Below are 122,696 nucleotides of genomic sequence, written 5' to 3' on the forward strand. Positions count from 1 at the left end.
CACACACACACACACACACACACACACACACACACACACACACACACCCATCTAACCACAGGATCAAAATTTGGGCTACATGCCTCATCTTTAAATGGATACTTGTCAACATCTAAATTGATAAAGTTACCTGTTAGTTACAATTGAAAGGTGGAAAATCTACTGTTCTGGAGTTGACTGTGTTCAAAAGAAAAATAGTACAAGCCTATCTAATCAAACACCTGAAAATGTGTTTCCTTTATACATATAGGGGAAACACTCATAAACCTAAAATAATAAAACGTAAAATAAAGTAAAACTAACTCTGGCAATTGTTCTAATCTTCCGACTCCTCCTTATTCTCTGGCTTCAACTGCCTCTGTGGACCTGCACTGAGCTGCATGAACTCACAAATCAAGTCAGTTCCACTGCACTAAACTCACTACACTGGCTCCCAACTCACTCAACTGACCGAACAGAACTGACTGAACAAACTGAACTGACTTCCAATTCCCCTCCCTTCCTGCACTGCTCTTAAATAGCCTCCCTTCCTTGTCTGTTCTCGTGAGAATTGAATGTATTCTATCTCTGACTCATTCTGTCAAATCTCTCTCTGATTCATCACTTTGTCTGCTCCTCAATTAGATGTCACTTTGAAACATGGCTACTTCCTTCTACCAACTAAGCCTACATACATTGTTTGGGATCAGAGGTGAGTACTGAGGGCATGTCTGTATTCCAGCCGGAGTAGCCCTGTTGCTGGATTAAAATTCCTCTACAGTGCTCCACAGAGGGATTTTACCTTTCTTCCAGTCAGCCTAGCATTGTTCAGAACATGATACCAATGAGCCTGAGTCACAATGACTTCAAACTTGCCGAGAATAACTCCTGTTTTCAAGTCAGCCGACCCTCAAATGCTTCTGACTGTGTCAAATATCAGTGGAAACAGGGTCCTTAAGTGACTGAATCATTGGAAAGATCATTTATTACTACTGGAATCAGTGTAACAGGAAGATAGGACAAAAAATATGTAACAATGACCATTGGAGCTCATCCAGAATTAGAGGCCAAATGACCGGGACACACAGAACCGCTCAGATGGCTCATCCTGAATTATGGGACAGCCACTAGTCACACTTTTAATGAATACTAGACTAGGATGGTGTTTTATCAAGATTCCTATTGTGTATTATAAACAACAACAATAACAACAGCAGCATGTTAATTCTGCCTCAAACGTGATTGAAAATTGTAGTAAACTTGCCGAACATCTATTTACTATATTTTGGAAAGCAGACACAGTTTTGGTGTGGTGATTCCCTCTTTCCCCACTGTTAGTCCATGTGGCGCCTAAGCAGTTAATTACTCAGAACCTTTGGAGAAGGTCACATAAGCCACACTTAGAGAAAGAGAACACCATTTTACACAGCCCGTCGTTAGCTCATAAACAAGCTGGTCTTGCTAACAACAATCTCAGATTTTGTTGGAGTCAACAGGGTGGCAGGCAGCGTCTGTCTTGCTGAACTCTGTGCGAGCACTCTTGATAGCAAGAAGAGCCTATCACATTGCACACAGAACCTGACATAGAGATTAGCTTGAGCCAAGAAACGGATGCTAATAGCTGAGCACACCTAGATGTTTTAATTACATAAACCAGTGGAATTACCCTTCATACACTTGTTCTTGTTTGAAAATTTTATTGTTTGATTTCTGTTTTCTTTTTGCCTACACAATTGTGCATGTCTCATACATCATCTTAAGCAAACACTAGCTGATTCAAGAGTTAGGCATGAAGGAAATCCCCTTTCTCTTCAGTCCATTGAGTAAATGCTGTTCTCTTCTCCAGAACCTCATGACTCAGGTGACTGCAGCCAGGTCATTGCTTCTTCTGTAAGGGAATTTCTCAACTCAGACTTGATATGCTACCTGGAAGGGGCCAGAGACAGTGCAGATGTGACTCAAATACTCCACTCTCCATCTCACAGCCCCGCTACTTACTGGCTGTGGGACCTTAAAAGCTGCTCCCTGATTCCAGTTTCCCCCCCGTTTTGGATGACTCCCACTACCATGGCTCTCAACATCTCTGTGGGGTGGTCATCATTAAGGGAGGACCTTGTCTTTCCCCACGGAAACAAAGATGTCATTTCCTGTTCATTCTCTGCTCTTATATCATGATGTACAGAGACTTCTGCCTCCCAGAAAAATGCAAGCAGTTCTGTAGCCATGGACACTAGCAGGATGCCCTCTAACCCTGTTCAGTTCTCATGTCTTCAGGCTTAGAACTCTGACCCATATTAGATACCATTTGCAAGCTTCCAGGTGGTTTTACCGGCACATCTGAATAGTTGGCTCTTAATCTGCGTTCTCACTTCCCCTTTCACACAGTTTAATTACTAAGTGGCTCACAGACCTCAGGGAAACATATGTCCTAGTTCACTATAGGAATATATGAAGGATGAGGATGACGAGATAGGTAAGACATCTGGAGTGAAGCCTGTAGGAGAGGATGCAATGTTTCTATGCCTTCTAGAGGCCTCCATTTGTTCATGTTTCTGGAAGCCTTTTGAGGCCTTTTTGGGAATTTGATTTAAATCACTGGCCATTGGAATTGACTTTAGGAATCCCTAGGGACTCTGTGTGTGTGTGTGTGTGTGTGTGTGTGTGTGTGTGTGTGTGTGTGTAAGTATGCATGGTGTTATGGTGTTTGGGACTAAACCCAGGCCTCAGACACCCTAGGCAGGTGCTATATAACACGTAGCAACATCCATCCCCAACCCCTGACCTTATTTTGAAGCTTACCATGGCTGTTAACAAGAAAGCTCATTAGCACAGGAAAAAAATCAGTTTGTTGATTCAAAGGATTTTAGGAGTTGTATGTCAGAAATGGAGATGAAGTCAAAATGTTTAATTAATTAGTTAGTTAATTAGTTAGTTAGTTAGTTAGTTAGTTAACTTTGGCTTTCTGAGACAGCATCGCTCTCTATAGTTCTAGCTGTCCTGGAACTCACTGTGTAGATCAGGCTGGCCTCTAATTTACAGAGATCTAACTGCCTCTGACTTCCAAGTGCTGGGATTAAAGGTGTATGATATCATGCCTTGTGCAAAATATATATTCTATAATATCACAGTGGGAAAACAACATTAAGAGAGAGTCCCTGAGGCTGTGAAGATGGTTGAGCAATCACAAGGCTGATGACTCAACGTCAGGCTCCATAAACGTCACGCCCATCCCCTGCCACACCCCCCACAAGTGCATACATTCTCACACACGACACATACATTGATAATAATTAATTAACTAAAATTAATAAAGATAGAGATGTCTGCTAAGGGTTTCAGATTGGCTCCCTAATGCAATTAGTCCTCTCAGCAAGCCTAACACAGGTTTGATAGGTTTGATATTATGCCCACATTACAGATCAGGAAACTCAGGCACAGATCAGTTTAACTTCCCAAATTTAACAGCCAGTAATTGGCAGAGCCACAAAGAGAAAAGGGACTTCCTGGATATTTTTGCTAGTCTTTTTTAATTTCTATACGATGACAAGGAGGGAAAAGAGAGACCAGGATCAGGTACAGACCTGATGATTTGATTATGGCCATAAAGCAGGAGAATTCAGTACATTAGTAGGAAGATCTGACCCAGGTTGGAAAGAACAGAACTCTAGAATAATAGAATATAGTTACAAGGAAACTGATGTTTTCAATGTGTAATTACTCGTGGCAAAATGCTGGGGTCCTGCCCCCAGCAGTCAGGTACTGAGGTGGGGCACAGATGGACGGATCAGAAGCTGATGACCTCTGGCCTTCATTTCTGTCTTGCTATGCAGGGGCCAAAAGCTGATGGATTATAGGAATTAACTCCTGCTGATAGCAGCCAGGGAAAAGAAACTTAGTTACACGGGGTCTTTCTTTACTCTTTGACTTAGGGACCTCTTATTGGCCAGTCTAGAAGCTTGGAGTTTGTTAAATCTTCTTGAGTCAGAGAAAAAAAGAAAAGAAAGGAAGGAAGAGAGGGAGGGATAGAGGAGAGAGAGAAAGTCAAGCACACAGAAAACAGCACACTTGATGAAGCTGAGAGAAGAACTCGCCCCTCTTTATTGTTATTCTTAGTTTGTATACCTTCTCAGACAGTTGATCACAGGTCTGCTTGTCTGTCTGTTTTAAGCACTTTCACATCCATACGTTCATAGTAAGTTTAAGGCAATAGTTTGTGTCACAGATCGATAAGGATTAAGGAGTTACAGCAAAATTGTTTACATGTCTTTAAAGTTTAAAGTAATAATTATTGTCCTAAGTTAGCATGGTTTTGTCAAGAGACGAATCATCTGCTTTGTGTCTTATTATTTTGAAGTCTTATAGAGATAAACTAGGCCATCTTTTATTTTCTGTTCTTACGCCTACAGTAAATTGCCAGTTCCCAGTTTATGACCTTTAGTTACCAGATAACGGCCACATTCCTGACCTAGAAAGAACACTTCCCTTCTTTTACAATTGTAAATTTGTTTCAAGCCTGCTTTCTTTTCCTAGTACATTTAGCCAGTGACACACAAAGGTTTACAGAGCTTATAGACCTCTCTTTACAGTCTTTATTCTATAAGAGGCTTGAGGTCAAATGTATCAATTTAGGAAGTCTATAAAAATCATTATCGGGAATTATGTAATCATCAGTTCTTCTACAGCATTAGTAGATGGACGTATATCTTCATATTGATTCTTCAGGAGATCTGCCCAATAGAGTGGACTGATGCCCAGGCATCATTGGGCTATGTAACAGTGGCAGGAAAGCCATATCAGCAGCCAGAGGCAATCCTAGGATGAAGTCTCTGAGGAACCTGCATCTCAGAGTTCACTCACCACACCCACGAAGACTCACCTGCTTGTCATAGCCTTTCCTAGATGGCTTCTGACAGCAAAGACTATGCTGGAAAGCCCTAATAATGCCGGGACCAACGTGTCTTCTTACAGACAGGATTAGACGAGAAACTCTGCCTTGTTTCCTTCCACTTACTTCTCTTTTCTGTGTGTCCTCTACAGGTTCGTGAATTTAGCAAACACCAGTGATGTGCTTCTTTTGTCCCAAGCACTGCCGTAGGCATGAGAATATTATCATTGGAAAGATAATCAGTGTGCCTGACGTCAAGAGCTTACCTAAAAATTTCCACCTAAACATGGCACATAAAAGGGTTAATCTTAATACAATAAAAGTTCTGAAAGGTTGGATCCAGGATGGAGGTAGAGAAGAGATAAGGGGTGCTGCTTAACAACTACAGGTAGAATCAACAACGACTCACTTAGATCTTTTCCTAGCTGACTATCCAGAGTAGGGATTGATACACTGTAGAGGAGAGTTCTTGTAGCATTTAGTTAGTTCATTAGCCTCATCACCTCATAGGAACACAACGGTGCAAAACTTTTGTGTGACACCAATCCTAGGGAGACATGAGCAAACATCTACTCAGCTCAGGCAAGGAACCAACAACAGAGCAAAGTAAGGATTCAACCCAAGTCATTGGCAAGCCAATGGGTTTCACTGGGTTTAAGAGTATGGGTGAAGGACTGCTTACAGGAGGGCGAAGGACTCTCAAGAGCTCAAGGCAAGCCTAGTGGCTCATTTCTGAGAGCTCTAGAACCTCCCCAGTAACACAGTTCCTCCAAAAAAGTCACAGCTCTTAATTGTGTCAGCCCTGTGAGTCTATGGGGGCATTCCTATTCAAACCACCACATTCCACTCCCTGCCCCGCCCCCATAGACTTGAAGCTAAACCACAATGCCAAAATGCATTTAACCTGACTTTAAAAGTCCTCAAATGCAATGTGAATGCCTCATTCCGTTTAAAAACTTCAAAAGTCTACAACTTGTTTAAAAGTCCAAAGTTCGAAGTCTTCTCTGAGACTCGTAGAATCTCTTAACTGTGATCCCCTATAAAATAAAATGACAAAGCAGATCACAGACTTCCATCATATAACGGCAAAAGGTTGCAGGATATCTGGTCACTCTGTCAACCCCCAAGATTGTGTTATTTACTGGAAAAACCTGTTTCCGGTTGTGGTGTGGCTCAGCCCTAACATATACCTTTAGTACACAAGCTTTCTGTTTGTTTATTGTAAACAGGCTCAAATAAAGTCAACCACGGGTCAAGAGGCAGAGCAAGCAACCAGTTGACAGGGAGCGAGCATAGGAGAAAATGATAGAGAGAAAGAGGAAGTCAGGAGGATGACAGATAGAGAGGCACACAGGAAGGAAAAGGGAGGGACATTTAGTTTAAGGGTTTTTGAGATAATGCTGACTGTGGAAGGTCAGCTGGGTGCTTTCTCTGTCTCTCTCTGAGCTAGCAGACTTTTACCTCCGCATCTGGCTCCCGTCTTCATTGGTAAAATTGAATGATTGAGATTTTGTTTAAAATAAAAGCAAAGGATATATATTACAATTCCAAAAGGGAAGAAATGGAGCATAATTGGGAGATATTGGACCAAAGCAAGACCAAAATACAGCTGGGCAAACTCCAAACTCTACATGTCTGATGACAAAATGCACTTCAGATCCCCAACTCTTTTCAGCTTTGTTGACTGCAATACACTTCTTTCTCTTGGGCTGATTTCACTCCCCTCTTAGCAGCTCTCCTCACCAGGTACCCATGTCTCTGGCATCTCCAACATTGTGGGGTCTCCAAGGCAATCCAGGCTTCACACAATGGCCCCTCCAGACCTCCATGCGGGGAGCCCTCTGATACGTGAGTGGCCTCTAAGCTTTCCTTAGTTGCAGAGGGAAATTCCATAACCCCTTTCTTCTCTCCTTAACTCTAAAACCAGAACCATGTGGCAGAAGCTGCTTGCTGGGGCTGGAACATGGTTGCCTTATTCAATTATATCCTCACCAGCATTTTGGTTTCCTTCACTGCCTAAGCTTGGCGACCCCAAAACTGGATCTACAGACCAGGCTGGCCTCAAACTCAGAAATTTGCCTGCCTTTACCTCCTGAGTTCTGGGATTAGAGGCATGTACCACCACACAAAGCTCTAAACGTTTCTTTAATTTCTTTTCACAAACTGGGAGCTTAGCTAGGTGGATTTTGTCCTGAGGTCACCACTCCTTTCATTTCTTTTATCATTAAAGTTTTCTTTAATCTGTTTACCTCTTTGAATACAGGACTTAGCTCCATTCTCCTTCCTGGTGCCCCTTTACATTCTGTATTTTGCCTTGCTCAGCTTGCTTCTTTTCATTGTAGATCTGCATAAGAGTGAGAGCATACATAGCCATATGGCATCGTCAATATACCAGGTTGTTTTGAAAAGTTCTCTGCTAAAGCCATTGAGCCATATTTTTTCAATTTAGCCTCAGGTAGGTTTTTTGTTTGTTTGCTTTTTGTTTTGTTTTGTTTTTTTTGGGTTTTTTTTTGTTTTGTTTTGTTTTGGGGGGGGGAGGGCAAGGGCAGGCAGGTTACAGAAAGCAGCCACACTCTGTGCTAAAATGTCACAAGAATGGTCTCTAGGCCGCACACATTATAATGTTCTCCTCTGACCCCTACAGTTTAAATCACCCTCAGTACCATTGTCCTCCATGTTCCTACAAGTATGACTCATTACATTCTGCTTAAAACTTTCCACTGCTTTTCTAATCCAAAGCTAAAGTCCACACAGAAGCATGATCAAGTCTATCAGAGCAACACCCCAGTCCCTGGTATCATTCTGTCAAACCACCACCAGTATTAGAGACAGACTGCATCACACCAGGCTGTGGTATGCACATTGGGGACCAGCTGTGGTTTCTTGTACTCTGTTTCCTCCCTCAGAGTACACAGGTGCCACTGCATACCAGGCTGGCCTTCTCTGAGGAGTTTAGTGTTACTTAGATGATACTCAACGAAACAGCGCTCTTAGACGGTTTCCATTGAAATCCCTTATGGGCATACACTTTATTTGTGGCTGTGTATGAACTTTGGAGACTGGGAAGGAGTGAGGTGAATGTAAAATCATTGGTTGGAGCCTAACATACTATGACTGGAGAGGAATCTCAGGGACTCCGTGGGAGAGTTCTTACTGGGAAAGAGGAAGGTGGACTTGTAGGTCTGCCAAGGACTATGTGACCTTCCTCAGGCAGAGGGTGTGGGGGCCAGGCTCCCCAAATAAGGTCAGAGAAAGGGAAGACCTGCTGGAAAAAAGAGTCCTCCATTTTTTTGCTGTGCCCAGAGATGCTATCTGGACATGGTAGACTGTGGCCTTAAGTAGCAGGGTTTCCCAGCACCAGGTGATTGACTGTCTTTTGACTAGAGTCAAATCTTCCACGGCAGTAATGATCTTCTGAGGGTGACGAGGTCCCATCTGGCTAACCCTGAGACCATGACCAATCAGACCACAGTTTGACCAAGACAGGTTAGATTAACCTTGCATTTTTGTGTGTCCTCCCATTTCTCACCCTCCTCTACAACATAAGAATTATGTCAGTAGCAGCAAACGCAGAGGTGAGAAAACTAGTCTCCTGTTTTGCTGGTATAGCTATGCTGATTAAAGTTCATTTACAACACGATTCCTTCTTAGTTTCTAGGGTAAATGGTTGGACATAGTTTGCTAGTGTACTACCCACTCCATACACACATACACACATGGGGAAAGAGACAGAGAGAGAGAGAGAGAGAGAGACAGAGAGAGAGAGAGAGAGAGAGACAGAGAGAGACAGAGAGACAGAGAGAGACAGAGAGAGACAAAGAGAGACAGAGAGAGACAGAGAGAGACAGAGACAGAGAGATACAGGAGAGATACAGAGACAGAGAGACAGAGAGAGAAACAGAGAGACAGTGAGAGAGAGACAGAGAGAGTGTGTCTGAGGTCTGAGACTCCAGCAATAGTCTGGCCCCATCACACGTTCCCACTGTAACAGATTGCCTCATCACAACTCCAAAGCAAGGCGACCAGTTCATCAAGGGCTGAAACCTCCAGAACCAGCCTGTTCCCAACATAAACTGATGCAGTGACAGAAAGCTAACTGATATGACAGAGAAATGTATACTGGTGGGTAATAACCTGCTAGGACTCACTGGTTTGTTAGAAGAAAGCCATGAAACCCCAAAAGTGCTGTGGCACTGGTGTAAAATTAATTATCCAATCTAGTGAGTTACAGAAAACTCAGCATATTGTTTATCTAATGAAATATCAATATCCTGATCAGAGATTTAATCCAAAAAGACACTGGCAATCTAGTGATATCACCTAGACAATGTAGGCTGGTGTTTATTATACAAGTGACTATGTACTTGAGCACATATGTAAGCATTTAAACTCATGTCTCATTTAATCCTGATCCAAGCTGTAGGTGGCCATGATGGCATTGTCCCTATTTTAAATATACAGCCACACACATTTCAAGAGGCAAGAAAATTACTCTGGGGCATGTTAGACTAAATAGAGAATTCTTCCCATCCATATATCTAGCTATTAGCTAGCAAGATAATATGAATTATATCTTAAATACCAAGATGAACTTGGCAAAAAGGAATGGGAAATTGCTAAGCATTAAGATGAAACAGACCTCTGTGAGTTCAAGGCCAACCTGGTCTAAGTCAGCAAGGACTACAAAGAAAGAAACCCTGTCTTGAAAAACCAAAAAGAAGAGGAAGAGGAGGAGGAGGAAGAAGCGGAGGAGAAGGAGGAGGAGGAGGAGGAGGAGGAGGAAGAGGAGGAAGAGGAGGAAGAGGAAGAGGAGGAGAAAACTATAATATAATTTGGGGCCAAGTTTTAGTTGATGACGGTATGAAACTGAAATAGAGTTGTTAAAATCTAGGGATTTGAACTCTAAGGCTCCTCAGAAGGCTAGGGATGCAGCCAAGGCAGCATCTCGGAGCAACAGTGGCTACCTGGCAGCAGCAGCAGTGGCAGAGGTGGCACTTCCCCCTGATTGTCCCCTTTCCCCTTTGCTTGAACCCTCCCACCAAGCCAGAGTTTTCTGCAGATAGCCTCCAGTACACAGACCTGCAGAAAAAGATGACTGCTACTCTTTAGAGGAATGGAGACAGTTGCAGCCCCTTCCTCCTGGAGTTGCCCACCCAGAGGCAGGCTATCCCAACAGAACACCAGGCAAGATCTCTGCTGCAGGTAAAAGGAAAATGAAAATGTCTGCCTCTGGGCTCCCAGCGGAATATCTCTGTCTAGATAATTACACTTAGGCATAGTCATAGAACATTTAGAATAGGAACCAATGAAAGAACACTGCAAAGTCCCTCCAGCCAAGTCAGTTTTGGTTAAGACACACAGGAAATAAGTTGTCGTGGGTGAGGGCCAGCAGATATTCAGAGGTCATTATAATCTCGCAGAACTCAAGAACACAGGAGAGTATGATACAGACTACAAAGTTTGTGCTTTGAAAACAAGTAAACACAGAGAAAGAAGGGAAACAAACAGAAGATACAAATTTTGATGGAAAGGGGTACACATAGATGTGAAAAGGGGCTAGACAAGTAAAAGAATGCAGTCACTAAGAAGTTATGGCATCTGCTAGAGGCCCCTTATCTATAACAGAACCAGAGCATACTAATAAAAATCACTAAATATTAACCACTAAAAATTAATAAAAATAAAAATCATGTTGAGGTAAAGCAAACACTAAACCCCAAACTCTTGCCTTCCTGTGGGAAATGAGCAAAGAAAAAAATCTGTTTAACATTGTGAAGCAGACCTGTCCATGATGGCAATAGTGAGTGACAGAGTAATATATTTCCCATGTGTGTGTCTGATCTATGTGCCCTCAGCTGTGGAAGACTGTTTGGATCAGTTGGGAGACTAATTGGAATTATGGGTTACAGATGAGCTGGTGACGGATGCTGGCAATGTTCAAGAAGGTGAGAGTTGAGGGGCATTTAATAGTTTAAAGATTTGTTAAGTGTTGACTGCATGCGTCTCTCTCTCTCTCTCTCTCTCTCTCTCTCTCTCTGTGTGTGTGTGTGTGTGTGTGTGTGTGTGTGTGTGTGTGTGTGTGTGTGCAGTTCCCAAAGAAGCCTAAAGAGGGCTTGGGACCTTTGGAACTGGAGTTACAGACAGTTGCGAGCTGCTATTGTGCACGGTACATTGTGCACGGTCCTCTGCCGCCTTCTTAACCACGGAGACATTTCCAGGTCCAGCATTTAAGATTTTAAAACGCTTGATGTTTCCTCTAGTTAGCTCTCTTCTCCTTAGTTGTTTTTCCATCCCTAACAGTCAACCTATAGATTTTTATTCTAACTTGAACAAGAGAGACACAGAGTTTGATCAGTTGGCCGTTGAGTCCCAGAGCACTGTTGCCTTCAGCCACACCTAGATCACAGAGTTGGGTTGTAAAATATTTTTATTTTATGTTTGTGAGTGCTTTCCTTGATGCACATTTGTTCACTGTTGTGTTTTATAAAAATATGAGGAGAGAAGGAATATGTTTGGTGGATGTGCAGTCAGTGCAGTCAGTTGTGGGGGAAAGGGGTGCCTCCTCCGCTGCTGAGGCATCCTTTTCCCTGAAAGACCAGCCACACTGGGGGAGGGGAGTTGAGGGAGGAGAGAGAGAGAGAGAGAGAGAGAGAGAGTAGAGGCTGAGCATGAGCACATGGCAAGAGGGGGTAGGGGAATGGGGAGAGAGGGGGAGCAGGAGCAAGAGAGCAAGAGAGAGAGGAGGGGGCAAGTAGCCCCTTTTAGTGTGAGTCAGGCCCACCTGCCAGTTGCCAGGTAACTGTGGGGCAGAGCCTAGACAAAATGCCAACATTCACAAGTGTGCCTGGGACCCGCAGAAGCCAGAAGAGTTTGTTGGAACTCCTGGAACTGAAGTTTATTGGAGGTCATGAGACTTGATATGGGTGCTGAGAAGCAAACCCAGGTCCTCTGTAAGAGTAGTGAGTACTCTCAACCCCCGAGCCACCTCTCCAGTTCCTGTCATAAGCTTTTCTTAAGAGGCTTGTTACATTAAACACTGTGAGTGTATAGTGCATGTGGACATTAAAGAGTTCCTGTGTATTGGTAGTGTGTGGTAGCTTACAGATGCCACAGTCCCTAAGGGATCTATAAAGAGTTATGACAAGTATGTTGCTTTACCTGTCTTGCATTGCTCCACACCTACTAGTTTTCCCCTCACAGAAGGCCAGGGCAGTTATCCTCTCAAACTGTGCACTCCACACTATGTTCCATTAGACCTCACAGATAAAATACTCAAAACATTAGTGGACACCTGAAGGAATAAGATATGGACGTCTTGTGGTTGATGCCCCGTGGTTACATGTGACCCGTGAAACTGGCTTACAGCACAGATTGTGTCCTCTCTCCTCCAGATGTTCCAGAACTTTCATGAACACATTTAAAAGTGGGGTCACATTAGGGGTTTGAATAGCTTTGCTTGGCTAATGCCTTTTTACATTTGGAATGCACCGAATAATTTGATTTCTTTTTGCCTGGCTTCCAGAACCTGGAAAATGTAAGGACACTAACTAAAACGGGAGCTTCTGAGTACTCCAGGCAGTGGTGTGAGGGACTCATGCCTCTCAGCAGCTGTGAAAAGGGCTTTGCAGACAAAGTCACTCAACAAGAAAGGCAGCTGGGCCAGTTCAGTGACCAGTAGTAATTAATTGTACTTTGTCTCCAGTGTAAAAATGCAGTAGGATGTACAGTAGTATCCTCTAATTCAAGCTGGTGTCCCAGAATGATGTAAAGAAAGTGAAAGCCTTGCCCTTTGAAAACAAAACAAAACAAAACAACACAACACAAGTTGCAATGGTAACTAACACCAAAGAGCTTCTCCCCCACCTCTCTGTCTCCCGCCCCAGGGCGACCTCCCTGGCCACAGGCCTTGGGACCAGTGAACTCTCTGGAGAGCTGCTTTCCAATAAACCTGTCTTTATATACTTTAATTCTGCTGAAATTGGCTCATTTCGCCATTGGAGAAATACCTTATAAACCAGCAGCAACACCAGTTACCAAGTCTTTTGGAAACGGCCAAAAGGAGTCTGCAAGTATCCACTTCCCCATAGTGCAGGGCCTCCCCATTCAGTGGCTTGAAAAGGTGACTCAGAAAAGGTGACTGACACTGTTGTTCTGAGAGCACTTCACTGTGTGTCCTTCTCTTGGTATGTCCTTTCAGAAAATGTTTGCCCCATGGTATGTGAGGGCAAAACCAGTTTGAGATCTGTTCTTCCTACAAAGTCAGCTAGCTGAAAATGTGAGTGTTTATGAGTGTGCATGTGCCATCTACTTCTAAACAATGGGGATCTGCTCTTCCTTCCGTGAAAGCATGCTCTTAAAATAGCCATCGTGGCAAGCAGCAGGGCAGTCTACAGTGAGGTAGTAAAACAGTGACTATGACTGTTAACCTGTCACCGTTCTGAAGTGCATTAAACATTTACACCTTTAGAGCAATACAAACAAGCCTAATAACAGCCCTATTTTCTTAAGTGAAGCTAAGACTCATCGAAGAGGAATTTGACCAGGGTTCCCTTGGTATACATAATAAAAACAGGATGTGACTGAAACCAAGAGGTCAAATGAGAGGTCAAACAATGGGAGTAGCTTGTCTCCCATGTATCCTAATTGTGCGTAGCTTCTGCCATGCTCTACGCTCTAGAGTCTACTGCCTTTAGATGTTTGCAAGTAATCACCAGACCATAAAGGGTCCTACACTTAAGTATTAGCAGTGGGAAACTCATTGACTGTAGTTTTGTTCAAAAGGAACCAGTAGCTAAAGAGATTTCCTTCTCTCTCTCTCTCTCTCCCTCACTCTCTCTTCCTTCCTTCTTTCTTCCCTCCTTTCTCTCTCTCTCTCTCTTTCTTTCTTTCTTTCTTTCTTTCTTTCTTTCTTTCTTTCTTTCTTTCTTTCTTTCTTTCACTTGACCGGCAAGCTTTACATTAAATAACAATGAATCACCCACCCGTAAGAATGGGATTTTGTGCTGGTCTTTCTGATTACTTTAAAAGGTTGAGCACAGATCTGTATTCATTGGTGGTGCGATCTCTACCCACATGTACTAACCTTCATCAAAGAATGGCAGGCTTCAGATATCCAAGCTGCATTCCTGTTGCTGGGATTAAACCACCACCAAAAGCCATTTGAGGAGGAGGTGCTTTTAATTCACTGATTATGTGGGAAGTCAAGACAGGAAGCTGGAGCAGGAAATGAAACAGAGACCAGTGAGAGAGGCTGCTTACTGGCTTGCTTTCTCTGACACGCTCAGCCATTTCTTAGATAACCCAGGACTACCTTCCAAGGGACTGCACCCCCACACTGGGCTGAATCCTTCACATCAGTCCTTTTCTTTTTTCTTTTTTCTTTTTCTTTCCCCCCCCCCCCCCCCCCCCGGAGCTGGGGACCGAACCCAGGGCCTTACGCTTGCTAGGCAAGCGCTCTACCACTGAGCTAAATCCCCAACCCCCACATCAGTCCTTAAAGAAGAAAACACCCCAGACGTGCCTACAAGCCAGTCGGCTGGAGGCAGTTCCTCATCTGAGGTTCCTGTTCTCAGGTGACTCTAACAATGTGGCAAGTTGACATTTAAATCAACCATCAAGACAGGAAAACAACTTTCCGTAACATTATTTCATACTGGTTTCCAAGTTCACTTTGCTCTTTTGGCTACTTATTTACTTACAGATATGCAACCCCTTTCAATAACATTTATGTATCTTTAAAAAAAGGCTCAATAGAACTGATGAACTGATATGTCAATAATCTCATCGGTAGCAAACACCAGACCAACACCTAGAAGAGATAAAAGATTGCATCAGTTTATTCTGGGTTGTTATTTAGCCTGTGATTCTACACTCAATTTCCCTTCAGAGATGTATAGCTTGTCTCTTAGGACACATTAGGACAATAAGATCGTGTGTGTGTGTGTGTATGTGTGTGTGCGCGCTTGTGTGGTGTGTGTGTGTGTGTGGTGTGTGAGTGAGTGTGTGTGTGTGTGTGGTGTGTGAGTGAGTGTGTGTGTGTGTGGTGTGTGAGTGAGTGTGTGTGTGTGTGTGGTGTGTGAGTGAGTGTGTGTGTCAGTGTTTGTGTGTGTGAGTGTATGTGAGTGTGTGTGTGAGTGTGTTTGTGTCTGTCTGTCTGGCTATTTGCATCCATTTATTTATTCACCTTTGTTCTGAGGGCTTATGAGTCTTGTCTAGCTTTCTATAAGGGACTTTAGTTCCTGGGAGCAGAGAGTAAATACTTTATTTTGTAAAGTCTGGATTACATAGGAAAAAGCCTCTGGGGTAGAGAAAGTTGCAGGATAGGGACTGAGGGATGCTGGGAGAAACTTGAGGCAAGGTCTACTTCCATATGTTAAGTAAGTACCTCAGTTATGTTAAGTATGCACCTCAGCTGTTTGTCCCTTGTCTGAATCCCAACCCTGATGAGAGAGGGGAAGGTCGAGAAAAAGCACAGGTCACATATTCTAGAATGTCCTCCCTTGCTCAAGAGTAGAGTGCTTATCTGGCATGCTCATGGTCCTGGTCCAACCGCCAAAACTGCCAAAACTAATAAACAAATTTAAAGAATTATTATAAATAAATTATATGATAGGGGGGTTAGGGATTTAGCTCAGCGGTAGAGCGCTTGCCTAGCGAGCACAAGGCCCTGGGTTCGGTCCCCAGCTCCGGGGGGGGGGGGGGGAGAAAAAAAAGAAAAAAGAAAAAATTATACGATAGGATTGAGCAGTAAAGAGATGGAGTGCTTAGGAAGGACATGAATGAAAGGGAACATATGCTGGATAAGGCAGACCAAGAAAAATAAATCAGAATAAAAGCAATAAAAGTGAAAAAAAGAAAAAAAAAAGGTCAAGCATAGACAAGCACGGACAAGCATGGACAAGCATGGACAAGCATGGACAAGCACTCCAGTGTAAGGTACAAGACATACAAAGAACATTCCTTAGTTGAAAACTGCACAGAAAAGAAGATGGTGATTTAAGGAAGATTGCATCAAATGGTGACTCCAAGTTGACAATAATTAGGAAGAGAAAGGAGAGGTAAGTGGCCAAGCGCTACCCATCTGTTTTGTGTATGGGTTGTATTGATGGTGACATGTCTTTATGTGAAAAACATCTTAAAGATTTTTCATCGAGACATATTCCTGACTTTAGCCAAACCTCAGAAGGAGAAATTCACCAGAACTTCCTTTTTTTTTGAAGATGAAATACACAGAGGCAGTAGTTATTTGGTTTCCGCTAGACACATTAGGAAAAATAAATTATTTTAGACCCGTGGAAAAGTATTTTCCAACAAGCAGGATGTTACAGACAGAAATTTCCAAACCTGGAACATATTTAGTAGAAATGCACTGTTTCTATCAGCTGCTTGGAAGGCATGCCTGGAGGTGGACTCATGGGAAGGGCTTGCTGGTGAGGTGCTAAAGCCTCCTCGAGATTACACTGAAAAGAAAATTATAAGGGAAGTGGATTGTTGTCCCCCACCCCCACCCCACCCCCGAGTAGACTCCCAGGACCTGGGAGGTGGAGGCAGAAAGGTTAGGTCTTAAGTTACATAAATAGTGAGTTCAAGGCCAGCCTAGACTACATGAGACCTTGTCCCAAAAGCAACAACAAACCGTCCAAAAGATACACACAGTGGATGAGTAACGTAATAACCAGTACCGTAATTCCATCTTCTTTTTATATAGAAATCCCCTCTCATCCTGTGATGAACATTACCTTGTATAAATGTGACTCAGCTGACAGCCATTCTCAACTTTGGTCAAATTTAGGAATTACAATCGAGACACCTGGCTCTCACGCCAGGTGTTCAAATTTTGTATTTAGATGGAATGTACCCCAGTCATTCAAAATGTCCCCAGGAGATGCTTGTACCCATTAGAACTCGTGAAACCCTAGAAACCTTGCTACTGATGGCCAACTCAGCCTTTTCCAGAGGCACTATGGTTAGCAATTCTGGATGAAGGAGAGAATATGGATTTCCCCCAGCCTCCTGTGCGGTATTGGAAAGACTGAGAAGCTGTCTCAGAGGAATTCTTGTCAGTCGTCAATTTTGTCTTTCTCTGATGTTAGATGGTAATTATGGGGCTAATAAAAGATGAAAGAAGAACTCAGCCTTCGAGGATTCTCTCAAACTCAGGAAAGCAGCCTTTGATCTCTAAGGCACTCTGCCAGGGTCCCAAAGCCGGGGGATGGCACAGGGAAGATCTATCTACCCATGTGAGACTGGTGCATAAAATGTAGGCTGCCTAATAAAAATGAATGTCAGATAAGCAATTCCTTCTTTGTGTGTATATGAAAATGAGTCCCTAATATCATAAAGAATGATCCATTGTAAGAAAACATTCAATATTTATGTGTTTATATGTAATTTGTCTGCACATCCTGCATTTTTCTTCTGCTCAATCTGGTATCTTTTTACATATTCCCAGGAGAGTGTCTAGGTTCTACCAGTGGGAAGTGGGAAAGGAAACCATACATGGCCAAGTGCCTGCCCCAAGCTGTCTAGACTAATTGACAGTGTTGTTTCTCTGCAGCCCAGATGGCCAAGTCGGACTTCCCCAAGCCAGGGTGGTGACTCATTCGGCTGGAAGATTAATGGGAAATTTACTTGCTGACTCAGGAAGACATGAACCTTGGCAAACTTTTCCTTCCATTTAAATCAGAAGGGGAGAGAGGGAATGGAGGGAGGGGGCTCCCTCCCGCTTCTCAGAGGAGAAGAGGAGAGGGTAATGTGGGGAGGATCTGTGTGAGGGGGGTACTGGAAGGGGACGGGAGGTTGAGATTGGGATGTAAAGTAAAAATAAATAAATAAATAAATAAGTTAACAAAAGATTTTTCAGAAAAAAAGTGGGGAGAAATCCAAAATAAAGGTTAATTACAGTAAAATATTTTTAATATGCGAGCACAAGAAAGTTAATCACATTTTAGTTTATTAAAAACTTTTTATTATTTATTTATCTGCTTATTTTGAGACAGGGTCTTGCTATGTAGCCCTGGCTGTCTAGGAACTCTCTATGGAGACCAAACTAGCCTTGAACTCACAACAAGATCTTTTTGCCTCTGCCTCCCAAGTGCCAAGTGGTATTCACCACCATGCCCAGCTAATACTTTTTAAAACATTTTGTGGTTTATTCAACCATTGTCACTCAGTATTTTTCTTGAGCATTACTGCTGTATATGCTCCCTCAGGAGATACTTTTTAAGTTTAATTTTGTCTTTTTGGCACTGCAGTCTGTAGAGATGGTGGCAGACCACTGTCTGTGTAGGACAATTACTTTCCCTTTGCAGCTGTGGGCATGGGTGGGTCTCAGCCCATCTCCAGAGATGAGCATTCGCTTTACACTGTGTCTCTGACTTCTCAGGCTGGCTTCCCTCTTTCTCCGTTCTGTCTGTCAACTTTACTTTTTCATTGATTGATTTTTAGTTGCTTTGTTTGTCTCGGTTTTCATAGTTTTAGACGAGGTATCCTATAGCTCAGACTGACTTCGAATTCACAATGCACCAAACATTACCTTAAACTTCTGGTCCTCCACCACTCCTTCCAAAGTTCTGGGATTATAGGTGTGCACCGCCATGCTTGGGTCACTGTCGGGTTTCATTAAGATCTTTTGTTTTGAATGAAGATCACTCATGGACAAGTTAAGGCAGAAATTAAAACTAACTTTTCACTAGCCAGTTCTCTCTGGGTGGGCATGTTTGCAAAGTATACTCAAAGGCAGAGTAGTCAAAGTAGCCACCAAGCCAAAATGAATATAAAGATTTATTAAAGACTAGACACCGTGCACAGAAGCACTGTGGGTGGATTTTCAGAGAGAATTGCCCTCTCTGAGTAGGAATAGGATCCTCGTAGCAGTGAAGAGAATAAATCTCAATGAGAAACTAAAAGACTAGTGCAAGTAAAACTTAAAACACAGGGCAAGAAACTTAAGAAAATACTTGGAAATAGAAAGCCATCCCATGTTCAGGGATTTAAAAAATTAATACTGGAAAAATGGCTACCCTATCAATAGTAATCTATAGGTTCAGTGAAATGTCTACAAAAATTCCAGGGCCTGGAGAGATGGCTCAGCTATTGACAGCACTTAATCCTCTCCCAGAGCACTCAGGTTTGGTTTCCAGTGGCTCACTGCCTATAGCTTAAATTCCTTGGGGATATGAGGTCTCTGAGTTCCTTGGGCACCTGCACTTATGTGCACCCATCCACAAATAATTTGAAAACTCCATTTCAATATCAATCTTCAAAGAAATAGAAAAAAAAAACGATGTTAAAATTTACATAGATGCAGAAAAGACCCCAAAATGCTAAAGAACAATGAGAACAATAAACTGTCATCCCCTTTGAGATGAGAGCTGAGTTTTTGTATCAATAAGGAAAAGACAAATGTTGCTTCAACAACTGTCGCTTGGACAACTGGGTTTCCGTGTAAAGAGAAATGAGCCTAGACCCCTATCTCTTAGTCTATATGACAATCAACTCCACGTGAATCAAGGACCTTAATGTAAGACCCCAAGAATCTAAAATTGATAGAGGAAAATGTATGGGAAACATATCAATATATCAGCACAGACAAGGACTTTCTAAATAAGACTCAGTCAGAAATGACAAATTGGACTCCACGCAATAAAATGTTTCTTCATAGCAGAGGACACCATCAAATGAAGAAGTGGCCTATAGAATGGGAGAGAATATTTACTAGATTATACATCTGACAGAGGATTAATATCTAGAATATACAGCTAGGTGTGGTGGTACACACCTTTAATCCCAGCACTGGAGAGGCAGAAGAAGGCAATGTAGAGGAATGTTAATTCAGAACATGGCTGATCTGGCAAGAGATCAGATCCAAAGATCTTCTAGTATTCTGGCTGGAATATAGACACATCTTTAATCTCAGGTCACAGATGTCAGTAGATCTCTAAGTTCAAGGCCAGCCTGGTATAGCGCAAGTTTGCAAGTTTCCAGTATAGAAAAGATTAGGTCCAGGTATGGTGGTATAATCCCAGCACTCAGGACACAGATGTATGCAGATCTCTGAGTTCTAGTCAGGCAGTCCTGACTAGAGGAGGAGGAGGAGGAGGAGGAGGAGGAGGAGGAGGAGGAGGAGGAGAAGAAGAAGAAAAAGAAGAAGAAGAGAGAGAGAGAGAGAGAATGTTTATGGAAACAGGTTTACAGAGACAAGATGTAGAGAGAAAGAGACAGGTTCCAGAGAGAATGAGTTAGACACAGGTAAAGGCAGAACGAGCCAGAGAATGAGGAGCCAGAAGATTAGAACAGATTGCTAGAGTGAGTTTGAGGCCAAGCTGATCATTTCAGTCAGAAGCTGAGAAAAGCCAGTTTGAATCAGTCAGCTAGGAGAGGAGTTTGAATCAGAATGGCTGAGTTGAACCAACCAGTGAGAGTTCAGAAAGATCTAGAAAGGGTGAAGGCTTATTCAGTAATAAGTCTCAGAGGCTAAAAACACTCTAGGCCTAGAAAGGATTGTACAGAGGCTAGAATCTTCCAGAATTAGGTCCATGTTAGCAGATAGAGGCAGCAATTACTCTGAGACAACAGTTACTTCAGGTGAATAAAAGTTACTTTTACAAGGCAAATCTCTGAATCTACTAGCATAGTCTACAGAGCTAATTCCAGGACAGCTAGGGATACACAGAGAAACTTTGCCTTAAAAACAAAACAAAAAAACCCACCCTATATTATACAAAAATTGAACACACTAAACACCAAGAAAAAAAAATCAACAACTCAATTAATAAATGGAAATAAGTGGATAGTAAGTCAAACTATGAAATACAAATATCCAGTAAACATGAAAAATACTCAATAATACTAGCCATCAGAGAAATGCAAATAAAACACCATGAGATTCCATCTCATCCCAGTCAGAAAGGCAGTCTTCGGAAGTGTTAGTGAAGATGTGAACCAAAGGGAACCCTTATGTTCTGCTTGTAGAAATCTACATTAGTCCATCTGCCATGGGAATCATGAAGTTTCTCAAAATACTGAGTGGTAGACCTACACATGACCCAGTCACTCCTGGGTATTACCCAAGTCTCCATATCAACCTATGACAGAGAAACTTCTGAGGCATCAGTGTTTATTCTGATAGCATCATCAGGAGCTTTGTCATGGAACCAGCCTAGGTGTCGATCAACAGAGTAAAAAGTAAATGAAATCTGATATGTAAACACAACCAGAAAGGAAAGCAAAGTTAGCCCGTTTGCAGAAAAGTAGACTTAAAAGAGACAGTCATAGTGCATGAATTAAGGCAGTCTCAAAAAGACAACTATCATAGGATTTCTCTCATGTGTGTGTTCTTGACTTTAAAGAGACATAAAATCAAATGTGTACTGATAACACAAAAGCAGAAACAAGTATCTATAGGCAGGGAGGGGAGTAGTGAGGGGAAAAGGGGCGAGGAAGAGAGAGTAGTGACTGGGGATAGACTCAATATACAGTATATACTTGTGTGAAAGTGACCTTAGGTGAGCCAGGAAAATAAATCACAATTTAAAACCAGAGACAGACAGAGAAGACAGAGAGAGAGAGAGACGCAGAGAAAGAGAGACAGAGAGGGGGAGAGACACAGAGGCAGAGACACAGAGAGATAGACAGACAGACAGACACACACACACACACACACACACACAGAGAGAGAGAGAGAGAGAGAGAGAGAGAGAGAGAGAGAGAGAGAGGTAGAAAGGTAGAATGCACCTTCTGCCAATTGAGTGGAGTCCATTTGAATAGAGTTTAAATAGAGTTTAAGAGGGCAGCTAGCTGTCATTGAAGTAATAAATTATTTGATACTATTTGTTTTCCCCGAGTCTGGCCATTTTGGGTGAGGTGCTGTCACTTCAGATTGTGGCTCTCATTGTATAGAGAAGGCATCGTAAGCCACTGGGTCAGGTCCAGGCAGCTAGTTAGGACTATTGAGAGAGTAGGAGATTTTGCTCTTTATCTTTGACTATCTTGTCTCTCTATATAATTTATTCAATGAGAAGATCCAAGAGCAGCACATAATTCTTCTGTATTCATAATTTTTCTTATTAACTAAGTTTATATTTGCTGTGCACAGTAGCTCTAAACCTATAATCCCAGCCCCTGGAAGGCAAACAAACAGATAACAATAATAGCAAAAGCCCCAACCTTACAGGGATATTGTGACTTCTCCAGAATGAAAGGTACCCTTCCTTCTCTTTCATCTTCTTTTCCGTGTTTTTCCTGCTGAGCTTCACCCTCTGTGCTTAAGAAAACCACTAGTCATGATATTTGACATGAGCTATTTGTGAATTAAAATTCCTAAAACGTAACTGTGTCTGGTTGTTAACAACAACAATTTTTTTTCTGGAAAGAGTTTATGTCTGCAGAACCTAATGGTCTGAATGGAATCTCAGTACTGTGGAGACGAGAGCGTGGGGTTGCTTAGGGTCAGACGCTAGTACTGTATCTCGAGGTAGTGTTAGCCTTCTGAAATTGCCATTCCTTGCCCCACTCTGTCTAAACTAACACCTTGTGATAATAAATAAAAATCTCTTAAAAGCTGTTAAAGTAACATCTCATGATAGTAAATAAAAATCTCTTAGAAACCTGTTAACTTATAACTAACATCCTGTAATAATGAATAAAAACCTCTTAGACACTACTAACTCAGCAGAACAACAGCTTCAACCAATCCAAGAACAAAGAATGTCATCAGACAGCACTTTAGGCCTTAAAAACGTACCCATCTCTAAGTATCTGCCTCTCTGGAGTGCCCAGCAGTTCATTTTAAACTTGCCTTGGTTTATAGTTTTCTTTGTTCTGTAAAACCATAGAATCTTTATGAAACTTCTTTCACATTGGAAGACAGAATTTTGGGGGTAACCTGAATCTACATTCTCTAGCTATGGCATAGAATAAATGTTCCCCCGGGCCGTGGTCTAGAATACAGGATCAAGAATAAAACATGTATTCAGTTCTTTGAGTTGAGAGCTATTTTGCTCATGTGACATACTTTTAGGGAACCAACCTATTTCTAGAAACTTTAAGTAACAGCTTCCATCTCAGAGAAAAGTCCATAAATGACATGTTTTGCAAGCTTCACAGCACTGCAGTCATTGCTCATATCATGGTGAGTTCTCAAAGTATTTTAAGGAAAATATTTGAAGGCAAATAAATATTGTCACACATGCTTGCTTGACATTCTTAGGAATCGGGTGTTTCTCCACACTCTTGGTCTTCAATTGTAACTCAGTTTCACCCGATATATTGCGGTGAAGATGAAATTGTACAAGCAAGCACATGCCTCAGAGGGTATCTTAGTCAATACTCTGTTGCTGTGAAGAGACAGCAGGACCACGGCAACTCTTATACAGGAAAGCATTTAAATCACACTTGCTTATAGTTTCAGAGATTTAGTTCATTATCTTCATGGTGACGTGCATGCCAGCATGCAGGCAGATGTACAGTGGAGAGTTCTACATCTTGATCTGTAGGCAGTAGGGAAACAGAGGCACTGGACTCTGGCTTGAGCATTTAAAAGTCCAAAGCTGACCCTCCAGTGACACACTTCCTCTAACAAGGTCAACATAAATCTCTGACAAGTAATACACTCTAATGACCAACACTTAAATTGATGAGCATATGGGGCCCATTCAGACTCAAACCACCTCAAGGGAGCTTTCAGATTCTATCGTGAAGTCTGAACTGAACCCCTTCTGGGACCCCTTAAATGAGACTCTTGGAGGCTGTGATTGATGCAAAAGCAAGAGGAGCTTTATTCCAAAGCACTGGGGTCGACTCCCTTTCAGAGAAAGACAACCCTGATCAGACTCTAACGGAGTTATATGCCTTTGATAAGGGCAGGATTCAAACAATGAGGGCAGGACTTGAACAATGGTAACTAGGCAGGCTACTACTGGTGAGGCAAAGCGATCTTCAGACTCACTCGTGGTCAGTGGACTTTCCGAGGGGGTCAGTTGTGGAGTCACAGGTGGCTTTGAAGGACTGATAGTTGGCCTGCCATTGTTCCAGGAACTAAGCTGGCCCTACTCCTCCTGGAAGGGAGGGGGTCTTTTGTGCTCGGAAGTTTGTGGTGGAATTTTCCCACTGGCCTCAGATTGGCCCCAACCCTGGCTCTTCCACTATTGTTTTGGCATCAGGACACTTTACCCATTGAAGGCTATGCTGGGGAGTTGCTCCAGCCATCTAGAGGATGAGGAGTCATGAAGAAAACTAAGGTGTCATTCTGACACTAGCATTTCCAGACACATGAATGAGGTCAAGATGGCTCCGCATTCAAGAGCACTGGCTGTTTTCTAAAGAGTTTCAGATTTGGTTCCATATGGCATTTCCTAGAGAATTTTCTGTCCTCCTTGGACACTACACACATGTGGTGCATAGAGCTAAATGCAGGTCAGTCACATAAGATTGGAAACAAATTAAAAAAAAAACTTTAAAAAAATCATGAGAAATAATAGTTGTCTGAATTCCTTAAAGTGGTATTTGCAGGGTGTGTGTGTGTGTGTGTGTGTGTGTGTGTGTGTGTGTGTGTGTGTGAATAGAAGTGTATAACTAAAAAGGTAGAATGCTCAAATCTCATTGTATCCTAAAGTCCTCTAAAGGAGCTGCTAGAAAGAGATCTCCTAGTATAACCCCTACCCCAGCCCCCTATGCTCCCCATTCCCCCAACCCCTCCAACTCCCGCCAGTGACCATTCGATAGACCTGCTCTGGGAGCCTGCCATCACATATGAGGACAACACTATGTAGACTAGGCTGGCCTCAAACTCACAGAGATAAACCTGCCTCTGCCTCTAAAGTGCTAGGATTACATGTGTGTGCTACCATGATCAGCAATATCTTTCAAAATGTTTATGTGAAAAATAAAATCAAGCACACATTGTGATAAGGTCCTCTAGAGAAATAAAAACAACAGAATTAACATGTATTATAAAGGGAATTTATTAGCTTGGCTTACACAATAGCTGCTGAGTCCAAAATGCTGGACACCTAATCAGTTTCAGTTTGGTGCTGAAGTTGTGTAGGATTCCAGAGAGCCCGTGGTCTTCAGTAACCTAGCTTCTGATATAAGGAAAAACAAAAACAAGAACCAAAACAAAGCAAAAATATAGCATTTGCAGTCATTCTGCTCAGCTTGGCTACAGGCCATATGTGACATTGAAACATTTTATATCAGAATTTAATTTTCCAGCCCCATTGATAACATTTCAGTACTTAGTGGCTACCTGTGGGTGGTGCAAGTAGTGGGAGAGATGAGATATGACCATTTCAATTGTTACAGAATGTTCTTTTGAAAGACTTTATCCTTGACCAAACATTATCCATTCTTAGCTTATTTTCCTTCCTTCCTTCCTTCCTTCCTTCCTTCCTTCCTTCCTTCCTTCTTCCCTTCTTTCTTTCTTTCTTTCTTTCTTTCTTTCTTTCTTTCTTTCTTTCTTTCTTTCTTTTCTTGAGACAGGGTTTCTCTGTGTAACAGAGTCCTGGATCTGCTGGACTTGCTTTGTAGCCCAGGTTGGTTCTTCAATTCACAGAAATCCACTTGCCTCTGCCTCCAGAGTGCTGGGATCAGAGGTGTGTGCTACCACACCTGGCTTCCTATTTGTATTTAAGAAAATTTATATGGAAATAGAATAGCTAAAATGAAGCCTAGTGTCCTGGCCCATACCTTAATCTTAACACTTAGGTGGCTGAAACAGGAGGGTTATGAGTTCAAATCCAGCCTGGGTTACATGTTTTATGTTTTGTTTGTTTGTTTTATTTTATGGCAGTGCTGAAGTTGAATCAGGGCTTTAGGATTATCAGGAGACACTTTCCCACTGAGCTGTGTTCCCAGCCGTGTGGGCTCCATAGTGAAATCCTGTCTGAATAATAGCAACAAACAACAAAAACAGTAACAGTGAAATGGAAGTAACTGGAATAAAAAAGTAACAATGTTAACTCAGTTTCCAAGATTCTTATAGATAAATGGTAGAATGAATTTGGGTAAACTATCTTCATAATAGTAATTACTACTTCAAAACCAAAAATAAAAAAATCTAAGTGTAGAAATACCTTTATTCTTCACACACGCGCACACACACACACACACACACACACACACACACACACACACACACACACAAAGCTGAGCCTGTACCAAGCCTTTAATTCATTCTGCTCCTGAGATCTAAGCCTAATTCAATGATGTAATTAAAAGTTCCATTTTAGTGAATGTAATCATTTCCTGTTAAATCCAAATATTTAACATTTTATGAAAATCCCCTGGCACATTTCCTTGATGATAGATGGGTAGAAATTTTTAATTATCCCTTTAGCTTTAGAGGAAGTTATAATGGAGACTTTAGAAAAAGCCCTAAGTGAATCCCTTAAAAGGTATAAAGCTAGGCAAGGGACCAGCCCATTCGAAGATAGGGAATCACTCACAGGAACTTAACTCACTCGTATTGTTGTATAAATACAAGCCATTGGAGCACCTCCCACAGAGTGTCTAAAACTCTCTGTCACCAAAAAGTGAGTGTACTCTGGCTTCAGTAAATGATGCAACTTTGAATCAGCAAGAAAACTGCCAGACAATGCAGCAGTTTTAGCTATTTAAGCAAACCAACCAATCAAGAATGGATATACATATACATATACATATACATATACATATACATATACATATACATATACATATACATATACATATACATATACATATACATACATACATACATACATACATATATATATATATATATATATATATATATATATATACACATACATATATTTCCATCTAAGCCAGGCAAGAATACAAATATTTGACACTCACCTTAAATATCTTGTTAAGGAAACTGAGGTGGATGTATCGGTTAGTCTGAGGTTATTGACAGATAGTTCAGGAGTTATGAGCACTTGCTGTTCTCCCAGAGATTCCCAGCACCCCCATGGCATCTCACAGCCATCTATGACTGCAGTCCCATGGGACCTGATGCCCTCTTCTGGTGTGCAGAAGTACATGCAGAAAAAAACCTATATACAGAAAATAAATACATTTTGTTTTTGTTTTGCTATTTTAAAAAAATTTATTACTATTATTTGTGTTTTATTTTTTTTGTTTGTTTTTGTTTTTGAGACAGAATTTCTCTCTGTAGCACTGGCTGTACTAGGACCAGGGTGGCCTCAGAGCCAGTGATCTGCCTGCCTCTGCCTCCCCAGTGCTGGGATCATTGCCTCACAAAATAAAATAAATAAATCTTAAAAAAAGAAAGTAAGAAAGAAAAGAGAAAAGAAAACACCTTTGAAAACTTAAACAATAGCAGTTTAAACAAAGATGAAAACACTATTTTTTTTGCATGTACATTGTAGAGTCTTTTATAATCCAGGGCTGGAATGGGGATTCACAGTTATCAGAAACTCACTCTTTCTGTTCTGTACCTCTTAGACCATGACCTCCATTGCTAAGTGTGCTTTTCCTGCTCACAAAGCACCTGTGTAGCTCTACTCACAGCCAAGCTGTAAGAAAAGATGATTATGGTGCCCTTTCTTCCCATCAACGTTTTTTGAAGATCCCCCTGACAACTTGTACTGGCAGCCTTGGCTGTCTCTACAGGAAGTCCATCAGCAAACACTATCATTTGTAAAGGCTTCTGGTTACAACAAGTATTACGTTTATCATAAACTCGAAGGAAATACATTTTTAGAAGTTTGACTTATAATCTCCATTAACAACAAGGTCATGTTTATACAAAAAGGAATAGGGGGTGGAAAGCATTAGTAATCATTGGAGATTTGCTGGCCACATTTCAAACTATCCCATGATTTTATTTATGAGTCACAACATAAGCCGAGTGGTTGAAGAGCTGTGTTCTTCTGATGTTTTAGTTTAAAAAATTCTGAACCGGGCATGGTGACACACACCGGCAATCCCAGAACTTGGGAAGTGGAAACAGGAGGATCAGGGGTTCAGGTACTGAATGACCTTGAGAATGTGCAACTACGTAGAGAGTTTGGGATTAGTCTTGGGCGCATGAAGCCTCGGTCAAAATAGGGAGTAGATACACGGAACTTCCAAGTTGAGGCGAATGGCTCACCTCTGTAACTTCAGCACTCGAGAAGCAGAGACAGGAGAATTGTGAGTTCCAATTTAACCTGGGCCAAAAAATGAGGGTGTCTACTAGCCTACACCACTTAAAAAAAAAAAAAAGACAGGAAAAAACAAAGGAAATGGAATATTTTGTGAGCAAATTCTAAACATACCAAAAATGCTCCACTTTCTGTGTTTAAGTCTTAATTAGATTGTTCAGTAGTGGGAGAACACGGACGAAGGAGCACACAGAAGAACTTCCAGACCTTGAATTTTCTGTGGTTAAAGAACTGTATTAAGACAGGATTTGAATGATTATGGCCATATAATTAAAAGAAGCTCTGTAGTTTATTCATATTTTAAGACTACATCTCAAGTAGTTATCATGTAAGAAAAACCTGTAATTTTTTATTTCCATTCAAAAATAAAAAAGGCACGGTTTCTTTTAAAATTTATGTATGATGACCATCTGAATGGGACACTGAAAATGCCAGGCTTGTCTTTAGTCTTTAGGACTGGATACATGTCTGGTCTGCAATGTGGTTTTCAGAAAGAGATGCAGAGAACACGGGGAGTACACAGAACATTCTCGTTATCCACGAATCATTGTCTCCCTCTTTTTTTTTTTTTTAAGATTTATTTATTTATTTTATTGTATGTGAGTACATTGTAGCTGTCTTCAGACACACCAGAAGAGGGCATCAAATCCCATTACAGATGGTTGTGAGCCACCATGTGGTTGCTGGGAATTGAACTCAGGACCTCTGGAAGAGCAGTCAGTGCTCTTAACCACTGAGCCATCTCTCCAGCCCTCATTGTCTCCCTCTTAAACATCCACACTCTGACCCAAATGGTGATATGGAATGAAGAAAAGCAGCTGCAGGATCTTGTGTGTAAGCATCCACATAGGATTTCCTGTCTCCGGGATGGCTTTTACACAGGTGTTAACCTGTGACTTCATAAGGTCTCCCAACAATTTTCCTGCATATCCTTTAAATTTTTAAAAAAATGAAATTGACTAATCCAATTAAGTATATACACAACATCACATGCGATTACTTATGTTATTAGATGAATTATGCTGCCACTGAGGTGCTTTTCTGTTGTAAGTCAGGGATCTCTTTATGTTGACTGGACTCAGGGGATCCTACTGCCTCTGTGCTTAATTTGTGACTGATTTTTAATAACTATTTTGGGAAAATAGTTCAAATTCTGTTACCTTACTTGGAAGTATGCAAGGCCTATACAATGCGTGTATATATTGTCATTTTGTCCTATTCACCAGATTCTTCTTCCTCCTTTCTGCTTTTCACCCTCCTCCTCTTCTTCCTCTTCATCCTCCTTCTCATCTTCCTCCTCCTCCTTCCTTCTAAGACAAGGTCTTACCTGTAGACCTGGCCAGCATGGAACTTGCTACACAGACCAGAACCTCCTGTTTCTGACTTCCCAGTGCTAGGATTAAAAGCATTTGCCACCACATTAAAAGTATGGGCTGCCACACCTGGCCCATTCACCAAATTATTTAGCATTTCATATACATACGACACAGGAATATTGAACAAATTTACAAAAAACCTTATTTTGTGTGTATGGGTATGAACCAGGTAGCCGTCTGATAGACACAGAGGCCAGAAGAACTGGAACTGGCCAACATGTAGTTGATGAGTCGCTCTACCAAGAGCAGCAGGTGCTGTTAAGCTCTGAGCAAACGTTACTCTTTAGTCATTCACTAATTGAAAGGTTTATTGATTAGGCGGTAGAAACTCGAAATGTAAAGAAGCAGGTCAAGATGTCTGTCCTGAAGGAACAGCCTGTCCACTGTTGTCCAAAGCAACTGAATTGTAAGGGGATCTTATTTCTATGGCCAGACCTTCTTCCAGTTCTAAAATCTGTCTACCTGAACTTCCTAAACTAATGACTATCGGTTTTCCAAAACCTCATCCCTTCAAGCAAGAATCCAAGAATAGCAGGGCAGCGGTGGTGCATGTCTTTAAAACCTAGGGAGGCAGAGGCAGGCAGATCTGTCTAAGTTCGAGGCCTGATTTATAGAGTGACTTCTAGGATAGTCAAGGATACAGAGAAACTCGTTTGCCCCCCCCCCCCCCCCACCTATCCCACCCTCGAAAGAAAGCAAGAAACAGAAAAGAACAGGAAAGAAAAGAAAGAAAAAAGAAAGGAAGAAAGGAGGAGAGAGAGGGGGGGAAAAAAGATCTAAGAATAGGCTTGAACTCTTCTGGTTGGATTTAAGAGGCTCATCACCTAACCTTTGCCTTACAACATTTTTGTCAGCCAGTGAGATCCAGTTCCACACACCGCATCCGGGAGGAGCTGTGCTAGCCCTCTGGGAGTTTATAATTAAGTTCAGTGTGTGGAGGATGGAAGGGGAGGGAAATGGCATATAATTACAGAGTTCTGTTGGTGAGCGCCTGCCGGGATAAGTGGCAGAAGTAAGAGAAGCGGATAAAGCTTTCCGCGTTCTCAAACAAAAGTCGCTCAGAAGTGCCTGGAGGAACCAGGGAACGAGGTGTGCCAGGCTCTCTTTCTTTTGAGTGTAGCCAGACCCCGGCTTGCAGGGCTTCTGCTGGAGGTGCGCTGCCACTGCCCCCTGGTCCTCTGGGTCTGGGCCGCAGTCCCGGGGGCGGCCTCGGAGGACCCTCCGCCAGCGCGCACGGAAGTGCGGCCGGCCTTCTCCGGTGGGAGGCCACCGTGAGCGCGACTTCCTCTTTCGGTGGGGCGGCCCGGCCTCTCCGGCTCCTCCTCCTCCCGGGCCTCCTCCCCTAGCCGGGGCAGCTCAGGGCCCCGAGGTACGGCGCTCGCCCCGCCACTTCTCAGAGCCAGGCACCGCGGGAGCCAGCGACAGAGCCGGAGTCCCGCGTCCGACACTGCGCCTCCTGGGTGGCTGCCCGGCTCAGCCTCGCGCCTCCCTGCCGCCCCGCCGCCCTTGACCGCAAGCGCACCGCATAGCACGGCAGTTCGGGCGCGGAGGCGGCGGGCCGCGGCCACGGTGCACTGGGACAGGGATTGTAGACTTTCCGCTCCGCGCCCCGCGCTCGCCCCGGCGATGGCTGATCCCGGGCGGCTGCTGCTACGCCCTCGCCCCGGTGGCCTCCTGCTCCTGCTGCTCGGCCTCCTACTGCCCTTCGCCGGCTCCTTCAACCTGGACGTCGAAAGCCCCGCCGAGTACGCCGGCCCCGAGGGAAGTTACTTCGGATTCGCCGTGGACTTCTTCGTGCCCAGCACGTCCTCGTAAGTGGCCGCGCTTGAGTCCCCAGGCGCCCCCTCCCCCACCGCGCGCCCTCACCCAGCAGATCCGCACCCAGCCGCTGGCTCCAGGGTCCTCCCGGCCCCAAACCGGCCTAAGCTCTCCAATCCCGCGGCTGGCCCAGGACCGGCATGGATGAAACGTTTGTGGGGATGACCTTACCTGGCACTCAGCATCCACTTTCACCCTGTCCCCAACTTCTTCTGATTGGCTGGGGACAGTGGGAGAGAGCTTTGAAGGAGCTCTGTTAAACATCCAGGAAAAGTAAGAAATTTGTACAGGCTTGTTCTGCGGCACTTTTGGCCGTCCCTGTCGTTTCGTGACCTGCTTCACTTGGTCCCAGAATTTTTTTTTCCTCCCGTACCAGTTAGCCGCTTCCTAGTGCTTTTTGCTCTCTTGCCTTCGTCTGATTCTCATTCTCTCTCTCTCTCTCTCTCTCTCTCTCTCTCTCTCTCTCTCTCTCTCTCTCTCTCTCTCTCTCTCCCTCTCTCTCTCTCTCTCTCTCTCTCTCTCTCTCTCTCTCTCCCTCCCTCTCTCTCTCTCTCTCTCTCCTCCCCCATTCCTCTTCTAGACACTCCGATGACTAAAGTGTCCAAATTGTTGCACTAAATTGTAAAGGACTGTTTGCGCATTTGAGGTCCACCAGATGAATGGAATACATCATCTGCTCCTTTCCTAGTCCACTATTTAGGTCATTGTTCAGCCAGAATGAGGGTGTTTGCTGAGTTTTCACTCGCTGCAGGTCACTTCACTACTGAAGGACTCAGCAGGTCACGTAGGCTTCCAAATTACCCACGTCCCATGTTGCAACGTCCTGAGGATTTGTCACGGTTATTGTTCGTTTTTGGATTAAAGTTGTCTTTGACTCAACGCGGGCATCATTTGCATCCCTACTAGTGTTAGAAACCCTGATTTAATTAATGTTTTTTGATGTCTATCGTTTTTTCAAATAAACGGTTCCTTTGGCTATTTCTTAGTGCTCACAAGGGGTAACAACACATTTTTCTTACCACATTCTCCCCACCCTCCAAGATTTCGTTTTGGGGAGGCGCAAAGTGGGGTAGGTGATATAAGCTTCATTTGAAGGTGACCTAAGTATTTGTCTGAGGTTGTTAGGGCAGCCTTCAGGATTTGTCACTGTTTCCCTGAACACTGCTGAGTACCATTGGTACCAGTCCTTAAACCAATACGTAGCTTGGGTGGGACTGGCAAAAATCGACATTGTTTATGTAGCTCACAGATTGATTCACACTGACAATGCTTTCTGTTAGACCTGAGCTCACATAGCACTGATTGCAGATACCTAATTACTCACGCCTTAAGTGCTTGATCTCGTTGTGGGGATAGAATAGAACTTGGGATCCTACCAGGGGCCCAGACTTCTGAGTCTGAGCTACAGCCACATCCTCTCTGTCTGATCATTTTAGTTAGCTCAGTATTTAAAAGTTTCAACTATTCATTTTTTTTTTAGGTGTATGCTTTTTATATCCTGGGCACTGTACTTGCTCCCAGGGTGCATCCTTTAGATTGAGTTATACAGAAATTTTCTGACTGAAAATATGTGCTTTTCTGTACATCAGGAATTAGCATTTAAATACTTCAGAGTGGACGGAGTGTTTTGGAAATGCTAATGATTCCTTTTACTGTTATTAATTTAGTTGTTTTTCACTTCTGTCAGTCTATGGCAAAGATTTAGTATCCAAGATACATGGCAGGAACACGACAGGTTTGCAAGCTTCTAAATGTTCCCCCACACGCCCCCCCCCCATGGAAAACAGCAATTTTGAGCTGGTGGTGATATTTACTATTGTTGATTGCAAAGAATGTAACTAATCTTTGGAAAACATATGGCCAGTGGCTATGCTATGAGCTCATATATTTACACGATCTCTTGTTTACAGGAACTTGTGCATGAGTTTAAATAGTAAGATAATGTGAAACTTGAGAGATTGCATGTTTTTGCATTTTGAAACAGTTACCAGCAACTTTGGTATCAAGAGACCAGCCTAACATAAAAAAGAAAGCAACTTTGAGGTGTCCTCTCCCCCAGTACACCTAAACAAAGGTTTATACTTACCTTTTCAGATTAAAGGAAGATTATTACAAAATTATACTTAACCTTAAAATAGAAAAAAACAAAAACAAACAAAATTCCAGATAGTAGTGGCACATGCTTAAATCCTAGCACTCTGAAAGCAGAGGCAGGTGGATCTTTGAGTTCAAGTCCAGCCTGGTTTACAGAAAGAATTCTGGGATAGCCAGGACGACAGGGAGAAACCCTGTCTTGAAAAGCCACCCACCTCATCTACCAAAACCCCAACCAAACAAAATTATGCTTAATCCCAAGAAAGGAACCCATAAATTCAGCAAGCATCAGAATCCATATTGTGTTTTATCAGCATCAATTGCATATGTTGATATTTAATTTTTTCATTTCTCTCTCCCTCTCTCTCTCTCTCTCTCTCTCTCTCTCTCTCTCTCTCTCTCTCTCTCTCTTTTTCTCTGTGTAGCCCTGGCTGTCCTGGGATCATTATGTAGACCTGGAACTCAGAAATCTGCCTGCCTCTGTCTCCCAAGTGCTAGGATTAAAGGTATGTGCCATCATGCCTGACTTACCATAAACTTTTAAAGGAAAACTATGTATTCAAGTGTTTGTTAATGGAAAAAATTTTTGATTAATGAGGAGAGGAGCTGTGATTCCCACACATTCCAATTTCAGGAATCTAAGTACTATGGAATGCTCTCACTTCTCCTTTTTCTTGTAATGGATTATGAGTGATCAAATCATCTTTATATTGCTATGGGAATGAATGCATCGGTACTCGTTAAAAAGGAGATTTGGGGATGAAACTGGTCACTGTGGTATACACCTGTAATCTTAGCACTTGAGAGGTAGAGGCAGGAGGATCAGGAGTTCAAGCCCCAGCTAGGTCCTGTGTTCCAAGCCTGCCAGGGTAACATGATGCCCTCTCTCCAAACGGAAAATGCCCTAGTTTCAAGTTCTTTATGTCCATTAGAAACAATATTGCAATAGCTGTGGATCACGGAAAAGGCCCTAGTTTCAAGTTCTTTATCTCCATTAGAAACAATATTGCAATAGCTGCAGATCAGTTAGCCTGAATTAGCCTTGTTAACTAGTTTTGGCTAAAAATGAATTATATTTGCATCAAGAGGTGTTGGTGGCACCTCCGTTTCTATTAATGGAGTCCTCCTTTCTCTGTTGCCCTGGAGATCATTTCACATTCCTCCCTCTCATTTTCTATTTTACTTCGTCTCTCCTACTACACTCCTCTGAGATTAGTCACTGCTTAGTCACCAGAGGACTTAGAATCTCTTCCTTGTTAATGTTTCCTTGCTTCTAGCTTTGCTCTCTGCCTCTGCTTCTTACTTGAGCCTGGGTTGGGACTGCTCAGAGCTTCTTGACTTAGTCTGCCTATTATTTGTTGGCTAGACCCGCAAAACCTATTCTATGTTTCTACTGGTTTTATATTTCCGAAACTTTTCCTTTTAAATCTTGATATTCTGTTGATAGATCCTTTGAGCAGCAGTTCCACTGGCAGAGGAAATCCAAACCCAGAGGAAGGCCTCATGAAGGAAATTTTAAAAAATTTCCATGTTGTAACCATTGTCACAATTAACCTTAGAAAATGACTGAAAGTGGTGGTAGTTACCTGAGGTCCCAGCACTCAGGAGCCTGAGGCAGGAGAGGATTGACAGACGTTTGAGGCCAGCCTGGGCTATAGAGTGACTTCCAGGATGGATAGCTTTGGCTACAGAGTGAGACCTGATCCCCAAAACACACTCCCCACCTCCAAAAAAAAAATACTTCAACATGTTTTCATAAACTTGAATGTGACTGGTACTGTGTTGGTTAATTTTTCTCCATCATAAATAATACATCTGGTTAAACTACAGTCTTTATTACTTGGAAAGCCAACCTTAGGTCTATTACTTTTGGTAAGATCTTAGGTTTATTGGGTGGATGTGATGGTGGATGCCTGAATTCCCAAGCCCTGGGGAGGCAGAGGCAGGGAAATGCTTGTGAGTTCCAGGGAAAATGTATGAGCTGTGGTAGTTACCGTTTCCGTTTTATTTTATGTGGTTGTTGACCTGAAGCATATATTTGTAGAGCAAATCTGAAACTTGAATTACACCTCAGCTATTTTGCACACATTTCCTTTTTATGTATACGCATAGTATATTTTCAGGAGTTCCCGTTGGCCACCCCAGAGTCAGCTCCATATATGAAACAAGCTTTATCTTGGAAAGGTCAATGCTGAAAGCAGCCAAAGAGCTTAGTTCATTTGGAAAGTTTGGAAATGTACTTGTCATTGCTTGGCCCGCTGCCCTGCTTGGTAGCCAGACTTCATTCTATGAAGCAACTGCTCTTTCTGTTCTGCACTGGATAGGAAGTGCAGCTCAAGGGCATGCTCACAGTGTCCATGGCTTTGTCTCTTTCCCTTCTTCCTCTTCCCACCCCCACCCAAACTGCTTTTTCCTTCCCATCTCTTGCCTTCCACTTCTCTCTCTCCCTCTCTTCCTTTCTTTGCCTGCCGCTTCTTAGCATCCTCCCACTTGGCATCACATGAATAGCATGCTCATTTCTGGAGTCCTAAGGAGGCATCAGTACAAATAAATCGAGTTATCACACAGTGCTAGTGAAGATGTGGCCCTTGGTCATGTTCTTGGGCAAACTTTGTTTTGGAGTGAGCTAGAGTCAGCAAGGAGAACGCTGAAGGCATGTTGGATCTTATGTTGCTTAGCTTCAAAATATACATGCTCTTCAGTGAGATCTTTCCAGCCCCGTGCAAACTTGAGCTGGCCCCCACCTGTCCGCTTTGCCAGGAACTGCTGGGAGCCAGCTTTCCTGCCCTTTGCTTTTCCTCTTTTCCTTTGAGTTAATGACTTGAGCATTAAGGGCTCTTTGAGAAGACCAAGGGAAGAAAAGGTCCTTAAAGGCAGACTTTAAATTACTTCCTATTTCATTAGGAAGTATCTTATTAATTACATCAACCACTGTTTTGATTGCTAATGGTATCATCACGTACTGTTTGGAAGCTTTCAGATACTGTCTGTTTTCATTTATCTACTGGCCACCTGGGAAAGAATTTAAGTAACGACAGAGCATTGTACCTCTGTTCTGGAGAACTGAGAACAGAGATTTCAAGTGACTCCTCTAGCTGACTTGCCTTGTTTGTGAGTCCTCCCATCCTGTTTGCACTGGGTGGTGCCACTTGTTACACTGCAAACAACTTTTCTATTCTGTTGCCTCTTTTACTATACTTGGACTGCTGCAGTCCACAGACAGGTTTAGTTAACTTTTAAGTAACATTATTTGCTTTTTATAAAGTGTTTCATTGGTGGGCTTTTGGGTTGTTTTTTTTTTTTTGTAGCATAAATAACTTTCTTCTTCCTCCTTTTCTTCTTCTCCTCCTCCTCCTTCTTGTAACTGTGACCTTTCTATGCCTGCCCCAGTTCTCAAATAATGCCTCCTCTGAGTCTGAGTGGCACATCCCCTGCACTATTCTCTTTCCCAGAGTCCCGCCCCACCCCCCTGTTCTCTCTGTCCAGAAGTCCCACCTTATTATTCTGCCTTTTGCTATAGGTCATAGACTTTTTATTTCAACCAATCAGATGTGTCTTAGGCAGGCAAGGAAGGATAGAGATACACCTTCACAAAGTGTACACCACATCCACCATCTCTTCCTCTTCCTCCTCCTGCTCCTCTTCCTTTTCTTCCTCTTTCTCCTTCTCTTCCTGGTCTCTCTGTGTAGCCCTGCCTGTCCTGGCACTCACTCTATAGACCAGGCTGGCCTCTAACTCAAAGATCTGCCTATCTCTGCCTGCCAAGTGCTGGGATTAAAGGCGTGCACTGCAGCAGCCCAGCTTCCTCAATATGTAACTTCCTTTTAAGATTCTTTACTTTTCCCAAAAAGTAACAAATATCACACTGATATTTGCATTAAAAAAAGCTGTTAATCATATTTTTAGTTTTTTTATTGTTTTTTAATCATTAACTTGGGGTTTGACCCTGACAGTTCTCCCATGTTCCTTCTTTATTATTCTATTTATGTGTTTCACCAGTGGGCAACAGTGCACATGAGGGGTGTGTAGGGATGTGTGTTGAACATCAATATTAGCTCTTCTAATTACCATCCTTTCATGCCTGTGATGTGCGGTCAGTCTGATGAAAGCAGCAGCTTGGTTCCTGGACTCCTGGCAAGCACTCAGGCTGTGTGCTGCCCATAGTGACATTTTGTTCAGTGCTCTCCCACTGTGCCCTTTATTCAGCTTTAGCCAGAGACCGTCCCCTAATAACCGAGGAGTGCTCTCTGTTTTACAGTGGCCAAGCCAAGACGATATCTGAAGTACAAAATTAAATAGAATTGTTACATAAGGAAATTATTTTAAGGACAATTTAAATAATCGAATGAAAGTATGGTTTCTTTGACCCAAGAGCTGTCGGAGTACTTTCGAAGTGACTTATTGGTATGTAGTTGATGTAAGACAGAGACCTATGGCTAATGAATGTGTTGTTACCTGCTCAGGCAGAAGTGAGTTAGAGCCTCACATTCTAATAAGCACTTCTTCATAAGTAGTAATGAATAGTTTTGAAAAAAATTATAGAAGGCTCTGAAAAGAAATGTGCAAAAGACACTCCAGAAGTGAGTTGCTTGTGGGTGTCAAGGCAAATCTGGGAGCAGCTGTTCTGACTTAGAACCTCATTGGTCCACACACTAAGGGCTCATGTATATCTGTGCTCTGATGGCCACTTTAAGAACTCCGAAGGAAGGAACCAAGTCCTTCAAGGTGGAGACTTTGACAAGCAGAGCATAGATAGTCCCAAGTAATCAGATCACTAGCTCCTTTATGACTCAGCCATCTCCTGATCTCAAAGCTTGCATTTCAGTCTTCATGTGGTGAGAGAAAAAGGCAGAGCATAGGAAATACCGGATAGATCATCACCTCAATGTTAGGTTAGGGGAAGGGATGTGTACTAGAGTTGACAGCATTGCGTGGAGGGAGAAGGAACTGGGCTCCCCACTCCATCCCCAGTAGAAGGACAACATCCCACAGAGACTTCCCTCTGTGTTAGTTACGTTTCTGTTGCTGTGTTAAAACACCAAGGCCAAAATCAACTTAAAAAAGGGAAAGTTCATTTGGGCTTACGGTTCCAGAGGCAAAGTCCATACAGGGGTGGAGGCATGGTGGGTGGTTGGCCTAAGAAGCTGAGAGATTAACATTTTGACTCCGAACTCAAAGTAGAAAGAGTGAACTGATGTGGGGTGAAGTTATGTACTCTTCAAGTCCCTTCCCCTGGATACACATCCTTCAGCAAGTCTACATTCACTAAAGTTTCCATAACTGCTCCAAATTTCTTAGACCACTGACTGGGGTCTAAGTGTTAAAATACCTGAGCCTATGAGCAGCTATTCTCACTCAAACCACAGCATTCTCTCTTTTGAGATTTTGTCCCAGTTCCCCAATGATGAAACCACTGGTCAGAAAATCACAGTCCATGGACCACATCTCTCCACTGCCTGCCTTTGTAAATAAAGTTTTATTAGAACCCCAAAAGAAAAGCAATGCACTTGCCTGAATTATTCTCTTTCTCAGAGTGCATTGGAAATATTGTAGATAAAAACCAACATTTATGGTATCTCTTCCTCCACCCCACTGCCCCCAAAAAAAGTTTTCTCAAAACCCCATTCTCAAAAAAAAATGTTTTTTGAGAGAGGGTTTCATGTAGCTCAGGCTGGCTCTGAATGTATCACAAAGCGTTATGTAGCCAAGGTTGGCTTTGAGCTTCTGACCCTCCTGTCTCCTGTATGATGCCATTATGGGCATGTGCCATCACACCTGATTTTAGTTGGTACTAGGGGTTGAATTTAGGACTTTTTTTTTTTTTGTTTTCTTTGTTTGTTTTTGCAAACTAGGCAAAGCACTCTATCAAATGAACTACACCTCCTGCTCACTTTGCCTGGTTTTGTGGTACTAGAGGTCCAACCTCAGGCTTTGGTGGTGCTAGTCAAGGGCTGTGCCACTCAGCTGCGTGTCCAGACTTGTGGCTACATTTTTGATCTAATTGAGAGGAAAACATACACACGCACACACACACACACACACACACACACACAAGACACACACACACACACGCACACGCACACACACACACACACACACACGCACGCACGCACACACACACACACACACACACACACACACACACACTTTATGTATTTACAGCTAGATTTGCCCTGGTAAATTTCTATACTTATAGCAAAACCCCATATTCTAATTTGCCTATGCTAATCAAGTTCTGAAAGAATACAGGGTATTGTAATGACAAGGAATTTCTTTATCTGGTGGGTGATACAAATCTCACGCTCAACCCTATATATATATATATATTTTTTTTCTTTTTTTTTCTGTGAAAGAAAGATTCTTGCTGAGTGACAATAAAGCTGATTTCTTAGTCAGAATCATTGCTATGATGGGAGAAAGCCAGCACTGGTGTTTTATACTGCTGCCAAACATGACTACATAAAGATTTATTAAACAGGGTGTGGCTTGGTTTGGAGTTTAATTTGGAGTTTGAATGTGTGGGTTTCAAGATAAGTAAGGGATACTTACTACCTAGCAGTCCACAAAGCAGCCCTCTTTTTTGGTCTAGCTGAGATCTGACTGATACTACCCAGAATAAGGGAGGTTGAACTGATTTTAAAAAGTTACGATACGTGCATCTTATATCTACGATGTACATTGGTTTGTAATTGTAAGTTATACTTTGCGAGCACTTAAGTGACTTGTCTAGCCAGATGGAACGGTGGAGATGGGCAGTATCTATGGAGTGCTGCTTCCTTCTCTACCGGTCTCTCTGCATTTGCTAAACTAATCTGTCAGTTCCTTGAAAAGCAAGGTGGAGAGTTTCTTTTTCTCCCTTCTCCCTCAAAACTTACTTACTCTTGTCTGTCTTCTATACCAACTCCTCCTGGGTACAGGTCTCCATTTTGTGTTGGGACTTACAGACAGAGGGATGGGACAGACTGAGAACTGAGTTCATGTTTTTCTGGAATCTGCCTTCCTCTCCCCTACTTGCTCGAATAGCACGTAGAATGTGAAGAGTTGGATGGTGTTTTTCTGTTTTCCCCATTTCTATGTTAAAGCCTAGGTGCTATCTCTCCCTGTTCATTCTGTTCACAGTATTTCTTAACTCTTTCTCCATCTCCCTTGGCTAATGGAGCTCACCATCCCCTCCCTGAGCTTTCTTTGTTCCATTTTTTTTCTTTTTCTTTAATTCTCCAAAGTCAAGAGAGTTCCGTCTCCTAAGGGTTTAAATGGAACTGAGAAAAAACAGATGGTTTTCCTATGTGTGAAAGGGACTTTATGATTTAGCTTTTGCCAGGCTCCAGGCTGTTATTTTGGGCCACTCCTAGCTTGCTCTCTCTGCTTAGCAATACCCCTTGTCTCTTCTGTCCTGGAGACTAAGTTCTTTCCTACCCAGGATCATTATGCAGTGCTTAAGGAGTCCCACCCACCTCTTCACCCTCCTTCCTTCCCTCCTCTCCTACAGCTCTCTCCCCTGAGCAGGCTCCTCTCAGTCCACTGTGCTATCTCCAGAGATCATTTCCTCGACTGACTACTCTATCTCTAAAGATCCCCCTTTCCGTTCCCCTGACACCTTCTTGGAGAGAGTTCCCTTTAACCAAAGGAACTCTTTTTCCTCCCTTCCATGAAAGTAACTTTCCTTTATCTAAGGAAGCTCTGCCCTCTTTACTCCCAAGAAATCATCTTCCTTAGCCAATTGTTGGTCTCCTTCAGAGTAATGTCGCATGATTTGTTTGCTGGCTTGGTTTCTTTGGAGAGGACAGTGTCTAGACCAGGCATCTTTAGTGCCAGAACTGAGCCTGATGCAGCAAATATGTTCAAGCTCCACATGATTTTTTGAATGAGAAGGAAACCAAAAGCTAGGCAGGAATGGAGGTACACATGCTTTTTATCTTAGTATCTGGAGGCAGAGACGGGGGGATCTCTGCGAGCTCAGAAGGGACAGAGTACAGTGTGTGTGTGTGTGTGTGTGTGTGTGTGTGTGTGAGAGAGAGAGAGAGAGAGAGAGAGAAGGAATGGAGGTACACATGGTTTTTTATCTTAGTATCTGGAGGCAGAGACTGGGGGATCTCTGGGAGCTCAGAAAGGACAGAGTACATTGAGAGAGAGAGAGAGAGAGAGCCTGGTATGGTGAACATGCATGGAGGTCAGAGGACGACTTTCAGGAGTTGGTTTTCTTTTCTACCATATAGTTTCTGGGAATGGAACTTAGGTCTTCAGACTTGGCAACAATCACCTTTACTACCTCACTGGTCCAAGAAACTGTATGAACTTAAAATGTATAGTTTGGGGTTAAGGAGATAGCTTAGTGGTTAAGAGCACTGGCTGTTCTTTTAGAGGACCCAGATTCAATCTCCAGCATCTACAAGTAGCTTACAACCATTTGTAACTTCATTTCCAGGGTATTAGTAAGCACTATCTTCTGAACTCAATAGGTGCAGGCATAAATACAGATATATACATGTAGGTAAAACACTCATATATATAAAATAAATAAATCTAAAAAATAAGATATACAGTTTGGATAATGTACATTTTAAGTGAATGCAAGAGAAATTATCTTATAGTGGGGAGATTAAGCCATCCAAAGTAGTTTTTTAAAAGTATTTGTGGGTAATATCAAAAGAATGTTTTGTCATAAATCATAATATAAATATTATACTTCGTGTCATTTGAAATATCACGTGGCCTTTGTGTTTTAGCAGGATGTTCCTCCTGGTGGGAGCCCCAAAAGCAAACACAACCCAGCCTGGGATTATAGAAGGAGGGCAAGTTCTCAAATGTGACTGCTCATCCAGCCGCCGGTGCCAGCCCATTGAATTTGATTCAACAGGTAAACCTTGACTCTGTTGTAGTCTCTTGATTTATGCCATTTGGTTGGTCCGTTGGTTTTGGAGACAGGGTCTCACTATGTATCCTTGACTAGCATGGAGCTTGTTATGTAGACCAGGTTGGCTTTGAACTCACAGAGATCTGCCTGCCTCTACCTTCTGACAGCAGTGATTAAAGGCTTGTGGCACCATATACTTACCTCATTTTATCTGTTTTCTTGTCTTGTTTTTATTTTTGTTTTAATGTAACAACAGAGCTGGGGAGATGGCTCAGTGTTTAAGAACACTCGTGGCTTTTGCAGAGGACTGGGGTTCAGTTCCCAGGATCCACTTGGCAGCTGACAAGCATTTGTAACACCCTTTCTGGGGGATCCAGTACCCTCTTCTGGCTCCAAAGGCACTGGTCATGCACATGGCACACATACATGTGTGTAGGCAAAACACTCATACACATAAATACAAGTCAATAAATCCTTTTAAAAAGTAACATGTAAGAAACATCATCACCCTACATCCATAGGGAGATGTCTGTATAAATAAATGATTGTATGTGTTTTGCTATAGCAATTCTGTGTATTTGGATGTCTTCCAACGGAAACTTACAGTGTCAATATGTAGACATTTTGGGAAAATCTATTAAGATAAGTTTACATCTCTTCTGGGAATAGGGAGCTCTCAGGAACAGGAGCGACTGTTGCTGTTTTACTGTGAGCCAAGTTGAAGCAGGATTCACTGACTACTGCCGATTACCTCTCGATTCATCAATGATTCCTGGGCTTGGTGTGATTCGAAAAACAAAAACAGAAGTTGAGGAATCATCTTGAGCAGTCAATTAGATTTAGGTGACAAAAAAAAATCATAAACACATTTTTATTTAAAATGTACTGGAAATTTATATTGTGTTACTGATAACAGGATAATTTTATTTTTGGAACAAATTTTAATGTCAGTCAAGGTGGTGGTAGTAAAAAAGAGTTAACCTAGGGGAAGATGAGAGTTAATTCAAATTTTATATTTACATTGTTGGAATAAAGTATTTAGACTCATATGTACATTTATGTTGGCATATTCTTATATATATTTTTAAAAGTTTGGGGAGAGGCTGAAGAGGTGGCTCAGCAGTTAAGAGACCTTGTAATTTTGAGAGGTCTCGGGTGTGGTTGGGAGCACCCACATGATAGTTCACAACCATCTGTAACTGCAGTTCCAGGGGGTTCGTCTTATGACCTCTGTGGGTATGAGGCAAGCATGTGGTACATACATAACTGTGCAGTTAAACTGTATAGTTGAATGTGGAGACTATCCTTATAGCAAGCTAATAGAATCTGTTACTTCTGTTTTGTCTTCAAGTCAATATTAGTTCCCTATTTGGTGTCATGAACTATGTCAACTCTGGTTTCTTCTTTTTTATTGCTGGAAATTGAACTCTGGACCTGTGTGTGGAAAACATGACCACTGAGCCTTCCCTTCAGTTCTAGATGTCTTTAAACAACCCAGGTTCATTTTGGTCAGTCCTAGAAGATAGATTTCTGTGATGGATCTTACTGGACTAAAGTCAAGTGAGCAACCCTATTTCTCTGAGAGCCAATAGTGGGGAACTTGGAGCTTCTGGCTTCTTCCTTCAGCTAAGGCCAGCAGTGTTCTCAGGGTTCAGTGATGAGTCCTGGCTCCTCTTGGACACACCCACACCTTTTCAGACGATGTGGCCCATCAGATCTGCTGAGCGAGCGAGCCTATTATGGCTTAGGATTTTGTGTATTACTTAAGAAGATTCTGGGAAGTAGGACCTATACCTCTGTTGGCCAGAACCTCTTTCCGTGTTTTAAAATTTGATATTGGCTCTGCCGAAAGCTGTTTCCAGCAGGAGCTGTGTTTATATAAATAGGCTTTGCTCCTTTGCTGGCATCAGTTTCTCAGTTTGTCAGAGAAAGCAGAGTTGTCACGTAGATCAAAGGAGTTCGTGTCTCTGAATGTACTTTAAAGATAGCAAAGTGCTATACCATACCAGGGAAGAATGGATTGTTTATTACAGCGTCTTACTAAAACTGGGTGAAGGGTAATCATGAAGAAGGAATTACAAGAAAGGAAAAACATAACGATAATTGTGGCTATTAAGTGGATTATGTCTTGGTTTATGTTATAATCTGTTATCGTGACTTTTGGCAAAACCCTCTTATTGCCACGTATGTTTCCTTTTCCAAGGAAGCAGATGTTACTAACAGACCGACGACTGCCCAATTTTATTTATAAAAAGAATCTTTTCCAGCTGGAAGTAGCCTCATGTGCCTCTTACTCCAGCCCTGTGGCTGGCAGAGACAGGAGGGTCACTGGGACACGCTGACTGCTTCGGTTCAGGTCAGTGAGAGACCCTGTCTCATGGGAATAAGACAGAGAGTGAAAAAAGAGGACACCAGGCTTCTGGCCTCAGCATACGTGAGCATGAATGTGTGCATCCACACTTATGAAAGCATTTATAACACGCCCTACATCCTCCCCTTCTAGAAACATAGGCTGTTGATCTCCACTGGGGAAGGAACACATGCCTCTTTCCTTAGAAATACAGGCTCGACTGCAAGCTTACTAATAGTGTCTTTGAGAAGTAGCAGAAGGATATAGCTTCATCCTAGAGAAGGTCAAATGTAGGACTCCCCTTTCACCCTGAACATCCCGCTACTGCAACACTCAAGCATGGTTCTAGAAGGTTTCAGCTGAAGGCCGCAAACAAGCCTGGCCACGCAGACTCTCATCCAGAAGAATGCTGTAAAGTTATTTCCCCACACATTCCTAGGCTTTGCTTTAAATAACAAATGTAAAAATGGCCTCCGTGGTGAACACTTTCCAGCTTATTGAAACTAAAACCCTTAGGTAGACTCTTAAACAGCTTTCTGCAAGTTTAGATATGTCTATATTGTACACTTATAGTAGCCTTATGACATACAAAGTTAAAACAAAATGAAACATAGTGTTCTTTGCTACAACATGAATTTAGACTAAAGATTTTTCTTTAATGAACAGGTATCTCCTGACAGAATCAGTCATCTCCTGGTTCAGAATTGTGTGATTGGAGGTCTCATAAGCACCTTAGGAATACATAATTTTGTCTAGTTCTTTTATTATCGATTAACATATAGCTAACAACAGCTTATTTAATATCTGTAACATTTGACCAACCATTTTCACAGGACCCTGTAAATCCTGCTTCTCGTAGTTTGATCTGACTCTTGCCCATTCTTTCAAGATTTGGGTCAATTTTATTTATTTATTTATTTATTCTTTTTAAATCTCCAGTAAAGGGACTTTGTTTGAAACTGTTTGAAGCTCTCAGATCACTTCCTCCCCAACACTAGCAGGAAACAATCCAGCATTGAGAGAGCAGTGCCGGCTCATACAGGCCTGTCTGTGTTCTTTGTGCTGTGTTCCTGCAGAACCTCGGAGATGGCTCATGGGATGAAGAGAGAGAGTTTGTATAACTCTAAACAAACACTGCTGGTACCCAGAAAAATGAACCCCTGCCTGTGTCTTCCCGATACACTTTGCTGACTCTTCTTGTTTATCTTTAGAGGATAGCTGTCTTAGGTAAACAATGTTTCTAGATAGTTCTGTGGAAATTAGTAGCAGCATGCAACTTTAGTAGGGACACATAGAGTAGCAGAGAGGGAGGAGACATATACTAACTAGATCGGCTGAATCACCGTGGTGACCAGCAGAATGACAGCTGTCAGCTACATTGCTCCCACAGGTGTGCTTCTTACCATGGGCAGCAGAGGCCTTGGGTCTCACTGCTGCATTTAATGAATGGATTCATTAATGCATTTAATGAATGATCAAAGGGCTTTCTTTCTCTGACCTTGCAAGTGTCACAGAAATAATAACTTCTATTGAGAGTTTTTTTCTTTCATCCAAACTTATTTTTTAGTAATATCCGAGTTGAAGTTGTATTTGGGGTAAAAATCTGCTTGAGGAGGTTTTTGAAGTACTTGTTTTACTCCAGGATTAATACGGGATGACATTGTTTTAACAGCTTGTTTTAGCAAACAAAAACCAACAAATTCTCTAAGGACCTAAACCATCTAGTTATTCATAGAACTCATAGTAATGAGTAGGAACCCAGTGACTGAAAACACATTTAACTTCTAAATAGAAGCTTACTCTCATTTCTTTTTAATGTTTCAATATTTCTCTTTCAAAAAGAGTGGCATAATCTTGCCCAAAAGATGTTCTTTAATCATAGAAAGAAGAGACAAACACTGAGTTTTAGGGTAACAGGGTATCTTCGTCTTAAAATTCAGCAGTATGTTAGTGGTGTTTTAGTTCCCCAACAAGCTGAGCCCTGCATGTCTGCATATTGTGAAATACTCTGGAGAGAGGAGACCATCAAAAGGAGCATTAGATACTCACACTGACTGGGTGCTCTTGTCACAGCTTCTGCCCTGAAACATTCCCTCCTGGGAGTTTGGTGAGGGTGCAAAGAACACATTTTTGGAAGCTTGCAAAAAAAAAAAAAAAAAAAAAAAAAAAAGAGTTTAATTTTCAAGTCTCTAGTGATTTGCCTCATGATTATATTTATTTTATTTGTTTTAAGATAGGGTTTCTCTGTGTAGTTTTGGCTGTCCTGGAACTTGATTTATGTATCAGGCTAGACTTGAACTCACGAAGATCTGCCTGCTTCTGCCTCCCAAGTGCTAGAATTAAAAGTGTGCCCTGATGCATTGTCCTCCTTTGAAGTTTGTTTGGGTAATGTGAGTCAGTTGTCCAGCACATTGGAGGTAAGAAACAGACAAACAGCATTTCTTCCAGCCTTGGAATCCCTGGTTTGTGTTTTATTTCCTTTTTAAGAGTGGCAGCACAGTCCAGGAATCTGGGCGTTTCAGCATAGTGACAACGGGTGGGCAGAACTTCAGGGCACTGTGACTCAAAATATTTACTTCCCTCCTGTGTTCCAGAGTGGCTGCCAGTCCCTCCAGGTCATGAATGAGCCGCCTGTGGGTTTGTTTGGAGAGCGGCCTTTCCTTGCTCTATCCCGCCCACTCTATTCACACTTTCTTTCAGTGGAGCCACCGTCTGATGTGGACTCTAGTATTTTAAGACTTGGGCTCTTAGTTAGAAGACAGACTTTCTTTGGAGCAAGCTTCTTGAAAGGATGGAGATCTGAAATTGTGACTGTTGAAGCGGGAGGCCATAGAAGTAGTAGATGGGGTGGGTGTGCGTGTATTTTTATGATTATGGACTTAACTTTGGGTGTCAGTATAGGCCAGTGCATATACATACCAGCTGTACTTAGTGATGCAATTGGACATTTAGTGAGGGTTTATTTTATGTGTGTGAGTATTTTGCTTGTGTGTGTGTCTGTACATCACATGTGTAGTACCTGTCGAGAAGTTAAACCACTGGATCCCCTAGAACTGAAAATACGATTGGTTGTGACCTGCCATGCGGGTCCTAGGAATCCAACTGGACAGATCCCCTGGAAGAGCAGCCAGTGCTCTAAACTCTGTGGCATCTCTCCAGCTTCAGAACTGAGAAAAGTTAAACTCACGGTGCTTTAAGGCATGGCTGTTGATTCTGCACATTTCTAGGTTTCAGAGAAGCTCCAAGTTGTTTTGGAATGAGTGCCCCTTGTGCTGCTCTGCTTTCCCTAAGGTAGTAGTTTTCAGTTGAGAACCCTTTGGCAACTTTATCTCTAGAAGAATTCATTACCGTTCATAGCAGTAGCAAAATGACAGTTACGAAGTAGCAGTGAAACAGTTTCATGGTTGGGGGTTACCACAACATGAAGAAATGTATTAAAGGGTCACAGTGTTAGGAAGGTTGAGAACCAACTGTATTAAAGGGTCGCAGGGTCAGGAAAGTTGAGCACCACTGCCCTAAGGAAACCAGACCTTCTAATATTTAATTTAATGTTTTTTGTTTTGTTTTGTTTTGTTTTTAAGATAGGGCTTCTACTTGCTAGAACATGCAGATCACGATTTACCCACCTCAGTGTCCTGAGTGCTGGGATCACAAACTCGTAGCACAATGCCTGCATTAAATTAGCTTTTAAAATTTCTGTTTACATCCAAAACACATGTCTGATGTCTGATGCTTTAAAAACAGAACAAAACAAAACAAAAAAACCTCTAACCAGTGTTCATTTGTTCTTAGTAAGTGGTGAATAGGTTTTCATATGGATTTTAAACTGGTTTGATAAGTAAAAGACCAAATATATGAAATTTGCACGTATTTTCGCTGACTCCTCTAGCTTACACTAATCTCAATATGCACAGAGACAAGTCTCCAAGAGGCATTATGGCAGAAGGTAGCTCTTTTTTTTTTCTTTCCTTCTTTCTTTTTTCGGTGGTGGGAGCACATGCTTTTAATCCCAGCACTGGGGAGGCAGAGACAGGCAAATCTCTGAGTTTGAGGTCAGCCTGGTCTACAGAGCGAGTTCCAGGACAGCCAGGGCTACACAGAGAAACCTTGTGTCAACAACAAAACAAAACAAAACAAAACAAAACAAAACAGGATTCCCTCCCTCCCTCCCTCTCTTCCTTCATTTCTTTCTTTTTATAACTCTATAATATGTTTTAAACGTCACAACAGAAAACAGACACTTGGGGACACACTATGCGCTGTCCCATGAAGATCTTGTGCACAATAGTGGGCGCTTCCCACCACCACAGTGAGTTGCAGAGGCATCTGCATCTTGGGAACCAAACAGAAGATTTGTTCTTCCTTTTCAAACAAACAGAAGAAATCACTGCGGTGGGAAAATACACAGGAGGATGACTGCTGTGGTTCTAGGAAAGCCTCCCTTTTCGCTGTATGATTCATTGTGAAGAGGAAGGGAGCTCTGAGAAAAAATACTTGAAGTACTCTCGTAGGGGGAGAGGGCAGTTCTTCACCGGGAGGGAGGTCCAGTCTCTGGGCCAACGTGGCTCTCATGCTGACTTGGGCTTGCAGGAGCTGTTGTTCCTCCTCTGGCGTTAGGGTCGAGTGCATACTCGCCCCCTCCCACCTCCATGCTGCACTCATACAGCATTCTGGAGGATCTGCCACAGACATCCTGGAGGTCATAGCCTTCATCTTGAGGAAGGCTGCTGGGCTTGCTTGGTCATCCTCAGTCAGCAGTGGGTTCCTGACAAACATCCAGAAGGGCTGCAGTCTCCCTGGGTGTGGTCATGAGTACCGAAGGACCCGGTGGAATTGGAACTGGCACCAGCCAGGGCAGTGGTCACGGGAGTAGCCTCAGGGTTGTGTCGAGCCATATACGTGAAGTCAAAGGGGCCCTATCCCTCCGTGTCTCTCCTCACAATGTTTGTGACAGCGTCCAAGTTCTTCACTCATTCTCCCCCAAACCAGATCCACTTTCAAAAAGCACAAACTCTTTAGCTCATGCTCAATATCCCTAAAAAGGGTCAGCACGCACACTGCCTCACTCATCCACATAGGCTCTACCTTGCACATCTCCCAAAGGTTTGCCCCATCCAGGTCATGGAAGGCTTTGAGCTAGTGGCATAAGAAACTGTGTCATGCCTTAGGCCATGGGTGGATTTTCAGGTAGCCTAGAATTTCAGGCGGAAGGAATGAACTTTTCCAGGCAAATGAGCCTTGAATACAAAGGCTATGTATAGAAACGAGACTACCTAGTTCTGTGGACTGAAGACAGGAGTAGGGCAGGACTTAGATATCAAAACGGGCGTATCTTGGGGCTTTCGTAGAAGTATGTCCATTAGAATCGTCATCCATAGTGTGCCATGCTCTCAGGGGATTTATTACCTTAACTTAGCCATGGACCTGTGTCCTAGACCCCAGTGACGTGCTTCGTTGAGATTCCCACGTGTAGTGAAAGAACACATAGATTTGACCTGAAAGGTTATCTATGAAGATTTCATAAATCAGTCTGAAATAGCCCTTCACTAGAGACAGAGAGAGACACAAGGGATTCACTAAACCATTATATGGCTTTGAAATGGGCTGTTGTATAACATTCAAGATGGTACCAAAGATCCATCCTGACCAATTGCTGTTTGGAGGGAAAATGGTAATATGTATATTAGTAATACGTTTAGTGTTTCTTAGATATTTAGCTTGAAATACTTACTTATGGGTGAAAATACACGCTTTATGCTCATGAAAGCGTTCTTACGAGAGAAGCCGAAATGTCAGCAGAGGTCATTCCTTTGTGGCATTTAGGCCTGTCTTTACGTACAGCTTTATTTTGCTACTCTTTGCCATCCATCGGGGTTTCCTGCGTCCTGACATTCACACGTGTCTTTGTGCTACGGCAGGAATGCCTGGGAACATAACAGGCGGTCACGGCGTTTGTTACAGTTACTCAACGACTTAAGTAACCTAACTGGGACACCTGGCTTATGATGCCTTTCCACATCTGTGATGTAATTGACGGTCTTAACAGTAAACCTGAGAGACCTGACATACTTCCATGCCTTTGTCTGTCTTCTTTTTAAGATTTAATTTTAATATTATGTGCATTGGCGTTTTGCCTGCATGCATGTCAGTGCAACATGTGTGTGTAGGGATACCCTCTTCTGACATCCCAGGACAACTGGAGTTGCAGGTGGTTGTGAGTTGCCAAGGAGTTCTGGGAACTAAGCTCCAGTCTTCAGCAAGAACAGGAAAGACCTTTTTAAAATGTTTGTAAATATTTCTTCCTTTTTATGATTTATTTTTATTTTATTCACACTGGCATTCTGCCTACTTGCATCCTGCTTGTGAGGATATCACAGCCCCTAGAACTGGAGTCATAGACAATTGTGAGCTGTCGTGTGGTGCTGGGAATTGAACCTAGGTCCTTTGGGAAGATTAGTCAGTGCCCTTAACCACTGAGCCATCTCTCCAGCCCCAGGAAAGAATTTAACGACTAAACTATCTATCTCTCCAGCCTCACCCACTTCCTGGCTAATCTCCCTAAGCTATGTAAAGTACAAGAGATACCTGCGATGTAGGCAAAGTATTTGACTAATCAAAGGGACTTGTCTCTCTCTCTCTCTCTCTCTCTCTCTCTCTCTCTCTCTTTTTGTTCTTTTGTTTTTTTGTTTTTGTTTTTGTTTTTTTGAGATGTGATCATAGTATGTAGCTCTGGCTGTCCTAGAATTCACTTTGTAGACTAGGTGGGCTTTGACTCACAGAAATCTGCCTGCCTCCTAGGTGCTGGGACTAAGGGCTCTGTGCCCCCTGCCCACCACAAAGGCACACTGTTCTGAACCTGGCCAGATAGAAATACATTCTCTTGTTCTGAGAACAGTCTGCTTTGTTTCTGACCACATGCACACTATTCTTTTCCAGGCAATCGAGATTATGCCAAAGATGACCCACTGGAGTTTAAATCCCACCAGTGGTTTGGAGCCTCCGTGAGGTCAAAGCAGGATAAAATCTTGGTAAGTCTTTAGGAACTACCTCAGCTGAGGGAGTGGAGCCGGTTTGTGTGGAGCACAGGAAGTTTTGTATGTTCAAGTTGGTAGTGACATTTGGTCTGGCCATTAGTTCAGGCCTCTGATCGAAGGCCGTCCTGTGGGCTTGTGTTACTCCTCCCCTCCTAGGCGTCTGCCTCTTCCACTCTCCTGGCCACACCGTTTCTTCCTCCTCCGTTAGGTAGTCTCCATCTGTTTTTCCTGTCAGTCACATTGTGCCATTGGCTAATCACAGGGTTTCCTACCTTTTTAAAAACTGTAAACAACCCTCTAGTCTTCTCTTTTGCTGCAGTCCTGTTCCTCTGGTTAAACAGTTGTTTAAGATGTTCCTTTAACCTGGACCATCTCCACTTCTAACATCCTCCTCCCATCAACCTGAGGCAGGCATGAGAAGGGATGACCTAGGTCACTCAGACGTCAAGATTACCAAAATTTCACTGTACATCATTTTTAAAAGAAATTTATTTTCTCTTGTGAATACTTAATTTTTATCTTTCTTACCCCTTGGCGCCATTGAACAAAGTCAATTCCTGTTGTATCACACACCATTTATTTATTTAAGCATAATTCTTTGTTGGTTCTATGTGAACTCCACACCGTACACCTCAATCTCATTCATTTCCTAGCCCTTCCATACCCACCTTCCACCCTTTTAACCTCTCCCCCGAAAAGAAAATAAATTAAAAAAAATATCCTGCCCTGGGAGCTGCAGTGGGACACACAGCATGCCCTTTGCCCAGACGTTTTTACTTGTAAATACTCGTTGTGATGAGTCATTGGTCTAGCTCCAGGCCTCTGACTTCTGCTACCCCATCAATACTGGAGCCTCACTGAGACTCCTCTCGGATATACAGTTGTTGCTTTGTGTCACGGAGATCCTGCTGCTTTGCATCTGCGGAACCGGGTCTGTTCACGTGCTCCAGCAGCTTATCGATGGGGTGGGCCGACTCAAAGCCCTGGATCTGGGTCTGAGTGGGGGCTGAGTTGGTCCCATGCCCACGCCACCGGGACCAGCTCTCTCGCACCGCTCAGGGAAGGGGCGGGGTCTGGTGTCCCGTATCCACATCATCACTGGTGCCCCCATGCAGTGGCTCGTGAGGGGCGGGACCAGCTCACCCTGGTACTCAGACATCAGCATGGTTTCAGGCAGACTGCTGACGACCGCTGCATGGCCTTTGGTGGTAACATGGTCGGTCCATGGATATTGACACAGACCCCTGCTGCAGTAGGACCACAGATCCAGACCTGGCCTTTTGTGGAAGCAAGGCCTAGAAATACTATGGCTTCCGGTGCCGTTACCTACTACTCACCTCAGGCTGTTGTTCCTCACCACCCTCACTCTCCAGTTCAGCAGCTCTTCGTGGCACAGAAACCACTCCACTTCTCTTTCTTTCCCATCTCTCCACCACACAGTTGCTCATCATAGTGGCGACTACCCGTCCACCCTTTTTAACAAAATGAAAACAATTATTTTATGTGTATGGGTGTTTTGCAGCTTGTATATTTTGCACTACATGCATCGCCGAGCCAACAGAGGCCAGAAAAAGGTGTCAAACCCTCTGTTATTGGCGTTAGAGATAATTTTGAGATGCCATGTCTGTGTTGGGAACTTAACCTGGGTCCTCTGGAAGAGCAACCAGTGCTCCTAACTGGAGAGCCATCTCTGAGCCATTTCCACTGCCCCGTCTCCTCCCCACACTTTTAAAGTCCCCCCACCCCTTTTTGAGACCAAGATATCACTCTGTAACAGGGCTGCCTTTGAACTCACAATCTTCCAAGTTCCAAGATTACAAGTCCATGCCTTCATGCCAGGCTTAGTCCTTTTTGTATCTTGGTTTGTGTGACACTGTGTGTTTATATTCTACTCCCCCCTATCTTGCTCACTTTTTAAATGTCTCTGGTAATACTTCTTCTGCTCAGTTCCTAAATGTTGGAGTGTTTTTGAGCTCTATTGAAGTCTCCTTTGTTTTCTGTAACTAACCCATTTACCTAGAGGGTCCCTTCATGTTCCGTATCTGGGAATACAATCTATATATTCTACTCTCCCAATCAATATCTCTAGCTATTAGTTGTCCCCAATATTTTGAAGGGATATTCCTAAATTATCTGTCTGCTATGTCCATTTGTCTGTCTAATAGAGTACTCTGAATGCATATGGTCAAAGTGGGATCCTTGTTACCCTCTGTCAAAGAGCGTGAACAACAGGAGTAACTTATCCCTGGATAGTGTGGCCTCCCACTCCATCAGTGATCCCTATAAAATAAACCCACCTCCGAAATGCATCTCTTGATAGAGTCCATCTTCGATCTCTGCCCTGCAGTGACCCACCACCCTTGCTCATGCAGGCCAGCATAGTTTCTCCTCTCATCTGTCAGCTTCCTCTCATGCCTCAGCTGCAGCCTGTTCTGCAGAGCAAGACTTAAGGGAATCAACGTTTCTCCTCTTGATGAAAACAGCAGAACGGCTTTCTATCCCTGAATTCAACCAAACAGGCACATAAACACCACCCAAATCAGGTTCATTGTAGTTAGGGTTTCTATGGCTGAGATAAAAACACCATGACCAAAAGCTACTTAAGAAGGTTTATTTCAGTTTACAGTTCCACTTGATAGTCTACCATCTGAGGAAGTCAGCGTAAGAACTAGAGGCAGGACATGAAGCAGAAGCCATGGAGGGCTGCTGCTTACTCGCTGGCCATCATGGCTTGCTCAGCCTGGTTTTTTTTTTGTAGCACTCAGGATCTCCAGCCCAGGGGTGGCTCCGTCCAGAGTGAGCTGTGTCCTCCCACATCAGTGACAGTGATGAAAATGCCCCATATTCTAATTTAGTAAGGGCATTTTTTTTCCTTTTTTTCCCAGTTGTGGTTCCCTCTTCCAAAATGACTCTAGCTTGTGTCAAGATGACATAAAAATTAGCCAGCACAAAGGTATAGCTGTGTTTCTGTTACCTCAGTCCATCTTAAATATTTTAATGACACTCATTTGGAGGTTTATTTCTCCTGTATCCCAGGTAATTTCTAGCAGTACCCAGTGTTATTCCCTTCTACCTGGAGTGCGTTTTCTCAGTTTTTATTCCGCCATCTCCTTTCGTTCAATTTCATTTTCTCAGAGAGTCTTCTGTAATTACTTCATTTTTACTAACATTTAAAAACAAATATGATAGGTTGGGGATTTGGCTCAGTGGTAGAGCACTTGCCTAGCAAGTGCAAGGCCCTGGGTTCGGTCCCCAGCTCCGAAAAAAAAAAAAAACCAAACATGATAATGAAGTGCTAAGGAAAGCTCTGCTAAAGGGTTGAGGGTTCAGTGGGATCTATAGGACATGTCAAGTGTTAATCTTAGAGTGGAAAGCTAGGTGTGAGATGGGATATGTGAGGCAGACAGATTGGTGACTCAAAACCAAGCAGGACACACTGCTCACCCGCCTGCCATCAAGGACACGCAGAAGGGCAATGGCTCCTGCCTTTAGTTTCACCAGAGTGGATATGAAATAGCCAAGGTCAGGATTTCTGTTGGAAAGTTATTGTAGAATTATGCTTCCATCTAGCAACTTAAATGGTTAAATTTGTGCACGTTTTATGTGCTATTAAAGCATTTGTTATTTGATTGCATGTATGAGACATTGAAATCAAATCTTCGGAAAGTTCACAGTGTATTTGGAAAGTACGCAGGAGAAGCGCTACAGGGTACTTTTGCTTTTTGCTATTATTACTTGCTGTATGGTTTGGGGGTATCTCCTACAAGCATGAGGGTGTGATTTAGTTCAGAAGGTGACTAAGGCTGTGACCTTCAGCTCAGCATCTAGAAATAATGCTTCTTGAAGTAAGAGCTTTGCTGACTTCTGAACACAGGAAACGGGAGCTCTGACTATAGTCTTCAGAAACATCTACTTCTTATTGAACCGGGAAAACTCTGAAGTGACAGAGAATCTGAAGAAAACAAGCAAACACTCTTTTAGAATCTTTATTTACTCCCATGATAAAGCAGAGGCTGGGTTTGAATTTTTCAATGTTTAGTGCTCTCATATTCTGAGTTAGCCTAGATATTAGGATTGTTAATTTTTCAGAGGATTCTTGTATCATGGACTAATCCTTTGTTTTTTAGGCCTGTGCTCCATTGTACCACTGGAGGACTGAGATGAAGCAGGAGAGAGAGCCAGTTGGAACCTGCTTTCTTCAGGATGGCACAAAGACCGTTGAGTATGCTCCATGCAGGTCAAGTACGTGAAAGCCTGCACCATCTCTTAGACAGAAACCCCAGGAGCCTAGTTTTTGTGTGGGATGCATGTGCATGCCTGTATGACAAATTGTGTAGACATCGTGCGGCAGACAGAGCAGAATGGACTAATTCTGCTCATACAAAGAAATTACAAATGTGATGCTTATTGTTTCTGAGAACTCAGTTTGGTCATCCCTGATTTGCGATAATTAATATCTAATCTTGGAAATAAGTTATGCCCAGTCACGGCTAGTGAAAAGACGTTCGTGTAAACTTCTCTCAAGGAGAAATGGGCATCACAGTTAAAGATTCCGAGTCGCTAGATCAGGCCTGGAGCCTACATTTTCATCCGTCTCTATGAGGTCATGCCGTTGGACCCTGAAGTTTGAGGGTCACAGTTGTAGGTGGTCATGCCGTTGGACCCTGAATTTTGAGGGTCACAGTTGTAGGTGAATAATGATGTTAAAAGTAAATTTGAAAAGATATTTTCGTGAGCCAGAGTTTACAAATGACCGTGAAGATAGCGTTTAGGTCTCTTCAGTCTGAATTTGCCAGGCTTTGCTTTCATTGGAATTTCAACTAACAGTAGTGAAAAGCCCACGTGTCTGTTGATTATCCTGACAGCCTCAGGCTCTTCTCCAATGTTAGTTGAAAAGCCAATGAAAGTAATACTCACTTGAGAAATGCAGAAACAGAGACTCGGGACAGGTGGAGCGTTCTCCTCCCTATAGTCCATGGCACCGAATGGTCAAATAAGAATTTGAACCCAGGTTGCCCCCTTTTTTTTCTTTTTTGGTGCTAGATGTGGAACTCAGGTCTCATGCATGGTAAGCAGTTTCACCTCCAGACCTTTAAATCTGTCAGATCCCAGAGAATATGCTTTCCTTGCTTTACAAACCAGAGAATATGCTTTCCATTTCAACTGCGTCTGGAAAGAACATTCTAGCGACACATCCATGCTTCCATTGTTTGCTTCAGACATAAAACTTACGAAGTAATGAAGCCTTATTTCCTAAGTTACATAACATTCTAACTATAGTGGTCTGTGATTTGCAAACCTGCCTTTACAAGTACCTTTTTATGGGAATCTAGCCACACCCATTTGTTTATCCACTGCCTAGAAAGTTGAATCATTCTGGAGCTGACACGGTATGTGACTCCCCTGTTTCTTGAAGTACTTAAACGCCTGGATCTCTTCAGAAAAGGTTTACGGAATCTGGTCTAAGTAAAACATCTCAAAGAAAAGTATCATAAAACACACGGACAGAGCAATGCCTGTCTTAGCACACTAGGCTATAGCACATGCTACCTGGTCAGACCTTTGACATAGGACATACCAGCGACTTACCCAGAGGAGTAGTGGAGCCTGAAAACCTGGGCCACAGCCTCAGATTCCCCTGATAGTGACCTGAACCTGGAGCGCTGGGTAATCCCCGTCGCCACAGGCTGAGCCCTCACTTCATCATTAGTAAAAGACTGGTTCCGAACAAGCCTTTCCGAGGAACTGTTTATGTTTTTCTTTTCTGTTTCTTTTTAAACATTCTTCTTTCGTAGGTAAGTTTCCCCTCTTTCCCCTCCTCCCGGCACCATTTGATACTTTGTGTTCATTCACACTTCAGTAAACTGTACAGTCCAGAGCAGGATGATTCCAGTTTTGTGAGGCTGCATGCTGACCTCTTTGTAACTTTGCCTGCCTGGTGCTGGTTTGTGCTTGCATGTGCTGGGGATGGCTTTTTTTTTTTTGGTAGTTGTTGTTTGGTTGACTGCTGATTCACTGATTTTTGTTTTTAACATGATCTCTGTGTACAGCCTGCACAAAGAGCCTCGCCCCTCTTTCCCAGTTCCCCTTTACTGTGCATGGTTGTTCATGGTTTTTAATGGTCAGTGTCCATGACCATACTTGGCCTTAAGCACTAGCCAGATGCACCTCTGTTGAAAAACTGCCTGAGTCACACACTGTGGAGACTCCTTCAACGCTGTGCTCCCACTAAGCCCATTGCTCCTGGGCTCTAATTTTGATAGCCATATTTGGATAGTTAAAGCTTCTAGTTTTTTCTTCTGCTTTTTCCTTACTCAGACAGTGACCGTCAGGCTGCTGATGGAGATAGCACAGCTCAGTAGTGTTCAGGCCCATAGTCAGCCGGTCAACTATTAGAAGTCAGTTAATGCCCCTAGCACTAGCCTTCTGTACAGACGATGACTAATAATCACGTCTCTCCAAAGATGGTTCTGAGCCTCAAAAAGAAAACGCTAAGTGAATAGCTTCCGGTAAGTGCTTAATGCACGCTTGTGACCTTGCTGTCCCAATCACTAGTTGTCATAATATTTCCAGGCTTGACAAGCGGGAGAAGCATTGGTCATCAGTGGAGATAAACACTGAACTAAGTTGTTGTATTCAGAGAGTTTTTGAATTGTCAGAAGCACCTGGTTTAGTATGTGCCTGTCAAGGAAATCTTTTTTTTTTTTTTTTTTTTCGGAGCTGGGGACCGAACCCAGGGCCTTGCGCTTCCTAGGTAAGCGCTCTACCACTGAGCTAAATCCCCAGCCCCGTGTCAAGGAAATCTTAAAGAAGTTGTATTTCCAATGGGATATCTCAGGAAACCAAATAAAGCAGATAGTTGCATAGTACAAATGAAAAAAAGCGTGTCTTCATAAACGGCTTAAGAGCTTTGCCCAGAGGCAGCCTGAAGGAAGGAAATGCATGGTGGTGTCAAGGTTACTGTTCCTTGGTATGATTCAGCAGACACTGGAAACCCCGGCCCTCACTTTCCTATTCCCTCTTGGTTGGAAAAATTTACGCTAGAGTAGTGTTACCCTTTTGTGGCCATTTTCTTAAAACAGAAAATATTTTATTGTGTAATCTCGGGGCAGTTCCCAGATTTTAAATTTGGGTTCTAAGTTTGGAAGGGATTGTTTGACTCCCCCCACCCCCCAAATTCTTAGAAATTTGACGTTATGATTAAAATGAACTATTTTTGATTTCTGTACTTGAGTGGCCCGAGTGGGAGTAACTTATGATATATTTGCAATGCCAGGGAACAAAATTTTTGCTAACTAAAAGCTGGCATCTGATAAAGAATTTAAAAAAACACCTCTATTTTGGTGTAGTATTGCTCATGATTGAAATTAGTTTAAATTAATTGATCAGTTACATAGATCAGAATCAGTCGTTTTTTCTAAGATATACAGAAAATAAACAAACCAAAAAGAGTAATTAACAGAAAGGCAAATTATTGACTGCTCCGGTTGGAGGACACTTGAGAGTCATGTTTAAAGACTTAATCAGTTCTTACAAGGACAGCTGCAAGAATACTTGTATAGCTTACCCCTCAGACATTAAGTTTAGACTTTGCAATTTTCTGAAATTCTTCACTGTGTTATAGTTTTGTTTAGGTTGCTGTGTGTTTGTTTTGTTTTTGCTTTTGTTTTTGTTTTTGTTGTTTTTGTGATAGGGTCTCTTGACATAGCTCTGGTTATCTTGGAACTCACTGTGTAACCAGATTGGCCTCATACTCACAAAGATCCCCCTGCCTCTGCCTCCCAAGTGCTGAGATTTAAAGGTGTGTGCCATCCCCTCCACACCTCTGCTAGTTTTTTAGTTTTAAGTTTTATCATCATCTGTGAAATGTATACATAGGAACTATATTAAGACTGTATGGGTGTCTTTGCTGTTTTTCCTGATAACTTAGCAAAGACATAGCAACTGTAAGGTAATAGGAAGGACGCAGTTCAGATAGAAGGCTTAAATTTGCAGATGAAGGCTTGCTGGATATTAATGGTATTTTTTTCAAAAACCAAGATATAATTGAATACAGAATATACATTATAGTGCATTGCACCTCATGCTATTTTGTGAGACTTTAAGTTATGTATTTATTTTGTGTATTTTCAATGTTTGATGTGATTCAAGCTATAATCTTTCTGTGAGTCGTGATTGAAAAGAGTAGTTTAGTCCAGCTGCGGTGACACGCGCCTTAATCCTAGCACTTGAAAAGCAGATAAAGGGGGATCCAGCATTTGAGACCAGTATGGATAACATAGTGGAATTCTGTCTAAAGAAAAAATTGGATCTTAGCTGATCTTTCTGGCCCTTGGTGTCGGGCCCACATGCTCTACACAGCAGTGTCTGTTTGGGATCTGAGAGCAGATGGCCCTGATGTACACGGGAGCTGGTTTAACAATAACCAGGGGCCTGAATGAGTGGTTCACAGAAACCTTGGGTTAACAACAGCAGGTTTATTTTGTGCTTTGTTTGTGTTATTTGCTTGTTTTGGGGTTTGTGTATATTTCCAATCTTTTTATTTTAGAAAATATTGATGCTGATGGACAGGGATTTTGTCAAGGAGGATTCAGCATTGATTTTACTAAAGTAAGTTCCCATTTAAGATAGATTCAGATCTTCTTTACTGGCTCAACTGGTTTTAAAATTACATGCTCCTTACTTCAGCTTTTCAATAATTACCGTATTTTAATGAAAAAGTATGAAGTGGTCTGTTCATTCTGATATTCTTTGACTTATAATATTCCCTTCTTCATAAACATTGCTTATTTAAAATGTTGAAATAGCACAATGAGAATGGGGAGGGTAGAAAATCTGCTTGGTAAATGATAGGTAACTATGATGGTATTGAAGTTTCCAGGGCAGGTGAGACTGGCTTAGCCAGTAAAGGCATTTGCCAGCCAAGCTTGATGACTTGAGTTCAATCCCTGGAGTCCATATGAACTGACTGTAATCTGTCCTCTAATATGTACAACTCCCCTAATTACATCATACATGACACAGACACACAGATACACACTCACTCACAACATACACATCCACACATCCACAAACATTCACACACGTACACAGATACACACATATATACACTCACAACATCTACATCCACACATCCACAAACACATTCACACACACACACACAGATACACACTCACAATATCCACACATCCACAAACACATTCACACACACACAGATACACACTCACAATATCCACACATCCACAAACACATTCACACACACAGATACACACACATCACACACTCACAATATCCATGTACACACATTCACAAACACATTCACACATACACACACACTCCACACACTCACATCTGCATACACACATTTACAAACACATTCACACTCATACACAGATACACACACATACACATACTCACAACATCCACCTACACACATTCACAAACACATTCACACACATCCACAGATACACACAGATACACACACTCACAACATCCACCTACACACATCCACAAACACGTTCACACACATACACACAGATACACACACTCACAACGTCTGCATATACACATCCACATAAACATATTCACACACACACACACACACACACACACACACACACACATGAAATTTCCACTTATGGAAATTTATAGACTATAAAAGTTTTGTTTGTTGTTTCACAAAAGCTATTAATAGGTTTTTTTGTTTTTTTTCTTACAAAATTAGTTTAATTGCATAAAAGCTGAGAATTGAATCTGTTTGCCATCTGTTTCTTATCTGTAGGTGCCAAGCTGAGGCAGTTTAATCATGGTGGAAAATCTCATGAGCAGGATTCTAATTTTAATTAAACTGACATGCTCTTCAAACTCAATAGTTTTTAATCTATCTAAATAAAAATTTCATCAGCATTTTTAAAGACAAACTTTCTTAAATATACTTCTTTATGGTTTTTCTGTTTTTATTTCAGCATCTTTTTTTCCTCTCAGCTGTCTAAATGTTTTGGATATCAAGATGATAATATTTAATCCCTCTTGGGAGTAGTTGCAAAAGTGCATTGATTAAAACTAGAACTCCCTGGCACTGGGAGGTGGCACATACCATAATCCCAGCTCTGAGGAAGCTGAGGCAGAGGGATTACAAGTTCCCAGATACCCTGGCTACACAGGGAGACCCTGCTTCAAAGTAAAAACACCCACAGCAACAATAGCAGCAATAAATGTGGAATGTAAAGTCATATGTGTATTTGGGGAGAAAAATATCTTGCCTCTATCAAGAAAAAAATTCCAAGATACCATCATGTACAAACAAAATACCTTGAATTAAACCCTTACAGTTTGTGATGGATTTAAAACATGCTGGTGTCCTTACTGAAATTTCCCCTCTGAAGCCACATATCTTTAGGTTTGTGAGAAACTGAAATAGTTTTTCTTTTCTTTTTTTTTTTTTTTTTGGTTCTTTTTTTTCGGAGCTGGGGACCGAACCCAGGGCCTTGCGCTTCCTAGGTAAGCGCTCTACCACTGAGCTAAATCCCCAGCCCCGAAATAGTTTTTCTTTAGCAGAACATTTCTTAGTGATCATTAGAAAATTTATCTTAAGTAGTTGTAAATCTACTACAGGAGGTTAGCCACCTTTGTCTTATTGCAACCAAATAATATTTCCACCAGTACTTAAATGTTTTCCATGTTAAATGAAGGTGTTAAAATCCTTCTTACTTCCTCTTAGAAGAGTTGCTGCATTGTACTGAAACCGAGCTAGCTGAGGCAACAGCTTGTGATTTGATTGTACTATGTCTGTGCACGAATACCTGTACTGCTTAGAGCACTGGTTGCGGTGTCCATGCTCATTGTAAGCATCGTCCTTCTGTTCTGTGATTTGCTCTAGGCCGACAGAGTACTTCTTGGAGGTCCCGGCAGCTTTTATTGGCAGGGTAAGTTCATATTTTTCAACTGGATACTTGGCTACTCACATGCCCATGACATATTTCAAATTAAAAATGAAATAGAAAATGTAATTTAAGTACATAAATAATCTGGTATACAATATTTTTAGGAACTAATTTGATGTGTTTTCTATGGTGTATATTAAATGTGCATATATTTCAGGTAGAAAACAACAGTTTTAAAGGTAAATTTAAAGTAAATGTACAATTATTTTTTAAAAAAAAGGTTGTTAGTTTTGTTTTTCTTCTTTTGGTAAGTGGTTTGTATTTTATTTTATTTATTTTTTTAAATATTTACTTATTTTATTTATATGAGTACACTGTAGCTGTCTTTTGACACACCAGGAGAGAGCATCAGATTCCATTATACATTGTTGTGAGCCACCATCTGGTTGTTGGGCTTTGAACTCAGGACCTCTGGAAGAGCAGTCAGTGCTTTTAACCACTGAGCCATCTCTCCAGACCATATATTTTATTTTTATACTCCAGAGGCCATGACATATACATTAGCAAGTATAGCCTTCTGATAGCTAGATGTTTTAAATTGCTCATTAGCATACCCAAATGATTGCTTTAATCTTCCCCATCCCTGCCCTCAAGAGGACTTTAAAGTTAGAAGATCTTAACTGGACATAGTGGTACACATCTTTAATCCCAGCACTCACGAGGCAGAGTTTGGCAGATCTCTAAGAGTTCAAAACAGACACATAAAAACCCAACTTAACTTTTAAGAAGTAATTAAATTGGTGGTTGATAAAAGTAAAACACTATCCATCCATTCTAGAAAAGTCTTACTATATTAACCATCTCATGGCTGACATTTTGAGGGAGGGAGTGAAAAAAAGAGAAATCATGCAGTAGATAAAATGTATATAAGACACCGTATACAATGTATCCAGACTAAAATGGAAAGTGTCTCAGTTTGTTTAGTGAGATACACATTTATGTAGTTAATATGCCACTTGTTTAGTTTCTGTTAGAGAAAGCTGTTCATAAGGTCATAACTCCCCTTTCTTAGCAGCCCAGTCTAAGATGGGTCTTTGTTTGGAAGCACTAGAAAGGACATGACTGTATCTAGTTGAAAATCTTTTTAACTTTGAATTTTACTTCTTTCACTCTGATTTTCCGTAGGAGGCTTTCTGAGAAACTCTGTGCTTTCATTCCATGCCTAGAAAGAGAAAAAGAGAAATATTTGCTGCAGGAAAAGGGAAGGGGGTCAGTGAGAAATAAGAATAACTGAAAAGTTGAGAAGGCATCTAGAAACACCAGGCATCAATCCCCGGGCCACTCTGAGAGGTGCACTCGCTAAGACAGAAAAGTGTGCATTCGGTCAGTTCTGCAGCTCGTAGGAAGTGATGCTCATGGAAGTTTTGATTGCAGTTTACTGCTGTAAAACAAACACAGCGTTCGAAAGAGTGCAGATGAGGAAGTAAGGGATGCTGCTCTCTTTTAGGCAGAGTGGCTCTGACAGCTACCATTTATAGCGTGGAGTGTACCACGTACTGATGGAGTACTTCCTGCCGGTGGGGCTTCACCTGCACTCCCAGGTCAGGGGAGATCAAACACAGCTGGCAAGCTCGGCTTTGGTTTTCTTCTTACTAAGCACGCCTTAACCTGCTAGTGGAGCTAATCGAGTTCAGTTGGGTATTTCTTCCACATGACTATGAACGAAGCTAGATTTTGTGATTCTCAGTATCCTACTAACTTATTTAAGACACCTCTTCTATGATGTATTGATATCATGTTTATATAACTGGCCTGCAATGTACAGTTAAAAGGCTCGATTCACAGAGGATTATTTTACACGAGCTTTTTTTTTTTTTTTTTTGGTAGTCGAGGGTTACTTGAGACTAATAATTAGAAGCAGTAATGTCTAGTCAGGATTGGTGGTGAACATTAGGAAGCCCAGCCCTCAGAGCCAAGGCAGAAGAATTGAGAGCCCGAGACCAGCCTGAACTACATAGTGAGACCCCATACTACAATCAACAAAATGAAACAAAACACCGAAAGTAATAATGTCTAGCGGGATTTTTGTTCACGAAGGCACCACCTATTATTTGTGCTTTGAAGTTCCCCGGAGAGGTCTGTTTTACTCATGCCTGTCTTCCTTCCACCACAGGTCAGCTCATTTCAGATCAAGTGGCAGAAATCATATCTAAATATGACCCAAATGTCTACAGCATCAAATATAATAACCAACTAGCCACACGGACTGCACAAGCAATTTTTGATGACAGTTATTTGGGTAGGTAAACACAAAATATAGAGTTTTGGTATGGCTGCCCTATAATTTTGCATATACTACTTTAAGGGAAAAAAATCACTAGGTGAAGTAGATTAAATTTTTTAAAAGCATCGAATAAGCGTACAGCATCGAATGGGTGTTGAACATGTAGGTTACACTCTAATTCAGCAATTAAAACTGAAGAAAGTACTGATTTGTACAGGGCTAGTAATAAAAAGTAACCTTGAAATGTCACTCCCGTGCTCTGGGTGTTGTCTGTGTTTGCTTTGTGCTGCTTATGTAACCCGGACTCGTCTGTAGAGTACACCCTTTCCCGTGCCCACTTTGGAAGGAATGATGATGAGCTGCAGGGCTCAAGCTGCTTGCCCACTGTGCCGAGTCACTGCCTAGGCGTTTGGACTACTGAGTGTTTAGACACAGGTTTTGGTCTGAGAATACATCAGTGTTGTTCTCACTCTTTAAATTTCTTTGTTATTTATGGAACCAAGTCACACCACAGAGGGAGGACTTGGTGACCGAGAGAATCCGTTATTCCTTCTGCCTTTTGGTCAGACTGCAGACTTCCCTGTCTTTAACACTCCTTGTCTTAGCTTTCTAATACGGATGCCCTTTTTGGACCGATTCACTTTAAACTTCTCTTGTCACATGCATGTGAACTCTTTACCCCTAAATGAGAAAGAAGCTTCAAATATTTTGAAGAGAATCACAGTGTTCTCACCTTTCATTCCTGTCTAGGTTACTCTGTGGCCGTGGGAGACTTCAATGGTGACGGCATTGAAGGTAGGAAGAACTTGGGTTACCCTTCGTGCTCTCCAAACAAGCATTGGAAACTCAGATCTGGGGAGCCCAGCACTTTGCAACTTTTGCTGTGGAAAATACAGAAGGAAGAAAGTGTGAAAGGGTGGGAATGGGGGTTGGGGGGACGACTTCTGCCTGGCAGAACTGCTGCTGTGGGCCTGGAGGCCCTGGAACATTCTGTATGGGTGGGAGGCTTTTCCTCTTCCGGGTTGGTGTGGCGTGCGGGTATACCCTGGGAGCGAGCTGGTCCTCCTTCCTCCTCGCCTGGCTCCTCAAGTCAGTGTAGCAATCCTGGACTTAACATAGGTCTTGCTTCTGGCCCCAACCACAGTCTCATTTCAGCTTCGTACTGTTTTTCCCTACCATAAACATAGCTTTTTTTTTTCCCCCTCGATTTTTCTGTTCCTGTTTAATAAGATGGCGAGACATTTGAGGGCTTACTTGCATGTATTTGATTTCCTGGCTGTCCTTGAACTCACTCTGTAAACCAGGCTGGCGTCAAACTTAATCTGCCTGCCTCCACCGAGATCCTCCTGCCTCTGCCTACCGAGTGTTGGTATTAGAGGTGTGTGCCACCACTCCTGGCATAATTGAGTTCTTAGAAATGTTTTTATGATTTGCAAATTACGATTTTTATAGTTTAAAAGGCAAGGTAGGTTGCTTTACATCCAACATTGATTTTAAAAGACCTCTAATTTGTTTTCTACTGGATTCATAAAAGTTAAAGCTCTCTGACAGAGTACCTACATCTGGAAATTCCAGTGTTTGTCTTAAAAATGAGTGTAATTAAGTTTTTCTTCCTCCCTCACAGATTTTGTTTCTGGAGTTCCAAGAGCAGCAAGGACTTTGGGAATGGTAGGATGAAAAAGGTGGTTTTAAACATAAGGGGGAAAGGGCTGGGGAGATGGTTAGAAGACATCTCAAAAGAGAGGACCTCTATTTGGATCACGGAGAGCATCTGAGTACAGGCCCATCCACTGTGACCCTGGTGCTGCGGGTTAGGGTGTGGACACAGGCAGACCCCTGCTGCTCACTAGTTAGTCATCATACAAGCGAATGAGTTCCAGGGTTAGAAAGAGACTGTCTCAAGTAAGGACGCACGCACGCACGCACGCACGCACGCACGCACGCACATACACACGCATGCGCACAAGCACCCTTTCCCTTCCCCGTGCACATATCTCCACAGACGTGTTCATATACCACCACCCTTCATCTGTAGCTAGCACTAATTTTAAATATTTCATTTGCTCTTGTTTTCCTACACAGGTTTATATTTATGATGGGAAAAACATGTCTTCATTACACAATTTTACTGGTGAACAGGTATGCTACTAAAACCCACACCCAGTTTTGAAAATTCACTGAAAAGAACATGAAAATACAGAAGTCATCTGCTGAGTAGTGCGGAGCAGTCTGACACACGCTGCAGAAGTCTCCCCCTCACCCCCCCAAGTCTGTAGGAAGAAAGCCACGGTTCTTTGTATCTTACTTGTGTCAGTCAGCATTTTGCGGAAATAGTTTAATGGGTCCATACATGCAAAGCTACAAATAGCATTATGACAGAGCTTTAGTTTTTGTTTGTTTGTTTGTTTTTGTTTTTCCGAGACAAGGTTTCTCTGTATAGTCCTGACTGTCCTGAAGCTCACTATGTAGACCAGGCTAACCTCAAACTCAGATCCACCTTCCTCTGCTTCTTGAATGCTGGCACTGAAGGCGTCACCACTACTGCTCACCTGATTATAGATATTTTATACCTTTGTTTTTTAAACAAAATATTTTGGTTTACCAAATCCTTTTGTCTTTGTGTGTTATATCTTGTTTTTGTTTGCTGTTTTTTAAAAAATAAAAGTAGAATTGTACATTCGCAAAAGCATAAAAAATTTCCTTAATATCATCAAAGTTTCCTTAAAGAATAACCTACGAAGCCTTTAATTCCAGCACTAGGGAGGCAGTGCCAGGTGAGTCTGTGAGTTTGAGGGCAGCCTGGTGTATAGAGTGAGTTCCAGGACAGCCAGGGCTACACAGAGAAACCCCATCTCAAAAACCCCATAAAGGAAAGAAAAGAAAAGAAAAGAAAAGAAAAGAAAGTCAAGAAAAAGATGACTTATATGTTTTAGTTTTATTAGATGCCAAAAGTACAACACAGATGTTTGTATTATTGACAGAATATACATAGCTGCACTGCAAAATATAAGTTCTTCAGTTTAGTACAACCCATTAGGAGTGAGTATAGATACTTTGTAATATTCTTGTTTGTGTGTCTCAGGGAATTAGGCTACAAATTGGAGAAGTTCCACAGTGGGCAGTTTTGTATCTAGGCTGGAGCCTTCTTCCCTGGCTCTGCTAATTTAAGCACTGAGAGAGGAGGAAGGGATGAGATGCCTCATGGTGGAGCTCTACAGTGGCGAATATGAAATGTGTGTTGCTTATAAATCTAGAAAAATAAAAAGCTTCACTAATGGGTGGCCATTGTCTTAGTAAAACAGATAAGAAGACGTTAGATTGAAACCTTACATGCACAGAGAAAGAAATTAGCCTTTCTATGAGATTTGAATGTTATTATAAATGTTCATCTGGCTGTATGAAATGTGAATGTTTTGTTCCATCTTCTTCTTCAGATGGCTGCATATTTTGGATTTTCTGTAGCTGCTACTGACATTAATGGGGATGAGTAAGTTTTAAAAAAATGTTTCCAGAAACCATTTTCCTCTGTGTTTATAAGTGCTTGACTAAAACTATAAACAGTGTTTCTTCTGTTTCATTGTCTCCTTCCTGTCACTTTAAGAAAACAGTTTGATGCTCCCTAATCATAAATATGAGGAAACCCTTGAGTTGGTCCTAAGTTTGGAAATAGCTCTAACACAGTGTTTTTCAATATTCCTAATGCTATGACCCTTGAATACACTTCCTCATGTGGTGGTGACCCCAACCATAAAATTATTTCATTGCTACTTCATAACTATGTTTGCTACTGTTATGAATCATAGTGTAAGTAGCTGATATTAAGGATATCTAATATTCTGCCTCTATGGAAGTTAAGACCAATAGTTTGAGAACCACTGTCTTAAGTTAGGACAATGTAATTTTATGAATGACCAGTCATTGAGCCATGTAGTCTTAAGAGGTTTGCAAAGGGCTAGGAAATGGAGATTGAGTAAGAAAAAGGAGTGCTCAGTGGGTAAGAGCACTGCTTGTCCTGCAGAGGACTTGAGTTCTAGTCTCAGCACCCACTTGGTGGCTCATGGCCATCTTAAATCTAGTTCTAAGGGATCCAGTGCCCCTTTCTGCCATCTGAGGGTGCCAGGCACACACATGGGACACAACCACAGAAGAAGGATGGGGACCCCTTTAACCCTAGCAGAATCAGGTGGACCTCTGAGAGTTTGAGGCTTGCCTGATCTACAGAAGAAGTTCCAGGACACCAGGGCTACACAGAGAAACCCTGTCTCAGAAAGACAAACCAACCTAATACCCAACCAAATAAAAAACACCCAAAGCGTAAAGTAGAAGACTGTGAGAATGATGACTGTGAGATAGGATTCGACCTTGTGTGTGAGGATGTTCTCTTCTTGCAGTTATGCAGATGTGTTTATTGGAGCCCCTCTGTTCATGGACCGAGGTTCTGATGGAAAACTCCAGGAGGTCGGCCAGGTCTCAGTGTCTCTACAGAGAGCGTCGGGAGACTTCCAGACTACAAAGCTGAACGGGTTTGAGGTTTTTGCCAGATTTGGAAGTGCCATAGCTCCTTTGGGAGACCTGGACCAGGATGGCTTCAATGGTAAGATCCAAGGGCCTTTCTGTGCCACCTGAGGAAGTCCTAAAATGTCGGGGATAGGAGCTCTTAGGTGCAAACCTCCTCCCCAGAAGGAGATGAGGGAGCACATCACTGACACCAAATTTAAAAATAGATTGCTGTTTTTTTTTCCTTTAAAATGAGCAAAAGAATTTTCAAAACTCGGCATTCATGAGCTAGAGTGCCAGACGATTAAATTCTGAGAGGAGCCCTCTGCATCCTGCTGCCTGGCAGCGCCCTCTACTGTCCCTTTGGTTCCAAGTGAAAAACTAGCTCCCAGGCCCATTGTCAAAGCAATAATGACTGAATGCCCACCTCAGGTGTGAGCTTCCACTGCTGTTTTTATAGTTGCAGCTTTATAGCAAAACCTTGGAGGGAGATCGCATGTCTTTTCGTGGGGACTTGTAAATGGCTTGTGCTCATTCTGTTTTAGTGGTCTTATATTCCAGTAGTTACAGATATCTTTAAAAAAAAGTTGACTTTTACTACACAGCTCTTTTCCAAAGCCTGAAATACAGATTAAAAATTAGATACATAAAGTATAGGTTTAAGATTTTTGTAAAGGAATAGTAAGGAGAGAAGAACTGTTGGTTTGTTTGTCTAACCAGCTATATATTTGGGTGTGCCCCGCACATGTAATAGAAAGCATTAAGAAGAGAGCTTGATAAATTCACTAGCACAGGAGACTCTGACTGGACAGTGGAAAGGACAGGCCTCCACTCCTGCCTTGTGGACAGCTGTGAGTCACAGGCCAGCTAGAATAACCGGAGAGGATTTCAGATTTAGTGAATACTAGTCCAAGGTATATTTTGTTTCCTAAAGTAGTCTTCAGCCTTTTGTTTTTTGTCATCAAAGAACACAGCATTCAACTGTAGAATAAAGCTCATGATAAGTTATGGAAAGACCACTGTGGGTCATTGCTTACTGATAATAAAACTGTATTTGATTTTTCTACCTTGTATATAATTATTGGGTCCCTGTCATTTTAGCTGGGCTCTGTCTCCCAGGCTTTCTGGAACAGCTAAGACACGTGCTGTTGCTTTGTTCCAGAGGTATTCCAGTCACCTTAAAGACATTTCCTGGGTATTGTCATCTTACTTTTCTTATGTTTGTTATGTTATTTGACAGCATGTATAAATAACAGCAAGAATCTTCGAAGATTTTTACAAAGAAGTTTTAGTGTTTGGAGATAAATACCTGAGGAGGTGTTGATGGTGTCTAGGAAACTGTGAATGGTAAATCTTTAATGGAAGATTACCTGAGCCATGTTTATATAAACATGCACTTTTGTCCTGCTAGTTCCAATCTAATTTTATTCAGCTCTGATAACAGTGAATGCCTGTTTCAGTCCTCCACCCCTCTTAGATATCAGCAAAAGGTGAATTAGTTACTTGTTGATGTTACCAGATATGAAGCAACTTAAGGGAGTGTCTTAGTTAGGCTTTTACTTCTGTGAAGCGGCACCATGACCAAGGCAACTCTTATAAGGACAACATTTAATTGGGGCTGGTTTACAGGTTCAGAGGTTCAGTTCATTATCATCAAGTTGTGAGCATGGCAGCATCCAGGCAGGCATGGTGCAGGAAGAGCTGAGAGTTCTACATCTTGATCTAAAGGCTGCTAGAAGTTTGGCTCTCACGTGGTTAGGACAGTATGGGATCAAGGGGTGGGTCTTAAAGCCCGTGACCACAGGCACACACCTATTCCAACAAGGCCACACCTACTCCAAAATGCCACATCTCCTAATAGTGCCACTGCCTTGGCCAAGTATATTTAAAACACTGCAGGGAAGGAGGGTTTTCCTTGGCTTACACTCTGAGAGCAGTAGAAGCAGAAGCATAATGTACCTGGTCTCTTGTGCCTACAGGCACGTTGCAGACACTGACAGGAAGTGAGGCCATATTATAAGGCTGCACAGCCTGCTTCCTCTCCCTGAAACACTAATCCACTTCCCCCAGCTAGGGTCCACCTCTGTGATGTCCCACAGCTCTCCAGGTCAGCACCACTAGCTGGAGACCAAGGGTTCAAGCTTGGGGATGAGGGACTTCACAGTCGAAGCACAACAAAATGGGTATGGAGAACAAAACAATAAGTCAGGTTTCATATTTTTATGTAGACTCGGGAAGTTTTTGTCATTTTGCCTAACAAAACAAAACAGAGGGAAGGGTTGAAACCTAAAGAGAATTAATGCAATCCAAGGAGAAGTAAGTGAGTTCATGACAGTGCAAGCCGCTCCAGACAGCAGCCGAGAGGGAGACAGTGACTGTGTATGCAATCCTGATGGGGTTAGCGAGAGACAGTTCATATTAAATAACCTCACAGACTACAGCCAGCATGATGGATGAGGTTAGAAAGAGATAGTAATCTCACAGACTAGAATCATCTTGTGGTGGGAAATTAATCAGTATTTTCTTTTTAAAAATTTATTTATCAATTTATTTATATGAATATGCCATAGCTGTCTTCAGAAACACCAGTAGAGAGCATCAGATCTCATTACAGATGGTTGTGAGCCACCATGTGGTTGCTGGGAATTGAACTCAGGACCTCTGGAAGAGCATTCAGGACTCTTAACCACTGAGCTATCTCTCCAACCCCAATCAGTTTCTTAATGCATATGTCAACTTGAATTATCTTTTTAAAACTTAGAAAGGGTTAAAGGAACTATTTTACATGATGCAAATACCTATTTTCAAAGGGTGACCTATTCTTAGAGCTTGTGGCTACAGATAGTCTCCTCAGTGCTGAAAATCAGAGGTAATTAAAGCTGCTGTGATGGTGCACACCTTTCCGTCAAGTGTTCTGGAGGGAGAGGTAAGCAGATCTCTGTGAATGTGCAGCCAGCCTGGTCTTCAAAGTTCCAGCCAGCCAAAGCTATATACCCTGTCTCAACCAAAGCAAAGCAAACCACCAAGAAACAAAGAGATTAATCACCAACACACATTCTTATCCAGGCAGTGGTGGTGCATACCTTTAGTCCCAGGACTTGGGAGGCAGAGGCAGGTGGATCTCTGAGTTTGAGCCAGCCTGGTCTACAAGAGGAAGCTGTACATAGAGAAACCCTGTCTCCAATAAAACAAAACAGAACAAACAAAAGGGTAATCATCCACACAAATGGACCCAGCATGCAATAGAGTGTGTATATGTAGGAAATACTCTTTTTAAAAGGCCGCTAGAATGCAATTACCATGGTGCTTGAGATCCTTCCAGGCTTGATGGTCTCATAGACAGAATGCACAATCCAGGCATGTTTAGTGTGTCAGGAGATGTCACCAAGAAGGCATAGTAAGGACATTGAAGCAATTTGGTAAAGAGATATCCATGTTTGGGCTGCTAGCATCAGAGAGAAGAGGAATTGGCATACTTAATTTTTAAGCCACCATGACCATTTACTGTCAGATAGGATTGCTTTAAAGAATTAAAATTTGGGGGGGGGGAGCTGGGAGAATGGCTCAGTGGTTAAGAGCACTGACCGCTCTTCCAGAGGCCCTGAGTTCAAATCCCAACAACCACATGGTGGCTCACAACCATCGTTAATGGGATCTGATGCCCACTTCTGATGTGTCTGAGGACAGTGACAGTGCACTCACATATATAAAAAACAAATCTTTAAAAAAAAAGAATTAAACATTTTATGTTTAAGCTGTTTCAGTATAAATTGAACAAAATGAAGAAGTCAGTGCTTTGAAATTTATGAACTAGATTTTAATTATGTAAGATAAAACTCACAAATGACTTCGAAGGAGGGGTCAACATGAACTTTAGATGAGTGTTTTCATGTGTCCCCATCCGCATATGTAATGGAAGATGAAGCATTTTAGGTTCATAAATCTGAAGTCTCTTGTCCAAGGTGAGATGCAGGGCACCTGCCTCTAAATTAATGTCACTTTTGCAGAGTTCTTCTTGAATCTCTTTGAAGTTGATTGCCCCTTTGGTTTTCTGTCGTCTTCAGAGAGTCTCACTCTGCAGCCAGGCTTAGACTCCTCCCCCGTCAGTCTCTTGAGGGTTGGGATTACAGCTTGTTCCCCTGTTACAGCTTAGACTGTTGTTCTGCAGAACTTCAAGTGAACAGTTAACAGATGCGCTGTGTGAAGAATGGTAACAGAGTCTCTCTTCTGGCCATCCCTGCCCACTTTCCTAATTCACTATTCCTCTTCTCTCTCTCTTCTCTTCCACCTTGTTCCCTCCTGTCCACAGACATTGCAATTGCTGCTCCATATGGTGGCGAAGATAAAAAGGGACTTGTTTATATCTTCAATGGAAGATCCACAGGCTTGAATTCGGTGCCATCTCAAATCCTGCAGGGGCAGTGGGCCGCTCAGAGCATGCCCCCAAGCTTTGGCTATTCAATGAAGGGAGCTACAGATGTAGATAGAAATGGATATCCAGGTACTTTTCTATAAACGTGTGTGACTCTGGGCTTTTTCAGTCCCCAAGGTATTAATTATTCTTTTCTTGCCCACCACCCCATTTAATGTTTAAACACCGATGAAGACTTTAAACAGCCCTGTTTGATGGGAATGTACAATATCAAACAAAAGGCCAAATGCACAGTCCAAATTCTTAAAATGGCATGCATCCAATGCCTTTTGTTTTTAAGGAGCTAGTATTTTTATGAACTAGCACAATCACAGTGTGTGTGTGTGTGTGTGTGTGTGTGTGTGTGTGTGTGTGCGCGTGCGTGTGTGCACATGCATGTGGAGTACACCTGCATGTGGAGGCCAGCGGTCACGTCTTGTGGTTGCTTCTGACATGTTATGTTTTGGCCAGGATCCATAACTGGAGCACATAAATTGGGCTATGCTGCTGAGCAAGCCTAGAGATCCTGCTGCCTCTCCCCCTAGGCCCATGCACAGCACCATATCCAGCTTGAGTGCTGGGGAATACAAACTCAAGTCCTCATGCTTTGTGCAATAAGAACTTTACTCACAGAGCCATCCACAGCCTGGACTAATCACTCTGATTTATAATAAAACATAGCAAAACAAGTACCATTTCACTGAATTTTCCCAACAACAATGTTGTGGAATGTAACTTAATCGAGGTCACGATAAGGCCATTCTGTAGATGTGACAGTAACTGAAATCAAGTAACTTGACCAGGGTTTCCCACTGAGTTAATCTGTTAGAGTGAGACCATCAGTTTAGATTTCCACATCCTTTGAGTATTATAGTGGATCTAGAATCAAAATTGATCCTTTCTTTACATAAAGTAAAATTTTGAAGACCCAGATGACCTCTGTTGTTGTAATAGACACTCTGGATTCTGGGTGTAAGCTTGGTGCCATGCTTTGGAAGTGAGACACGAGGTTTGTCTGCGTGTGAGCTGGCATTATGTCAGGGCTTTGTTGTGAGTGTGTATGTGCACTACAACGCTTAGTGTAGCCAAGTGTATCTGTGCCTTTCCCCTGATGCATTTACACTTTGTTGGAGGCACATTTTTTTTTTAGTGTACCCCAGGCTGTCCTGGAACCCATAGTTCTCCTGCCTTTGCCTTTTGAGTGGCTGTGACTACAGGTGTGCAGCACCATGTCCAGCTCATCCGTCCATCCATCCATCTGTCCATCCACCCATCCATCCATCCATCTGTCCATCCACCCATCCATCCATCCATCTGTCCATCCACCCATCCATCCATCTGTCCATCCACCCATCCATCCACCTGTCCACCCACCCATCTGTCCATCCACCATCCACCCACCCATCCATCCATTCATCCATCTGTCCATCCACCCATCGATTCATTCAGATGAATATTCATATATATATTGTATGCATATATAAATGTATAGGTTTTATTAGTTTACGTGAATGGATGTTTTACTAGCATGTATGTTTGTGCCTCATGTGTTCAGTGCCTACAGAGGCCAGAAGAGGGTGTCACACCCTCCAGAACTGTAGTTACAGACGATTGTGAATCCCCTTGTGGATGCTGTAACTAAATCTGGATCTGCAGGCGGAGCAGCCAGCGTTCTTTAACTGCAGAGCCATCTCACGACTCATATATATAATATATATATGCATATATATACACACACAGATGAGTATATATATAAGCATATATACATGTAAACATATATACACATGTAAATTATAGATAAACATATATAGAATTTAGCAAAATAACATCATACTTTATTTGCTCTTCATTGTGTATTTTATTTCTTTGGAATATCAGAAACATTTATTATTCTAAAACAAGAATTTCATGTTTCCCATTCTAACAAATAACTGTCATACCTTATTTTACCTTCTATTTCGGAATATATATACATACATACACACACACACACACACACACACACACATATATATATATATACATACACACATATATATACATATACACACATACATGTATATATACACATGCATATACACACATATACATACACACACATATATATACACACACATATATACACACATATACATATACACACACATATATACACACATATATACATACATATACACACTATATACACACACATATATACATACATATACACATACACATATATGCACACATATATACACACACATATATACATACATATACACACATATATATACATACATATACACATACACATATATACATATATATACATAAACAGACACACACAGACATGTATATGTATGTATATATCTGCTATTGTTGTTTGCCTCTAAGTATTTCCTTAAATTTCCAAAATTCTGTCTCTGTTATTTCAAAGGCATGCACTCGTGTATGTTGTGTGTGGTGTGGTGGTAATGTGTCCTCTGGTGGTATTTGTCGGTATGTGTGGTTCTGGGTGCCTGAGGCAGTTGGAGGATGTGTGGAGTCACCTGGTGGATCCTCGCCTTTCCACCTTATTTGAGACGCGATGTGTGTGCTGCTGCAGCTTCGCTGGCTTGGGAGCTCTAGAGAGCCTCATCTCCAGTGTCAGGGTTAGAGACACTTGCACAGCTGTGTCCGGTGTCGGTAAGCTCCAAGCCGTCTCTCTAGCCCCCTAAAAGTGTTCCTGTTTACCTGAAGGAGAATCTACCTGATGATGAGAGTTTATTCATTGTTTTGGAATAGTTTTGCCTTGGGCACATTATCTTAACATTTTCTTGGCTTTGAGAATAAAACCCAGGAGCATTAAATGTGCCATAGAATAATGCATATTTTAAAATGCATTTTTATTGCTAATATGTTCTTCCCTCTCTCCAGACTTAGTTGTCGGAGCTTTTGGTGTGGACCGAGCTGTCTTATACAGGTACGTCGTCTTATACAGGCATGTCTTATACATGTATGTCTTATACATGTATGTCTTATACAGGTATGTCATCTTATACAGGCATGTCTTATACAGGCATGTCTTATACAGGTATGTCGCATAGACTTTAATACAGGAATATCTTAACTTGTTTGAAACTTTTTTAAGTTAAGTACTCATTTGAAGTTCAGTTTGATTTTCTTCACGTAGTGACAAGACATTTGTTCTCGTCAAGGTTTGCTGCACACAGTCTATACTCAGGAAACTCTCAAAGGATAGAGAGCTAGAGTTTTTAATGTGTTTTTTTAAAGGCTATACAGAATTTTTCCTCAGTTGCCTTTAAATTTTGTTTGAGGACATTCTCCTGCGTTTCACTCTAGAAATGTATGGGTAGTGGCTGGCCGTGTGCACACAAAGCACTGAGCTTGGGCCCTCTGCCCGAACGAAAATGGATATAAGAAGAAGAGGCAGTGAAACTAAGTTGGTACTTGTGCCCAAGTGTTTTCCACCATAAGGGTATACCACCTTTATGTTATGTCATGAACATCAAAACTCTTTCATTTAAACTAGAGCATGATATAAATTTTCTCTCTCTCTCTCTCTCTCTCTCTCTCTCTCTCTCTCTCTCTCTCTCTCTCTTTAGCTGTATACATGCCCTGTTCTATGGGTCATCACTTCCTCTGCCTCAGAACACCAGCTGACCTCTTAAATGGGTTGAGGTTCTTGCATTGTTAGGGCTGAACTTGGCAAGAAAGTTAGCACTGGAGCGGTAAAGGGCACTGTGGTTGCTCAACTTCTTCACTGCCATAGAGAACATAAACTTACAGACTTCAGCCTGGTGCGGCTTTAATTCCAGCACTTAGGAGGCAGAGGCAGGGAGATCTCTATGAGTTCAAGGCCAGCCTGGTGTACAAAGCCAGTCTAGGATAGCCAGGGTTGTTGCACAGAGACCCTGTCTTGAAAACCACAACAAACAAATAAACAAACAAACCACCACCACCACCACAACAACAACAAACCAACAAGGAAAGCCCATACAGACTTCCAGGACTTATTATTTGAAGCAGCCTCATTGACCCGACCCCATTGTACTGTAATATAAAACAGGCTTGTGCATCTGAACTTTGCAAAACTAGTCTCAAGTTGAAGATCCCTTACTTGAAATGCTTGGGACCAGGAGTGCTTCAGATCTGGGAGTTTTATAGGTTTTCAAGTATCTGCAGAGACTCACCAGTTAAGCATTAAGCGTTTCTAGTCTAAAAGTCCCAAACTAGAAAGAGTCCAAAACATTTTTGATCATCTTGTTGGTACTCAAAATGTTGTAGGTTTGAGAATCCATAGTATTTTATACTTTGGATTTTCAGGATATGGGGATACTCAGATATATATTAGTTTATTGTTTTAGTTTATAAATTTTGTTAATAATTAATATAATTAATAGTTATGAAATTGTTAATAAACACTTGCATGAGCTAAGTATTTAAGAAATTTAAAGGGTAAAAATGGGTTGGAGAGATGGCCCAGCAGTTCAGAATGCAGTTAGGAGCGTATACTGTTCTTGTAGAGGACCCAAGTTTAGTTCTTAGTATCTATCTGAACCTATAACTTCATCTCCATAGGATCTGATGTCCTTTTCTTGCTTCTGCAGGCACCTGTGCACACCCCCCACTCATCTTCCACTCCAAATGCACAAAATTAGAATAATAACAAATATTTAAATAGTAGAAAATAAGCATGTCTATGCCACACTGTAATATTCTCCTCATTAAGAAGTCACGCCTGCCTTAAGTATGGTCTGTAGGTATTCTGTCTGTGTGGCAGGATCTGTCTTCTTTCCTACACATACGCCTGTCAGCACAGCTAGGTTTATGGTGCACACATTCCTCCCTGTGTTCCCTGTAATTAGCTGCATGTCCTAGAGCTGCTAACAGTTGTGCTTTATTGTGCTGAACTCAGGTAGGCTGATCAATTGCCTCACTTCCCTGGAATTGAACAATTGCCAAGATGCAGGATTAAATTAGGTCAGTGTGGGTAAAATGAGACAGTCGCTATCTTGTGTTTACATCTGGGCTAGCACAATTGCTGTTGCTATTACCAATTGCATCTGTAGTGAGTGAGAACTTAATCTATTTTTAAATAACCTTTCTCTCCTTTTCTTCTTCCTTCTCCCCCCTCTCCTTCCTTCCCTCCATCCCTTTCTCCCTCTCCCCGTCCCCTTCCCTCTCCCTTCCCCCATTTCTCTCTTTCTCTCATTTAAAATTAGAGCCAGACCTGTTGTCACCGTAAATGCTGGCCTTGAAGTGTACCCTAGCATTTTAAATCAAGACAATAAAATCTGCCCATTGCCTGGGACAGCTCTCAAGGTTTCCTGGTAAGGATCTTTATTTATTAGTTGTGATGTTTAATAGTTCAGTCATTGTACGAGGAACACAAAGTTAGCTGGCAGGGCTGAAATAAGAAACCCAGGCCGTTTCTGTGAGTGCAGTCTGTGTCCATGCCAGAGATTACATGTCACGGTTGACTTTCAAGGAAGCTACCTAGAAGGGTTGAGAAATAGCTTATAATTTAATACGAGAAAGGTTTTTATTATTTACGGTCAAAAGTGTATTTAAGAAGAAGAAAAAGGCAAACAGACCTCAAAACATTTTAATTTTAATTAGAAATAGACCCTTCTGAAAATTTAAGTTTATAAAAGGATGTTTTTTTTCTCAGACTTCATATATGTGAATAATGTTACAAAATTATTTTCTCTAATATTTTGTCTTTTGCTTGTTACACATACCCACATACAGAATCTATTTTCCATAAACCTAGTGTGTTAGTCCTCTGTGTTTTAATTTTTTTATCTTAAACATGAAATTTCCATGAGTTTTGCTGCATTTTCATTTAACTGTACTATAATTATCTTTTATTTAAATTGATTCATGTTATTTTAAAAACTTAACATTTTCATGTATGTCCAGATAACTACAAAACTTAACTAAGAGTCTTGAGTCGCGTATAACAAGAGCAGCTTGCCTTGAGGAACATTGTTCATGGTCCTTTACAGAACAGTCAGATAGAACTTATGGCTACGATGAGAACCACGCATAGATAGGAAAACTCTATTTGGAATGAGTCCGAGAAGGGCATTTTCCTGGCCTTCTTGAATCATTACTGCAAACACTGGAAGTTTGCAGTTCTTATTCTCCATTGGATTGTATAAAGCACTATGTAATGCTAGCTCATTGGTTGACTGGCAACCAAGCTGTTTAGGGTCTACCTGACATTTTTACATTCTTATCTGTTCTCACCTTCCCTGTGGGTGCTGGGTAAGTGCGGCTAATGCAGTCCACATTAAAAGGCTTCCTGTGGGATACCTAGAACAGTGTATGCAGATACAACCCCTTTTGACAGAAGAGCCCTCGGGCTCCTCTAATGATCATGGCACAGATCGGCAAATACATTTTGCATCACATTTCAGTGAATAAGAGGCCATGTCTCAACAACTAGAGAATGATAGAGAAAGACACCCAAAGTGGACTGCTGACCTCCATGTGTATACACATAGGCGAGCTCCTCCCCACATGTGTACATACATGTACATACAAGCACACAGACAATTAATACATAGAGAAATACTAGAAGAATATTAGAACATAAATAAAGATGAACATTTTTTTTCATAATTCAGACTCTACCATCTGTTCTCTGCATTTGTGAATTCAACGAACCGTGGATAGAAATTCACAATAAAAATTGTATCTGTCCGGGAGATGTGCAGAATTTTTTCTTGTCATTCCTTAAAAATGCAATGCAGCAGATAGTCATATAGTATTTACATTGTTTTAGAAGATATAACTATTCTTTGGGTGTTACAACTATTCTGTGGGTGGGTGACAAAGTTGGAGGATGTCAGCTGTCTGCAGACACAATAACATTTTCTATCAGAGTCCTCAGGATCGGCTGATTTTGGTGTCGAGGAGTGAGCAGCTTGTTGCTAGACCCATTTCCCACCACCCTGGATACTAAGGGAAAGTTACATTAGAAATGTGCGATTTTGTGATACTCAGTTTTCAAATGATATACCTAAACTAGATTATAGAATTTACATTTGGAAACATTTTTTCTTACAGTTTTAATGTCAGGTTCTGCTTAAAGGCGGATGGCAAAGGGACACTTCCGAGGAAACTCAGTGAGTATCTCGTGCAGGATCAGTGTGCTAATGGTACACGGGCACAACGTGTATGCTTCAGGGCACCTGATGCAGTCAGTTATCCAAGTGGTTGTTATCATTTTAACCTGCATGCCTGTGCCTGAAGACATTTAAGGTCAAATAATTGCATATAATTCCTTTATTCGGCAGCTCGTAGGTCAGCTCAGATGCAGTAGTTTTGTTGCTGGACGTTGTGACTGGTAAATAGGATGCAGCATTCAGCGTGTTGAATGGTTAATACTGGGAGATAAATGGGGTCCGGCGGAGGTGTCATTGATTGTTCATGAATCTGTGCTCTACTGAGCGAAGGAAGGCCTTCGCCTTCCTTGGAAACGTTGTAAAGCTTATGTTGCTGCTTTTAGTCTGTGGAGCCAACACCATTCCCTCTATGCTGAAATGATTGGTGTGGTCCTGAGAGCAAGGTTTGCCAGCTGAATGGAGAGTGACTTCTGCTAGTGAGTAGGGGTAGGCTGGAGAAGAATGCTAACAGAGCTGCTCTCAGTGTGGCTGTGCAGAGGAGGGCAAGCAGGACCTCCCTAGAAGACCAGATTTATGTACAGAGCACAAGGAAGTGAGAGAGCAGAGGGATGCCCCTTGGACTGTTTAAGTCTGCGGTGGGGTGAGCTCACTCTGTCTGAGGAGCTGCAGAGGACAGGCCATGTAGTTATGGAGACAGAAAGGGGATACGCCTGCATTCGAAATCAGACACTTAAATATACAAAGAGACTCGAGGTTTTCAAAATTGCCCTATAAGTTCCTTTAAGCAGTTGCTTAAAGAAATAAGTATTAGAAGGCAGCAATTGCAACAAGTCGACAAGACACCTGCCATGTGCATTAGTGAGTAGAAGCTGTGAGTGTGTGTGTGTGTGTGTGTGTGCCTGTGAGTGTGTGCCTGTGTGTGCCTGTGAGAGTGTGTGTGTGCCTGTGCTTCTGTGTGCCTGTGTGTGCTTGTGTGTGTGTGTCTTTGTGTGCCTGTGAGTGTGTGTGCCTGTGTGTGCCTGTGAGTGTGTGTGCCTGTGTGTGCCTGTGAGTGTGTGTGTGTGTGCCTGTGTGTGCCTGTGAGTGTGTGTGTGCCTGTGAGTGTGTATGTGTCTGTCTGTGTGTGCCTGTGAGTGTGTGTGTGTGTTTGTGTGTGCCTGTGAGTGTGTGTGTTTATGTGTGCCTGTGAGTGTGTGTGTGCCTGTGTGTGCCTGTGAGTGTGTGTGCCTGTGTGTGCCTGTGAGTGTGTATGTGTGTGTGTGTGCCTGTGAGTGTGTGTGTGCCTGTGTGTGCCTGTGAGTGTGTGTGTGTCTGTGTGTGCCTGTGAGTGTGTGTGTGCCTGTGTGTGCCTGTGAGTGTGTATGTGTGTGCCTGTGTGTGCCTGTGAGTGTGTGTGTGCCTGTGTGTGCCTGTGAGTGTGTGTGTCTGTGTGTGCCTGTGAGTGTGTGTGTGTACCTGTGTGTGCCTGTGAGTGTGTGTGTGTCTGTGTGTGTGCCTGTGTGTGTGTGTGCTTGTGAGCATGTGTGTGCCTGTGTGTGTGCCTGTGAATGTGTGTGTGTGCCTGTGCTTGTGTGTGTGTGCCTGTGCTTGTGTGTGCCTGTGTGTGCTTGTGTGTGTGCCTGTGAGTGTGTGTGTGTGCCTGTGAGTGTGTGTGTGTGTGTGTGTGTGTGTGCCTGTGTGTGCCTGTGTCTGCGTGTGCCTGTGAATGTGTGTGCCTGTGTGTGTGTGCCTGTGTGTGTGTGTGTGTGTGTGTGTGTGTGTGTGCTTGTGTGTGCCTGTGTCTGTGTGTGCCTGTGTGTGCTCTGAGAGGGATGGAACCCAGGGACTCATGCCCTCTACCACCAGCATGTTCCCCTCACTCAGTGGTAAAAATCTTAATTTACTTCTATTTTAGTCCATGGACTTCCTTCCCTTAGCTTAAATTAAAAGCAAAATCTCCCCTCTGATAACTTGGTTTCATTACTGTCTTTGTAATTGCATACGACAGTTTGGGGCGGGGGGGGGGGGTAAGTGAATTATTAGTTCCTGGAATTAATGTGTTGCTGTCTCACCATAACGCTTCGGAATTTAAATGAATTTGGAAGGAAGTTGCTTTCAGAAATGAGTATCTGCAGAAAGACGCTAGATGCTAGGACAGACGTGGGTGTACTGAATGTGTTGGTTATACTTGCTTTGGTTTGTATAGACTTCCAGGTGGAGCTTCTTTTGGATAAACTCAAGCAGAAGGGAGCCATCCGGCGAGCACTGTTTCTCCATAACAGGTCCCCGGGGCACTCTAAGGACATGACTGTTTTCAGGGGGGGACAGACGCAGTGTGAGGAACTGGTCGCCTATCTTCGGGTGAGACGCTCTGCACTGTTATCCTTGCTTGTAGTTTCTCCTTCTTTCGTGTATATGATTTTTCCTACCTGTAAATTGGTGTTTAGTTAAAAAACTCAGAGAAGTACATGTGAGGAAATGGGCTTTTCTAGTGTCAAAGCCAATCTCAAAAGGTAGAGTTTATTCCTGTCAGATGGATGTTCGAAGAGGCTACAGTGTTACTGAATGAGTTGTGAAAAAGCCCATTTCTGGAAATATTACTGGGCTCTCAAATCTGCAAAACTCTCCAGTGTCCAAAAAGTAAGCAATCCACGACAGAGTCCCGGTGGCTAAGTTTGAAACCTGAGCTGTAAACCTCTGTGTGAGCCTAGTTTGAGGCGAGAGGTAGAGCCTGAAGCAGGGATGGGTTTGATTGTAGACATTAGCCAGGGATTGAGATTTAACTGAGGCCTTTTGCAGCTTGAGACTTGTTTGATCCTTCTGGGACACTGAAGGGTTTCTGGCACTCGTGCATGAGGGAGTCAGGGCCCTTTTACAGGAGTAGTTCAGTCTGGGAATCAGGTGATGTTGAGTCCAAGCAGGAATTTTTTCTTTATTGTATGTGTTTGTTTTACTTGTATGTATGTATGTATGTATGTATGTATGTATGTATGTATGTGTATCATGTGTGTGCCTGGTATCTATCCCTGTGTGTGTGTCTGTCTGTCCATCTGTCTACTGTCTGTCTCTTTAAAGACATATCCCAGATATTAAGACCATCTATTATGCTTACTTTTATATGTATAGCTGTTCTGCCCTTACATAAGGCTATGTACCATATTTATGCCTGGTGCCCATGATGGTCAGAAGATGGCATTAGGTCTCCTGGAAATGGAGTTACAGATGATTGTGAGCTACCATTTGGATGCTGGGAATTGAATCTAGGTCCGCTGGAAGAGTGCTCTTAAACGCTGAGCCATCTCACCAGCCCCTGGGCTTTCTTAAAGCTTTTTGTCACTGCCCAATTTTACCAAGCCTTAACCACGTAACGTAAACTTGTGGTGGATACTTAACATCCAAACCACGTTAGCAGTCAGTAATAGGAGAAGTAAGTAAAGTTGATTGGAAAAAGACAGACAATGCAATTTTAGGTAAAAGCAATTATAATGGAGAATCATTTAAATCAAATTATTTTGATAATTACAATGGACTATCATAGGGGTAGAATATAGGGAAAATGTATGTGTACTTTAAATGCTATTTAATTTACATGACATGTCTGACAAATTTTAAAAAATGAACAAGCATCTACATAAAATTTGAAATAAAAAGGGACTCGAGGATAGATAAAATTTAGACCTAAATTATAAAATGTCTTAATTAACCAATATATAGGACAACTTAGATAAAACCCATTATTCCTAGACATACAAAACGCACCTGTCATAAGGCAATACAGAAAGCCAATAGCTACTGCATTGCTCATATGTGATTATGTATAGTACTTTAAAAACGAGAAGCCATTGATATCAGAGGCTATATATGAGATTATCTGCAGTTATCCAAAAGAGAAACAAAAACCAAAAGTGAGGGACATACTGTTCAGTGACACGTGCACTGTTATATCCCTATAAAATGTGGCACCGTCAAGTTGGGCATCCAGTCATCAGGAAAAGTGACCACAAGAGATTTCTAGACAAGCCTGAAAAACAGCAATGTCAACAGAGCAGGCGGGAGCAGGCGAACTGAAATTTCAGCAGCCCTTACCCTGAGAAGGGAAGCAAAGGTTGAAAGCAGAGGAGGTTGGGCAACTTAAAGCCACATTAATATTGATGCAATTACTGTGTTGGGTAGCTGCCTGAGTGTTCATTTTACCACATTGCCATACAATAACAGCCTCACTTTAAGGAAGATAAGGAAAGAATTTATTCAGGGAATGTGACTGACCGTGGGTGGGAGCCTTCTCTGAAGCTCAGACTCTAGGCCGTGTTGTGTATGTTTTTACAGACACAGGACAAAGAGAGGTTGGTGGGCTATCGAGTAGGTGGGCTAAAAAAGGCAGTGGAATCTCTTCTGTAAGGTTCAGATGCCATCTTTAATGTCTACAGGATTCAGATCTCTATCTCATCCTTTGGTTGCGGGAGGTAAGAGATCCACCGGGTTTTCTGATGGATTTCAATAGTTTCAGCTAGCCATGGCAGAGATTTATAGCTAAGGGCTATTAACAAGGACTAGTAATATTCTGTATAACACCTCCGGCTCATTATCTGAAGTATTACATTCTTGCGTAATTGGCAGAGCCCAGCTCTTGGCAGACTCTTAAATACATGTGGTTTCTTCAGAATATTTTGGTTCACAATTAACACACTTCATAGGTTTTGGTTTTGGTGAGTCAAATGTTACATTATAAAACTAAACCTGATGAATAGTTCTTACTGAACAACCATATGAGTTTACTATACGCTTACTCCAGTTAACACACTTTTTCAGAAGTTAGAATTGAAGGTCTGTGATGAATTCAGCTGCTTTTGTGGTCCCCCCTGTCCCCCGTTGTGGATTTCTCCAAAGTTTAGGATGACATCACCTTTGACCTGAAGCCCTTTTGTTTCAGGATGAATCTGAGTTTAGAGACAAGCTCACTCCCATCACTATTTTTATGGAGTATCGGCTGGACCAGAGAACGGCTGCTGATGCCACAGGCTTGCAGCCCATCCTGAACCAGTTCACTCCGGCCAACGTCAGTCGGCAGGTAACACACTCCCAAAGTTATTTCTTACTTCGTCCTTTGATCTTTTGTGGAGGCTTTACAGTTTGTGTTCTTTTATTTTATTTTATTTTTTTTTATTTTATTTTATTTTATTTTTTATTAACTTGAGTATTTCTTATATACATTTCAAGTGTTATTCCCTTTCCCGGTTTCCGGGCAAAATCCCCCTCCCCCCTCCCCTTCCTTATGGGTGTTCCCCTCCCAACCCTCCCCCCATTGCCGCCCTCCCCCCATAGTCTAGTTCACTGGGGGTTCAGTCTTAGCAGGACCCAGGGCTTCCCCTTCCACTGGTGCTCTTACTAGGATATTCATTGCTACCTATGGGGTCAGAGTCCAGGGTCAGTCCATATATAGTCTTTAGGTAGTGGCTTAGTCCCTGGAAGCTCTGGTTGCTTGACATTGTTGTACTTTTGGGGTCTCGAGCCCCTTCAAGCTCTTCCAGTTCTTTCTCTGATTCCTTCAACGGGGGACCTATTCTCAGCTCAGTGGTTTGCTGCTGGCATTCGCCTCTGTATTTGCTGTATTCTGGCTGTGTCTCTCAGGAGCGATCTACATCCGGCTCCTGTCGGTCTGCACTTCTTTGCTTCATCCATCTTGTCCAATTGGGTGGCTGTATATGTATGGGCCACCTGTGGGGCAGGCTCTGAATGGGTGTTCCTTCAGTCTCTGTTTTAATCTTTGCCTCTCCCTTCCCAGCCAAGGGTATTCTTTTTCCTCATTTAAAGAAGGAGTGAAGCATTCACATTTTGATCATCCGTCTTGAGTTTCGTTTGTTCTAGGGATCTAGGGTAAATTCAAGCATTTGGGCTAATAGCCACTTATCAATGAGTGCATACCATGTATGTCTTTCTGTGATTGGGTTAGCTCACTCAGGATGATATTTTCCAGTTCCAACCATTTGCCTACGAATTTCATAGACTCGTTGTTTTTGATAGCTGAGTAATATTCCATTGTGTAGATGTACCACATTTTCTGTATCCATTCCTCTGTTGAAGGGCATCTGGGTTCTTTCCATTTTCTGGCTATTATAAATAAGGCTGCGATGAACATAGTGGAGCACGTGTCTCTTTTATATGTTGAGGCATCTTTTGGGTATATGCCCAAGAGAGGTATAGCTGGATCCTCAGGCAGTTCAATGTCCAATTTTCTGAGGAACCTCCAGACTGATTTCCAGAATGGTTTTACCAGTCTGCAATCCCACCAACAATGGAGGAGTGTTCCTCTTTCTCCACATCCTCGCCAGCATCTGCTGTCACCTGAGTTTTTGATCTTAGCCATTCTCACTGGTGTGAGGTGAAATCTCAGGGTTGTTTTGATTTGCATTTCCCTTATGACTAAAGATGTTGAACATTTCTTTAGGTGTTTCTCAGCCATTCGGCATTCCTCAGCTGTGAATTCTTTGTTTAGCTCTGAACCCCATTTTTTAATAGGGTTATTTGTTTCCCTGCGGCCTAACTTCTTGAGTTCTTTGTATATTTTGGATATAAGGCCTCTATCTGTTGTAGGATTGGTAAAGATCTTTTCCCAATCTGTTGGTTGCCGTTTTGTCCTAACCACCGTGTCCTTTGCCTTACAGAAGCTTTGCAGTTTTATGAGATCCCATTTGTCGATTCTTGATCTTAGAGCATAAGCCATTGGTGTTTTGTTCAGGAAATTTTTTCCAGTGCCCATGTGTTCCAGATGCTTCCCTAGTTTTTCTTCTAATAGTTTGAGTGTGTCTGGTTTGATGTGGAGGTCCTTGATCCACTTGGACTTAAGCTTTGTACAGGGTGATAAGGATGGATCGATCTGCATTCTTCTACATGTTGCCCTCCAGTTGAACCAGCACCATTTGCTGAAAATGCTATCTTTTTTCCATTGGATGATTTTGGCTCCTTTGTCAAAAATCAAGTGACCATAGGTGTGTGGGTTCATTTCTGGGTCTTCAATTCTATTCCATTGGTCTATCTGTCTGTCTCTGTACCAATACCATGCAGTTTTTATCACTATTGCTCTGTAATACTGCTTGAGTTCAGGGATAGTGATTCCCCCTGAAGTCCTTTTATTGTTGAGGATAGCTTTAGCTATCCTGGGTTTTTTGTTATTCCAGATGAATTTGCAAATTGTTCTGTCTAACTCTTTGAAGAATTGGATTGGTATTTTGATGGGGATTGCATTGAATCTGTAGATTGCTTTTGGTAAAATGGCCATTTTTACTATATTAATCCTGCCAATCCATGAGCATGGGAGATCTTTCCATCTTCTGAGGTCTTCTTCAATTTCTTTCCTCAGTGTCTTGAAGTTCTTATTGTACAGATCTTTTACTTGCTTGGTTAAAGTCACACCGAGGTACTTTATATTATTTGGGTCTATTATGAAGGGTGTCGTTTCCCTAATTTCTTTCTCGGCTTGTTTCTCTTTTGTATAGAGGAAGGCAACTGATTTATTTGAGTTAATTTTATACCCAGCCACTTTGCTGAAGTTGTTTATCAGCTTTAGTAGTTCTCTGGTGGAACTTTTGGGATCACTTAAATATACTATCATGTCATCTGCAAATAGTGATATTTTGACTTCTTCTTTTCCGATCTGTATCCCCTTGATCTCCTTTTGTTGTCTGATTGCTCTGGCTAGAACTTCAAGAACTATATTGAATAAGTAGGGAGAGAGTGGGCAGCCTTGTCTAGTCCCTGATTTTAGTGGGATTGCTTCGAGTTTCTCTCCATTTAGTTTAATGTTAGCAACTGGTTTGCTGTATATGGCTTTTACTATGTTTAGGTATGGGCCTTGAATTCCTATTCTTTCCAGGACTTTTATCATGAAGGGGTGTTGAATTTTGTCAAATGCTTTCTCAGCATCTAATGAAATGATCATGTGGTTTTGTTCTTTCAGTTTGTTTATATGATGGATCACGTTGATGGTTTTCCGTATATTAAACCATCCCTGCATGCCTGGGATGAAGCCTACTTGATCATGGTGGATGATTGTTTTGATGTGCTCTTGAATTCGGTTTGCCAGAATTTTATTGAGTATTTTTGCGTCGATATTCATAAGGGAATTTGGTCTGAAGTTCTCTTTCTTTGTTGTGTCTTTGTGTGGTTTAGGTATAAGAGTAATTGTGGCTTCGTAGAAGGAATTCGGTAGTGCTCCATCTGTTTCAATTTTGTGGAATAGTTTGGATAATATTGGTATGAGGTCTTCTATGAAGGTTTGATAGAATTCTGCACTAAACCCGTCTGGACCTGGGCTCTTTTTGGTTGGAAGACCTTTAATGACTGCTTCTATTTCCTTAGGAGTTATGGGGTTGTTTAACTGGTTTATCTGTTCCTGATTTAACTTCGATACCTGGTATCTGTCTAGGAAATTGTCCATTTCCTGAAGATTTTCAAATTTTGTTGAATATAGGTTTTTATAGTAAGATCTGATGATTTTTTTGAATTTCCTCTGAATCTGTAGTTATGTCTCCCTTTTCATTTCTAATTTTGTTAATTTGGACGCACTCTCTGTGTCCTCTCGTTAGTCTGGCTAAGGGTTTATCTATCTTGTTGATTTTCTCAAAGAACCAACTCTTGGTTCTGTTGATTCTTTCTATGATCCTTTTTGTTTCTACTTGGTTGATTTCAGCTCTGAGTTTGATTATTTCCTGCCTTCTACTCCTCCTGGGTGTATTTGCTTCTTTTTGTTCTAGAGCTTTTAGGTGTGCTGTCAAGCTGCTGACATATGCTCTTTCCTGTTTCTTTCTGCAGGCACTCAGCGCTATGAGTTTTCCTCTTAGCACAGCTTTCATTGTGTCCCATAAGTTTGGGTATGTTGTATCTTCATTTTCATTAAATTCTAAAAAGTTTTTAATTTCTTTCTTTATTTCTTCCTTGACCAGGTTATCATTGAGTAGAGCATTGTTCAATTTCCACGTATATGTGGGCATTCTTCCCTTATTGTTATTGAAGACCAGTTTTAGGCCGTGGTGGTCCGATAGCATGCATGGGATTATCTCTATCTTTCTGTACCTGTTGAGGCCCGTTTTTTGACCAATTATATGGTCAATTTTGGAGAAAGTACCATGAGGAGCTGAGAAGAAGGTATATCCTTTTGCTTTAGGATAGAATGTTCTATAAATATCCGTTAAGTCCATTTGGCTCATGACTTCTCTTAGTCTGTCGACATCACTGTTTAATTTCTGTTTCCATGATCTGTCCATTGATGAGAGGGGGGTGTTGAAGTCTCCCACTATTATTGTGTGAGGTGCAATGTGTGTTTTGAGCTTTAGTAAGGTTTCTTTTACGTATGTAGGTGCCCTTGTATTTGGGGCATAGATATTTAGGATTGAGAGTTCATCTTGGTGGATTTTTCCTTTGATGAATATGAAGTGTCCTTCCTTATCTTTTTTGATGACTTTTAGTTGGAAATTGATTTTATTTGATATTAGAATGGCTACTCCAGCTTGCTTCTTCTGACCATTTGCTTGGAAAGTTGTTTTCCAGCCTTTCACTCTGAGGTAGTGTCTGTCTTTGTCTCTGAGGTGTGTTTCCTGTAGGCAGCAGAATGCAGGGTCCTCATTGCGTATCCAGTTTGTTAACCTATGTCTTTTTATTGGGGAGTTGAGGCCATTGATATTGAGAGATATTAAGGAATAGTGATTATTGCTTCCCTTTATATTCATATTTGGATGTGAGGTTATGTTTGTGTGCTTTCATTCTCTTTGTTTTGTTGCCAAGACGATTAGTTTCTTGCTTCTTCTAGGGTATAGCTTGCCTCCTTATGTTGGGCTTTACCATTTATTATCCTTTGTAGTGCTGGATTTGTAGAAAGATATTGTGTAAATTTGGTTTTGTCATGGAATATCTTGGTTTCTCCATCAATGTTAATTGAGAGTTTTGCTGGATACAGTAACCTGGGCTGGCATTTGTGTTCTCTTAGGGTCTGTATGACATCAGTCCAGGATCTTCTGGCCTTCATAGTTTCTGGCGAGAAGTCTGGTGTGATTCTGATAGGTCTCCCTTTATATGTTACTTGACCTTTTTCCCTTACTGCTTTTAATATTCTTTCTTTATTTTGTGCGTTTGGTGTTTTGACAATTATGTGACGGGAGGTGTTTCTTTTCTGGTCCAATCTATTTGGAGTTCTGTAGGCTTCTTGTATGTCTATGGGTATCTCTTTTTTTAGGTTAGGGAAGTTTTCTTCTATGATTTTGTTGAAGATATTTACTGGTCCTTTGAGCTGGGAGTCTTCACTCTCTTCTATACCTATTATCCTTATGTTTGATCTTCTCATTGAGTCCTGGATTTCCTGTATGTTTTGGACCAGTAGCTTTTTCCGCTTTACATTATCTTTGACAGTTGAGTCAATGATTTCTATGGAATCTTCTGCTCCTGAGATTCTCTCTTCCATCTCTTGAATTCTGTTGGTGAGGCTTGTATCTACAGCTCCTTGTCTCTTCTTTTGGTTTTCTATATCCAGGGTTGTTTCCATGTGTTCTTTCTTGATTGCTTCTATTTCCATTTTTAATTCCTTCAACTGTTTGATTGTGTTTTCCTGGAATTCTTTCAGGGATTTTTGCGATTCCTCTCTGTAGGCTTTTACTTGTTTATTAATGTTTTCCTGTGCTTCCCTAAGTGTGTTCATGTCTTTCTTGAAGTCCTCCAGCATCATGATCAAATATGATTTTGTAACTAGATCTTGCTTTTCTGGTGTGTTTGGATATTCCATGTTTGTTTTGGTGGGAGAATTGGGCTCCGATGATGGCATGTAGTCTTGGTTTCTGTTGCTTGGGTTCCTGCGCTTGCCTCTCGCCATCAGATTATCTCTAGTGTTACTTTGTTCTGCTATTTCTGACAGTGGCTAGACTGTCCTATAAGCCTGTGTGACAGGAGTGCTGTAGACCTGTTTTCCTCTCTTTCAGTCAGTTATGGGGACAGAGTGTTCTGCTTTCTGGCGTGTAGTTTTTCCTCTCTACAGGTCTTCAGCTGTTCCTGTGGGCCTGTGTCTTGAGTTCACCAGGCAGCTTTCTTGCAGCAGAAAATTTGGTCTTACCTGTGGTCCCGAGGCTCAGGTTCGCTCGTGGGGTGCTCCCCACGGGCTCTCTGCAGCGGCAGCAACCAGGAAGACCTGTGCCGCCCCTTCCGGGAACTTCAGTGCACCAGGGTTCCAGATGGTCTTTGGCTTTTTCCTCTGGCGTCCGAGATGTGTGTGCAGGGAGCAGTCACTTCTGGTTTCCCAGGCTTGTCTGCCTCTCTGAAGGTTTAGCTCTCCCTCCCACGTGATTTGGGTGCAGAGAACTGTTTATCCGGTCTGTTTCTTTCAGGTTCCGGCGGTGTCTCAGGGACAGGGGTCCTGCCGCTCCTGGGCCCTCCCCCACGGGAGCCCAGAGGCCTTATACAGTTTCCTCTTGGGCCAGGGATGTGGGCAGGGGTGAGCAGAGTTGGTGGTCTCTTCTGCTCTGCAGCCTCAGGAGTGCCCACCTGACCAGGCGGTTGGGTCTCTCCTGTGTTCTTAAGTATCATAACGGATTATTATTTTTGCAGTGTTGTTAGATGTTTAATTAAAGAAATCAGAGGGGGAAATAATCAGAACATTTAGATCTGAGATCTTTAAACCTGTTCAATAGTTACATGCACTGATAGACTGAGGCCACATTTTATATGCAGACAATAATAAAACAAGGAAAGCAACAAAAGACCACTCTATTTACATGTAGGTTTTTTAATTGACATGATTTTTAATTGACATGATGTTTTTTAATTGCTTTTTTTTTTTTTTACATTTTAAATGTTATCCTATTTCCTGGTTTTCCCTCCAGAAACCCGCTATTCCCCCACCTCCTGTTTCTATGAGGGTGCTCCCTCACCCACCTACCCACTCCCTCCCATTTCGCCGCCCTGACATTCCCCTACATTAGGACATTGAGCCTTGACAGGACCATGGTTCTCTCCTCCCACTGATACCTGACAAGACCATCCTCTGCTACATATGTGGATGGAGCCATAGGTCCATTCCTGTGTTCTCTTGGAATATGGTTTCATCCCTCGGGGATCTGGGGGTCCTGGTTGGTTGGTATTGTTGTTCTTCCTATGGGGTTGCAAATTCTTCAACTCCTTCAGTTCTTTACCTCCTCCACTGGGTCCCCATTCTCAGTCCAATGGTTGGCTGTGAGCATTCACTTCTGTATTTGTCAACTCTGGCAGAGCCTCTCAGCAGACTACTATATCAGGCTCCTGTCAGCATGCACTTTTTGGCATCAGCAATATTGTCTGGGTTTGGTGTCCGTAATATGGGATGGACCCCCCAAGTAGGGCAGTCTCTGCATGGCCTTTCCATGGAGTTTCTACTCCACACTTGGTCTCTGTATTTCCTCCTGTGAGTATTTTTGTTCCCCCTACTAAGAAGGTCTGAAGAAGGTCTTACTTTTTCTTGGCCTTCTGTGGTCTGTGAATTGTATCTTGGGTATTCTGAGTTTTGGGGCCGTGTGTGTGTGTGTGTGTGATGGATATATCATATATAAGTAATTGCCAAGTTTGTACCTAGAAACCTGACTGGGAACAGTGAGGGGATGAAGGACAAACAAACATACATGTACTGAAAAGCAGGGCTCAGGGAGTGATGTGCACCCTGATGGAGTAGTACCAATATCACAGCATCTGGGAACCTCAGCGTGTTTGTTACGTACATCATGGGGTTGATGGTGGGGATTAGGGAGTCTTGTACGTGGTCTCTGTAGGTGAGTAGTCTCAGTAGGTAATCATCTGGGAGGAAGAAGGTACAATTGCTAGGTTTTGCACTCACTGCCAATTTATTTATATGAGTACACTGTTGCTGTCTTCAGATACACCAGAAGAGGGCATCAGATCCCATTACAGATGGCTCTGAGCCACCATGTGGTTGCTGGGATTTGAACTCAGGACCTCTGGAAGAGCAGTCAGTGCTCTTAACCGCTGAGCCATCTCTCCAGCCCTCATTAGCATAATCTTGGTTGTCAGTTCTTTTGTGACTTCCTTTCTAAGATCTCATGAACAGTGTTTATTTCTGGGGCTATAATTTGAGAGTTGTAATATGACAACATAGAAGGCAGATTGAAAATTTTTAAAAGTTTACATGTAGTCTTTATATTTTTAACAAACATACTTTGTTTTGTGCCTTGATAATGTGTCTGCCATTTTTTTACTATCCACTAGCAAAGGGCTTGTGAGCGTAGTTCTGCATTCAGAGTTATTATCGGGTGGTTGGGTGTTGTACTGACGGTTAATTTTATATCTGAGCTTCTTAGTATCTGTACTTCAATGTGGTACTTGCTTTAGAAATAACTTTTTACCTGGGCCTTATTGTATGGGTTTTGATGTATGCACTATGACAATTTTTCTTTATAGTTTTAGAATTTATTTAGAAATATTCATCATTATTGTTACCATTGGTTTTTTTTCCTTTTTTTTTTTTATTAACTTGAGTATTTCTTATATACATTTCGAGTGTTATTCCCTTTCCCGGTTTCCGGGCAAACATCCCCCTCCCCCCTCCCCTTCCTTATGGGTGTTCCCCTCCCAACCCTCCCCCCATTGCCGCCCTCCCCCCATAGACTAGTTCACTGGGGGTTCAGTCTTAGCAGGACCCAGGGCTTCCCCTTCCACTGGTGCTCTTACTAGGATATTCATTGCTACCTATGAGGTCAGAGTCCAGGGTCAGTCCATGTATAGTCTTTAGTTAGTGGCTTAGTCCCTGGAAGCTCTGGTTGCTTGGCATTGTTGTACTTTTGGGGTCTCGAGCCCCTTCAAGCTCTTCCAGTTCTTTCTCTGATTCCTTCAACGGGGGACCTATTCTCAGTTCAGTGGTTTGCTGCTGGTATTCGCCTCTGTATTTGCTGTATTCTGGCTGTGTCTCTCAGGAGCGATCTACACCCGGCTCCTGTCAGTCTGCACTTCTTTGCTTCATCCATCTTTTCTAATTGGGTGGCTGTATATGTATGGGCCACATGTGGGGCAAGCTCTGAATGGGTGTTCCTTCAGTCTCTGTTTTAATCTTTGCCTCTCCCTTCCCTGCCAAGGGTATTCTTGTTCCCCTTTTAAAGAAGGAGTGAAGCATTCACATTTTGATCATCCGTCTTGAGTTTCCTTTGTTCTAGGGATCTAGGGTAAATTCAAGCATTTGGGCTAATAGCCACTTATCAATGAGTGCATACCATGTATGTCTTTCTGTGATTGGGTTAGCTCACTCAAAATGATATTTTCCAGTTCCAACCACTTCCCTACGAATTTCATAAACTCGTTGTTTTTGATAGCTGAGTAATATTCCATTGTGTAGATGTACCACATTTTCTGTATCCATTCCTCTGTTGAAGGGCATCTGGGTTCTTTCCATTTTCTGGCTATTATAAATAAGGCTGCGATGAACATAGTGGAGCACGTGTCTCTTTTATATGTTGAGGCATCTTTTGGGTATATGCCCAAGAGAGGTATAGCTGGATCCTCAGGCAGTTCAATGTCCAATTTTCTGAGGAACCTCCAGACTGATTTCCAGAATGGTTTTACCAGTCTGCAATCCCACCAACAATGGAGGAGTGTTCCTCTTTCTCCACATCCTCGCCAGCATCTGCTGTCACCTGAGTTTTTGATCTTAGCCATTCTCACTGGTGTGAGGTGAAATCTCAGGGTTGTTTTGATTTGCATTTCCCTTATGACTAAAGATGTTGAACATTTCTTTAGGTGTTTCTCAGCCATTCGGCATTCCTCAGCTGTGAATTCTTTGTTTAGCTCTGAACCCCATTTTTTAATAGGGTTATTTGTTTCCCTGCGGCCTAACTTCTTGAGTTCTTTGTATATTTTGGATATAAGGCCTCTATCTGTTGTAGGATTGGTAAAGATCTTTTCCCAATCTGTTGGTTGCCGTTTTGTCCTAACCACAGTGTCCTTTGCCTTACAGAAGCTTTGCAGTTTTATGAGATCCCATTTGTCGATTCTTGATCTTAGAGCATAAGCCATTGGTGTTTTGTTCAGGAAATTTTTTCCAGTGCCCATGTGTTCCAGATGCTTCCCTAGTTTTTCTTCTATTAGTTTGAGTGTGTCTGGTTTGATGTGGAGGTCCTTGATCCACTTGGACTTAAGCTTTGTACAGGGTGATAAGGATGGATCGATCTGCATTCTTCTACATGTTGCCCTCCAGTTGAACCAGCACCATTTGCTGAAAATGCTATCTTTTTTCCATTGGATGATTTTGGCTCCTTTGTCAAAAATCAAGTGACCATAGGTGTGTGGGTTCATTTCTGGGTCTTCAATTCTATTCCATTGGTCTATCTGTCTGTCTCTGTACCAATACCATGCAGTTTTTATCACTATTGCAGTGTAATACTGCTTGAGTTCAGGGATAGTGATTCCCCCTGAAGTCCTTTTACTGTTGAGGATAGCTTTAGCTATCCTGGGTTTTTTGTTATTCCAGATGAATTTGCAAATTGTTCTGTCTAACTCTTTGAAGAATTGGATTGGTATTTTGATGGGGATTGCATTGAATCTGTAGATTGCTTTTGGTAAAATGGCCATTTTTACTATATTAATCCTGCCAAACCATGAGCATGGGAGATCTTTCCATCTTCTGAGGTCTTCTTCAATTTCTTTCCTCAGTGTCTTGAAGTTCTTATTGTACAGATCTTTTACTTGCTTGGTTAAAGTCACACCGAGGTACTTTATATTATTTGGGTCTATTATGAAGGGTGTCGTTTCCCTAATTTCTTTCTCGGCTTGTTTCTCTTTTATATAGAGGAAGGCAACTGATTTATTTGAGTTAATTTTATACCCAGCCACTTTGCTGAAGTTGTTTATCAGGTTTAGTAGTTCACTGGTGGAACTTCTGGGATCACTTAAATATACTATCATGTCATCTGCAAATAGTGATATTTTGACCTCTTCTTTTCCGATCTGTATCCCCTTGATCTCCTTTTGTTGTCTGATTGCTCTGGCTAGAAGTTCAAGAACAATATTGAATAAGTAGGGAGAGAGTGGGCAGCCTTGTCTAGTCCCTGATTTTAGTGGGATTGCTTCAAGTTTCTCTCCATTTACTTTAATGTTAGCAACTGGTTTGCTGTATATGGCTTTTACTATGTTTAGGTATGGGCCTTGAATTCCTATTCTTTCCAGGACTTTTATCATGAAGGGGTGTTGAATTTTGTCAAATGCTTTCTCAGCATCTAATGAAATGATCATGTGGTTCTGTTCTTTCAGTTTGTTTATATAATGGATCACGTTGATGGTTTTCCGTATATTAAACCATCCCTGCATGCCTGGGATGAAGCCTACTTGATCATGGTGGATGATTGTTTTGATGTGCTCTTGAATTCGGTTTGCCAGAATTTTATTGAGTATTTTTGCGTCGATATTCATAAGGGAAATTGGTCTGAAGTTCTCTTTCTTTGTTGTGTCTTTGTGTGGTTTAGGTATAAGAGTAATTGTGGCTTCGTAGAAGGAATTCGGTAGGGCTCCATCTGTTTCAATTTTGTGGAATAGTTTGGATAATATTGGTATGAGGTCTTCTATGAAGGTTTGATAGAATTCTGCACTAAACCCGTCTGGACCTGGGCTCTTTTTGGTTGGGAGACCTTTAATGACTGCTTCTATTTCCTTAGGAGTTATGGGGTTGTTTAACTGGTTTATCTGTTCCTGATTTAACTTCGATACCTGGTATCTGTCTAGGAAATTGTCCATTTCCTGAAGATTTTCAAATTTTGTTGAATATAGGTTTTTATAGTAAGATCTGATGATTTTTTGAATTTCCTCTGAATCTGTAGTTATGTCTCCCTTTTCATTTCTGATTTTGTTAATTTGGACGCACTCTCTGTGTCCTCTCGTTAGTCTGGCTAAGGGTTTATCTATCTTGTTGATTTTCTCAAAGAACCAACTTTTGGTTCTGTTGATTCTTTCTATGGTCCTTTTTGTTTCTACTTGGTTGATTTCAGCTCTGAGTTTGATTATTTCCTGCCTTCTACTCCTCCTGGGTGTATTTGCTTCTTTTTGTTCTAGAGCTTTTAGGTGTGCTGTCAAGCTGCTGACATATGCTCTTTCCTGTTTCTTTCTGCAGGCACTCAGCGCTATGAGTTTTCCTCTTAGCACAGCTTTCATTGTGTCCCATAAGTTTGAGTATGTTGTATCTTCATTTTCATTAAATTCTAAAAAGTTTTTAATTTCTTTCTTTATTTCTTCCTTGACCAGGTTATCATTGAGTAGAGCATTGTTCAATTTCCACGTATATGTGGGCATTCTTCCCTTATTGTTATTGAAGACCAGTTTTAGGCCGTGGTGGTTCGATAGCACGCATGGGATTATTTCTATCTTTCTGTACCTGTTGAGGCCCGTTTTTTGACCAATTATATGGTCAATTTTGGAGAAAGTACCATGAGGAGCTGAGAAGAAGGTATATCCTTTTGCTTTAGGATAGAATGTTCTATAAATATCCGTTAAGTCCATTTGGCTCATGACTTCTCTTAGTCTGTCGACATCACTGTTTAATTTCTGTTTCCATGATCTGTCCATTGATGAGAGTGGGGTGTTGAAATCTCCCACTATTATTGTGTGAGGTGCAATGTGTGTTTTGAGCTTTAGTAAGGTTTCTTTTACGTATGTAGGTGCCCTTGTATTTGGGGCATAGATATTTAGGATTGAGAGTTCATCTTGGTGGATTTTTCCTTTGATGAATATGAAGTGTCCTTCCTTATCTTTTTTGATGACTTTTAGTTGGAAATTGATTTTATTTGATATTAGAATGGCTACTCCAGCTTGCTTCTTCTGACCATTTGCTTGGAAAGTTGTTTTCCAGCCTTTCACTCTGAGGTAGTGTCTGTCTTTGTCTCTGAGGTGTGTTTCCTGTAGGCAGCAGAATGCAGGGTCCTCGTTGCGTATCCAGTTTGTTAATCTATGTCTTTTTATTGGGGAGTTGAGGCCATTGATATTGAGAGATATTAAGGAATAGTGATTATTGTTTCCCTTTATATTCATATTTGGATGTGAGGTTATGTTTGTGTGCTTTCATTCTCTTTGTTTTGTTGCCAAGACGATTAGTTTCTTGCTTCTTCTAGGGTATAGCTTGCCTCCTTATGTTGGGCTTTACCATTTATTATCCTTTGTAGTGCTGGATTTGTAGAAAGATATTGTGTAAATTTGGTTTTGTCATGGAATATCTTGGTTTCTCCATCAATGTTAATTGAGAGTTTTGCTGGATACAGTAACCTGGGCTGGCATTTGTGTTCTCTTAGGGTCTGTATGACATCAGTCCAGGATCTTCTGGCCTTCATAGTTTCTGGCGAGAAGTCTGGTGTGATTCTGATAGGTCTCCCTTTATATGTTACTTGACCTTTTTCCCTTACTGCTTTTAATATTCTTTCTTTATTTTGTGCGTTTGGTGTTTTGACAATTATGTGACGGGAGGTGTTTCTTTTCTGGTCCAATCTATTTGGAGTTCTGTAGGCTTCTTGTATGTCTATGGGTATCTCTTTTTTTAGGTTAGGGAAGTTTTCTTCTATGATTTTGTTGAAGATATTTACTGGTCCTTTGAGCTGGGAGTCTTCACTCTCTTCTATACCTATTATCCTTAGGTTTGATCTTCTCATTGAGTCCTGGATTTCCTGTATGTTTTGGACCAGTAGCTTTTTCTGCTTTACATTATCTTTGACAGTTGAGTCAATGATTTCTATGGAATCTTCTGCTCCTGAGATTCTCTCTTCCATCTCCTGTATTCTGTTGGTGAAGCTTGTATCTACAGCTCCTTGTCTCTTCTTTTGGTTTTCTATATCCAGGGTTGTTTCCATGTGTTCTTTCTTGATTGCTTCTATTTCCATTTTTAATTCCTTCAACTGTTTGATTGTGTTTTCCTGGAATTCTTTCAGGGATTTTTGTTTCTCCTCTCTATGGGCTTCTACTTGTTTATTTATGTTTTCCTGGAATTATTTCAGGGATTTTTGCGATTCTTTCAGGCATTTTTGCGATTCCTCTCTGTAGGCTTCTACTTGTTCTCTAAGGGAGTTCTTCACGTCTTTCTTGAAGTCCTCCAGCATCATGATCAAATATGATTTTGAAACTAGATCTTGCTTTTCTGGTGTGTTTGGATATTCCGTGTTTGCTTTGGTGGGAGAATTGGGCTCCGATGATGGCATGTAGTCTTGGTTTCTGTTGCTTGGGTTCCTGCGCTTGCCTCTCGCCATCAGATTATCTCTAGTGTTACTTTGTTCTGCTATTTCTGACAGTGGCTAGACTGTCCTATAAGCCTGTGTGACAGGAGTGCTGTAGACCTGTTTTCCTCTCTTTCAGTCAGTTATGGGGACAGAGTGTTCTGCTTTCGGGCGTGTAGTTTTTCCTCTCTACAGGTCTTCAGCTGTTCCTGTGGGCCTGTGTCTTGAGTTCACCAGGCAGCTTTCTTGCAGCAGAAAATTTGGTCTTACCTGTGGTCCTGAGGCTCAAGTTCGCTCGTGGGGTGCTGCCCGCGGGCTCTCTGCAGCGGCAGCAACCAGGAAGACCTGTGCCGCCCCTTCCGGGAGCTTCAGTGCACCAGGGTTCCAGATGGTCTTTGGCTTTTTCCTCTGGCGTCCGAGACGTGTGTGCAGGGAGCAGTCTCTTCTGGTTTCCCAGGCTTGTCTGCCTCTCTGAAGGTTTAGCTCTCCCTCCCACGGGATTTGGGTGCAGAGAACTGTTTATCCGGTCTGTTTCCCTCAGGTTCCGGTGGTGTCTCAGGCGCAGGGGTCCTGCCGCTCCTGGGCCCTCCCCTACGGGAGCCCAGAGGCCTTATACATTTTCCTCTTGGGCCAGGGATGTGGGCAGGGGTGAGCAGTGTTGGTGGTCTCTTCAGCTCTGCAGCCTCAGGAGTGCCCACCTGACCAGGCGGTTGGGTCTCTCTCTCACCGGGTCTGGGAGCAGAGAGCTGCTGCGGGCCGGGATCCGCGGGTGTGGGCAGTTTTTGAGATAAGCACTCACTAAAATAGCAACACATAAACCACGAATGACCCTGACTTTATTTCCCTTTTTCTCCTCACGTGTTTGTTCCTTCTGTGTGTCATACCAACATGTCTTTTCTTGTATTGTTTCCCTTTTGAGGGTTTTCCCACATGTTCTTCATAGCACATTCCCTTGGCCAGAGCCAGAAAAAGGAAGTTTTGATTTTTGCTTTTTTCTTCTGGTTTAATTAAGTTATTGATTGATTGATGCATTCATTCATTAATTTTGTTTTGTTGGTTGGTTTTTTGTTTTTTGTCTTTTTTTTAAAGCTTCTTCCCCAGTGTTTAGTACATGCTGAACTTATTTTGACTTTTTTCTTCCTACCTAATATTTGCAGCCAGTTTCCAGCAGCAGACGACAATGTTCACCTTGTCACTGCTTGTACATGTTAGCCAGGAGCACATTTGAAAGGACCCCTCATTCCTTGTACTAGACTTCATTCTAAAATTCTAAATAATTATACTTCGTCCTATTTTTTCCCTTATCCTCGATTACCTCCATTGACATGTTTAAAGATGGGTTTCTAGGATCCATGTAGAAAACAATGAAATGTTGTCTTTTTAGGCTCACATTTTACTTGACTGTGGCGAAGACAATGTCTGTAAACCTAAACTGGAAGTTTCTGTAGATAGGTAAGTTCTGCTATAAACTGTAAATATAAAAAATAAGAAATTTAAATGGGGGGCTGGGGATTTAGCTCAGTGGTAGAGCGCTTGCCTAGCAAGCACAAGACCCTGGGTTCGGTCCCCAGCTCCGAAAAAAAAAGAAAAAAGAAAAAAAAAAAGAAATTTAAATGGAAAAGCACACTTCTCTACTCAAAATGCTGATGTTTCTAAGGAGAATTACTTATGGAAAGGAGAAATCCCAATTTTCTTCACAATAAAGCAAGTTATACAGTGGTATTTCACTATATTAATATGGTGTTCTCACTAGGGCCGGACTTGGCAGGTTAGGACCTTTGGGTGTACATGAGTCCTACTAACTGCCGTGCTGCACTTCATTGTGGACAAGCTCTGAACTGAGGAATATCCTTACCACTTGATAAGACTGTTGTAAGCATTATGACAAAAGAACAATCCATCTTTTTAGCAAGGCAATCAAGGATTAAAAGTACATGCACAGATACAGCGTGACTTTGGTGGCATGTGTACACAGGCATGAACTGTAACGGCCACCACCGTCCAGTCACACAGTGAGGAGCAATAGACTTTCACCCAGTGTGCTATGTTCTGTTTTCTGTTGAGCTGCTGAGAAGCCTTGACCCATCCCGAGGCAGGGAAGGCTGTCAGCCACGTGACTGTCTCCAGTTTCTGTGAACAGTCACGCGCTCCCTCCCCATGGAGTCTCTTTTCACTGTTGGATTTGAATTAACTTCCAGTGATCAAAAGAAGATCTATATTGGGGATGACAACCCTCTGACCCTGACCGTGAAGGCGCAGAATCAAGGAGAAGGCGCCTATGAAGCTGAGCTCATCGTTTCTATCCCACCACAGGCTGACTTCATCGGGGTTGTCCGGAACAACGAAGTAAGCAAGCTAGCTGTCTCTTTGAAAACCTCGGCACACTTGCTGCCCTTGTTCACATTCATGAGGTGGTCCGTATTTAGTAAGCCCAAGCTTAGCCATTCTGAGACTAAACTGCTAGACAATATAGTGACTATCTTACATAATTCCTTTCAGGCTTGTGCTTTGCATAATGTATTATTGTGGAGTTATTAGGTTTGCCAGGCAAGCATCTGAAAAATGAGGTCAGCTAGATATCATCCCTAAGCCTGCCCATCACATTGCTAGCCAGATGCACTGTGACCAGAATCTAAGTCCTCCCAACGCTTTCACATTTGCATGCAGCCGTGGTCCACAGCTCTGACTTCTTTCTGTATTACTCAAATAGATTTATTTGCTTCATGAAAAGAGGAATTTAAATACCTCCAGGATATTGGGTCAGGACTTTGTAGTTTCTGCTTTTTGGCTACTACTGATTTCTTTTTGCATCCTAACCCCACTCCTCTCTTGTTTTCTTTCTTGTCTATCAAAGGCCTTAGCAAGACTGTCCTGTGCATTTAAGACAGAAAACCAAACCCGGCAGGTGGTGTGTGACCTTGGGAACCCGATGAAGGCTGGAACTCAAGTAAGGCATTTTAATTCCGGATGTTTCTCTCTGTAAACAGAATACCGTGGTCTTTTCCCCCTCTAGGTTTTTTAGAGTAACTTCAAACCAAGTTGGGTTTTCCTTTGTTACTGCTGTTTGTTTTTGTGTGCCAGGACCTTGCACATGCTTGGAAAATGCCCTGCTGCTGGGCCACATCTTAGTCCTATTTTGTTTGCTTGTGTTTTTAAGATAGGGTCTTGCTATGTAAGCTCAGCATGGCTACAAACTCAAGTTCTTCCTGCCATTGTCTCCTAAGTGCTGCATTACAAGGCTGCTGCGTATCACCACGGCGATCTACGTCACATCTTTATTTTAATTTATATATTTTTATTTAAAAATTTTAATTTTTTATTTACTTTGTATGTGTATGCGTGTATATGTGTGTGTGCGCATTATGCCTACATATGCATGCATGTAGGTGACCACATGCTAGGGGGAGGTCAAAGGGCAACTCTTGGAAGTTGAGTCTCTCCTTCCACTGTGTAAGACCTGGGAACTGAACTCAGGTCACCAAGTCAGGTAACAAGTGTCTTTACCCACTGAGCCATTTATTTCATTTGCCCTCAAAATAGTATCATTGAATTAGTTTAGATTTAGAGTTTAATTATTAATAGAACTGTTTGTTTTAACTAGGATACTAAAATTTTAAGTGGAGCTGTATGAGCTTCCAAAAATTTCTTTTCACGGTCCCTTAAATAGTAAGCAGTAAATAGACAAAAACACGATTTAAACTTGAGGCCTAAGATGCTAATTTTAGTGTTTTGAGCCAGGGTATCTGTGGAACCTTAAAAGCCACGCTGACAAACACAAAGGCCTGTCACTCTTAAATAAGCTGGTGCTATTTTATTAAGCTGAAGTCTTATTTCATAGGGAACTTAGTTGGATCAGGCTCCCCTTCTGATGGTGAGCACAGAGCTTTAGAGCATTAGGCCACACTCCCAAGGAGGCTCTTCCCAATGCCCTTTTGGAAACAGTATTGTTTACCAATATTCAGGAAAACATGGCTGTACGTGTGACGATTTACAAGTAGATCATGGCGTGGCACACCGATGTCAGTTATGTGCACATTGTTGCCGTGGTGTAAACACTGCATGCTCCTTTAAGTGTTCATCCATGGGCAGCTGTATCCTGGACAGACATTTCCTAAAGAGCAGCTTTGTGTTTTCTCATTCTCTGGTTCTCTAGTGTATGGCTCCTTTAGTTCCTGGTTTTCCTCCTTTTCCTTTTTCTTTCTTCCTTTTGCTTTTTCAAGACAGCGTTTTTCTGTGAGGCCTTGACTGTCCTGAAACTCGCTTTGTAGACCAGGCTGGTCGCCAACTCAGAGATCTGCTGGCCTTTGGACTAAAGTTGTGTGTTTCCATGTCTGGCAGTTCCTGGCGTTTCTAAGTGGCCAACTCCAGACTTTGTAATGGGAGTGCAGCGAGTGCCACAGAGGTGTCTTTTTTACCCGCAGTTTTGTGAACTGCTATCTTATACATGTAATTTGGTCGTTTTCTCTCCTTCTCTCTTTCTTTCTTTCTTTCTTTCTTTCTTTCTTTCTTTCTTTCTTTCTTTCTTTCTTTCTTTCTTTCTTTTTTTAACTAGGCAAGCGCTCTACCACTGAGCTAAATCCCCAACCCCTGAGCTAAATCCCCAACCCCGGTCGTTTTCTTTAAAGTCAATCAGTTTTCTGTCTTGGGGCTTAGGTTGTCCCAAGGGAAGGGGACTGAGAGCGGTGTGAGAGGAAGATTCTGCTTCCTGTCTGACTCCTTTAACTCTGTACTCCTAAAAACCATCCAATGTGGGGTTGAGTTCCTGAGTTCAATTCTCAGCAACCACATGGTAGCTCACAACCATCTGTAATGGGATCTGATGCATGTGATCACAGCTCTTCTTGTGTGTCTGATGACAGCTACAGTGTATGTATAGAAATAAATAAACCTTTAAAAAAAAAAGGAAAAAAGCCTCCAGTGTTTCCTGTCTGGCTTCCTAGCTCAGATCAGTTGTCAGCCGCCTATATTTTCTTCTGCTCAACTGTGCAGTGCCTTCATTGGAACAACAGACATTATAACTGTTAGAAAGACAGTTAATTGTAGGCAGGCAGGTATGCCTATAGTTAACAGTTGTTCAATAGCCTCCATTATGACCTCAGTGGAAAACCAGATGTAATCATTTTTGTTCAGCTTTACAATAAAACTCATGAAAGTATAGTTTAGAACCCACTCCTTTATTTGGATGCCAGATTTGACATTTCTGATTTAAAGAAGACACTGATCACCATTGTTACCTCTTCCCCTCTTAGCTGCTTGCTGGCCTTCGTTTCAGCGTGCACCAGCAATCAGAGATGGATACTTCTGTGAAGTTTGACTTGAAAATCCAAAGGTATGAAAACACGGCATCAGGATAAAGTAACCATTTTTTTCTCTTATAAATATATCACATACCACCCTTTAAAGATGGAATAATGCAGGTTCGGTACTGCATTATCGGATTTTTTTTTATTTGTTTGTTTGCTTGTTTGTTTATTTATGTGCGTTGGCGTTTCGCCTGCATGCATATCTGTGTGAAGGTATCGGAGCCTCTAGAACAGGAACTATAGAGAGTTGGGAGTGGCCATGTGTAACCGCCATGTGGGTGCTGGGAATGGAACCCCTGTCCTCTAGAGGAACAGCCAGTGCTGTTAACTGCTGGGCTGAGCCACCTCTCTATCCCTGCATTATAGACTTCTTAAACCAGTTTTACAAATGATTTTATTGTCAATTTGAGTTTATAAAACAAATTTGGGAAATAAAGCTTTTCTTCATCTTTGAATTAATTAATCGATCAGTATGGCTTCAGTCGAATTAATGGAAATTAAAATAATTGGTTGATCGGTGGGGCTTCAGTTTCTATTCTGCTTCAGTTGTTTAGTTCTAGTTCCTCCGAGTTTTCCCTTTCATGGCTTTGGTGATAAATGTGCCCAGTTCAGTCCTGAGCCTGTTTCTTTCTTTTTCTTCTTCACTTTTCAGCTCTAATTCTTTTGACAATGTCAGCCCAGTCGTGTCTTACAAGGTCGACCTTGCCGTTTTGGCTGCCGTTGAGATAAGAGGGTAAGTGTGCGCCTCAAGCTGAATATCTCGTTGTGCTTGCTTCTGAAATGCTGGACTCTGACTTTCTGCAGGCAGCCACTCCGCCTCAGGGCTGCTTTCCCAAGGCAGTGGCCTGTGGAGAGATGAGGCCCCGAGTGTGCTTCAGAGTCCCAGGTTATCTTTCTGGTGGTCGTTGGAAAGGCATGGTAACCGCCATCTTATGTACGTTGATTGAACCTCTCCAGCGATTGCTCACTGGTTCGGCTGTCGCGTGCTGGTTTAACAACAGTGGCTTTTCATGCATAAGTTCATTCATAAGCTTCCCCTTTAGGCTTTTTAAAATTACCTCTGATGTTAGAATATTTGGGAAAATGAACTGACTGCACTGTGTGATATTCACGGTAGGTTTTCTTTGTTTAGAGTTTCAAGCCCAGATCACATCTTTCTTCCAATTCCAAACTGGGAGTACAAGGAAACCCCTGAGACTGAAGAAGACGTTGGGCCTGTTGTTCAGCACATCTATGAGGTTTGCAGTCCTGGGACCTAATAGACAGCTACTGAAGGGGCCATGGGGAAAGTGGCTAAACTTTAAAACCAACCCTATATAAGCTTTACTTGGCGGTTGCATAACGTAAACATGTACCAGAAATCCTACTTGTAAGTTCTTTTTTATAGACAAATAGCTATATTTGTTTAAGGAACGCAAAATCGACTCTGAGTAAACAAATGTGTGTGCCCCATGACTTTTTGAAGTTCTGACTAAAAATTGGAAATGCCTGTAATTTGGCAAATTGAGTCAGCATTCAGTAACTCTTTAGCAGTCTTCTCGACGTTTGCTTCCCGGTAGATCTGTCTCTTGAGAGATAAGCAGGTTTGACCCGGGTGCACAATGGTCATGTTTGAAGTCTATCAACAGCAACTGCTGCTGTTAGACAGATCCCGTTTGTGATAGCATTTCTAGTGCCAGCATTGTGGAAGGATTGTACAACTAATTATTGGCCAAGGCGCTTACATTTCCTTTTCCTTATTAGCTGAGAAACAATGGTCCAAGTTCATTCAGCAAGGCAATCCTGAACCTCCAGTGGCCTTACAAATACAACAACAATACTTTGCTGTACATTCTCCATTACGACATTGATGGGCCGATGAACTGTACTGCCGACACAGAGATCAACCCTCTGAGAATTAAGGTAGTCAGCCCTAAGTAGCTTTTTATTATCTTAACTTTTATTTTCTTTCTTTCTCAATGGATACATGAAATATAAAATAAAAACAGCTAATTTGATGCGTGAACTCTGCGAAAAGGATTTTAGTTCACGACCAGAACACTAAAAATTAGCCTATTTATGGAATAGGTAAAAAGTGACTGTGAAATCCTTGCGAACCTTATGTTTATGAATGTTCAGTAAATCTCAGGAGATGTTCTTGACCATGGGCCATTGTAATGTCAGTTTATCAAATGTGCAATGCTGTATTTAAGGCTATTTTATTGTTGAAACTTTTGTTTATAGAAGAATAAGATAGACTATTTTACTTACGACTTGATTTACAGAGTCTAGGGAAGTGTCATTTTATAGGACTTTATATATTTTTGGTGATAGTGATCTTTGTCCTAAAATATATATTTACCTAAAAGTATGACATCAGACCGGGCAAATGATGGCACATGCCTTTAATCCCAGCATTCAGAAGGCAGAGGCAGGCGGATCTCTGAATTTGAGGCCAGCCTGGTCTACAAGTTACAGGACAGCCAAGGCTGCACAATGAGAACCTGTCTCAAAAACCCAACAAAACAAAACAAAACAAAAAAAATTGCATCACATACAGTCTAAGGAAAGTTATAAAAATAAGCCAGGCTTGATGGCACATGCCCGTAATCCCGTAAATTTGATGTTATCTGGGATTACATTTTGTGTTCAAGGCTGGTCTGGACTGCGTAGTAATACTCTTTCTAAATTGCAGAACAAATCAGACTCAAGCCTCCTAACGGACTCTCATCATAGATGTGCTGTAGAATTTCAGCTCTTTCAGCATTGGTATCAGTTTCCCGCCAGGGATGCCAGGAGAAGCAATGGTTAGGGAAAGCTAACATTTGTATGTAACTAACGCTGTCGATCTTTTATTTTCTGTCTTTCCTGTTCACTAATGCAGAGTGGTAAATTTTCTGTCATACCACATTGTCATAGATTATATGCCAATCATATCTAAGTGTCAGTGCCCAAGTGTCAACGTAAGATGTTTTTCTTTTATCATTTAACCACCGTTTTATAGTGCAGTCCATGTCTTTACAGACGCCCGAAAAGAATGACACAGCAGCTGAGCAAGGAGGAAGAAATCATCTCATCACCAAGCGGGATCTCAGCCTCAGTGAGGGAGATGTTCACACTTTGGTAAGTGCCATCTCAGGCGCACAGAGAACAAGCACCTAAAAATACACGATTCCAGGACACTTGACAGCAGCACTGCCTACAAGATCTTCGGTCCCCTTGATCGTCGTCCTGGTTACACCCATGACGCTTCTCAACTGATCCATTCCATATACTGTTTAGTAAAAGCATTTTGTGTTCTGCCTGCCTCGGCTGTTCCTCCAGCTGGGCGTTTTTGATCTCACCTTTCTCTTTGACGCATCAATGGCATTTTCCGGGAGAAACCCGGAGGCCCAGTGATGAAAACATATGAAGGGAATAGTTAGTGCAGTGATGGAACTTCAGTCATGTCAGGGCTGTTTAGTGTCGTACTGTTTGATAGAAATGCATGGTTAGCAGCCACTATTTGTTAAAGCCCTTCTTTTATTTAATTACACTCTCATTTTTCTTTGTCTGTGGCACATACATGTTGTGGTATGTCTGCAAAGGTCAGAGGACAACCTGTGGGAGTGACTTCTTTGCTTCTAACACGTTGGTCTTCAAGTTTGACAGTGAGAACCTTTACATGCGAAGAAGCCATCTTCCCAGCCCACACAGTCTACTGTTTTTATGTAACTGAGTCCTGTGGTCAAAGGCTCGTTGTTCAAATACTGAATTTTCTTCACCACATCAGGGCGATATTCTCTCCTGGTTCTCCATCTGCCGCCCCTATGCTCTTCAGTCTCTGTGTTTGGATTTTCATCCCCTACACTGACCGTCAGGCTCCTTAACTGTGGGTTAGAATTTCTCTTAAGTGTCTGTCAGAAAATATCAAATCTGAAAGTACATCATGGAGTTTTCCCAGCGTTTGTCCTTCCACACTGATCCACATGTGGTGACTACAAACCCCATTCTCCATAGAAATTCTTCCTCTCTGTGTCTCAACTCCTACATCCTGCGTCTCAGTAAGTTCCATCCCCATCTACTTTGTCAAACGCCTCCTCATTCTAACCCATCTGTGCCAACTCTGTTCCTTCACGTGGCCCACACCACTTTCTGTTGACTGTTACCAACCTTGGCCTCTGACTTTATGCCTTTATCTCTTCCAGTGTCTATTTACCACAGAACACTCTTTGATGTGTAGGTCACTGGCAGGTCACCACAGGAATTTCTGAGTTGACTCAGAAGAATCACAGGCATTTGGAGAGAGGGCTCAGTAGTGAAGAGCAGCAGCTGCTCTTGTAGAGGACCTGAGTTTGGTTCCCAGCACCCACAGCAGACAGCTCACAACCTGCAGCCACAGCTCCAGAGGGACCAACACTTCTGGTTTCAGAGGACATTTTCATTCATGTTCACACACTCCTACACAGGTACACATAACTAAAAAGAAAATAGTCATTAAAAAGCAGTCACTGATTTATGGCTATAGTAGTATGTTATTAGGAGTCATTTTATTCTTTTATTATTCTCTTATTATTTAATCTTTTATTCTTTTTTTTAAAAGATGTATTTATTATATATAAGCACACTGTCTCTGTCTTCAGACACCAGAAGACGGCATCAGATCTTGTTATGGGTGGTTGTGAGCCACCGTGTGGTTGCTGGAAATTGAACTCAGGACCTCTGGAAGAGCAGTCAGTGTTCTTAACCACTGAGCCATCTCTCTAGCCCCCTAGTCTTTTATTCTTTTAAAAGAATAATAGTACTAGGTTTTCCCCTTGTCCCATGACCTATCTTATCTAATCTCAGATTCTTGGCCACCATTGTAGTGTCAATTACATAAGTGGGTTCCATCTTATGGAGTGGGCCTTAAACCTCATTTAAAAAAAAAAACAAAAATGTTGGTTACTCACATAACATTGGTGCCTCTATTACCCCAGCCTATCTTGTTGACAGGTCACTGTGGTAGGGCACAGGGTTTGTAGCTGGGTGATACTGATGATCACATTTCTCCACCAGTAGCATGCAGGGTACCTTTTCAGTCCCATGAAGGTCAGTCAGGTAGGGGTGGAACTTCTAGTTAGGCACCAGCTGGACTTTTCCACTGTAGATGACATAAGTAAGTTGTGTCCTCCGTAGTAGGACTCTACCATTAGGTTGTGGAGAACAACCAGTAGCCTGTATGTTGGGGGATGTCCATTGGGCTCCTTTGTGCAGCGACAAAGGAAGATGTGACCTATCTCCAGCAGTGGAGATTTATGGTGGTCTAACTGGAGCCTTCTCTCCCCATTACGTGGTGACTCCATTAAATCCCTTTCAGGAAGCTTCTATAGTAATAGGTTTCCATATAGGTTTCCCAGTGCTGTCTAGTTCCCTGACGTTCCCTGCTTTACCCACTCCCCTGTCTTCTAGTCTAGTTTTCCCTTGAGCTCTCCATAATGCTACATGCTATGTCTGCTTGTCCGAGAGATCGTCTCCCTCTCTCCCCGCCCCCATACCTTACTAGGTACTTAACCTCTGTGGTTATTCAGATTGTAGCACACATTTTGAAAACTAGCATCCACATATAAGAGAAAGTATGAGCCAGACAGTGGTGCTGCATGCCTTTAATCTCAGCAGAAGTAGAGGTAGGTGGTTCCCTGAGTTCAAGGCCAGTCTGGTCTACAGAGTGAGTTCCAGGACAGCCATGTTTATACAGAGAAAGACTGTCTCAATCAATGGAGATGGAGAAGGAGGCATACAATACTGGTCTTTTTGGTTTCCAATCTTGATTACCCACATTGAGTGAGACATAAAACGAGTCTCTTCTGAAATCTGTCATTGGCTAACTTGGTTTGACTTAGTAAAAGCAGGTACCATGTCTTTTTTTTTTTTTTTCTTTTTTTCGGAGCTGGGGACCGAACCCAGGGCCTTGCGTTTGCTAGGCAAGCACTCTATCACTGAGCTAAATCTCCAACCCCCCCTTTTTTTAAAGATTTATTTATTTATATTTATTTGAGTACACTGTCACTGTCTTCAAATAAATCAGAAGAGGGCATCAGATCCCATTACAGATGGTTGTGAACCACCATGTGGTTGCTAGGAATTGAACTCAGGACCTTTGGAAGAGCAGTCAGTGCTCTTAACCACTGAGCCATCTCTGCAGCCCCATACCATGACTTTTGGGTCTGAATTACCTCACTTAGGATGATTTTATTTTTCTAGCTCCATTCATTTACTGTTGTTTCAAAATGTTATTTTTTTAACACCTGAATTATATTCCCTTATGTAATTCCTTATCCATTCAGCAGTCGATAGACATCTACGCTGTTTCCCAATTTCTGGCTATTATAAAGAGGGTGGCAACAGACATGGATGAGCAAGGATCTCTGTAGTATGACGTGGAGCCCTTTGGCTATGTGCCTAAGAGTGGTATAGCTGGATCTTGCAGTAAATCAATTCGCAACTTCCTTGTGTCTAGTTAACTTCTTCAGACTGAAGTTTTCTTCCTAGTGCATTCTGTAGAAACAAGGTCTCTCACTGAACCTGGAGCTCACTGATTGGCGAGACTAGCCAGCTAGCAAGCCCCAAGGGTCCTCCTGTCTCTTCCTTCCCAGCTGTAGGATAACTGGCGTGTGTCTCTGTGCCTTGCTTTCATTCTGTGGGTGCTGAGAACCAGAATCAGCTCCTTACGCTTGCCTAGCAGGTGCGTTACTGACTGATCCACTCTCTACTTCTTGTGTAATTCTATGCCACTGATTTAAATGTGCATCCTTAATGATGATAAAAAAATTGTTTTTATTACTGTGGCAAGTTTTGAAATCCTTCCTTCCTTCCTTTCTTTGTTTCTTTTTTCTTTCAAACAGACCAATCTCACTGCAGCTCAGGTTGAAACTTCTACTAATCTTCCTGCCTCAGCTTCGTGAGCACTGGGACTACAAGCTTGCATCACTGTGGCTGGCTTAGTTTCTTCCCTTTTAAACTTATTTTTGGTGTTTGGCATCGAGCAGCTCCTTATGAACTTTAGGTTCAGTGTGCAGACTTCTTAGGGCCACCCTCATCCCAGTAGCAGTTTGTGGGTCCAACCCTGATTGGAGAACTCTTGCGTCCCAGAACACAGGCTATCTAGTTAGGTTCTCTTTCGCTCCTTTCAATAATATTTCAGTTCCTTTCAGAGTTTTCACAAAAAGCTTTTAGTTTTCAGTGTCGTAGTTTTGCACTAGTTATTCTCGTTTTGATGTTGTTTTTCTTTCTGCTGTTGTCACTAGTGTACAATCGACAAGTCCTAGTTGTATGTTGAACTTGTACACCCTGCAGGATCTGTGCTCTGTCGTTGTGTCTGTACTTGTTGATTAGGTCTTTATTAGTTTTAGAGTAGCTTGCTTGGTGGTCGCTGTTGTTTTGGGTTGGTTTTTAATACATGAGATCTTTTCATCTGAGAGACGGCGTGGCTTTATTGTTTATTGTCAGTGTCCTGCTGAACCACACTGGCTTGGCCTGTGCAGTTGACGAGAAGCAGCGTGTCCAGACCCCTCTCCTTGCCTGTGGTCTTCTGTTGAGTGTACATCGAGTTGTGCTTCTTTCAAGGATGTCCTTTATCAGGTGGAGGAAGCTCACTTCTCTTCCTGTTCCTCGGCTGCTGGTGCCATTAACTGGACAGCATGCTCTGAGGGGCACGCATGTGGTGTGGTGCAGTGTGGCCAGCACATGGAGGGATGTGGCCAGCACATGGAGGGATGTGGCCAGCACATGGAGGGATGTGGCCAGCACATGGAGGGATGTGGCCAGTACATGGAGGGATGTGGCCAGCACATGGGGGGATGTGACCAGCACATGGGGGGATGTGACCAGCACATGGTCGTGGTGGCTATTTGTTTCCCTTAGCTGCCAACCTTCAAGTTCCTGAGGAAAACACTAATTTTCACAGGTGTCACCAGCGTGTGATTTTTCTTTCCACAGGTCTCACGCAGAATAATAATTAAAGATTCACTGCTTTCTTTGCTCTTCTACAGAGTTACTGTGATCCAGCGTCTTACAATGACCGTGTTCAGGGTTTGCCCGGAGAATGTTTGGTTGTTGTCATAAAAATGAACTTTTCAATATTACAGGCTTTATGTTCCTAAGAGTAATATACACCATGAAACAATGCTTTTGCCAGGTGTGGTGGCAGGCACAGGTAGGCAGATCTCTGTGAGATTAAGGCCAACCTAGCTTACGTAGTAAGTTCTCGAACAGCCAAGGCTATGTAGCAAGACCCTGTCTCAAAACATATAAAGAAAGAAACGAAAGAAAACTGTTTTTTTCTGAAGGGAGATGGCGGGGAAGACTGGGAGGAGCAGAAGGGGGAAAGTTGCTGTTGGATGTAATATATGAGAATAATAATAATAATAATAAAATAATAATAATAATAATAATAATAATACAGCACAGAGTTAACTATTTTCCTGCTTGTTAAGCATTATGCCTAGAAGACAGAAGAAGCCATAGATTTCTCTTTGGCCTTCACGTAAGAATGCTTACTGTTCAAACGTTCCAGCCGACAGTGTGGTCTGACTTTGTGAGGAAATGGTCTGTTCTGGCAGGGCTGTGGAACTGCTCAGTGCTTGCAGATCACCTGCCAGGTCGGTCGACTGGATAGAGGGAAGAGCGCCATCCTGTACGTGAAATCCCTGCTGTGGACCGAGACGTTTATGAACGTAAGCAGATAGGTGTACCAGAAGATTTATACAGCTTTCAAAGGAATGATAAGGCTTGCTGCCTAAGACACCATCCCATTGTTGTCTCTGTGCAGAAGGAGAACCAGAACCATTCCTATTCCCTGAAGTCATCCGCTTCATTTAATATCATAGAATTCCCTTACAAGAATCTTCCGATTGAGGATCTCTTCAACTCTACGCTAGTAAGTCCCTGGCTTCAGAGAGTGAATAAAGAAAGGCAATGCGAACACCTTAGCTTTTTTTTTTTTTAATGGAAGTTTAACTATAATTGGTGAGAATATACATTGTTTGAGAGGATTGTATATTTTAGAATCAAAAGCGTTTTCTTCCTTTCTCTCTGATTACATTTGTTGCTGCTGTGGAGGGGCACGTGTCACAGGGTTCTTGTGGACGTCGGAGGACAGTTTTCCAGAATTGATTCTGGGACCTGAGGATTGGACCTGACATATCGGGTGTGGTGACAAGGGCCCTTAGCTGATGAGTCATCACTGGCCCAGGCTCTTGTCCCATGACGTCCCTTTACTTCCTCATTCTAGAATTAGTAGAGCTGGCCCTTTTTCTTTATCACTTGGTGCTGTGTGGCAGGGTTTTAAACTGTATACCAAAATTGTCAGGGGATATTTTGGGGTTACTTTCTCCCCACAGTTATAGGGTAGAAAACTAAATACAATGAACAAACATATTTTGAAGATATCTAAGTATTGAAAATAGGATCAGTTGTCATGATCTGTACTGGGTAATTTCCTAGCCATTTCAATTTAAATCTGATGTCAACGTATCGTCGGAGTTTTGTGTGTGTGTGCACATGCCATGGATGGCTAACATATACTCACTAAATTATTGTATGGAAAAAGAACCATGATGTGACTACGACTGAATTAATTGTTAAAAGTAAGTCATGTACTCACTGACTAGGCCAGTGAGGTATTTAAGACACAGTGTGCTTTCTCCAATAGGTCACCACGAACATCACCTGGGGCATTCAGCCAGCACCCATGCCTGTGCCTGTGTGGGTGATCATCTTGGCGGTTCTCGCAGGGCTGCTGTTACTGGCCGTGTTGGTATTTGTAATGTACAGGGTAAGTGATGGGCGTTGAAGGGGGTAGGAGGATAGACTAGGAGAAAGGGGGACAAAGGATGAAGGGAGAGGAGAAAAGGAGAAAAAGGGCCACAACGCTGCTGCCTGGTGAGCAGGGTTTATTTCAGGATGGTACACTGAACGAGAACGCCATTTGAATTTTCGAGGTGATAATACAGCCAGTCGTATTTTTAGTGTTCCATCACTTAGCACGATCTATGCCTTCTCTTCAACTGGCAGATGGGCTTTTTCAAACGTGTCCGACCACCTCAAGAAGAGCAAGAAAGAGAACAGCTTCAGCCTCATGAGAACGGCGAAGGAAACTCTGAAACCTAACTGGGTTTCTTAAGCTGTGGTACTTCCGCGCCCTCCGAATTTACCACCCCGATGGCGGATTTAAATCTCTCTCCTGAAGAATAAAATCCCGGGACTGTATTGCTGAGGGCACCCAGCAGCCTCAGTTTACCCACAAAATCGAAATGGGTATTTGTTGACTTCTCTTTATAAATAAGTTCAGATCATTTACTTCACATTACACTGACGTGTTTTTAGGCCTTTAAGTGGTGGAATTTCAGTGTACATAAGACAGATAGCACCCGAGTTACCACGTTGTATAGCATAGTACCTTTTCACTTACTGCTTCTAATTTACTGTGTGGGGCTTCTCTCTGCGGTGTTACGTTAGGGCAGGTAGGATTGTAAAGCAGTTCAGACTTAGACCTTAACTCAGTAAGTTTGCACAGGTACTTAGAACAGGTACACATCACACTACAGTTGAGTTCATAAGCTACTGAAGACTTTGCAATTGCATGGACTTAGATTTTAATATCATTTACACAGCGGGACTTTTAAAACAAATAATACCATCAAAATTCTTTCCTGGGACTATAGCTCACTTCGAAGCACATGCAACTCTCTGGGTTTAATCCTCCACACGGGGAGGAAAAACAGTAGCTTCCTGTATTAACAGCGGTACAGTATTTTTATATGAAAATTAGGTTTTTATTTATGTGTAGTTGGCATTGTATTTTATTGTATTTTAACTTTTGTAATTTAAATTCTATATCAGATCCTTTAAGCCATTTCATGCAGAAAATTTTATAATTAAAAATACCCATTATGTAATAGCGTGGTCTCAGCTGATGATGATGACTGAAGCCATTGGAGTTGGAAGTTGTTTCTAGTACATCTGTTTCCTTCGTTTGGGTGCCTGCAACGTATAAAAGCTCGAGAGACTCTCTGTAGATGTCTCTACCCCACCTGCTCACCAAAAATCCGCTCTTTAATTGTACCTGAGCTTTTAATTGGTAGTAATTTATTTTCCTCCTGTCTTCATATTTTCCTTCCACTTCCAAAATGGAGACTGGCTCAAGACTGTCTTCATAACCTATAGGAACCTGGATATATCCTCCCCCCCCCCTTACCCCATGAGAAATGGCTGGGATTAGCATCCCAAAGGTGGCTATTGATTTGTTTCTAGCGATAGCATGGGTAGTACCTTAGGTTAAACAAGGCAATGTATAAAACCTTCCCCCGCAGTCAGAATAAAAACTAAAAAGGTGTAAGCAGTTCTTGTTACTGAGACCTCCTAAAGCTGTCTTACAGTTTTAAATTCAAATTACTTTTCTGGGGCTTTAATAGAGGCAGCAGAGGAAGGACGGTATGGTCTTAAGTGTTGGTGATTTATTCACAGTTCCTCAAGGCCCCCGGGATAACTATTAATTATAGCTATTTTTGTGCAATTACATCATGTTATGCATTGGAAGCTGAGAATTTTAATAGCTTTTAAAACTGCTGTCCTCATTAAGCGGTGAAAAATATTTCTCTTAAATATTGAATATTTTTCCTACATTTTAACAATAATTAAAGTTTGTCCCACCATATCTTACATTAATTCCATGTGCGTGGATGAGCTAATCTGGAGGATAATATATTTTCATACCTTGAAGCGCATTTATGTGAGTACAAATTAGACTATAGACAGAACCCTATATCTAGCTTTAATGAAATTTTAAATGAATGAGTTTTGGCCTGAAAGATCATAATCATATATACAATAATAATTATTTTTTAAACCAATAGATTTAAATTCTTTGAAGGAACATTTTTTTTTTGTCTTACGGCCAAATGCCACTTGGCCAGCTAGGACCACTGCACAGTCACTAAGTTGGCCGTACAAACTCTTGCCTTCCTTGTCTTTCAGCATAATAACTGCCTGAAAACCAACGAAACTCATTCCTGAAAACCAATGAAACTCATTCTCTGGCAGTCGAATCAATATTGGTTTTTACAGCTCTATGCCAAGGAGTAGCTTTCTGTTAGAGATAGAAAGATGTTGTAACTGGGAAAACTGACATGATGTGTAGGTTTCACATACAACAGTATGGATTTTCTTTTTTAAAAAAAATATAAATCTGTACCTCTGTAAAATTAGGAATTGTAATTTGAATGTTAACTCTGAAAAGATGTTGAGATTCTCTTTATGCTATAACAGCGTAGGCATATAGCTAATGAAACAACAGGAGATTATTTTAGATTGATATTTTTTATTTACTGAAAATTGAAATTTATTTCCAAGTATGAAATTTTCATAATCTAGTTTGATTAAAGAAATGGATTGGTCCGGAGGACATTTGACACACATGAGGGATATTAACACTGATACTGATTTCTTACAGAGATATTTATTTTAGAGTCGATACTTTAAAACATCTGTGTGAGGGTTACTTTGCCCCCTTATGTTTAATTATCATCATAATTCTGATTATGTTCTCAATGACTATGAAAGGTGACACAGTCAAGATATTATTGTCTTAAATCTACCTGTATCGCAAAATTACTTGCTAATAATTAATCCTCGTGAATACATTACTTCTATAATGAGGAAAATCACTAAGAGCAGACAGAGAGTTTTGTTGCTACCTTACGAGAACAGTGAGTGTCTGTAGTGAGTCTAACCCTAAGGAGGGAATTTGGTGGCAGCATTTATGTAAGCAGCTGGTTCTATCCCCATGTGGGGGAGCCTCATGGAGAAGAAAAGCAAGTGGTTCTAGAGTATCTGTGTGTGGCCACTGACTATCCTAATGTCACTTGTGGGTGGCTTGTATATTTAATTTGATGAGTAAGGGAACCCGGCAAAAATGTATTATGGGATCTAAAAAGGCAAAAAAAAATTAACTCAATGCCTAGTGATTTGTAAAAGGTTTCTTTGAACTTACTCCTTTTATTTGAACCATGAACCTGTGGGTATGCCATCTACAGTATACACTGGCATTCACTGTGATTTCTGACATGTCATGGACTTCCTGTGCGGTACTGAATCCTTGCATTCTGTTGTCATTGTTCTCAAGTGCAATATAACAATGTAACGAAACTTAAATATGAGTCACTATTAATTTAGTAAGAAATTATTAATTTGTCACTATTAATCTGAGTAGAAATTTATTAGTATTTTTTATTAGCAGAAAAGAACAATTCTGCTGTAGTTGTAGATATACAGGTGAAGTTTTTTTGTTTTTTGCTTTTTTTGTTTCGTTTTGGTCTTTTTTTTTTTTTTTTTTTTTTTACCTCTAAACCATCCAATCTGCATTTTATTTTAGGTGGAAGACAAACTATTCCCTACCAGTTTTAAGACATCTTCAGTATATTAAGATAACTTGGAAGCTGTGTGTATCAAATTACTTTGCTCTCTAAGTAACATGGAAGATATTTTTTTTTTTTGGCTTCTCTTGTGATCGCCCACATTGGGTGAGACATAAAACGAGTCTCTTCTGAAACCTGTCATTGGCTAGCTTGTTTTGAGTTAGTAAAAGCAGGTTCCATGCTCTGCTTGGTTTCCAATGTGTAACTTGTGACTGTATAATAAACTTGAACATCTGGTGCCAGCTTCATGTGTGGATTCTCTCCTCCCCTAAGATCTCATGTTTCTTAATTACAGGAACCAGCAATAAAGCATCGAAACAGGGACTTCAGGGTGGCGACACAGCTCCTTACAAGCTCACAAATTTAAGAGTATTAGCTATCTAAAGAAAGGTAACCCACAAACCAAAAGCAAAGGGGACCTGATGTCAGGTCACATTCGTAGGAAGGCAAATGCATTCTTTTCATTTCAGTGACTTGAAATAATAGCAAGAACCAGTGAGTGAGATTACTTGAAATTAAAAGGCCTCTGCATCGAAGGAAACAGCAGAGAAAAGAGGCTAACTATAGAACAGGTGAAAGTCTCCGTCTGCTTTACAGCCTGCAGACGAGCGATGTCTGTCTATGTAAAGAACTCAGAAAACCAAACCACACAAGCTAAGCCATCCATCCAGTCATTTAAGTGAGCAAATAAAATACTCAGGCATCTCTGAAAACATGAAGTAAAAATGGCCGGTAAACACATGAAATATGTTCAATTTTAGCTGCCAGGAAATACAAATCAAAACTACATTGAGATTTGGTTTTAAGCTAGTCAGAGTGGCTCTTGTTTAAGAAGCAAGCAAACAGGCAAATGCTTGGTAGTCTGTGTGGAGCAGACACTCCTGGTCAGAGCTGGAGAGAATGTAAACCAAGGTAGCTACTATGCGAATCAGTATGGAGGGTCCATGATATCTAAAAATAGGACCCAGCTCTCGAGGTCCGGGATAGCTAAGCACACTGAGTACAGTTGGTCATCCATGTTAATTGTGGCACTAATCAACACTATTCACAGTAGCCAAGCTGTGAGGTCAGTTCAGGGTTCACGGAGGGATGGATGGATGGATGGATGGATGGATAAATAAATGAATTTATATTAGGATTTATATTTGTAATAGGGTTTTATTCTGCAATAAAGAATGTTATTATTTTCAGAAAATGGATGAGATTATCAAATTAAGTAAAATCAGAATCAGAAAGATGTTGCATAGCTTCTCTCACCCATTGGTCATAACACACATACAGAAAAACGACAGGAATGTTCCAGGGGAAAAGGAAGGCAAAGAGTGGGAAGGAGGGTAAGGAGAGGATAGCATGGGGTTTATCCATAGTACTTGATGCACTTGAGAAGTTTCCTTGTGCAACCCATTGCTTTGTACACTGAAATTAGAAGGACCAAGAAAATAGAAGTACTTAGGGTAAATAAAAATTTCCTGGGAAGATAAGAATCTTTTTATTTCTTATATTTTTGGTTGTGAGCCTAGCCTTTAACGGCTGAGCCATCTCTCCAGCCCGAATCTTTTTATTTCTAAGCAAAGGATCTTCCACTTTGATCGCATTGAACTTTATTTAATTCATCACGTTGTTTTAAATAATATATATCTACCTGTAAAAGTGTGAGCCAATTTCAGTTAAGTTATTTGTCTTTTCATCTTCTGTTTCTGTTTCTAAGCCATCTAAAATAGTATTTACAGGGTCCAAACACTGTTTTATTGTTATTTTCATCCTTACATGTCTTATTCTCTCTAATTTTACTTAATTCTCTGTTAATTTCAAACTATGTCTGTCTATAATATTTTTTTATACCCAGTCTCTTTCTTCAGCATGTAATCAGAAAATTTTTACCTGATCAGGAGTTTGTGCTGGTTTTTTTTCCCCTGACTTCTGATGTCCAGTTTAGGCCTCACACTTTCTGTTTCATCCCAGCTCTCCAGCTCACAGGGGACAGGTGCTTCCTCCACACAAATTGGTGGGTTTTGTGTCTGGCTTTTTGATCCAGCTCCTGTGTCAAACCTTACTCCAGCTCTAAGCTTGGATCTGTCATGCTTGGATTCTGTGCCACATTGGAGAACAAATGTAAAAGTATGGCTTTTCTACAACCACCCTTGCTCTGAACAATCACACGGAGACCTCTTAATCGTTATTAAAAGCTTCAGGCTCTAAGCTGGGCAGAATCTGATCTATTCTAACCCAACTATGCTAGCCTGACCTATTTCCTAGCCTACTTCGTTGGCGTTGATATGGTGCCACTATGTATTCAAATACTAAATACCCAGGATCCGGTTGCTGTCTTCTGACGCATGGGAAGAGGGCATCGGATCTCATTACAGAGGGTTGTGAGCCACCATGTGGTTATTGGGAATTGAACTCAGGACCTCTGAAAGAGCAGTCAGTGCTCTTAATCACTGAGCCATCTCTCCAGCCCACATTCTTATATTCTCCATCACTGAGCAGCCAGCCTGTTGTCTCCACCAACATTGAGAGGAACAACCTTGAGAATTGGGAGGGCAGGCAGAGAGCAGCTCAAGGGTTCTTCTGCCAGCTTTAAGTGAGGAGTGCCGCCCAGCCAGATGAGACAGGTTATATGTAGAACTTTCCCCAGGCTCTCCAAATACAAAACACACTACCACTTTGTCAAAGCCGGGGACCTTCGCTGTAGCGCTATCCTTTAATCAATTCTGACAGCTGATCTTGATAACGTCATAAACCACCCAAGATCTCACTCCGGCAGCTAAGACCTCCAATGAGACATAGCCTAACCCCATCCCCATCAGCACCAATCAACCATCTCTGTGGATTCCAACCTTAAATACCAATTTCCCCTACCTTTCTTTCCTCTTGTCAGGATCATGCATTTTGACACTTCCCACTTTTTTTAGTTGTTATTTGATTTTGTTTTAGGACAAATGTCTCAAATGTGTCCATCTCTCTTTCCTGTCTTTCCCCCTCCCTTTCATGCTAATAGCAAAGGGATCCTTAAAAAAGAGAAGAAAAGAAAAAAAAGCACTGCTGGTAGGTATCTCTCTCCTTACCAACCTTCAGAATAGTCTTTAGTGTAGATCTCTACTTGCTTGTATAGCATCCAAGATTGCTGGAGTTGCCATCTGTGAAATGCAGGAACAGCGCCCTACACAGTAAGTACAAGTGTCTGCTAGTTATTTTTAAACAGCTTAATAGTCTGCACTCCTTTCACTCTAGAAAAGAGTAAGTCCTCTGGTAACTGCTTTCGCAACTTAAACTTTCCCAAGTACATTGTGCTTTTATGCCTCTCTCTCTCTCTCTCTCTCTCTCTCTCTCTCTCTCTTTCTCTCTCTCTCTCTCACACACACACACACACACACACACACACAGAGAGAGAGAGAGAGACAGACAGACAGACACACACACACACACTTTTCCAGTTTTTAGATGTCCTGGTATCTTATCTACTCTTTCTGTGAATTTTTATTCTGTATAGCCTACCTTTCCCAGTGTCTTTTCACAAACCACACTTAATTTTGTTCGACTGTGTGTATGCTTTAAGTGCCTGTACCGCTTCTTCAGTTGCAACCACCACAATGGACTATATTTTGCTTATATATTTATTCCCTTGCCCTAGCAGGTAGTAAGCATTCGAAAAGAAGGTATTCTATTTTACTTCTTCGAAGCTCCTGACAAGAAATGTACAGTGAACACCTACTTCAGAATTTGTTAAGTAAGAGTTTGTTTGTTTTGAGACGCGATCTTTCTCTATAGCTCCGCTGTCCTGGAACTCACTGTAGAATAGGTTGCCCTCGAACTCACTAATATCTGCCTGCCTCTGCCTCCTGAGTGCTAAAATTAAAGGTGTGAGCCACCACATCTGGCAAGACGTTAAAAAACAAAACAAACAAAAGACTCTAAACACATGAAAAGTATAGGTTTACAAATAGAAAAGGTGTAATTGCGAATAATTTATGATGAAGAAAGAAACCCTCATTCAAGCAGAAAAAGAAAAGTCTGGAGAATATCAGTTTATCTTGTAAATGGACCATGGAACAGTAGACGGTATTCCATTAAAG

The 122,696-nt window shown here is 41.9% G+C and overlaps 1 protein-coding gene and 3 long non-coding RNA genes across 12 annotated transcripts; 1 reads left to right on the forward strand and 3 right to left on the reverse strand.

Annotated features, from left to right (window-relative positions):
• Window positions 1-1,662: 1,662 nt before the first annotated feature.
• LOC102548277 (uncharacterized) lies at window positions 1,663-23,082 on the reverse strand. Of its 2 annotated transcripts, none has more exons than XR_010065255.1 (6): window positions 22,608-23,082; window positions 16,208-16,323; window positions 14,563-14,672; window positions 13,947-14,077; window positions 7,114-7,208; window positions 1,663-1,905 (listed from the first exon to the last, which is right to left on the reverse strand). It is a non-coding gene; the product is annotated as an uncharacterized LOC102548277 (long non-coding RNA). The 2 variants fall into 2 exon arrangements; XR_005502269.2 differs by lacking the exon at window positions 22,608-23,082 and adding an exon at window positions 22,036-22,514.
• Window positions 23,083-24,801: 1,719 nt separating this feature from the next.
• Window positions 24,802-33,577, reverse strand: LOC134486402 (uncharacterized). Of its 2 annotated transcripts, none has more exons than XR_010065256.1 (3): window positions 31,377-33,577; window positions 26,699-26,898; window positions 24,802-24,945 (listed from the first exon to the last, which is right to left on the reverse strand). It is a non-coding gene; the product is annotated as an uncharacterized LOC134486402 (long non-coding RNA). The 2 variants fall into 2 exon arrangements; XR_010065257.1 differs by lacking the exon at window positions 31,377-33,577 and adding an exon at window positions 28,126-28,447.
• Itgav (integrin subunit alpha V) lies at window positions 30,732-118,862 on the forward strand. 6 transcript variants are annotated; one of them, XR_010064599.1, is made up of 31 exons: window positions 30,854-31,198; window positions 42,029-42,156; window positions 51,440-51,531; window positions 55,665-55,779; window positions 60,086-60,147; window positions 62,417-62,462; window positions 64,594-64,719; window positions 65,455-65,499; window positions 66,329-66,372; window positions 66,787-66,843; window positions 68,139-68,191; window positions 69,096-69,298; window positions 73,511-73,702; window positions 76,511-76,556; window positions 78,820-78,927; window positions 80,672-80,730; window positions 82,916-83,070; window positions 85,640-85,777; window positions 101,290-101,357; window positions 102,104-102,251; window positions 102,760-102,852; window positions 105,155-105,234; window positions 105,861-105,941; window positions 106,341-106,446; window positions 106,952-107,110; window positions 108,212-108,310; window positions 113,767-113,880; window positions 113,976-114,083; window positions 114,858-114,980; window positions 115,220-115,462; window positions 118,578-118,862. XR_010064599.1 is itself a non-coding variant. In NM_001398692.1 (30 exons), the coding sequence occupies exons 1-30, from the start codon at window positions 31,014-31,016 to the stop codon at window positions 115,313-115,315; spliced, it is 3,132 nt and encodes a 1,043-aa protein (NP_001385621.1). In that variant the 5' UTR covers window positions 30,732-31,013; the 3' UTR covers window positions 115,316-118,862. The 6 variants fall into 6 exon arrangements, 4 of the variants coding, with proteins under 4 accessions (NP_001385621.1, NP_001385622.1, XP_063139491.1 ...); XR_010064598.1 differs by having other exon boundaries at window positions 30,876-31,198; window positions 42,026-42,156; NM_001398692.1 differs by having other exon boundaries at window positions 30,732-31,198; window positions 42,026-42,156; window positions 115,220-118,862.
• Window positions 62,093-66,599, reverse strand: LOC120101588 (uncharacterized). Of its 2 annotated transcripts, XR_005502270.2 has the most exons (3): window positions 66,452-66,599; window positions 65,438-65,585; window positions 62,093-63,642 (listed from the first exon to the last, which is right to left on the reverse strand). It is a non-coding gene; the product is annotated as an uncharacterized LOC120101588 (long non-coding RNA). The 2 variants fall into 2 exon arrangements; XR_010065258.1 differs by lacking the exon at window positions 66,452-66,599 and having other exon boundaries at window positions 65,438-65,689.
• Window positions 118,863-122,696: the final 3,834 nt, after the last annotated feature.

This window comes from Rattus norvegicus, chromosome 3 (assembly GCF_036323735.1).
Source record: "Rattus norvegicus strain BN/NHsdMcwi chromosome 3, GRCr8, whole genome shotgun sequence".
NCBI classification, from domain to species: Eukaryota; Metazoa; Chordata; class Mammalia; order Rodentia; family Muridae; genus Rattus; species Rattus norvegicus.

Coding starts and splice junctions, on each gene's coding strand:
- Itgav (NM_001398692.1), top strand. CDS start 31,014: ATGGCTGATCCCGGGCGGCTGCTGCTACGCCCTCGCCCCGGTGGCCTC. Junction 62,463..64,593: donor CGGCAGCTTTTATTGGCAGG/GTAAGTTCATAT, acceptor CTTCCACCACAG/GTCAGCTCATTTCAGATCAA. Junction 113,881..113,975: donor GGACCGAGACGTTTATGAAC/GTAAGCAGATAG, acceptor GTCTCTGTGCAG/AAGGAGAACCAGAACCATTC.